Below are 131,051 nucleotides of genomic sequence, written 5' to 3'. Positions count from 1 at the left end.
TTTTCCCCCAAATCAAAAGCATAGGCTTTGTCTTTCTCAATCTACTGTTATGCCTAACTTTATATTCCTGTCAGTGCATTGAGTTTGCAAACATGCAGTAAAACGTATTTCCCTTTCCCAAGCAGTTTTCTGTACTGGTGTCTTTCCTTCACTATCAATATTGACCATACCTGTATTTATATTTTCATTTTTCATGAAAGGCTCTCCACCTTGAATTGACATTTTTAGTTTATTTTTATTCTCTTGTCAAGTTTTCTGCTTTCTTTTCTGTCTTGATGTAAATAGAGAGAAATTTTCTTGTCTACCTATTTTAATCTGCCATTTGATATATACCACAGATTGTTTATTCATATTCTGCCCTGTGACTTCACTTTGTTATGAAGAAGGCTACACACATATAAGATCCACAAGTACTATGGGTCAGTTTGGGGTTGAAACTTAAGGATAGCTCTAAAAAGGATTTGTTTCTTAGGCTGGTCAAGCCCTTCCCCATGATGCTGATCCACAGAGCAAGGTGAAGGTAAGTTATCTTTGAATTTCTTTACTGTAGTAGAAGCCCAGCCTTTTAGAAAGTGCCGCTTTCTTACCTCTGTACTTCTGGCCTGCTTTGTACTACAGTAGGACACAGTTTGGCCATTTTATGCAAAATGAGACTAAGGCATTCTTCAGTAAATAGCAAGACCTTATTTTGCTAATACATTCTATAAATTGTAATGCATGCAGAACATACACAAAGAAGGAGCTTTCTAGATGTAAGTGTGTGAATGTATGTTGAAAAGCCTATTTTAAGGTGTATTTTTTTTATCTTCAACTTTCAGCAGTAATACAGTATATTATAGCTGCAAGGTCCAGTTGCCCTGACATTTCAATTTCCTTTCATTCTAGTTTTGTATTTTTCATGGGCTTAAACTAAATTTCAGGCTTACAATTGCCATTTTTCTGGTGATACAAAAGTGTATGGCTGAGGAAAAAATAGGAATGCTAAGTAAATGGAAAGTAGCAAGCTATTCTGCAATGGTATCACTGATAGTGGTTTTAATTCTTTCCTGCTTTTATCAAGAATATGCTGTAGACCTGAACAATTACTGCAGATGAGGTTTGCCTTTCAGAAAGGGAAATGTTTTTCATGGATATGATTTCTGTTCCAATTTCTAAAATGAAATAAAAAGAATTATATTACAACATGCTGGTGCTACCGTACTTAGCAGCTAGATTCATGAAAATTGCTACTGTGTTTCAGATCTAGTTGGGGTGTGTTTCAAGCTAATGGGTTCCTCAGGTTCTGGTTTCTAAGAGATTCCTTTCCTCTCAACCCAGGTAGTGACTTCAGGAAACTTTTTACATTTAGCCAAACTGCTTTCAGTCTTAATCCTCTCATTCTGCTTATTACAAGTCTCTTATTTACTTATGGTTACCAGCTGCTAAGTAGGGTTTTTTTTTTCCTTTTTTTTCTGCTGAGAGCATATTTACTCAAGCCCCCATAAGCACAAAGATACCATGGGAAATGACACATTATCAAAAGGAATTGATTTTTTTGCTGGATACATTTCTTATGGTTTTGGCTTGCTCAGCAGTTCTGGTTTCCAACTGCAGTCCCTTGATCACTATACTTGCATTTGCAGCATAACCTTCCTTGGATGCCTTGGGGGAGCTGGCCAGGTCCTTCCTTTTTCATGTCCTTATGACAAGGTATTTAACAGAATTCACAGATTTGTTGGTATCTCACAGGGCCTTCAAACATTCAACTTCTGGGCTGTCAATCAAACGCCATAGCTCCCACACCACCCGAACCCCTACTAACCAGGTGGATGTGGATAAGCTGGCAATGATATGGTAGCGCTACACCAGTGATGAAGCTTTGCTTTCTTTAATTATGAATTTTTATGATTATTACCTGCCCTCCTAAACTTATTTTAATGGAGTTTCCAATAAAGTGGGATTTTCTCACTGTGGAGTCCCAACCAGAATTGTTAGCATTTAAACAAACTCTTGCTTGTCAGCCCCTGCTGGTGTGCTAGTGCACCCTCCATCAAGTCTTCCAAGCCTTATTTTAATGAGGTAACTTGCGTTTCCATGCTTACAGGATCTGTGAAGAATGCAGACAACAATACAGTAACAAATACACATTTATGCATATTTTCAGAATTAGAATTAAATATACACTAACAGCTGTTTCTACAGTGATATCCCAAGGTTCTCACAGGGGAAGTTGCCATTTATGTGACTTAGGACATAGTTGGATTCATTTTCCCTTCCTGCTGTTACAGGGTATACTAGTTTAATCTTTCATGACCAGACTAAGAATGTGACTTAGTAACATTGACATGTAAATGTCAGCAAAGCCCCAAACATGGTAGTCACCCAAATGATTAGTTCAGCTAGTGTGTCCATTGCCCACTGCTTGTTCTTTCTTTATCTAGTGAGTGCCCAGGCAGAGAGAGAGAGAGAGATGTTCAGTTTTACATTGTTTTCTGTGACTATTTTTATATTTACTCAGCAGTTGAATCACAAGTAATTTGAGTTTTCCTTCTCCATCATCCCTGTAAACAATGACAGATCAAAGCCTAAATGATGTACACCCAAGTAAATTGAAAAACAAAATACGTCCACTAAAAAATACTTAGGCAGGAGTTTAAGAATATGAAACAGCCCAGGGAAGTTAATAGATATGAAAGAAACCATTATAAAGCAGTTTGACATGCATGCTATGTTGAATGAAAAATCACTAATGTAAAAGTGCAACAATTTGTAAGGTAAAACACATAATCAGCTTCAGCATATGAAAACTATTTCTAAATCAACATAAATTATACTATTTTAAAATGCTTATTAACAGTTAATTTAACATTATGAACATTGGTTTCAGAAGTGTGTTCTTGTAGACAGGAAAGATGTTACTGAAGAATGTAGAATCAGTTAAGCTATAATTAACATTTCTCAGAAATTATATATATTCTGAATTTTGATTGCATCTGCTCAAACTCTAAACCAACCAAAAATCAACCATAATATCAAGAAATAAACATCATAAGGTACAGTCTTTTTCCCCCAAAATCTAGTTGCTTGCCCACTGCAAAGTATAGATAACTGTGTTGAGATTTATTTTGCCATAAAGGTGATAGAATACTCCTTTGTAAACTTTTCTTTACACATTTAGTACTGAGTCGTATAGCCAAATGTGTTTGTTAAAGTTGTTCTTCCTTTCTGGATCCTATTGATAAATCCATCCTAAGGGGAAAAACCTACAAAAAGGTCAATGAGAGATCCAAAGGTCAAATTTGTGCTTTTCATACACAGCTTAATCATCCCTGCTGAGATGCGGAAGGATTTGTAGAGGACTGGTGAGTGCTTTTTGGTATCCAGTCCTCACTCACTCAAATACAGAACTGTAATAGTTACTCCATGGGAATGGTGGAAAGCTGACTGCTTGTAACAAGGGTTATATTTTTTTTAATTCCTACCTTGAGTTCTGTGCAGAATGGTGTTTTTAAAGCAAATAAAAGAAGCCATGTTTTGAGACATACTAGTTCTTAAAAAAAAAAAAAAAAAAAAAAAGAAAATTAGAAGTTCTTGTTTATTTGATGGGCATTTTTGTATTGATCTCACCAGCTTTGTAACTGTAAATATTAAAGCAGAAAGAGAGAAAACCCTAGTACAGCTAAATTCTCTCCTAATTTATAATACAACTGCAAATCCACTGAAGTAAGTGTTTTCAGGTATAACTGAGTATAGAATGAAGCCTCTTATTTCTAAGATTTACTTGATGTAAATATATCCATTAAACTATATAATAACCTCTTAAGCATAATGAAACTGCAAGACCAGTAGCAAGTTTATGCCAACAGCACTTAGACACAACACTTCTACATTCCATTATTATTTTGCCTGGTACAGATGTACTACTTTTGCTCTAGGGGATGTGATTGCTTTTTTAAACGTTGGTAGCATTAAGAACAAAAATGCTTGCTATAAGGCTTAGTTTATTCCTGCTGCAGTATGTCAGCAATGGTGTTACAAAATGATTTACATTCCATTTTCTTTTTAAAATAAATAATCATGCTGCATATTGGTTATAGAAATCCTGGGACAAATCATGCTGTGTTCACTCAAGACACATTCAAACAAAATTCCTATTGACATCAGTGGGAACTCTGGCTAAAGATATTGTCCACTGGCTGAATGTTGATATTATTTAAATAAAGTGTTCCAAAAAAATGTTGCACAAGTTACAAGGGAGTATTATAAATTGCAGTCTATCTTAAAAAGTCTACCATGAATATAGATTGGTCAAGATTGATGCCAAAAATGTTCTTTCTTTTTTTTTTTTTTTTTTTTTCCTAATCAGCAGTAAAACCACAAAACATCCTTAACTTTCCTAGGTAGACAAGGTTCCTTGGGTGAATTTGATATCTTTTATTAGACCAACCCAAATAGTTGGAGAATAGTTATTAAGCAAGCTTTCGGGTTCAAAAACCCTTCATCGGGCTAAGGAAGTCTCAGCAGTTGGTGTGTGCTCTTCCTGGATGGAATGAAAAGTAAAGAAGCCAGGGGCTGGGCCGGGGAGTCAGTTGCCAGGCAGATTATAATGTATCAAAAATCCAATGTCTATATTTAGTCCCTGATCTCTAGTATCCAGGAGGTTGGTGAAGTGGAGCTCATACGCTTGTCTCTGGGAAGTGTTGTGTAAGTTTCCCTTGAGGATCAGGACTGAGAGATTGGAGAGAGAGTGGCCCTCCTGTGAGAAATGTGCCCCCACAGGTAATTGGGTATTTCTGTCTTTGACAGATTTCCGGTGTGCGTTCATTCTGGTGCGCCGTTGTTGTTTGGTCTCTGCTACGTATTTTCCATCAGGGCATTTGGTGCATTGGATGAGATATGTGACATTTCTGGAGGTGCAGCTGTAAGATCCGAGGATGCTGATGGCTCTGTTGTGGGGTGTAGTAATAGTGGGGGTGGTGGTGATGTGTTGGCAGGTTTTGCATTTCTTGTCATGGCACGGTCTGGATCCTTTTGGTGTGTTCTGGGCTTGAGGAAGTTTGCTTCTGGTGATGAGGTTGGCGAGGTTCAGTGCTTGTTTGAAGGCTAAGATGGGTGGCTCTGGGAAGATCTTTTTAAGAACAGGGACTCTTTCTATTATGGGTTGCAGTTGTTTGAGGATTTTCCGTACAGGTTCAAGGGAGGGGTGATATGTCATAACCAGCGGTTTGCGATTTGTGGGGGGTTTTCTTCTGTACTGCAGCAGCTCTTCAAGTGGTATCCGGGTGGCTCTTTCAAACATGCAATCTACCTCTCTGGAGGAGTGTCCTTGTTGGGTGAAAGCCTTTTTAAGATTGGTGAGGTGGCAATCCTGGGTGTTCTCTTGAGTACAGATGCGGTGGTATCTGAGGGCTTGGCTGTATATCACAGCTTTTTTGGTGTGTTCAGGGTGATTGCTGGTTCTGTGCAGATATGTATGTTGGTCTGTGGGTTTCTTGTATAATGTGGTCTGTATTTTACCATTCTGGATACTGATCATCGTGTCTAAAAAGGAGATGTTGGTGCTGGAGTATTCTAGAGAAAGACGGATGGAGGGATGGTGATTGTTGAATTTCTGATGGAACTCAATCAGAGATTGTAGGTTTTCAGTCCAAATGATGAAGATGTCATCGATATATCTTAAGTATAGCAAGGGTTTGATGGTGCAGTTCTTGAGGAAGTCTTCTTCCAGGTGGCTCATAAAAAGGTTGGCATACTGTGGGGCCATTTTAGTGCCCATAGCTGTTCCCATCAGCTGGAGGAAGTGTTGATTATTAAAAGTGAAATTGTTGTGTGTGAGGATGAAGTGTATAAGGTCAGTAATATCTTTGGGCCTGTATTCTGGGTTGTAATCTTGTTCCTGTAGATATGTAAGGCAGGCTTGGATGCCATCCTGGTGTGGGATGTTGGTATGTAGGCTGGTAACGTCCATGGTGGCTAGGAGTGTGTTGCTGGGAAGGTGGTCTATGTTTTTAAGTTTCCGTAGAAAGTCTGTAGTGTCTTGTACAAAACTTGCTCTGTGGGTGACGAGCAGTTTTAGGATTGATTCAACAAAACCTGATATTTCCTCAGTTAGGGTCCCATGGTTGGATATGATAGGTCTGCCAGGGTTCCCTTGTTTGTGGATTTTAGCGAGCATGTAGAAAGTCCCCGGGTTAGGTAGTGGGGGGATCAAGGTCTGTAGTTTTCTTGTAGTCTTGATGGAAATGATTTGATGGTATTGTTGAGTTTTTTGGTGAAAAGGGGAGTAGGATCTTCTTGTAGTCTTTGTAGTGGGTGGTGTCAGAGAGCTGTCTGTTGGCTTCCTTTATGTAATCCTGATGGTTTAGGATGACTATGGCTCCTCCTTTATCTGCTGGTTTTATTACTATTTGGTGGTTAGAGCTTAGAGATTCTATGGCCTTTTTCTCTGGTAGAGAGAGGTTGTTGTGGTGGCGTGTGTTGCTGATTATTTCATTGTTCATTCTTTCCATGAAACAGTCAATGTAGCGGTCAAGGTTAGGGTTTCGTCCACTGTGAGGTGTCCAATCTGATGTTTTTTTGGCCTTTTTGGCGTTGATCTTTTCCTGAATGTTGTCAGAGGATGAGTTGTTGTTGGGAGTGGGTTCAGTTTGGTCATGGAAATATTCTTTGAGGCGCAGGCATCAGAAGAATTCTTCTAGTTCTCCACATTGAAGTATTTATTAGGGTATTTTTCTGGACAGAAATTTAGGCCTTTATAATCGAACTGGGAGCTGGGGAATTAAACCAATTCAATTCCCCAGCCCCTGGCTTGATTTCCCCAGCTCCCAGAAAAATTCCCTAGCTCGATTCGCCTGGGAGCTGGGGTGGCTCCACATGTCAGCTGGAACCCAGCACCGCTCAGCCACACTGGCCCCAGCTCCCAGGCAGTGCACGGTGCCCTGTCGAGCCATGCTACACCTGCTCCATGGGGAAACTGCTGTGCAGGTACGAGATGGGGGGGGCAATCCCATGCTGCACGGGGGTGGGGGGCTCCTGCAGCTGCTGAGTGCGGGGCTTTTTTTCTTTTTTTTTTTTAAGTGATGGGAGGCTGGGGCCAGACAGGGAATGGGGCCAGGCAGGGCAGCCATGGGAGCTTCTCCTGTGACTCCCCCAGCTGTGCCTGCATCTTCCCCAGCAGGGGGAGCCGCAGAGGCTCTGCTCTGCTGCCGCTTGCCCAGCTGGTGTGGGGGAGGGGGTTGCGATGCAGGCACAACTCACTCTGGGCGGCAGCTGGGCATATCTCCAACTCCCAGAGTGCTGATGCACCCGTATCAGTGTTGTCAGCGGGGATTCTTCCCTGCCACCACTTGCCAGCTGGCATGGGAGGTATGGGATGCAGGTATGGCAGCGCTGCGAGCAGGGGCTATGCCGCACCCACATCCCACACTCCCCCACCCCCTCCCCGAGTAACACACTCTGCCATCCTGGGTGGGCAGCTTGTCCCAGCCCCAATCCTTTCCTCCCCCCCTCCCCCAACCCCAACAGACTTATCAGCTGGAAGCAGCTTTCAGCTGCCTGTTTTGTCTATAGTTGAATCTCCAAATCGGCTGAATCTTTTTCCAAAGCTTTTCCGAATCAATTCGGAGGGTTCAAATTGATTCAGAGCTTTTACTTGGTCTCCTGATTCAATTCAGATTCTGAGATATGGTCCCCAAATTGGGCCGAATCTCCTTCGAATCAAATCAGCTACTGAAGCTTTGCGCATACCTAGTTGCCAACCCAAGACATTTTTGTTTTACTAACATTCTGCAAACTATGCTGACAGCCAAAAATTTTTTACAGGTATGTTTTACATGATGTAAAATGTAACCCTCCTGCCAGGCAAGGTCTGTGTTCTGGACAAGACCCATCTTTAAATTTAGGGGTTTAACATGAACCATAATAAACAGTTTGAATGTCATTAAAAGGTTTGCAGATTATCAGTAAAAAAAAATAGGTTGGCAACACTGTTTGACCTCAGCAATGATTTTACTCTGTGCTACCCCCACCCCAGGCATCCCCTACTGACCTCCACACCCTGATGTCCCTGACTTTTATCCCTACACCATGAGCCCCCCGTCCTCTCCACCAGGCCGTCCTCAGCCTTTCCCTTGCTGGGTTTGCCCTTCCATCATGTCATGGATCCCCAAAGAAAGACTACTGTCGTGGGTCTACTCTACTGTTTCCGTCCTTCCAACATCCAGCCATGTTCATAGACAGAGCCTCAATCAACCTCTGTCTGTGAACTCCAAATATTTGTTTTTTTGCAGACATCCATTTTTTTTTTTTTTTTATGGACAGATATTTTAAGCCTGTTTTTTTGTTTTTAACTGACTGTCCATAAATTTACAGACAGCTGGCAAACTTGGAGCATTCATTTCTAGTGTCCCTCTAATCTCAGTTGCTACAGTAGCAAACATAACTGCTGTCAACTGGTTGCACAGCCTTACCAAACTGAATGCAATCAAAGTGGCTATAGGAAATTGATACAGTCCAAAACATTTTGGCTTTCAAAGGTCCTTTAGGACTGGTAACCTGATGCTTGCTGGTTTGAGGGAAAGGAATGGCATTGCAAAAAACAGTTGAGTCACTTTTCATATCTGAGTAAAACAAATAATATATTTATTAATAAATCATAGTGGTTTCTACTTCAAATTCTTTATGTAGAATTCTGCCTCTAGCTATTCTGGAGTCTTTCTTGAGTCCTGAAGGAAGGACGCTCTAAAGAGAATTTCTCTGTTCCTTTTTACACAGCTCTTCCAATTAGTTGCTGAGTCCCACACACAAAACTCCGTGAATTAGCTGCAACTGGTCTGGCTTGTGTCTAAGGCAATTCCCAGTACCAGAAAAAGAGAGAGAGAGAGAATATATGCTTCATAAATCTAGACTGTTCTGGGATCAAAACTGAAGAGAGGAATTTCTGCTATTTTAAGGTAAACTATCTTTTTTCCTAGGGGAAGGCTGGAGGTAAATGGACTGTCTCTTTGAGCAAATGGCCTTTGGGGTAGATGGGACTGAGGAGGGATTATTCTGGTGCATATCAGGGAAGCAAATAAGACAACATATCCATCTCAGTCGTACTCCCTCTGTTTCACATGCAGCTGTGTCACTGGAAACATATTACAGCAGGGGAGATTATGAAACTAGGCAACTGGACATCTTAGGACTTGCTGGCACCATAGACAATGCCCATCTTCCCTCTGTCCTCTCCACTCCACCCCTCTTCAGGAGGAGAAGCTCTAGGATGCTTAAGTAAAAGCATATAAACAGAGGGCATAGCAAGAAATGTCATTTTCCACACTAATTCCCTGAGGCTTTCTCCAAGCAAGCCCAAAAGTAAAAGGTCTGTGTTTTTTTGCATTAAGAAGTATTGTAGCACTGGATAATATCCCTTTAAAGACTTTGAGCCATAAAGGGGCCATAGTTCTCATTTATGTCAAGTGCCACCAGAACCGCATGAAAGCAGTAGTGTAGAAACAGCAAGCATACAACAACGTTGCATGTTATATATAGGTAATAAAGACAATTATTCGGCTTCCACTGTGCCCCTATGAGTTCCTTCATATTGTTCATACTGTGTAAAACAGGAGTGTCCAACCTTTTTGAATGTGGGCCGGATCACGAACTTTTTATCACTCAGTGGACCGGTGAGCCATATCCAAATACCTCACAGGAAGTGGTATCACATCAGGAAGTGATGTCACGTGACCTTTGACACCAATGAAGGTGCAGGAAGTGACAATGAAATGGGTCTGGAAATGTGGTTTAAAATCCAAAAAAAACTCAATATAAAAGCAAGAATTAAATAATGCCAAACACTTGACTAAAATAAACACTTTCACTTCTACTCACTTCTCAATGAATGAAAGAAGTATAATGCAAGTCAACAGATCAAATGTGGAAAAGATATCAGCCAGAGTGGAAGCTGATCAAAGCAACAAAATATACGCTGTCTCAGTGTCCCAGCCACTGGAGAAAATTTAAGCAAAAGTACCAGATTGGTGGGAATCTGGGAGCTGGGGGGTTGGAGCTGTGTGTGTGTGCGCGTGCGTGCATGCATGTGTGCTTCCAAGCACGTGTGTGTTGCAGCAGACAAGAGCCAAAGCAGCTATTGGGATGTGCTGGGAAGCATGGTACTTTTGTCACTGGAGCAAGGGCTGTAGGCTGGGGTGGGTGGGGACTGGGGTGCTGGCCAGGCTGGGTATGCTGCATGTGCTCTGTCTGCCCTGCTCTGACTCATGGCTCTGGCCCCATTCTGGCACCTCCTGATGCATCGTGGCTGTGTGCTGCTGGGCTAAGTCAAAGTCAGCCACATTGCAGCCCCATGTGGAGAGCCCAGTCTGGCCTGGGCACATCCTGCCCTAAGTGGAAAGGGGAGTGTGAGGCTGGGGCTGGCCGCCCCTGCCCAGCCAGGGACTCATGGCCAGGATGCAGCTGCAGGTGTCAGGATGGGGACAGGGACAGGGCCAGAGGTGTGAGTCAGACAGACCTCATGCAGAGCCCCCAGTCTGGCCAGTGCCCCAGTCTGCAGCCCTGGCTGTGGTGAGAAAGGCACTGTGCTCCTGACAGCTGTTCTGGCTCTGCTCACTGCCACACACTTCAGCATGCATACATGTGTGTATGTGCACATGTGTGCCTTCCCTTGTATCTCTCCATCCTGGATGTCCTGGTCTGAGGGACAAATGCAGCCTCTGGGCCGGGCTCCTCCTGCCTCCAACCCAGCCCAGCTCTGGCAACCACGTGCCCCGCAGCCCCGGCCCAGCCCCGAGGCGCCCCCAGCTCCGTGCTGGACCATACTCTGTGCCTCTGGGCACCCTGCACACGGGCAGGGCATGGGCCATGCTGCAGCTCCCTTGGCCACGCGCCAGGGGCAAGGGCCGGAGCCAGAGAAGATGTTGCACGCGCTGTCCCCAGGTCGTCCAATCGTGCGCAGCTGGGGCACCCGCACCATGCAACCCTCGGGGCAGCGACGGCAGGACCCGGCTCACCGATGAGCCCGGCCCTGCGAGGGTAAGCAGCTCCTCTCCCCTTGCTGCCGGCTGGAGCCCACGGGCTGGCCCTGCCTGCCTCACCTCACCACTGCCCTGCCACCGCCGTGGAGCACAGAGCAGGCGCCAGGACTCCTCGCCTGTCCTGAGTGAGGGACCTCGGGCCAAAGAAAATGGCTTGTCGGGCTGTATGGCGGCCCATGGGCCATATGTTGGACAAGCCTGGTGTAAAAAGTAAAAAGAAAACAACATTCCCCAAGAAGGATAACCTACCCAGACATCTGTGCAGGTACAGATCCACAACACCCCGTACACAAATGACAGCTCCTATAATAGAGCTACCAATCAACTTCCCAGTCTCTCACTGCTTTGAAGTGCCTCAGCCCTGCTTAGCCTCTTTTTTTTTTTTTTTTGTGGTGCAGAATATTAAGCTTGTAAGATGCTATATGGGAGCTAATATCCTATCAATTCCTATTTCTGCATCACTTTCTATCTGTGTATGCTGGATGGATTATGCTTAATCCAGCAGAATTTTGGCAGCCCCATGCTGTGGGAAAAGTGTGTTGTTATATTGTCCACAGCATAATTATGCTATGACCACAACCTCACACATGAGAAAACATAGCCTGGCATGGCCACCAGAATTTTTCTGGCTCTATTTTAGGAATAGGACATTTCTCACCCACTCGCAGGCTCAGTTTATGGTAGACTACATCAAATAACAAGAGTTACAGTATATGCAGCCACTGTTTTGTTGCAACTTTACTCCATATGCTGTTCTTCCCTCACAGCAGTTTGTGGTTTGGGACCTTACCAGAAGGACAAGTGGTATTAGGTAATTTTGTCAGAAAGACCAGTCCATTCCCTGGTGCAGGATTTCCCCCTACTGGTGATTAAAGTTTTGTGACAAAATAAAGATGGGCCCAAAGCAAAACCCAAGATTTAAATTACCCCAGGCAAAGGAAATTCAGGTGCAAATAAAGAATTCATAGCTGACATCTACATAAAAGACAAAATCAAATCCATTTTGAACTCTGGACAAATTGGGATCTGTATCTGAACTTTGAAGATCAGGCCTGCCCACTATTAGACAAAAAGGACTCCATGCCCAAGATCTACCACCTATAGATGGGCCTTGGAGGCAATCATCTAATTATTAATTTGATCATAATTTGATCACATGACTGCCATTTTTAATCCTATCACTCTAAAATAACTGCAGGTTTCTGGATTTTAAACTTGTTTCAAATGAGTTTCTTGCACTATGTCTTGAGTGAGAAGTACAAAAGATAATATTGCAAAGGTCAGAATGCTTTTGTGGTACAAAAATAGCACCATCTTTCTAACTAACCTACAACCTGATATGATATGTAAGCTCAGCTACATTTTGTTAAAATGATTCTTTATCTATTTCCATTGTCCTCAGAGTGTTTTGAAGGGAGCTACAGTACAAATATTGGCTCCATTTTAGTGCAGGGAAGGTATATCCCCAGAGTAGTGTAACCTCAAGCTGGCAGGTAATTGACAGTAGGGCACTGATCTTTAATGGAAATAAAGCAGCACTGCCATGCTTCCTCTGAGATTCTGGCAGGGTTATCTAACATATAATTATGTAACTTCAGCAGGAGTGTTTTCCTTTTCTTCAGGCCATTGTAGTATTGAAAAAACAGTTTCTCTGCTTAGAACTTATTTTTCTCCAATGTCCTTTGTTTCTGGCTGACAACAGACATTAGCTGATGATACAGTATAATTGGAAGTGACCAGTGAACACACAACTTTTGGTGGGAGGGGGAAGCCTTCTTTAAAAAATGTTTGAATGGAAGTTGTTCTTCTTACCTTTTTTCCCCCTGCCACAGAAGTCACGTATTGCTGACCACATAGTAACCAAAAAATTACAGTACAGTGTACCACGTCTCTTTTTAAGCATTTTAAAGCCATACTGAATCTCTATGCATTTAACACAGTGCCCTTCTGAATCAGTTATGGGAGCTTTGGAACATGTATTTGTGGGTGAATATTTTTCTCTTAAAAACAAAGGTGCCAAAGCTTTGGCTCTGGGAGAAAGAGGATGGTCTTTTAAGACCCTGTTTCAATTCCCAGCTCTGCCACATCAGGCAAGTCACTTAGACTTTTTGCACATAGGAACTTTGTTGCAGTGCTTAAGTTCTACACATTTGACTTCCCATGATTGGCCTTAGGTGCCTAAGCAACTTGATACAATTGTAGGCAATGGTGGGAGTCTTCGAATGGGAGCAATGGCCCATTGAAGACAGTGATTTATCTTATCTCCTGCCCATCTCAGGAATGTAGGCACCTAATTCTTGGCTGTAGGAAGAACCTATGAACTATATTCAACCTAAGGGTTAGGAGGTAATCTTAAAGATCACATTCTGGGACTTAAATGCCCAAATCCCATTTATGTCCATTCGTGGATCTCAGAGTTATTTAGTTGTGTTGCTATTTAAACAAAATGCAAATAAAAAATGACTCAGAAACTAACACCATCCTAGACTCCTTTTTCTGATTTACAGTGCAAGGGTGTGTCTCCAGGCTGAGTGAAGTATTTTGGTAAATATTTTGAAAATAAGCATTAAAGCAAGTGAGAAAGCAAGTTCTTAGTCTACTTAGTTTAATATATTTAAACAAAGCACTTAGTCCAAAATCATTAACTCCCTTCATTTAAAATAATTGTGATGTTTCAGACTCTCCTAAAGTGCTCTTTACTCAAGTTCTTTCCATTCATTTTTTTAAGTGTGTAGCTTTCCACCTCCTGCAGATTCTATCAGATGTTCATGAACTTCCACAGTGTTCAACAGAAGAGATGCTATGTGGCTATGCCAGAGAAGGAATCTTCAGAGAATAGAGACGAGGGTCTTAACTTCTTTCTAGCAATAAAGATCCTCGGGGGTATGGAGAGTTCCCAACTTCCCATTGCATGACAACCTACGTTCCCTCAGCTTCCAGTCTCTCTCTAGTTCAAACTGGGAGCTTTAGTTCAGGTGCCCCCACTGCCATTTTGAAGCGCTGTACATGAGCTCAGAAGCTGCTCTGATGCGCTGTAATTGCAGTGCGTCGGAGCAGACTCAATTAATCGAGTCTGCTGGAGTGTGGTAATTACCGCACTCCAGCAGCCTCCTGCATCTCGCGTATTAGCATTCCCACGTTTCAAAATAGTGGCAGGGGCGTTCAATGACTTTTAGCTCAAGTGCCCCCACTGCCAGTTTGAAGCGTAGGGACGTTGATACACGAGACACTGTGGCGCCTTAATTCAAGTGGCTCTGATTAAAGCACTGCCCTTGCCACCCCCAGAGCACATGTAAAAGTGCCCTTGCTCTCATCCCATCCAAACCTTCCTGAATCCTCCTTGACAATGTTAAATACAGATGTTTCTATTTCAGTTTTTAAAAAGAAATCTGAGCAGACTACTAAAGGCTTAGAACAGGGGTTTTCAACCTTTTTTGGTTAGTGTACCCCAGCAGCCGATTGACGAGCATTGGGAGGAGGGGGTCCCCTGCACATGAAGTGCTGGCAGCGAAACTGGAAATGCCTCCACTTCTTCGTGCTGCTGCTGTGTACCCCCTGGGGCCTTCCCAAGTACCCCCAAGCCCCTGGCTTAAAAAAACCCAGTGGAAATTCCTATCTCCTACCCTAGGTTTTCTTCTTTTTGGATTTTGTGTTTGTTTTGTTTTTAAAAAACAGTTGATTGGACTCTTACCTAGTATTTAGAGTCTATGTCCTCATAGCGTGGTAGCAGGAATTATGGAATCCATCTGTCCATTGGCTGCTTGGAGGTACCCGAGTCCAATTCAACAACTATGAATTTCACTCCCAGATGTGCCTGGAAATTAAAACTAACTTGGATATACACCAACAGTGGATTAGAAAGTGCCATAGAAGTTGATATGGAATTTCAGGTGCAGCTTAGGCATTGATTAGAAACTCAGGAGTGCAAACCTCACTGCTCTGAAACCCCCATCTCACAGCTTGCAGGAAGCTGAGAGTTATTTTGACCTCCCCAGGCTGTTAGTGAATATCATCAGCAAATCCTCTGGTAGCACAAACTGTGGATGGAGTTTTAAGTTGTACAAAGTGCTGCAGTGCAAGTAAGATATTAAATTTCTAATTAAAAGTGGACTGTGTTCTTTAATTTCTACAGTTAAACACAGAGACGTTAAGATTATATTTTTTTATTTATAAAAAAATATTGCCATTTTGAGCCCAGATATATGATGCTTCCAGATGATAAAGTTGGAATCTTTTGGTGATGCTGTGGCATAGGCAACAAACTTTTTTTCTGCCTTGGCCTAAGCTAAGTTTTTAGAGGGGACAGACCCATCATTAACCCCTTGAAAACTATTCCTTTGTTTCAAGATTATTGAGCTGGATGTTGCCTGGTCTTTTGATGTGAACTGTCTGCATAATAAACCCTATTAATAGATAAATAATTATTCTGTAATAGGCTGTAATTTAAAAATAAGAAGATACTGCTTCAGCAAACTTAACTCTTGTAAAACAAATACGTCAATACAACTGCTGTATTTTATTTCTACAAAAAGAAAAACTGGAGAGAAGAAAGCCAAGCATGCACCTATTACAAGATAATTTACCTGTAGTTGAACTATAAAAATAAATGTCTCTTGCATTTCTCTCTTCTATTGTAAAAGAAAATGATGGAGCAGAGGAAGGCACCTTCAGGCAAGAGTAGAACTAGCTGAGAACAAAATAGAACACATGCTTGCATTCTGGTTCCTAGGAAATTATGTGAGCAGTCTGCAACTCCCAGTAACATGTTATGACACCCGTGTATTTGAAATGGCAGTGGGGAGAAGGTGGGGGAGGTGGAAAATAGGTTGTTATCTATAAAAAATAATCTCTTTAAATTCCTTCTCTCTCTTTCAGTGATTGTAAAAAAACACCCCAGTTGAATTACTTAATCAGCATTCTTACCATACTAGATAGACATTTGGATGTATTATAATAATGACAGGTCAGAAATGTGTTACAAGCTGAATACTCTCTGTCTTGTACATTGTAAAGTATGCACGACTGCCATGTAAAGAGGGGCTTTGACAGTGGCAGATTTTCATGTACCACATAATAGTGAAATAGCTTCTCTTTTTCTGTTTTCTTGCTTGCTTTCTTACACATCTGTCAAAGGATGTACCATTCCCAGAAGACAGTTTCTTTCCAGAAGTGTAATTGCCTACCAAGAAATAAAAGGGAATTTTTTTTTTAATTCTTTGAAAGTGAAATCAATCCTGGGAAAGGAATCTGGCTTATGATAATATGCAAGATTCAAATGATTGCCATTTTGACTGTCACGGGTCTCATATGGGCGGAGGCACAGGAAGCTCATTTAATGCCCAAGGTGGAGGGAGGAGGCAAGAATATGCTGACCACTGCAGATTGGTGGGGGAGGTAGGGAAGAAAGGAAGTGAAGTCTTAGCTGCCAGAGCTACTGCTGTTGCTGTGGCAGCAACAACTCTGATGACAGCAGCCCAGTGGCTAGGCTCCCTAGGAGATGGACAATCCAGCTGCCCCATTTGCTCTCCCCTCCCCTCAGTACACATATATTGGGTATAAGACTGTGCCTGCTCCGGCAAATACTCCCAGGGATGGAGCATCATTGTGTTTTTTCTCACTCACTCCTCCACCCCCAGATACATTGGGTGTGGGGCACTACACTGACCTGCTTCTATGGCTGAGCAAGGGCAGCCCTGTGCTGTCCCTGAAGTAGCAAAGACTCCCAGCAGGGGGGTTTCTGGTGTCCAAGGCTAGTGCCCCATTCATAGAAGTTAGGGGCTGGAAGGGACTTCATGAGGTCATCAGGTCCAGGCCCCCTGCTCTTAAGCTGGAAAGACTGCTGGGGTTGGGTGACCCCAGCAAGGTGTGTGTCCAATTGTATCTCCAGGGTAGGTGACTGTACCACCTCTGGGGGGAGTTTGTTCCAGACTCTGGAGACACGAACCATAAAGAAGTTTTTCCTTATGTCCAATCTGAAGCTATCTTCTAGCAGTTTGTGTCCATTATTCCTTGTCTTCCTTTGGGGTGCCTTGGTGAACAGATATTCTCCCAGCCCGTGATGTTTGCCCCATATACACTTATACGAAGTCTTCTCTTCTCCAGACTGAACAGTCACATGTCCTTCAGCCTCTCCTCATATGGCCTGTCCTCCAGACCTCTAATCATTCATGTGGTCCTGCTTTGGACTCTTTCAAGTTTCTCCACATCCTTTTTGAAGAGCAGCACCCAGAACTGGATGCAGTACTCCAGCTGCAGCCTCACCAGTGCTGAGTTGAGTGGAAGGATAACATCCTTAGTCTTGCTTGAGATGCATCGGTTGATGCATGCCAGTGCACTGTTCGCTCTTCTGGCTATAGCATCGCTTTGGTAGCTCATGTTCATTCTGTGGTTGATCATGACCCGAGGTCTTTTTTAGTTGTGGTAATAGCTAGTGTAGCACTGCCGAGCCTGTAAGTATGTTACGGATTATTTCTCCCCAGATGGAGCACTTTACATTTCTCAGTGTTAAACATCATCAGGTTTTGATCCTCCCACCTTAGAAGCCTGTCCAGGTCAGCCTGTATCCTCAGCCTGTACTCCAGCATGACCACACTCTCCCATAACTCGGCATCATCCACAAACTTTGCCAGTATGCTTTTCACACCTGTATCCAAATCATTGATGAATATGTTGAAAAGCACTGGTCCGAGTACTGAACCCTGGGGGACACCAATAGTCACCTTTCACCATATTGACTCAGTTCCGCCATGTCAATGCATGCTACCCCAGTTATGCTATTGCATATGGAAAAAGGACTTATTACACATACTAGTTCCATATTGTCATCAGCATTAAAAACAAATCAACATTTACATCCAAGATATCAGAAGCAACGTATAAGGTACTAATGCTTATTTGTATAGTTATAACTAGAAATAGTGCAACTGTAGTATCTCAGAAAGGTAGATGTGGACTTAAGGACCACTACTAAATGTAAGAGAGGAAAAAATGGTCTAAAAAGTAATAGATGCTTTGGTTAGGAAATAGTTTCCTTTAATAGGATCAGTTTTTATTGCTAAACTGTTAGGAAAGTTCTCTAGGGATACACACCTGCAAGCTAATCATGTTTTCAGTAACATTTTTACTGCAATTTTGATGCCTACAGTTTTTAAGGATCTAAATATATGGTCTGATTTTTTTCTAAAGGCTCTGACAGCTTGGACTCCCAATGAATTCAATGGAAAAATCTTCTGGTTTCTCAGAACCGTTGAGAAAAGCATGTGGGCTATTTCATTTTCTGTGGGTGCATCTACACAAGATGCTTACTGCACAGAGCCTAATAACACTGTGCTGTAGTGTGCTGGGCAAAACTTGTGCTAATATGCTGTTGTGCAGTGTTATTAGGCTACTGTGCAGTAAGCGTCATTAAAAAACTGTGCGCTGGCATAACTGCACAGAAGTGCATGTTACTGCACGTTGAATTGGTACTTGGTTAACCAAATATTAAACTTAATGTGCAGTAAAGGCAGGGCATTAATGAATGTGTAGACATGTCCTGTTTGTGGAATCAAGAACCCAATGGGAGGTGTATGTTGTTGGGTTTTTTTGGGGGGGGAGGCGGGCTTCTCCTAAACCTTAGTTAAAGATGTAGAACCAGTTTCTCTTTTTCAAAAAAACCCCAAAACAAACAAAAACAAACAAACAAGACACCCCCTACAAGAGTCGTGTGTGAAAATGTAGAACCTTTCTTTAAGAGTTCAGGTACTTTTGCTTAATTTCAGTAGCCAATTTTATTTTAAAACAAAACAGAAATGAAGATCAAGAACTCAGGAATTTAGCACAGGGCTTCCCAGCTCCAGCTTCATGACAGGACCCAGAAGCTCAATCTAGGGTTTCCAGGCTTTCTGCTGTGAGTCAGAAGCTGACTCAGGCAATGTACACACTTCCAGGCTCCAGCTTCACGGGGGGGAGGCTGAAATCCTGGGATCTCCAACTCTAGGGTAGTCCATTTGGCTGGAATTGTGCACTGTAGAAACCTGGGGTCTTCAACATCATACTAGGGTAGGGATGAGAAAATTATGGTCACTGGGCTAGATATGGCTTGTGAAGGGAGTGTATCTGGCCTGAGGAGTCAGGATGGTGGTGGCATTCAGTAACTCGGCAATTTGGTGGCACTTGGTGTTGGGGAATCCCTGGCATAGGGTGCATGCAGCAGGATGTAGTGGTAGAGTGAATCAGTGGTGGCTAGGTTGCAGGTGGCAGCCTGGCTGAGACCAAGCTCCATTAATTAAGACAGTCCCTGCTCTAAGAATAGAAAATGTACCTCTCTGTTTTCTGAAGTTCTTTGAAAGCGAGAGACACTTGGTTTCAGCAAATCAGTGTTTTCAGCTAAAATCTGTTTCACTGGGAAAGGCTGGACCAACTATGATCTCAAATTAAACATTGAAAGCCACCTTTGTAAATTAAATACACACCTACATTATGCTCAATAAGACTTAATGTGAACAGAATAAGCATGACTTTCAGCTACCCTTTTAACCTGTGCAACCTGAACCAAAAAATAGGGGAGCAGAACAGGCAAATGCAATATCAGAACAAATAACAAATTGGTACTGCATAATCCATAACCAAACAGCAAAAATAAAATAAGTAAGCAATTAATATTGGGTGTTTGATGGGAAAGACCATGCATATTATTGTGAAAATATTTTTAAATGTTTCTGAAAACACTGTTGTCAACTGATGTTTTTATTTGCATGATGGAATAGTATTCTTGATGATCTAATAAAATTCCCAACTTAACATATTAGTAGCCTTTGGCTTTTACATTTAAAAAATCCTTCCATATGAAAATAAGATAAATAACTATAATTATAATACTGGTATTCTTCACATGACCATCAAGAAGCCACAAAAATACACATCTCAATATTTTTCCTAACAGAGAAAATAAAAAGGACACAATACTTCAGTCCTTGAAACAGGAATAGTAACATTATTTACTCCAATTTCCTTCTGTGAAACTAGTTATATGACCAAGGTTTACATGATCAAACCCAAATATTATTGCAACTGAAACAAGAGGAACAGATACAAATATTAATTTTTGTATTTCTCGAATGAGAATATGTCCTGATCTTAGTAACTAAAACTTTCATATCTGACATCATATAATCAGTTTCATATAGACAGCAAATTTACCCCTCAAACTCCACTTTCAACACTGCTGGGTATAGCAGAGCACAGCTGTCTAATGCAGAAAGCCAAAAAAGCCTGGCAATATCCACCAATTCAAACTCCTTTTTTGCACCTACTGTGTTCTTATCAGTGTTTTTTCTCAAGTTTATCTCGCCTATGATGGTTCCTGTTATATTTCATTAGAGGAAGAATTAATGGCACCGTCAGTAAGAGAGGCATTCTCATTTTCCATAGCGTGGGTATACCAGTCTGATCTTGACATGGTCTTTAGTTTCTGTACATTTTCACTGGCCTTTTCTGTGACTTTTCCAGGCTCTTTTGACCTGAATAAAAACTCATAATCTATCACCCCTCAGATTCTGCATATACGTCTCTCTTCTTCCTTTTTGAAATAGAGAATAGTTTACAATACAGTGGGAAGCACAGATAAGGAGAATGTATTTTAGATATAGAAAGGATTTCATTTAAGTGGCTTTGATTTTTATCATTCTAGATGACCTACCCTTTCCCAGTGCATCAAGCTCTTGTCAGGAGCTTTGTGGTTGCTAAGAAAAATGGAAATCAATGATTCTGGCAGAATTCTGGAAAAAACACAAGACTGTAGGCACCTTATTTCCTGCTCTAACCACTAGATCATACTTGCCCCCTATTTTAACTTCCAGTTTTAAAGAGAACCATCCATGTCGTATTATTCCAATCCAAGTACAATGCTAACTTAGTGTTAAAATTCAAAACCTAAAGTGGATCAATTTTACAATTTCTCTTTTAACTTCAGACTTGTCAGGCTCCATTATTCTCAATATAATCTGACAGTTCTAGGTTAAAAAGACATCAATTACCTTTTGAAATTACCCTGTCTGCTACAGGATTAGTGGAATTTCTGCTGACATTGAAAGTTCATTGTGCAGAGTAGACTGGAGGGAAAATCTTAAAGTACTGTATATAACTATTTAACTGGTACTTTACCTGCTCCCTTAGCTGCAGTTGTTGCTCTTCTACTGAAAGTATATTCTGCTCTTGCTTGAATGCATTAAGCAGGTATTCTATTCATTAAAAATTAGTCTATAGAGGCCGGCAATGCCATTTCAGTAACCATTTATTTAAATAATGTATTCAATAAGTACAATGAATGATTGTTGTCAGTGTACAATCCTATGCATTTTGACTTCCTAGGCAATGTGTGAGAAAAAAAATTTCCTTTTCCCCCCAAATTGTCGAAGTTTCAATATTCTCCTAGCCTATATCAGGAAAGAAAAATGAAAAATGTTGTATGCATTTGCGCACACACACACACTTATACTAAGAGCGTGTCCATATATTCAAGCATGTGCGCTTGCAGCAGCTCAAATAGAAGCAGTGCAAATTCGAGCTGGGGCTTTTTGCCTCAGTGCACGTGCTCGGACATGCACTTTGTTGTGAAGCATTTGTGCCACTTAAGGCAAAATAACCCTGCCTGGCTCTTCCTGGATCTGCAGCCAGGGAGAGCTAGAGCCTGGGGCCAGCACCTGTGCTGTCCCCAGCAGTATAAAAACCTGCCCTGGCCAGCAGCTCAGGGTTACTTGCTCTCAGGAGCTTCTGGGGCCTAGCCAATGGGTATTTGGGGACACTAGCCCCTTGTGTCAGCTAGACTGTTGAAGCAGCATCCCAAATTCACTTTTTAAAATACCCGAAAATCCACATTCTTACACAATTAGAACAAAAGAGAGAGAGAAAGGGGGATTGATCAGATGGGCAATGTTTTATTGCTATATTTCCAATGTTAAAGCAATTTGGAAGCCTATCAGTGTCTCTAGCATCATAATAAAATAAATCCTAAATATCTATGTTTTAATGTTTGCTTTGGGTTTCCTTATCACATGGTGGGTGTGTGATGGGGGGATGTGGTGTTTGCAGAAGGGGGTGGAGGGATGTGGGGGGATGTGAGTCACTGTGTGGGTAGGTGCGAGGGGACTGTGGGTGTGGGGCTGCTTAGGAGGGGTGGATCCCCTGCATGAATGCCACGTGCCCCCGGTGGCTGGCGGGGCACAGCGGTGCTGGCGGTGGTGGCAGTGTGGCGGCAGTGGTAAGCGGGAAGCTTCCACAGATGCTGCCAGTGCTGTCAGCAGCGGGGGGAGGGGTGGCAAGCAGTGACCACCCATAGACACCACCCACAGTGATGATGTTGGCCAGTAGTGATTGCTGACTGCCCACAAATGCCACTGGCAGTGGGGTGGGAGGGGTTGGTGGCAAATGGTGACCACCTACAGGCACCACTGATAGTGTTGGTAGTGCCTTTTTTGAGGGGGTGCACCGCCATGCTCAGGGGGTGCATGTTCACCCACGTGCACCCCCTACACATTGCCAATGGTCCCCTGCCCCCTCACAGGTCACAACCTCCCCCCACAGCATATGGACTGCCCTGCTTGCAGGGTCCCAGGCCCCCCCAGGGGCTATAGCTCCCCCTCCCCCAGCCCCTCCACTGGTCTCCAGCCCCCTGCTCATTGCCCTGCTCTTCTCCAGCCTCCAGAGGCTGGAGATGAGCAGGAAAACAAGCAGGAAGCTGGAGAGAATAGAAGAATGAGCAGAAGGCTTGTTCTCTCCATCGCATTGGTTCCCCGAGCTCACTGTTTGTTCCCTTGCTCCCCATTCATTCCCCCATGCCACGTTGATTCCTCCCATCTCCTGTTGATTCCCCCAGCCCCCCCCCCACCCCCCACACACTCATGGGGAGTAGCAGAGAATGAGCAGGAGGCTGGAGAGAGCAGGGGAAGTCTCCAGCTTATTTCTAGGGGCTTATCTCCAGCCTCCTGCTCCTTCCCCTGCTTGTCTCCAGCCTGGGGAACCTGGAGACAAGCAGGGGAAGGAGCAGGGGGCTGGAGACCAACAGGAAGCTGGAGACACGCTCCTGGAAATGAGCTGGAGACATTCCCCTGCTCTCTCCAGCCTCCTGCTCATTCTCTGCTTCTGCCAGTGAGTGTAGAGGAGCTGGGAGAACCAGCGGGGATCTAGGAGAACTAACAAAGGGTGGGGGGAACTAACAGGGAGTTGGAGAAGGTCCCCTCCCCCCTCCCCCAGCTCCCCAACCCCTTACTTACCTGGCGGAAGCTGGGTCCAGGTCCCTGCATGGGCAGGCAGTGTGCTTCAGGACCGGGGAAAGGGCCAATTGCAGAGATGCTCTGGCAGGCTGCCAGAGCATCTCTGTGAAGGACTGAACCTCTGGTTGCCTCAGGGCAAGGTCTAGGACCGTGCCCTAACCAGTTTTTTTCCCCCAGGGTATTGTTTGACCCCTGGATATATGAGGGTCTAATTTTGCTCCCCCACTGCAAATTTGCAGCACGGGGAACTGTTTTTTGTTCCTGCACGTGCCTCTTGCAGCATCTCAAAGGGGTTTGAGACACTGAAAAAGGCATGTGCTGGCTCGTCTGGACACAGCCTCGAATGCCAATAAGAGTTTTAGGTGGGGGAGAAAAATAGCCCAAACAGGATGTGGCGGGTGGGGGAGAACACAGCCCCAGGGCTGGGGTAAGCAGCTGGACTTTTCCAGCCCCAGGATTATGTTGCCAGTGTGTACAGACATTCATGAGATCAGGTTAACCCTGTCCCTATCTAAGTTAGTCCACCTACCCAGTTGATCTAACTAGAACTGGCATATCATTTTGGGGCAATTTTAGCCCTCTGCATATCTGTACAATTGGGCATTTAGATCAACACAATCCTGGTTAGGTTCATCTAAATGTAATGGCAAACTCTTTGTATTCTATTTCTAACAACATGCACTCCTACTATGTTCATCATTTGTTTCCAAAACCAGTCAAGAATTATGTATTCTATTAGGAATTTTAGACCATTTCAACTGTACTGGGTGATCAATGGACTATCCTAGATTCTCACATCTTATTTTAAAGTTTTGTGACAGCCGTTTTGCTCAGTGTGCAATTTAATAAGCTTGGAATTCACTGACATGTTTTCTTCTTAGCATGTAGTAATTGATGTTTTTAAGGCAAATTTCTCCTGTTCCAAAAAAGAAAAGGATTTTAATTTAATTAATTTTTTTTCACTTTTATAGGTCAGTATACATGAATACCATCACATAATAGTTCATTCAATTTTGCTACATCTAAAGATGATTCCAAAATATCTTTAATGTGATGCCTCCTAAAAAGCTGATTGTTGTAATGAATTCATGGCCATTGAAGTATATTGGCCTTAGAGGCTGTTTTGGAGTATTCTCCATGGAATAATTATTTTGAAGATTTTATTCAAACAGGTTAGCCAAAAGATGTTCTTAGTTTAGCTGTGAGAATTTTAAATGGTTCATAAATTTATTACAAATCCTGTCAATGATAAAAGTTTTCCCTTTCAGATAAAAGGAATAGGCAGAAAAGCTATCTGCTATCCATCTTTTTATCACTTAATTTTCTTGTAATGTGGCATTCAGCAATAGAATAGCTTTACAAATTTCTCTCTTTATCTACACAGAACAGAGATTATTTAAATTTAACAGTAAAAGAAATTTTAAATGAAAAAACCTGTTAATTATACTTACTTTTAAATAAAATTCCAAATGAGATGATCCTTCTCTATATAAGTGCTACTATACATAATTATATTTAGCATTTAAGAACGTTAATTTTCTATTTTAGGGGCTATTTAGTTCCACTGAATAGCCTGCCAATCAGATTGCATACACCTTGATAAAACTGGAGCCCAGGCCTTTCCATTGGCACATCTCTGCCAGTAGTAGAAACTGTAATCACAAGCATTCTGAGCATTCAAACATTCAACTGAGTCATAACAACTTGTTCTCTATTACAAGTTTCTTCATTGACACAACTACAGCAGTGGTGAACTGGTGATTAGATTTTCTAGCATAGACAAGGCATTAGAAATAGAACCCCAAGCAAATTGATAGTGTCACATTGGAGGTGAAGGGCTAGATTCATAGAATCACTGAAAATTAGGGTTGGAAGGGACCTCAGGAGCTCATCTAGTCCAACACCCTGCTTGAATCAGTAACAAGGTGCCATCCCCAGAGTCATTCAAGAGTGCCTGGAGGTACCCCAAAGTCCCTTTTTATTTAAAGTAGTTTCTGGAAACAGACTCCCCTTCACTCTCCTGCCAGTCTTGATGTTTCTTTGGGTTCTCAAAAGGGAGGCTGCCCCAGGGCTTCACAGATTCGGTGTTTGCTTTCAAACACCTGGAGGTGAGGATCTTCTGCCCCTAAGGGCTATTTTCATGGCTCCATACCACCCCTTTAACATACCCCATGCCTCATAGGTGTTATCTGCATCTTTTGTCCACTCTGGGGTCCCAACTAATGCAGCTTCTACCCCTTTTTATGTAGCTAAACCATCCAGCTCAGACCCACTGTGTTGGGCTTGGCTTTAAGGCACTAGCTTCACTCAATGTGCTGTGAGCCCCTGACCCTGTGTGGGCCCTGGTGCCCCTGTGGCACCGGGCTCTCTGGCCACCTTTAGCTGCACCCCCTGTGAGTGCTAATGAGGCCTCCACCTCCCCTACACCCTCAGCTGCAAGCCACCGGATTAAACTACAACATAAACACTAAGTCCCTGGGCTATAACAAAGCAAAAATAATAGGCAGTTAGCCTGCTAACCCATGGCTCCACATCTCTGGATCACCCGGTGCTCCCACTCTGCTTCAAAGTTTCTTGGAGACTTCAGGAGTCCAGTCCGCCACAGCCTGAGATACCCCCTCATCTGGCTCAGCCCAGGGCTTATATAGCTCTGGCCTGAGCTATCACACAGTCATGTGATTGCTGTAGCCCACAGGACTACCGTTTAACCCCTGCTCTACTGGTAGGCCCTGCTCTGAAGACTCTGGCCTTAAAGGGGATGCTCTGCTTCTAGTAACCAGGCTAGGGTTTCCTGTTACAGTTCCCAACTAGATCATTCCAGCCAGGGCTTTGTCTACCTGAGTCTTAAAAATCTCCAAGGGTAGAGATCCCACAACCCTTCTTGGTAATCTGTTCCAGGGCTTTACTATCCTCCTGCAACTAGCCACCTGCAACTCTGGGCCAGCTGCCAGTAGGCCATAGCTGCACAGTTGGGCTTCATGCAGCACTGCAAATTCTCTGATTTAAAAAATCCCAAATTCTCTGATTAAAATACCCCAAATCTGTGTTTTTTCTGTAATTAAAATGACCTGCCACTATAGATACAGATATCTGTATAGAGATATATAGATATATATATGAGAGTTGGCAATGCTTTATTGATATATTTGACATTTTAAAGCAATTTGGAAACCTACTACTGCCTTAATAAGTATAATAAAATTAATTCTAAATATAGATATACTTTGGTGTTTGCTTTTGGTTTTTTTATCATAGAAAATCAGATCTCCCCCTTCCCTCTTTGCTGACCGGGATGTAGGTCCAGCTGCAGCATTTCTGCACAGATGCTTTGTGGCACTGAACAGCATTGATATGCCAGTGCTGTGCCCCTGCCCATGCCCCTCACTTCCAACCCACTGCCCTTCACTCCTGGCCTGCATTCCCCTGCCTACCTGCCATTTGCTCCCTCCCTACACTAGGGCATGGGTCTAGCTGCAGCTGTCCCACACACTGCTCTGTGGCTCTGAGCAGTGCCAGCCCTTGCTGTTCTGCTCCCTGCACCTCTGCCCAGGCCCCAGTGATCTCCATGCCCTTCTTGGGAAGCCCTTGATTGGGCTCAGCGACTGGGCTGGGCAAGCTCCTTCCCTACCAGGCCCGCTTCCCTCTGCACAGGCTGCTCTAGTGGGGTAAGGAAGCTCCAAGCATGGCTCTGGTGGCTGCTCCTACCAACAGTGCCCCCATGACATCTCTTTCTCTCTGATGCTCACCCTTGCTGCCACCCCTGGCATATTACATACATCCATAGACCTCGCTGCCACCTCAATCTGCTCCCCGGCCCATCAATCCCCCCTGCCCCCACTGGCATTTCCACCCTTCCCTCCTGGCCCATTAAAACCCTCAAGAGGTTCCCAGGACCAGGAGCCCCCATCATCGTACTTATTATGAATAATAAATATACTTTTATTATATAAATAGTAAGAAAAATGGTGAATATGCAAAGGTATGTGGCCCTCCCAAGTGCCAAGCATGAAACACTTGTCAGTGGCAAATCCTCCATGTCACCAGAGATTGAAATCTAATCTTTCCCATACCCCCCATGGGGTTACACTTGCAGTTGAACTCTGCTTCATTCCCATTTAAGTGGCTGAAGAGCCAATTTGAATCTAAGTCTCAAAATATGTCAACAGGAGTTGAAGATGACAAAAAAAGTTAGGTCTGCATAACTTGGCAATTAATAAGCAATTCATTTTTTTTATAAATCTAATGGATGAATGTTACGGCTGTTACTAATCTGTTCAGGTTGGAAAATCAAAACCTGTGATCCTATTATATCTTTGATTAGATCTTAGTCATCTTGAGCATTATTTGTACAGAGGAGTTTCCATAATTGTGGTGGTACATCTAGGTAAATACTTCTCATCATGTCCATTGAGGCTGAACTGAGATCCCAGTTGCATAATCCATATGTTAGTAGCCATATACTTCCATGTTACAGGCATTGTATATGAGAGACAGATTTTCAGAAAAAGAACAAAGGAAAGAAAAGTGGGCGTTACAACTTACGAACATGCCTAAACATAGCTATATGCAAGTAAAATATTTATATTTTTGATTGCATGAGGACATGATTTAAAATGGCTCCATATGCGTGCCTGTTTTCTTCAAAATCAGTGCCACTAAAATGCAAGCTAGTGCAGACTACTGACTTTAAAAATAGTTTAAATAAATTCAGTGATTCTATTTTAATATAGCATTTTCAAATCATGCCACAGTGATTTAACAGAAGGGTAAAGTGATTGTTTCACAGACACTCAATTAATATGACTCTTGTCCAATCTGTTCTTGCCAAAAAACTCTTTGGATGCAGTTTTTGAAAACACTCAACATTTTGTTGACTCTTCTCCCATTGAAGTCAGTGTTTTTTGCCTTTGAATTTTGTGGGAGCAGAGTTCAGCCAGTTCTGCCCTCTTTTTAGAGCTCCCCCCACAGAACAGATGCTGAATAAAATATATATTTTTTTAAAACATCATGAACACTGCTAGAGGAATAAAGGAGGTAGGAAGCCTATTTCATTTTCTACATAGATTCTATATTTCATTTCTTTTTAGATAGGGGGGGAAAAAGTGGTATAGTGAAGACATCTCCCTCTTTTGTCTCAGCCTTTGCTTGTAGAGTTTCTATTACATTTTCCAACTCTTTTTGGATGATAGATTCCAAGTTTATCAATATAATGTTCTAAGTTTTTATACTGCTTCAAGCCATTGGGCTCTGCAATGCTCTGTGTTAGACAGATCATTATGAATGAGCAGTATGCCCTGAATCATTTGACCTTGTTATTACTGCATGGTTCCTGAGTCTATCATCCAAGAGAGACTATTATGTCCCTACACATTTTCTCTGTTACTTCAAATAAAAAAGCTCCTTCACATTCCCATGACTGAAATAGCATCCTCCATCACCACCTCTTATTAGGATTACTAAGTGCCTAAAGGGAACTTCTGTAAATGTTTTTTGGTATTTTTTAGAGTTCTCAAAAATCAATAAATAAAGATAAATTATATATCCATATACCCACAAATACAGATTTATTTGACTCCTAACAAATTAAGGGGTATGCAACAAAGGTTATAGTTTTATAGTGTCAAATGAACTTTTTTCATTATTCTAAATTGGAGTATCATGCCTGTTCTGCACATTTTTTTTCTTCCCATGTCATTTCTTATCTTTTAAAAGCTTCATTGATGATTTGCACTTTCTGTAATGTATTCTATTCTTAGTTTAATCTTAATACCTGATAATACCTTTCTCGAATATCATAAGTATATATAGCGGTTCCATTTTGCATGTTTGGGTTCTCTCTTAAATTACAGAGCAACAAGGGGAAATTACAGATGATTTTTGTGGAGTCTTTTTTTCCAGTAAAGCATTTTACTTTGGAAAGTTCAATCATTATCAAAGCAAGGGGGAAAAATTTAAAAGAAACTGGGTAAGCCTCCATTTATGAATTCTACCTTTTTACAGAACCACCCATTCAAAAAACATGAAAAAAATATCTATTTCATTTTTGTTTTGTTTTGATTTTTGGTTATACCACACTTCTTAAATGCTTCTTTTAGAAAGCTTCTCACTACGTCCCACCCTTAGGAGATAAAGATATAAGAAGTGCCATATACTAGGTCAGACTAATGGTCCACCTAGCCCCATATCTCATCTCTGACAGTAACAAATAGTCAATGCTCTGGATGGAAAGTATATCCATCCAGAGCCAATATGGAATAGGCCATATTGACAGAAGTTAAAATCTAGAGACACTCCCTAATTTAGAAGAGTTGGGAATTGAGAGACGGTCCCTCAGTTAGATATTTAGAGAGAAACCAAGGGTCTACAGAGGTTGCCTAGTGCTTCACAATGAAGTTCACAGTTTAGTTCTCCTCATTCATATATGTCCCTTATTTATTGGAACCAGTGATTGCTACATGATGTCAAAAGTAACAAATGAGAGAATCTGAATGAATTTGAGTTCCCAACTGAACAAGAATTGAAAACTGAAAGCATGTGGAGCAACGCAACCACCTGGGCAAGGGCAGAAAACTGGAGGGCATTCAGACAGGAGTTTGAGTGGTATCTAGCAGCCACAGGGGCAGAAGAGAAAAAAACAACGCCAAATCCTCTGTCTTCTTGCATCTTGTTGGGGAGAAAATCCTGGCTGTTTGTAACACATTTACCTTCAAACAAGGTCAAAATATGAAGTTAAGTAAAATACTGTACAAATTTGAGGAGTACTGCAGGCCAAAATGAATGAGACTCTTGAAAGATTATATTACTTATGTGTAGATGAATAGCAGGAGAAAGTATAGATCAGTATGTTACTGAACTTCTGAAAATGAGTAAGCACTAGGCTTTTGGGAACTTGACTAAATTTTTAATTTGAGATAGGATTATCTGTGTCATTGCAAGAAAGGATCTTGCATAAAGAATACTACCCAAATGTGCAAGGCAGCAGAAACTGTGAAGGTCTAGGCTGCAGAGCTGAATGAACCAAAAGGGGTCATTGAAGCAGTAGACTAGAAAAAAATGTGACCAGAAAATGCCACTTTACCAGGTTAAATTTTCCTCAGGTAAGCAGCCACCTCACAGAGTTTAATTTTTCATTGACAAGGAGAATGCTAAGGGAGAGAGAGCAAATAAGCAGAAGTGTACCAAGTGTGGAAGGCAACACGGCCCCAAATGTTGTGTTGCTTTTGGAAACCTCTGTTTTACTTGAAACGAGCGGAATGATTTTACTAGCTGCTACAGATCCCAAACACAAAAATCTCAAGTGCATGCAGTTAAGATTTTATATAGATACAGTAGTATCAAGCAAAATCAATGAGAGAGACTGGATTTTACCAGTGGAAGGGCAAGGAGCAAAGGTTTTATTTAAATTTGACAATGGAGCTTAGGTTAATATTTTACCAGAACATGACTACAGAAAATTGAAAAGTGAATCCAACAAACTTTAAAATAACTGGCTATGCAAAAACATTATCCCTGTGAAAGGTAGATGCATTGTTAGCATCCAGTATAAAAACAGAGTATACAGACTCCTATTCATTATGGTACATAGGGAGGTGACACCAAGTTTAGGTCTGGCAGCTTGTGAGAAACTGAATCTAGTTAATAATGTGTTTGCAGTATAATAAGACATAATATTTATAATTTCTGATGATCCTCTTAGCTGTCATGGCCCAAATCTGGACAAACTCCTTAGGAAGAAAACAACTGTTTCAGGACACAAAAAGCAATTATATCCTTATGGGAAGAAATGTACCTATGGACACAAATGAAAATGCTATGATGCAGAAAGAAGAAATCAGCCCCAACGATGCATAGCTGATGAATGCTTCACTGTGTGCAAAAGCACAGCTGCCAAAAGTGCAAGTAAACCAGCTCCTACTGTAAGGATTCAAGTCTATCAAGACTTAAAGGAAAAGCTTCTCACGAAAAAAAAATCAGAAATTCTATCTAATACTTTGATAAGATAGTGAAAACTCCAGAAACACTCAGAGACCTGTAAAAAGAACTGCAAAAAAAGAGGGAATAGGAAACTAAGTGATAAAGACTCATTCTAGAGTGACATGCTAGAAACCTCTCTCCCATAGATGGGTGTTAATGGAATTTTGTGTTAATTTATTTTTGTAGCTGTTATTAAGAGAGACGATATAGTGATAGAAGTTATAATTATGGGACATTCCCTAATTAAGAAGACTTAGGAATTGGGAGATGGTTCCTCAATTAGGTATTGCTGCTAGTTAAAGAGAGACCAAGGGTTTGCAGAGCTTGCCTACTGCTCCACAATACAATTCAGTGTTTAGTTCTTCACATATGCCTGTGTTTATTGAAGCAGGTTATCACTACACAGCGTGTCTAGTGTAGTCCATCCGCTATCATACCCTACCTGGCATCAACCATTAGAGGATAAAGAAGATCTCTGACTGTTCTTTTTTTAATAGCTGTGGATCTCTCCTCCATGAATTTGTCTAATCCCTTTTGAATCTGGTGATACTATCTACCTAGTTATAGAATGATAATATCAGGGGGATTGATTATTGTGTATTGTTAATATGGTTGTGAAAATTAGGCTAGGTCCAAAAGATAAGCACTACAAGTCTAAGTACAGGCAGTCAAAAAGCCCAAGGCCAAATTGATTCAATCTTTGCAGGTTAGTCTAAGCTGCAAAGATTGAACCATTAAGCAAACGAACAGTCATTTACTTTTGATTTAGGAAATACAGCCACATGCCTGCAGTATGTAGCCTACCATGCTTATCCTTTGGTGTCTGACGGAACTTCTCATCTGGAGAAGGTGTACTCGTTCCCTGGTGCGTAGACAGCTTGAAGTTTGTGCATCTGCATGGGCACTGTAAGTTCTCACCTTCCACGTCTTTGGTCTTATGAAAAATAGAGAGGCTGATCTTCAACACCCTTGTACAGCTCTCACACAGATGACACAGGTCCCACATCTCAGGACTCCGCCTCCCTTACATCATGCCTGGCACCTCCCAGGTGACAAACACAGGTAGAGTATGAGCAGAAAATATTCACAAAGTCCTTCTCTGTCATTAAGGATAAAAGAAACAAAATCCTCAGAACCGGCATGGCTCCTCCAATCAGGAGGTAAAACGTTTGTAGAAGAAGCACAGTCTATAGGCCCAAGACTAAGGGAAGTTGGCTTACCTTCCCCTGTTACTCGAATTACCAATTGCTCAAATCATGAGTGAGACTTTATAATGGGGGATAATTTAATGCCGTGTTTATTGAATACATGAGTTAGACATAGAGGTTCAGACACACCATTTATACAAATACATGCAAATCATCATACACTTCATTACACACAGGCATACACATACACAAAACAACCATTTCATCCACACATACATCAGATATAGTTACCAGCAATAGTTGCTCAATATCAGCCCAGGGTGGCCAACCCAGGCTTATTGAGTAGATGATGATAATTTGCAGATAGCAGATTTGAAGATAACAGCTGGAGTGGGGTGAACAGATGCATCTGTGCTTCGATGAAACAGCAGTAGAGAAAGAGACTCACCCAACTTGGCATTTTCAAAGTGTTCTTTTCTAGTGATTGGCATGCTTTGTTTCAGTGCTTTGGGGTTTTTCCATACCCAGCTTCTGTTTTTGCAGTTCTTTTGTCTTCAGCTTATCTTAGCCTTGGAGTGTTCTTGTTGCTTGTCTGGCAGAATTTCTTCTGTTATCTCCTTTGTGCCCTCGAGCTTCAAAGGAATTCTTCAATCATTTGTTAGTTAGTTACTGACTGGTAACTTACATTTGGCATCTTTTTGCTTACATAAGCAGTTAAATCTTCTTCTCCAATCTCTATGCCATTCTCTCACTATTCACCCTTTTACACACACTCATACGTAAAGGCTATGCAGAGTTTATTCACTATGCCAAGCAGAAGGATACAAAATGGAGTTTTCAAGTTGCTTACAGGACAAGACTAACATGGTTATATTTCACTATTATTACACTCTGTGTTAACATAAGCTACATTAGTTCAGTTCATGCTACACCCCTTTACTTGGTTCTTTTACTCATGACTGTCTGTCTTACAGGTTGTTCTGGCCTGCCTCCAGCCATCATAACTACTGAGAACCAGTCCCCACCTTCAAGTAAGTTGCTGGGCTCCTCTGAGCCAGCTTTGGTGTGAGCCGCTTGCTGCCGCTGTTCCCTCCATTTGCCCCTGCTGGGGCAATCCTTCCAGTACACAGGTGCCCCGGTGCTGCTGCAGCAACTTCTGGTTCCCCTGCCTGCCTGCTCCAGGTGAATTTACAACTCTGCCACCATGTTCCGCCCCTCCCATTGGGATCTGCGAGCACTTGCGAGATGGGTTCGGCCTTGGTCCGGCATCCCCTGGCGTGCCCACAGTACCTCCATGTCACGATCTGTGTTTCTCAGCCCAACCTTGTGTGCTGCTGATCGAGCTCTGCTGCCGCACAGTGGCTCAAGCCAGAGGGTTTGAGAGCATGGCTCTCTGGCACATAGCCAGCATGGGCTGTGTGTTTATTTCCTCTTCCTGCTGCCCCTAAGTTCTCTAGGATTTGCAGTCCAGACTTACAGCAGCAGGACTCTGCAGGGTTGCTCATCACTGCCTCTTCCTGCTTCCACATGCCTCTGGGATTTGTAGCCAGCACTAAGCAAAAAGGGCAGCTCTGTACTTGGGGGAAGGGAAGCTTAACTCCTCTCCCTGGCCACAGACACCAGCAGGGGTGTGCTTGGGGGAGCCAGTGAGGCCAGTAAGCTAGCTCTTACTGCTCCAGCTAGGGAGCAGAGAGTCAGGCCTAGCCCTGCTCTCTGGAGCAAACAGCCCAGCCCAGCCCAGGGCTGCAAAATGCTGGGATGCTGAGGGACTCTGATTTAACTTGAACCAGGAAGGGGTCTGGGACAGAAGTTTCATAAACCAGTTTGACCTAAATCAGTTAAGTTCGATAACTACATTCAATCAGGCTTATCTTAAACCAGTTTCAGCCATTTTGAAACTGGTTTATGTGCACTGAACTTCTGTTCTGTTACAGGTTGAAAGCAGTTTCTGATCACTTAAACTAGTTAATGTGCAACTTCTGCCCCTAGCCCAAGAGGCTTATGTGGCTTCACAAAAAGCCTTTTAGTTTTCTGGAAATGAAAAGACCTTCTGTTGGTACCCGTCTGATGCCTCTTTTCACATGTTCTTACTTTATTTTAGTATTGTGACAACATCTTGTAAGGAATGTCATATTTTAAAAGGTTTCATGTGAGTCCATCATTTTTTATACTAGTCTGCCATCATTTCTGAGCAACACTGCTCCAGTGTTCTTTGGGGTTTTCCATATAAAGGCTTCCATGTAAAAGCCTAGGCATTACTTTCAATATTTATTTTAGTATGGCTTTCTTGATTTTGTACTTCATTTAATTGGTTTTATACTCTGCCTTTACTGTTTACATTTATTAATGTCACATGGACCAGTTGTTCCACTTATTAACAAGCTGAGAAACCTGTTGAATATCACTTGATTCATACTCTATATTTGCTGTTTCTCTGATCTGCATCCATAACAAAATTTCTCTTAGATCTCTACATAGATAAATAACATCTGCTTTATGTAATGAAGCAGCTCTTATCAATTTTCATGTTCTAAGCTGTGTCCCCAAAGCTCATCTCTTAAGCAAGATCTTGTCATGAGGAACAGTTTATCAACATCTTTTTGAAAATCAAAATAAATGATTATGTATGCACTGCCATTATCAATGTCTTAAAAACTCCTAAAAATTCAAGGACATTAGTTAGGTTCTCCATGCTGATCATGCCCTGCTGGATTATTAGTATACATGAACTATTCTCATTTTGCTTTCAGTGTAGTTTGTGTTGTTTTTAATGTCAAAGTCCTGTAAGCTAATGGCCTTGTATGGTCCTAGAATAATTTACCATACAGTTTTGATCACAGTAAACATGCATGTATAATCTCTCATTTCTATACTGAATTAATAACACCTGCATACTTCCCTATAATAAGTCTATACCACTGAAATCAAAGGGAATTTTGACATGGACCTCAAAGGGAGAAGTATTTGATGCCAGGCACACTTCTCCCTCCCTACCTGGCAGTATACATGACAAGTGCTTATGAACTCCTCAGTATAACAATATTATAACAAATGCCTAAACACCACCTATGGATCCGTATTTTTTTTCCATAAACATGTGCTTGTAAATTTCTTGATTAGAAATTAGGAAAGCAGTATTTTTATGCCTGGAACTTATTTACCACAGTGACTGGCATTGTCCTCTCAAATTCTGCTCACTCTTTGGCACCTGGAAATTAATTTGATTTGATTCAAGAGGCTTGTTAGTTTTAAATTGCCTACCTGCCTCACTGATCTTTGAGTCATCCAAGGAGTTGATTATATTCATTATACTCAGGTGAAAAACACTATAGACATGTCTATATATATATATATATATATATATATATATATATAAACGCTCAGATTGGATTACATGCGTTTACTCTCTCTAAACACATTTGAAAATTTCTATTTGCCTGGGGTGCAGTAATAGTGCAATGTAGCATGAGGACCAGAGAAAATCCTGAAGGACACTTTTGAGACTGAGCCTGTTGTTGAGGGGTCACACATAAACCCTCCATGCTTTAAAATTGACATACAGCTCTTACCAGTGTGCTTCATGGATTATGTCTTGGTGACATTCTGAGATAAGGTAGTAAGATTTCGGCTATTAACATATTTTGAAGAAGAAAGCAGGGTAGAAACTCAAAAATGGTAGACATGGTGCTGAGAATACTAATGAAGAGCTCTTCAACAGTGCAAAGTCACTGTGGCAGTAATGGATGAGGTGTCCCAAATAGTAAAGGAAGCCAACAGTGTTAAAATGAGAGCAAAGGAGTAGACGTGGAGGGGGAGGAGGGCGGGGGGGGGGGGCAGGAAGGCATAGAATAATGACTCATATCCAGTAGTTATAGAAAATAAACACTCATTTTGGGATTTTTTTACCTAGGCCCTGGACCAACGTAACATTTGAAGCTCCTCAAAGGCCAAGCAGACAGACATATATGACCTATAGCCAAGGCACTACAAAAATAGCTCTGGAGTGCGACTATTTAAAAGCACTTCATTTTAAAGCACTTCCCATTACAACTGTGTATTCTGCAAAGCCTAACAGGGGGTTAGTCAGTTTGCCTAGCATCCCACAGTGCTCTGCCCTACCCGTTGGCAGGGGGACATAGGCAGGGGCAGGGGAAGAGGAAGGTAAACACCCACTGAGTGCTCTCCTGCTTACTTGGCCATACCCAGGGCCGGAGAGCAGGAATTCTTGGATGCCACACCACCTTCATTCTCCCAGTTCCCTTACAGGGGCTGAGGACCTCTACTCTCCAAGTTCTAGCAGGGGAACACTTGGCTGTCCTCAGCAATCTTACATACCTCTACACCTCTGGACCCAAGAGACCAGAGGCTTAGAGCACAGAACATTCACTGACTCTGCCTTGCTCCCTTTCCCATGTTGTGTCCAGCAAACAGATGTCAAGGGGGCAGAGGTGAAAGACTGAGATCATGCCATTGCATGCTGTTGCAGTGATCTGAGGTGTTCTGGTTGAGGAGGGATTCTCTGAATTTGAAGTACTCCAAATTACAGTAGAATTTGTAGCATTTTGACTAAATGTCTGTGCAAGGCCTGGTGCTTCACTCTTTTATGTCATCTGCAGAAACATCTCTATTTTCCTTTTCAGGGCAATGTATGTGTCTCCCTTCCCTTCCTCATATGTGATGTCCAGTGGCATTTCAGCCATTGTTACTTGGAAACCCTTACCCAGAAAGAAGAGTTTGACAATGTAGTCTAAAGCCCATTCATTCTGGGTTCATTTTGACTTCTAGTGATAAGGAGTTCCATAGCTGTGGCCATTATTCATTACTCACATGTTTTCTGTTACATAGTCTGTAATATTAAGAGTAAGATTTCAAATTATACTTCTGATCAATTCATGGGACATGCCTTTATAGAGGTACCTCATGGGCTAATAGAAATAGAGAGGGACCTTCCTCCTGAAACCAGCCTCTCTGACCAGTTGAGATCTCATCAGCTACAGCCAAGAGCAGAGGTACAAGAATCCAGCTGTGCTCTTATAAGCCCTCACAGAGCTTGGATGTCAGGGATATCAGCATGACCACTTTCCAGTTGTTTGAATTCTTACCAACTGTTTGGGTTTTTGCCCCAAATTCTTCCAGTTATTTCTCTCTCAATTATTCAGTTGTATTTCTCCCACTTTCATCCCATCTCACCTTTCTTTCTCTCTCTCTGTCTCTCTCTCTCTCTGTTTGTTTTTCTCCAGTCACTATTAAAAGACATTTTAACTGAAGATAAGTGGAGCTAACAGATAGAGTGCTATTGATTTTTCTGATCACTTTGTTTGTATGTTGGACCGCTGCCCTATTTTTTTAATAAGTTGTATAAGGCTTGGTTCAGTCTTGTTTTATTTGCCCAACATCTAACACAGTGGGGCTGTTTTTCTGTTCTAGGTCTCTAGCCATTATATTAATACAAATGTTACATAGTGGTTGTTGACTGATTTTCCTTAGATACTGCATCTGTAATGAACTGAATAGAGCCATCCTGGAATTAAGTATAAGTTTACAAGGAGACATCTCAGAATTTTTCTTTTCTTTAATTTCTTTAACACTGGATATGCAGGAAAGCAGAATGTAGTGTATAGAGTTTAATCAATCTTATTTTTCCTTCATTGTTGGGATAGCCCCATATATAATGGGGCCCTGCCCTGATTGGGATCACTAGACATGTTGCAATATCAAAATTTAATTATTATTATTATTAATACTACTACTACTAATAATAATACAGTCATGATAAACCTTCGTCACAAAACACAGAAAACATATCTATGTCCTATGGTGTTGTCCTTTAAGTATCTCCAGTTAGTGGGCTAATGCCTTACTTGTATTCTTATTGCCCTCCAGAGTTGTGCTTTTTAAGTTTTGGCACTAGCTTATGATTTCTTTGTTGCATCATTTTCAACACAATGCAGATCCATGGCTCCTCTGTTTCAGTTGTAATTTCCTAACACTGTTTTAGGCATTAAGATCTAGGCGTCACATGTTCCTGATATAACCTCTGACATCCAATCATTTCTACCTTGATTATATTATATGTATGAGAACTTCCTCTATTAATATTAGAAAGATTGAAATAGCACACTGTTCACTGTTCTGTCGTCTTTGCAGTTCTTTCATTTCTTACGTGAAATGACAGAGATGATCTCTACACACAGCAATAAAGTTCTTTGTCACTTTAGAGCTAAAGTCTGTTACTGCAGCAGTGAAAATGGCAATATTTTTCACTCCATGGAAAACTCCATGGCATGGTAGTCCTTCATAAGTCTCTTGAAATTCACAATTAGATTCAGAACTCTATGACATTCAACATTTTGCTTCCAGTTAGTACCATATTTTCTCACATGCAGCATGTTCTGGAATAAGATGTATGCCTTGTTTTAGAAAGGCAGAATGAAGAAAAAAGATATTTTCCTGTAGTAAGTAACTGAGTAGCAGCAGCTGTGAGCTTGCTCATTGTTCTGCTCCTTGTGGATCAAGTGCAGACTTTACTTTCACTTTTGTCCAGTAAGTGGCAGGAACTGCTCTTACTGTAGTCTTGTATATAATGCACACTCCAATTTCCAGCAGCTGGTTTTTGGAGAAAAGGTTCATGGTGTAGATGAGAAAATACTGTGTTCATGAAATGATTATCTGGCCCTGGAATGTGTTCAGTCTTTCAGGTGGCGGAAGGCTAAAGTGCACAATATGCTGTCCAGAATGCTTCACTACAAACAAATGACAAACTGTTCAGAAGAGAAGAATTGAAATTGCACATAGATTCAATTCTCCAGTAGTGATAAATTTTACCTGGCTTCCAGAAGATCTGGGAAGGTGCACATTCCAGTATCCTTATGGAAAACGCCATCCTGGCAACTTTCTTTCCTCTACCTTAAGAATGCTCCAGACCTAAAACGTCTGCTGATCACAACTGCAGCAGTGTGGAACAGAGAAAAAAGTGGCCTTTCACAGCCTAGATACCAGCCAATGGCAGACTTTGAAGCTGAAGTCAATGCATAGAATTCCATGCGGACTCTTGCAGTGGTTCAGAACCCATAATGCCAGCTGCAGTACTGAGATGATTAAAGTCCAGCTGTATGGTATGTGTTAGTATTTGCCCAACTATTATTTTACATGTTACTTGGCACGATAGTCTGCCTTTCTAAAAATGCACTTCCACGCTCTTATCCTACCAGGTAGCTGTTTCCAAAGAGTTGCTTGGATTAACTCTGAGATCCTGAGCTGTGGTGACAGCCTCAACCTTGGCTGCATAGACAGGCAGGAAGAAAATCAATTGCAGCTCAACATTTTCAGAAAATTCCCCAGATTTTCAGACTTTCCCTACCAAGTTCTAGGAGAAAAAAAAGCTTGTTCCTCCCCACTCCCCAAAAGTTTCTGTTATTTATTTATTTCCCATTTTATTTTATGTATTTGCATGTCTCTAACCCTGCCACAATGGTATGATGTTCTATTTTAAAATATTTTTGTTTTGCAGTTTTGTTTCCCTCTTATCCCATTCTAAATTTTCTGCCTGTGAACAACCATTGTATGGTGCTCTTTAGAAATTTTGAAAATGAAGTAATATAGCAAAATATCAAAATAAATTCCTGCTAAAGAACAGCACTGGCATGCTTATCTCATGATAATGTTTTGCAATTTTGCTTATTTAAAACAAGCCTAGCAGAGAAGGACTGGATGTCTTAGTGGATTGATAATTGGATGTTGATTCTTCCATTTCTAGGTAGCTAGTTTGAATCCCACCCACGTTGGTAATGGCTTTTTGATAGTCTATATGAAATAGTTTTGCTGACCTACAGAAAAGGCGCCCACATCACAGAAACACCACCTCACTAAGCACTAATTTGACAGGCTTATTGGCAGTCTCTGCTGAGGGGCCAAGGACTTGGCTGAGCACAGAGACTGAATTACCCTCCCAAACCCTAGAGGTCATCCCTTAAAATCAAGATTGAGGCATGATCATGCTGGCAGGGAGTTTTGGGGCAACTTCATTTGTCTCTGCAACTGGTCTGTCAGCTTGGCACAGTCCATGAGCACTAAACATACTCAAAAATTACTGTTAAAATCAGCCAAAATGTTGAAAATATAATTTAATATTTTTATCTTTCTAATTTTGTAGCCAGCCTGATTCTGATCAGGGTCACATGCAACTACCCACACAGTTTTTCATACTAACATCTATTTTTCATGCTAAAAATTAGAGCTGCCATACTAAAAGTTGGAATCCATGTACTGTACCAAACATTTTGAAAAATAAAGCCTACTGACCCTTTCAAGAGACTACTTTTAAAAGCAATGGAAAGGTGGCATCCTGGGAGACATGGGGCTAAATTTTAAATGGGCATCAGCAGACATAATTGCCATTGAGTTCAGCAGAAACTGAACCAGCTAATGCCACCTCTAAATTTGGCTACCTGTGGCATAGAAGAATTCATAGCTTCATTATAATAACTCCACGCATATGATTCTTCAACATGTATGGATGTTTTTCTTAAGAATTGGAGTGTATTTTTTAAAACTTTTTAATGAAGAACCAGCATTAGGAGTTAAGATCTTGTTTCCATTTTGTTACAGTGCTCTAAGACAGGGCTGTCCAACATCTGAGTTGCTGGGGGTTGAACACCCTATGGGCTGTACGATGGTGAGCCATGCCTCCCCTGTCCAGGGCTACATGCCATGTGGATAATCTTTCTCCACTGCACCATGCATTTGTTGCCCTCCCACCATTAATGTTCAATGTGTGTCCTCCTTCAGCCCCTGCTCACCCCAAGTTCATCTTCAGCTCTTCTAGTCACACCACACTGCCCTGCTCCACCCCCTAGGAGGGAGGGGCAGCCCAAAGACTGGCTATTTTGCAGCTGTGCAAGAGGGTCCAGGGGGTTGGAACTTAACCACTCATCAGCTGCATGTGGCCTATAGGCTGCTATAATATTGTACGTGAATGAAGTTTCCTAAATGTAAGGTGAAAGATACTTATGGTCTCCAATATATGGAATTTATAGCCTGGTGCAAAGTAATTATGTTGATGTGTAGTGTGAGCATAATAAACTATGGAAATTGACACTACAGTGGATGAGAAGAGTATGTATAATTTTAATGATATACTGTACCACATTTGAAGTAGTGAACATTACCTTGTAGTTTATGAGTAACAGAGACAGCAGTAGTTTTATTATAGGAACCCTGGAACATTTACCAAGCAGCCTCAGGAAAAGAAAAGAGGAAGGTGAGGGAAATAGGTTTGTGTGTGCAACAACATGATCCCAGTAATTCCTTTAATGCTGTTACTGAGACCTTTTGACCTTTTTACAACAGAAAAAAATTGGGCTAGTGGAGCACTCCTGAATGCTGTCATGCAACTCCAAGGTATGTATACTCTTTTTTTCCTGCAGCTAAGCTGCCTACAGAATCTGAAGTATTTTGAGCTAAGTAGATAATGGATTTCCTGTTGACCTGTGTTAGGAGAGCAGCCCTGCGCATTGCTGACAAAGCCTTCAACAAGCTAATATCTTGGGTTTTACTCCTACTAATGACTTCTCTTCCTCTTTAACTTATGGACTCTAGAAATAGGATCTTCTAGACAAGAAGACAGTTACTAGGTATTAATGCACTTGTAAATTATAAAATGGAATTTTGCTGTCTGTTGCTAAGCCCGGAGTTATCTATAACAAACTTATTGTTAGTTCCCGGCCTGGGATCTAAAAGTAGGGGTCAAACATGTTAAAAATGGATTTTAACATAAGTGTTCACTGCCACAGACAGGCTGTGTCTACACAAGATGCTTACTGTGTAGTAGCTTGTTACTACTGCACAGTAATATCACTGGCACAAACTGTGATGCAACACGACTGCTCAGTAATAATGAAGTACTGCACAGTAAGCATCACTAGGCAACTGTGCCAGGATGCTGCTGCATAGTAATGCTGGTCACTGCACAGTCATTTAGTATTTGGTTATGCAAGTACTAAATGACTGCGCAGTAACAACTGCACAATGGGCTGCTCATGTAGATGCACCCACAGAAAACTTAAAATCTTAGTGTTGTACTTTGACCAAAATAGACCAATCGAAGTAAACTAGATTCCTTATTAATTTAGCACAAATGATGTAAATATATTTCTACTCTGTTGTTCTTCTTCTTTCCTCTTTATTCTCTGTACCTCCATGCCCATCTCTACCTTCATATTCTCACTACATTTAGACACAGCACCAATGCACACTTGCATTCACAGAGTATTATGTGCAACCCACTGAAGTTGATGGAAAATGCAAGCACTTGCCTCAGGTTAGAATTTAATTCATTATATTTTAACATAACTCCATCTAACTTTATGTTCATATGTCTCATTGCTTATTATCAAATAATTTATTTTGCAACTGTAATGGGGTTTTTTGCCAGCTCATCCTGTAGTTGGACTGTTTCAGAGGTTCTTCATTTTAGGGATAGTGTTGTAATAGAAATGTGACTGGGATGCCACAAGTATTGGATTATGAGAACACAGAAAGACTCAGGTGCTGCAAGTATCACCTTCTAGTTTGGCAGAATACCCTGTGCTACTTCTTAGGGAAGACAGCACACAGGTGAAATTCATGAATACCTAATTGTGGTTGTTAATATATTTTTAAAGATCTTAATGGTTCTTATTAAGTTTGACTTATGGCATTCTTCTCTTGAGGGTTTTTTTTGTTTGGTTTCTTTTTAAGAGTCCATAAAATCCAATATTCCAATCTTCATCAACCACCAACCAGGCTAAACAAATTATCTCACTCCTCAAATAACCTGCCTCTCTGTGATTACAAATCATCTGTCTCACCTGATACAGAGTTCCCTGAAATGCTAATAATACAACTGCTGGTTTTAAGAGCTGTTTTCCTTTCTGGAATGCAAGAGGCTCTAACTGTAACCTACTTTTATCCTAGAAGATAAGATTCGTTAATATTAGACACTGAAACATTGTGTATTGCATTTAAGCATCAGGGAAATGCAGCTAACCACACAAAAGAGTTAATGGATTTTAGCAGGTTGCAATCTCAGTTTTAGGTAATGTCAGGATTTTCTCCTGATGCAGCATTTAGTCAAGGTAATAATCTTGTATCTAAAGAGAAACATATAAAATACATTTGAGTAGTTCCATGGATACAAAAGGAGTGGTTTCCCAGGCAACTGTAATTTCTTCATACATAATAGGGTCCAGGAGCTTGCCTTTTCCGATACTCGTTTCATGATTGTTTTGTAAACAGCAGGAATACCTTACCATTATTGTTGGGTCAGAGGAACTGGCTTGGAAAGTTTCCCCACAGAGTGTTTGGAGATTTCATGGGCAGGGTGCTGGTGAAGAATACAAACTTGCTCAGGTTCAGAAAAATCAGGCAAATATTGGGAGATGAAGTCTATGGTTCCTTATGCCCTACTGCCAAGACAGGTAGGAGGCAATTCAGAGCAGTCGACAAAATGGTACAGTCACATGCAGGTAATAGTGACTATATAGCATACATATCCATAGCTGGGCAGTTTACCTAGTTGTTTCCCAATTCTCAGTACACACATTAATGAAAGAACATTGGAAGAAATGTATGGACAGAATTAGATAGAGGAGGAAGAGGAGAATTGGGATTCTTGCCTGCTGAGAAATAAACACAATCAAAATGATTATTCTGGTTTCATGCATTGTATTCAGTTTTTATGGAAAAGTGGGCGAGGGTTAATTAAGCAGCTCCCACAAAAATTAAATCCTCACTTCATCTTAGGCACAAAATATTTTTACTAAGCTATTCTGCAAGACCATTACTTTTTCTCTTTCACAAACTGTCCTCAAAGTTCATACCTGCTGGATTGCCCCACAAGAAAACAGCAACAGTATCAATTGGACTCTGGGAAAAGTCATAGGTTAAAAGTGTTTCTGAAGAATTAAAGACCATGATATTTAGAAGCCTAGGTTTCATATTATTTGACCTTTACCCTGTAACAAACTGTGGTCGCAGTTATGGCTGCAGCTTGTGTAGAAATATTAAGCTAGTGTTAAATGAACTACCTTGGATACAGATAGCAATGTACCTAATATAACATGGAGTTCAAAACTGGCCACAAAATGTGCCCAAGACCCTGGATAAAATATTCAGGAAGCTATCCTGCGTTGAGCTGTGTACTGCAATGGCTACTCAAGGTGGCTAATTCAAAGCTAGCTCAGTGTTCTGCACAAAATGCACTTTGACTGATGGACCCTGGACACAGCTACATGTGCAAATAAGTGTGACTAAATTTAATGCTCATTAAGCTAATGTGCATTAAGCAAGTTTTGGCAGCTGTCTACACATGCAGAGTCTTGGGACTAAAGTTAGTGCACTTGGCACTAAAGTTGGTCCCAAATCTGCTGCCACGTACCCCTGTGGCCACTGGAAGGAGTTCAGTCTCCAGCCACATGGCTGCCAGAACTTGGTAGCCATGTTAAAGCCAGAGCAAACTGCCAGTACTTGGCAGCCATCTTAGAAGCTCTGGTTCCTAGGAAGCCCCTTCCTTGCCCAGGAGCTGTGTGCACAATGTAGGGTTAGCATGCATCAACTCTCTCCCTACCCCTCTGCTACCCCATGCCAGGGCTGGCCCTGCCTTTTCCCCAGCTAGCGGCACCCAGAACCCTGCTGCTGCAGCCTAGCCCCTGTCAGTGATGATCAGTGCCCTGTGCTGCTGCTGACCATAATGTTGGCCTTGCTGGCCCTAGCAGGGCCCCCCTCCCCTCTCTTCCCATGCCCCAGGACAGCCGTGCACCCGCCAGTGGGGTCCAGGACACTGGCTGTGGGAGGTTCTGCCTGACCCCCTCCTCCTGCACTCTCCACTTCAGCCCACCTGCCCCACCACCCACACACCCTCTACCCCCTGCCCACCCTCAGCACCACAGTCAGGACATGCACATGGGTGAAAGAAAAAATTATATTGCCCTCACAACCCCTACCCCCATCCCATCCCCCTCAATAAACAGTACTCCTCCCCACCCACCAACAATAAAAAAAACACTTATGAGGCAAACTATTATACATGGGGCAAACCATTATACAAGTTGAAAAGTATTTACAATAGTTTGGCTGTTTAAGCCCAGAGTGGGCAGTTATGTGGGGGTTTGGAGGCAGAGCCCTGGGTTAGATGCCCAGCACCCCGGCCCCTGGATGTTCCCTTGTGGGTCTATGGACTGTGGTTACCCTAACGCATGGTGGCCTCATGCAGAGATGGGTCTTTGGCTGTGTGGTTCAGGGAGAGTGGCGGGGGCAGGCCCAGGTGGGTGGCAGCAGGTCTGCGGCAGGGGCCAATCCAGGGGGTCTGGTGGGTAGGCGGTGCCCTAGAACCTCCTCCTAGGACCAGGTGGAGGCCTGCTGCAGGGTTGTGGGTGGGACCCAGGGGACCTGTGGGGCCATGGGTGGAGGCCAGGCAGCAGGGCACATGTACATGGCTGCCAGGGCCAGGAGGTTCTCCATGACCTGGTAGTTGGTGTCCCCCTGCTGCTGGAGCTGCTCCAGGTGCTCCTGATCCAGGATGTTCATGTGGACCCCGTGGTTCTACTGTGCCTTGTCCCATACCTCCACCTAGGCAATATCCTCTGCCCACCAGGCCTGCTCCTACACCTCCCACATCTGCTTCTGTGCCTGCTTTTGCACCTCCTGCTCCTCTGCCACCACTACCAGCTGCTGCAGCAGCAGGATCCAGTCCCTAGTGTGACACTGGCTCAGCCAACACATCTGGACCACTCCAGTGGTGAGTGGCAGTGACCCTGAGGTGGTATCCCCACTACAGCTGGTGGATCTCTTCCATGTACCAATGTTGGCCCTGCAGAGGCAAGAGACAGACAGAAGCCTAAATTTGCTATTTTTAATGCACATTAAGGGTGCACATGTACAGACTCACACCCTAAATGTGCATTAAATTAGGTTAATGAACATTAACGTGTCTCATGTCAATGCACCCCCGGAGAATGTAAGTTCTGACACTGTTTCCAAGGAGCTGGTCACATGCAAATTTGGCAGACTGACTTTATCTCAGTCTCCAGCAATGAGTTAAATCAGAATATTTCAAGCACTACTCCTGCTGTTTCAAATGCCTTTGATGTTATCAACTCTGGCAGGCCTTATAAATGTAGTTACTTGGCTTTCAAGAGACCTCCTGTATGTAATGTAATCTTGCCATTCTCTCTGCATTGTGGTCAGGATGTTTGGGAAGAGCTGGCAAGTCAGTGGGCTTAATTTTTCTAACCTCTTATTCACACTGGACACTACACAAGATGTTAAATGTGCAGTAGATTAATTCTACTGTGCATTAGTGCATCACAGCAAAAGTTGTGCTAATGTGCTAATGCACAGTAGAATTAGTCTACTGCGCATTAACATCACCAAATAGCACATGCCAGTGCTACTGTGCAGTAGTGCCAGTCACTGCACATTGAGTTAGTACCTGTTATTACAGGTCCTAAACTTAATGCACAATGGATGCATCTACATGAGATGCTAGGTCACTGTAGCAATGCGCTATGGTTACTTAGCATCCGTGGTTAGAAAAACATGATGCCACTGCTATGTCACCATAGCAATGCATTCCCTTAGTATAGTGCATTGCTATGGTGACATAGGAGCTAAAAACAACCACACGCTGTGTGAACGGCACAGTAACAACAGTGCCGTAGGGGCATGTGTAGACACGCCCAATAACAACTGTGCATTAATACACGTGTGGACATACTCACTGGTAATTGAATTGCCAAGTTTGGTGCATATCAGAACTCGTGAAATAATGATGTGTAGAGCTTTTTTTTTGGTATCTATGCACCCAAAAAATGAAGACATGTCATATGTATTTTAAATGATTAAAGGGGGTATTGGTTATAGCCATGTTGATCTAAGGACATAGGCAGAGAAGGCTCTTTAGGTAAATGTGATATCTTTTATAAGACCAATTACCATATTTCATGGTGTATAGGTCAACACGGTGTAGAGGTTGACCACTAGCTTTCTGTTCTGAAAGATAAGAATTTTCATAGGCACGGTGTATAAGTCGGGGCCGGGCTTGGCACTCGGTTGGCATGGTCTCATCCCATCCCTTGCAAGTGGTGCCAAGCCCATGCTACTCACAAGGGGATGGGGATAGGGACAGGGATGGGGCAGGGCTGGGCTTGGTGCTTGACTTATGTAATCTTATCCCCTGTGAGCACTGCTGCCAGTGCCCCTCACAGAAGATGAGGCTGCACCAGCTGAGTGCTGAGCCTGGCCAAGTCCAGCCCCATCCCCATCCCCATCCCCTGCAAGCAGCACTGGGCTCACAGGGGATGGGGCCACTACGAGCAGTGCTGGTCACAGGAAATGAGGCCGCACCAGCTGAGTTCTGAGCCTAGCCCTGTCCTCTGCAAGTGGCACCAAGCTCAGCATTTCACATCCCTTCTCACAGCAGATGGGGCCAGGCTTCATGCTCAGCTGGCACAGTCTCATCTGTGAGCCTAGCATCACAGGGATGGGAATGGGGCTGGGCTCAGTCAGGCTTGGCACTCGGCTGGTGCAGCTTCATTCCCTACAAGTGGTGCTGACAGTACCACTCACAGGGGATGGGATTATGCCAGCTGAATGCTGAACCTAGCTGAGCTCAGCCCTGTCTCTGATCTTTTGATGTGGCACAGTGTATATGTCAAGTTTGATTTTTAAGACACAAAACTCAACTTATACACTGTGAAATACAGTAAATAGTTGGTGAAATCATTATTTACAAGCTTTGGGTACAAATGCCCTTCTACAGGCATAGGGAGAGTCTGCTGTTATTTGTTAGTCTCCTGGATGGAATAGAAGGTTAGCCAATATGCAAAATACAGGTCTGTGAAAATGTAAATGCATAGCACGGAAGAACAGAAGGGATGGGAGTTAATAGGTATGAGACAGGTAGGTGGACAGGGGGGAAGGGGAAGAATGTTAACCTGGAGATAGAATGTAGATGGAAAAATGTAGAGAGGTTACCGTGGGTTATCTGCTGGCAGGCAGGTTTACTCAAAGAACCTTTTCTCCTTAAGTGATTAAACACTCCCATGTACCTGTCAAGCTGAGTGAATAAATTGCCACAGATACATTGTTTGACAATTAATAGCTCTTCCTAAAGGGCTTCAAAGCAGATGACAAAATTGTCAAATGTATTTGTCTTTTGGAATTATAAATTATTCAAAAGTGCCTAAATTCAGTTTTGAAAAATAGACTTTAGTCATTAATATTGAGAGCTAAAGAGACTTAGACTTCTCTGTATCTGTAAGAGGTTTTAGAGGCTAGATCCTTATTGAGATAGGGGGCATCCAGTATGGGATTTAGGTACCAAAGTTATAAAGAGCCATATGGAATCACCTCGTCTTACTGGGGGAAAAAACAACCCTTAGGCACCTAAATTCATTTATCACCTATGATCTGGCTTGAAATGTTTCTTAGGGCCTTGTCACACCTTATACTGTGAGCCACACAAATGTTGCTTAGCTTAGTACTAGCTTGGAGTTTGGAGCAGTCACACCTTCAACTTGGAGTGGCACATCTGTAGGGAGGGGCCACACCCTAGTGGAATGGGAGCTGGGTTATGTGGATCAAGAAATAATCCTGCCCTGGAGTGGTGTAACTTTGAGCAGCATAATGAGTGCTTTAAGCCACTTCAATGCGTTAATGTGCAGACAGTCCAGGGGTTAAGAGCTTCAGGAGCTGCCCAGAATTACCATGTAACAAGGTCCCTAAGCTACATAGTGAGAATCCTAGCAGAATATTCCTTCTAGCACTTGCATTCTTGTTCCATTGTATTTTATGCTCCTTGTGAAATTGATTGTACATGTACTTTTTGTTTCTTTTCTTAATAGTTTGTGAGCAGTTATTTTATAAATTATTTGTTACTAGCAGTTGGAAATGCATGCTATGTTGCTTAGGTGTCATATGGTACTGCTTCAGCTCTCTGATTGGGTAATTTGTGTCTGGAAACAATGTGAATTTTGGATACAACAATCAAATTTACAATTCAATATTCACTTTTGTCAATGCACACATTCAAGGTAAATTTTCATGACAATTGACACATGTAAAACTCAACTGAACAACCTGGAAAACAATCCTGAAAGGGTCTCAAATGCATTTTGAAGTTAAAACAGTTTGAAACACATTTAATGAATGCTCACAATAAACACTTTCAGGAAATATTTGCTCAGCTCTGATGAATACCGGTAATTAATCTCCAAGTAGGAAATACGGTTAATTGCCATAATGGAAGTTTACTTTAAAAAAACAGCTCAAAGACATTTCATTGGATTAAACTGATTAGGACAGTTTTCCATTAGTCCCTAGTGGAATTTTTACCATTCCACTGTTGTATAAGTGCTTCTATGTACGTGTGTGATGATCAGCTGCAATATGTTTGCAGTGGGGTTTGAAAATACTAATTTTTATTGCTTGGGTAAAGGGTGTGCTAGCTATAGCAGATAGCCTCTTCTGTGAATCAGAGAGGAATAAATAAATACTCACACTACTGTAATATGGGTTACTTTTGATTCTTTGCAATGTTCCCTTCTCAAGATCAGGGAATGTGCCATATTGCATTAAAACAGTCTTTTCAATATGGTGTTATATCAGGTTGGCCTCCCCAACTGAATTTTTTTTTCTTTGGCCTATGAAGGGCAACCTTGAAGTCCCTTAATGTTTCAATTCTATCTTATCCTGCCTTTACTCCCCTGCCACGTCTTGATGTAAATATTACTGAGACGTTCTTACAAGCGGGAGACTGCCTATTGTACTTCTATGTTGGGGTGCTCAGCCACCACAGGCCTAACCCCCCAACCCCACCGTCTTTCTCTAGCTAGGCCTACCAGTCTAAACCTACCAGGTAGGGTTTGACTCTGAGGCTCTAGCTCCTTACTCCTCTCTGGGCCAGTGGCCCTCATTTTCTTTCACTGTGAAGCCAGGCCTTCTGACCCCTTTTCATTCTGCGCCCCCTGGATGCCAAGTTATTGGGTCTTCTGCCTCCTCAAGCTTGACCCTTTCTTATATTAGCCAAGTTCCCTCCACTGGGACCCAGCTTCAAAGTCCTGCAGCCAGCTCTGGGCTACTGGCCCTATATGGCTTCACCCATTAGTGCATTAGGCCCTTTGGCCCTTTATGACTACACCCCTAGGTGCTAATGAGGTCTCCTCCTCCCCTACAGTCTCAACCACAAACCACCAGTCTATCAATCAATAAATAAATATATATAAACAGTAAGTCAATGGGTTATAACCACACAAAAAAAATAGAAATTAAAGAAGGCAGCATGCCAGCTTACATTTCTTCATGGCTTTGTGCTTCTGCTTCCCTGCTGCCTCTGACGTTCTTCCCTGTGGTGCTGCCGCCGCTTCTCTGAGAATCATCAGGAGTTCCTTTCTCACAGCAGCTGGACCAGCTCTCTGTGGAGCTTTCATGTACAACCTCCTTCCCCTTTGACCACTGCCCCCAACTGCTGCCAAGCCCAGGGTTTTTATAGTTCTGGCCTGCCCCCTTCCAGGCACCTGACTAGCCAGCCAGGCTCAGCTTTTAATCCCTACCCTGCCAGAAAATTCTGGTCTTAAAGGTACCGGTCTGCTTTCTGGTAACAGGGCTAGGATTCCCTGTTACAGGTGTATTCAGCAATGGTCAGTTCTAGCCGTCTTTGGGGAAGGTACAAGGAAACCTCACAGTAGGCATTTATGGTGAAACCTATCCATAGTGAAAAAATTCTTCCTGACCACTGTCACTTTAGAGGTTGTTATACGCCCTGAAGAATGAGGTCATATGTCCTTTCCACAGCTTTTAGTTTTTTGTCACTTTTCACTGTTAGTAATCCTTATCTAAATTAAGCAGTGGTTCTAACTGATTCTTAGATCTTCTCAGTCACATTAATGGGGGAACTGTTTTGAGACAAGCAGAGAGGAGACAACAATTTAGAGATCTTAACCTTAAAATGCAAGTTCAAAAGTCAAATACGATCACAGTGCAATAGGACTAGATTAAATACAAATACCAATGACAGAACCCAAATGAGTCCAGATGAAACTTCCCAAGGGCATCCTTGTGCCAGTGTGTTAAAACAGCATTATTACTGTGGAGGGCTGCATACATACAGCAAGATAGCATCCACTCATCTCAGACAGCTTTTAAGTGAGAAAACTGAAAACTTTATTGTATATGATATTGCTAGAAGAGCCCTTTTATTGTGGGGAGGGGGTGGAAATCAAGTTCAATAGCTTACACTCAGACAAAAGGCATGTCAAGGTGGGCACTGAATTGTATGACAGCAACATTAGCTTTATTCTACATGAGGACCTTTATGCCAGCAATGATAGTCATCAAATAATGATCTGGGGCTGACATTTGCAGTAGTAGTAAAGCTTCTTTCTGTCAGTCATCAAGTTAACAAAGGGTAGTGTCTGATAACTGATGACTAGGGATGTGTAGATATTGAGCTACCTGCTCTCACCCTTTCGTCTCCCCCCTTCTCATTATGGGCTTTCTGTCTTCTAACTGAATCCTGTAGAGCAGGGCAGAATAATGGTTTGATTTTATCATTTTGCCAGAAATAATTTAAAAGTACATGCATGCAGACACTGTAAAACCTTTCCTAGTACTAAGTTGCTACTTTAAAGGCTTTCCCTATTGTTTAGTAGGACATTTAAGTAGAGACAATTTATAGGAAAAAAGTTTTTGCTAATTTGGTAGGTCACTTAAGGCGAGTTGTAGTGTAGTGTATATGTATATCTGCTGTGGTAGTGGTAGAAAGAAAAGGCTCTAGAACAGTTTTAGTAAACCTAGTAGAAAGTTGGCCCTGACACTTTCTGGTGATTCATGCAGAGTGTGAGCTGTAGAAAGGGGGGCTATATTTTGGGGCCAAGGCTGGGCCGCTGTGGCAGATAGTGCTGTTGCTGTATCTCCCAGGCATTTGTATCAGACATCTAAGTTGCCTCCAAGAAGCAGCTACACCCACCAGCTGCACTCTGAGATTACATGCAAGTGTTACATTTACATTGCTCTAGCCAAGGCTAGGGTGATCTAAATGCCCAGGCATGCAAGTGTTTGCAGGGCTTAAGCTGCCCTAAAAATGGCATGCCCAATCTGAAGTTCGTTCTTATCCTACACTAACTTCAGATAGACATGGGGTTAACCCAATCTAGTGAGGGTTAACCCAGCCTAGTGAACACTTGCATGTGTTCATAGCACAGCCCCAGGGCTGGGAAAGCCCAGTCATGATTTCAATCCCCATGTGCTGTGCTCTTTTAACCACCCCCTACTCTGACTAGGTTATTTCCCCTTGCCCCCAGCCAGGCAAGCAGCCCTCCCCCCGCCCCCAACAACAAGCCTCGCAGAAGACTTGCCAGCCCTTCCACTCCCACTTACTTGCTTCCAGCTGCTTGTGATTCCTCTGAGGAAGCAGCAAATGCTTGCACACACAGATCCCGATACAGGTTTAGGTGGCTTAAACTAAGCCACCTAAAACTGAGCCAGGTTCTACAAATGCTTGTTTGCACCCTGAAAAACTGTGATTTGTCGTCTTTAATTCTGCATTTAGCAAAGGGCATACTGCAAACTCCCTCTACCTTTGTTTACTGGGAAACCTCCAGTCAATCTCACCACTTCCATGAAAAGTCTCAAAGGTTCTGGTTGCGTGACATTATGTCTCTCCAAAAAAATCTGCATCGGGGTCTAGAGTTGGCTGGGCTCCATCATCATCAGCGGTCTCTCAAAGATGAGGATGACGTCCATCAGGCCCAATGGATCCTCAAGTGACTGAGGACCCCAATTCTGGATGCACATGTTCTTCAGCAATGTGGGGCATGTTGTTACATGGGGGAGTAGGATTCGCAGCCACGAATTGGTCTCCTTCTCCTTCCTCCACTGCCGCCATTTTGCCTTGGTATCAAGTTGTTGGACCTCAAAGTTGCACGTGCCTTGGTAGATCAGGTGGCACCATACCGAATGGTCAGCAGCTTTCTCCTCCCAGCAATTGGCATGCTTGAGGGCAACCTTGAGCATGTCTTTGTACTGTTTCCTTTGGCTACCCTTTCAGCGTTGGTCAGCTGATAGCTGGGAGAAGAGAATCTGGTGAGGGAGGTGGTTCTTGGATATCCAGATGCAGTGGCCCATCTGTCGGAGTTGATTTCTCAAGAGCAAGGCTTTGATGCTGGTGGATGCAGCTTCATGGAGGATACTTGCGCTGGTCTGGTGGCAGAGCTGACCCGAGCAGGGTGTGAGGCCCAGGGCAAATCATCCTATGCAGGGCCCCACCCCTCCTCTGATCCCACAGACCCTGGACCTGAAGAAGCTGCTGCTGCCATTAATGGCAGCGGCATCAACAGTGGGGGGAGCAAGCAGATAGACGTGGAACTGCCGCTCTCCCCAGCTCCATGCCACCATAGCTCTGCTGAGCTTCGTGGGGCCCCCCAAAGTGTGGGGCCCAGGACGGTTGCCCCAGTTCACCTCCTCCCTAGGGATGGCCCTGTTTGGCTGTCCTCCCATTTGATCCCAGGATTCAATGCAAGCACCGCTGGTGAAAGTTCTCAAGGGTCTTAATGTGGTGTCAATACATGGTCCAGGCTTCACTGCAGTAGAGGAGGGTGGTCAGCACAACAGCCTTATAAACCAGGTTCTTCATCGACTTCCAAAGACCTCTCTTTTCAAAGGCATGTTTTCGCAGTCTGAGGAAGGTGGCACTGGCTTAGTCGTCCTGGTGCTGGACTTTTTCACTTATAGGAGCCTGTTGAGAGACGTGGCTGCCAAGATACAGAAAGTGCTCCACATACTCCACCAGGCTCTAGATTCTTGGCTGGGCTCCATGGTGGTGGTGGGCACACACACACACCCCTCCAAGTGGATGGTGGGGGAGGGGCCTGAGACAGCACTACCCTGGCCCCTCTGCTATCATCCACCTGGAGGCATGCAAGCAACCATGGAACTTGGCCAAGGGTTCTGGAGCCTGGTGTAGCTGTTTGTAGTCTCCCAGCTGCCTGTCATGGCTGGCCCATGGTCAGCAGGTAGCAGGCAAGCTGCAAACAGCTGCACCCGGCCCCAGAGCACTGGCACCAACTCCATGGTTGTGGCAGCTGCATGTGTGCCTCCAGGCAGATGCCAGGAGAGGGGGCAGGGTTTCCCTGCCCTAGGCCCCTCTCCCACCATCCACCCAGAGGTGCTCATGCAGCCACCACAGCCAGGGAGCCTGGCTGGGGCTCTGGAGCCCAGTGCACCTGTTTGTAGTCTCTCAGCTGCAGCCAACCAAGGCTCTGGTCAGCTGCTGCCAGCCACGGAGCCTGGGCAGCTTGTAGCAGGGCTTCTGACAGGGGCTGATGACAGCTGCGCAGAGCTCAGGCTGGCTGTGGTGTACTGAGCAAAATGGCCTTGCATGCCATGCTCTAGCACATGTGCCAGGGGTTGCTGACTCCTGGCCTTTACAGTATTCACTTTTCATGGTCTTGCAATGCTGCATGTCCTCTTCTTTGTATGGATTCACCCTTACTGCTACCTCAGCAACTAAATGTTTATCAGGCTTTCACAGAGGATACATACAGAAATGATAGTCTTCCCTTGATCTGGCCACAAAAAGCAGTTTATAGCTATGACCAAACACAAGTGCACCACTGCAAACAGCTTCAAAAAAGGCCAGTTGGGTGAAAATCTGATCTTTCATTGCACGAGGTATCAGATAAAGATGTTACAAAATGTTGTATCTTTTGTAACTTGTGTCTGCGAGCTCCCAGCCTGTTTCTGTTTTCAGAATGGGAGGGGGGAAAGGAAGCAGAGGGAGTTCAGTCTGGGGGTTTTTCAACCCCTCTCTGGAGGGTGTGGCAGGTGTCCCCTCGGGGGAGGGGGCTCCAATTCACCCACCCTACCCTTTAGCACAGGCTGGGGAGTCCCAAGAATGAGCTGCCTTTAGTGCCTCTCCCCCCTCCCATTCTGAAAACAGCGAGCACTGGCAGAGACCCCTGCAGGCTCCCAGCCACAGCTAGATTCCCTTCCCCCCTGGAACCAGCAGTGAACTTCTGTTTGGTCTGGGGTAACATTGCAACTCATAACCCTTTGTAAAAATTGTTCCGAGTTACAGCTGGGGACTGCACTTCTGTCTGCACCTAGGATGTTATTGAGGTAAGACTGGTCTGAACCAAAATTAGGAGGTTAATTTTTACAGGTGTCATTACTTTGATGCTGATGCTACTTTTGAGGTGAGAACTGCCTTTAGAAGCTATCTGAGAATTTTAGGAAAATAGAGTTTATTTTGGCATGCATAAATAGGTATAGTGAATAAGCATAATGAACCAGCCAGGCACCCAAGGCAGTGGGACGCAGGGACAGTGGCAACTTCCAGTTGTAGCCAGACTGCCAGCGAGATAGTGCAGCTGTGGTGGCAGCTGATATTTTTCCACCATCCCACTTTAGTACCCAAGGCAGCTGCCCTGGTCACCCTGCCCTAGTTATGCTACTGCAAATATGTTTTGCTGGGTTGCAAGCTCTACTTCCAAGTTTGTCATGCAGTTTTTGCCTGCTATGTTTTTTGTAAATAAGTCGTCATATGATTTCTCTGTGTAAATTGTTTAAATTCTTTTTTGGAAGACTTGCTCTAAAAATCAAGGTATTTTACAAATCTGATTTTCCCTTGTGGCATATATATATATTTGGACATTAAGTTATTCTTGTCATTTGCAGCAGAATATAAATATGAACTTGGTGGTTTCAGCAGAGGTCCCTGTGGAGATTTTTGCATTTCATGAAGGGTCTGATGCTGTGAGGGCCTAAGCGTGGAAGTCAATAGCAGATGATGACGTTCAGAAACTCGTAAGATAAGGCTCAAAAACCACTGCACAATTTGGCATAATTGGCAGCTTCTGCCCAGAGCTGTAGCAGGGTAGGAATGATGTGGATTGTCAGAGCTGTATAAGGGAACTCTCACTATATCTACCCACACTATTTCTATATCCTTAAATTATAATGGGGGAAAAGAATATAATTATAGATTATGACTGAGGCTTTAAAAATACAGAGAATTGTGACTGTGACACAGCTGACAATTCTTTTTGAATCAGACTGAGGCAGGATCCACAAAACGTGACTTTAAAGCTAATTTCTATTTCTGACATGATAGAATAGACTGCAGCTTTAAGCCATTTTACTGTGACAGTGTGACATGCACCTGCACAAGTTTGATCATGCAGGCGTGCTCAGGGAGAGCATGGAAGCCACAACCCGTAGGTTCTAATTCCAAATGACTTGCTGTGTGATCTGTGGCAGATCACTTAAGCTCCAGGGGTGATATTCTGCATGGCTCCTCTCTTGAAGTGGGGGTGAACAGGACTGTATGTATAACATATTCCAGACTTACATAATGGCATTATTTGTCTTCTGCATTCGCCATCCTGTTCCTTATGTATGCTAACATTGTTTGCTTTTTTGGCTGCAGCTGCACATTTCCTGCCTTCTGGAAATTAGTCGGCACAAAGTGAGGCAGGAGTTGCAAAGCCTGCTTCTTTTTAAAAAATCCTTTTTGGAGTTTTATTTCTTTTTCTGTTTTTATCACATATTTTATATATAAAACCTGCAAATACAAGCTGGTACAAAATCAACTTGTACTTGCCAACACTGCAGGGGTGGAGTGGGATCGTGTTATAGTGGAATTACTGAGAAACAGGAACCATGTCTCTCTAAAGTGATGGAATCATTGAAACAACTTAAACTCAGGATAATAACTATTTAGAAAGGAGATGGAGATGCAGGTATCTGAGATGAGAGTTGATCAGTGTGTGGCTATATCCTTCCAGGAAACTTCTTAAGTTGAAAAAAGGGGTTACAGAAGGAAAAATGGACATAGATCTGTTTATCTGCAGCAGTAAATGCAGCCATCGATGGATTTGGAAAATGTGCATCTGATATTTGGTTAGAGATGATTCCCATCACTAGGAATGCATCTGTGTACTTTGTGGTAAAGGATCAAACTAAAAACCATGGGGGATAGGTTCCAGGCTAACAGGGAATTACACCTATTCTGAGAACAAAGGCTGAGTTTCTGACATGCAGACCAGCCAGATTACCTCTGGTTAATTGGACAAGCTGGGAAAATTCAGTTCATTCTCCAGAATATTCTTTCATTAAAGCTCTGCAGCTTGTCTCTCTATATTACAGAATCAGACTTGTAATGCTACCTGTGTTATACATAGCATATCTTTGCTCTGTTTTTAATACATCTCATTTGTACACATTAGGATTGATCCTAGGATTTCTAGGCTGTAAACCATCTCCCTTGTTCCAATACAGGGACTGATCCAGGCCTCTTTTACCACCTTCCACTCTCAAGGCTTCTTCCATTTTGTAATGGTTCCTTCACTGGCCAAAGGTTGTGTCTGTGCAACTTCAACCCTGGGCCTGCTTCGTTTGTTAGGGGGGCTTATATGGAGATATGTTAGTATCCCTGAATTAGAGACCCCTCAACTGTCTACTTAGGGTAGCTTTCTTAGCCCTTCTGCACCACTCTGGACAAAATATGCTCTGTTGTCTGTTGACTCAGCTAACAGGTTCTTGCTAATAGTGAAAGCTCAGCAAGTCCTTGGTGATCTTAAGAATATACCCTCCACTGCTTTCTGAATTCTATTTCTCTACTGACTTTGTATCTTGCTGGCATTTCTATTATCACTGAGTCCGTATGAGAATTATAGCCTGTGACTCTGATTAGTTTCCATTTTGCACCTTGCTAAGATATTGGGGTAAACAATCCTGTCTCCTCAGTTTTCTGATTACCAAATTCCTAAAAGTAAGAAAGAAAAGCTTTGCGCTCATAGAAAAGTTTCAAAGCACATTTCACCAAAGCAAAGCACAATGACATCATTAGCAAGAAACGAAAGAGATCCATTTTGGAGGAGAAAAGCATTCTTTATCGTGTCTACCTTATACAGGATACTGAATCAGAAGTAGTGAAACTAGAGGTGGGCAATCAGGGCACTAGCCCTGGATGCACCAATTTTGAGTGGGGCACAAGGATGGTGGTCACCACTGCCTTGGTTGCTGCTGTTGCCCAAGGTGCAGGAAGCGTTTGTTTCGTCTCTGCACTGAATTGTCATAGTTAATTGATTTGTTAGCTGTTAATTTAATGGACCATGCAGCTACTATTATGTAGGTTCTTTTGAGCGTTTCTAGTTTAACTGCTCAAGGATAATGCAAGATTTTAAAAAGTTATATGATATGGGAAGGAAATACAAACTGAATTATAACATGGGTCATAGGCTTACATACCAGCTTTGCATTTTTATCAACCAGTTTCTCTATATGAGAGACTAGGATATACAGAGAATATTCCTTTTCTGAGTAGATGTATTGAGATGTTTTTGTTTGTTACTGCCAGGTTAGGTTCATAAAATGGATATCTTATACAGATGAGCATTGTTTTTTCTCCCAACCTGATGCCAGGTTGAATAGGGAGTTAAGACGCAAGAGTTAGTTTAGAGTCCCCCTCACCCTCACCCCCACCATTCCCAGTATGTTAGAGACCAGTAAAGGCAGCATTAAACAAACGGACCTATTCTTAGTTCTGGAGCATCTAAGAGAAGTTGTTAGACCTGTGAAAAGTGAGGCATGCAATTTCTCATTTGGCTGTTTGGCTAGCGCTATGAAAACAAACTCAAAGTAAGAAAACAAAGGAGGAAAAGAAAATGCAAGCACAAATTAAATTCCAGAATGAACGCTCTGTCTTGCACTAATCTTTCCCTTTCTAGCTCTTTTTGCATCCCACAGGAAAAACCTGTAAATCTTTACCAGATTTTCCATCAGTTTCAATTTATCCAAGATGAGTCTTAGCTTGTAGTCCAGCAAACCCGATGTAGCCTCATGACATACCATCAAACCCCACTTCTCAAGACCACATGGTCTTCAGAACAGGACATGGTTTTGCTTTGTAGAGTGAGGCCCTATTCTCATTTGGATGTGAATGCAATATAAACAATTAAAAATAAAAGCAGTAAAAAGTCATATTCCTGGCCTATATCAAATTAATACATTCTTCTTAGTGGATAATTGCCTAAGAAGATATTCATCTACACCAAAGATACCTAGCTTTCATTGAAACAGAATGGATAAGATTGGGCTGCTTCATCATTTAGGTGTTTTAAAAATTTTAGTCACAGTGCGCGCATTCAGACAAGTGGGCACGTGCTTCTTGCCCCATCTCAAACCCCTGTGAGGTGGGACAAGATGCACATGCAGGAACAAAAAAGTGTTCCCTATGATGCAAACTTGCATTGCAGAGAGAAAATTAGATCCCTGGATATCCAGGGGTTTAAAAAAAATGAAGTTAAAAAAAAAACGGGGCAGAGCATGGTCCTGGACCATGTCCTGAGGCAACCGGAGGCTGGATTCTCCAGGGAGATGCTCTGGCTGCCAGAGCGTCTCTGTGCTTGGCCCCTCGTCCTGGTGCTGAAACACACAGCCGGCCAGACCACATGTTCAGCACCAGGGCTTCAGTGCTGTAAGTAAGGGGTTGGGGAGGCTGGAGGAGGGGACCATGGGGGAACCCCTGCCAGCTCCGTCCACACCCCCAGCCCCCCCAATCCTTGCCCTGCCTGGTCCCTCCCCCTGCCAGACCCCCCAGACTCCTGATCCCTGCTATGCCAGGCCCCTCCTCCTGCCAGCCTCCCCCCCCCCCCCGAGGCCCCTGACCCCTGCCAAGGCAGGTCCTGCTGGGCCCATGGCAGCAGGATCTGGCGTGGTGCACAGGGACCACGCACCATGCCTGCCAGATCCTGCTGGCCCTGGGGCTGCTCTTGCCGCCTGGCCAGGTAGCAGGAGCAGCCCCAGCGCAAGCAGGACCCGTCTGGGTGTGGCATGTGGTCCCTGTGCACTGCACTGGGTCCTGCCATCATGGGCCCAGCCTGGCCAGGTGGCAGAGGGGCCCCGAGGGTGGCAGGACCCAGCTGGGACCGGCATGCGGTCCCCATGTGCTGCACCGGATCCTGCCTCCAAGGGCCCAGCCTGGCCCCAATGGTGGAAGGTCCTGCCACCAAGGGCCTGGCCCAGCCGGGCAGCAGAGACACTCCAGGACCCAGCTGGGCCAGACATGCGGTCCCCATGTGCTGCGCTGGGTTGTGCCACCAAGGGCCCAGCCCAGCCAGGTGGCAGATGGTCCCCAGGGTTGGTAGGACCTGGCTGTGCCCGGCACACAGTCCCTGTGTTTCACACTGGGTCTTGCCACCATGGCTTAGAGCACTCCACTCCTGCTGCTAAAGGTAAGTTATGGGCCCTGGGCAGGGGGGCTGGGGCCCTTCAGGGTGCCTGGGACCCTGGACAGGGAGGCTGGGGCCATCCAGGGGGGGACCTATGACCCTGGGTAGGGGGGCTGTAGCCCTCCAGGGTGTCTGGGACCCTGGCCAGGGAGGCTGTGGCCCTCCAGGGGGAGCTGGGACCCTGGGCAGGGGAGCTGTGGCCCTCCAGGGTGCCTGGAATCCTGGGCAGGTGGGCTGTGGTCCTCCAGGGGGAGCTGGGACCTTTGGCAGGGGGGCTGTGTAGGGGATAGGTGCTGTGGCCCTCCAGGAGGGAGTTGGGGTCCTGTGGGGGGCATTCCATGTGCTGTGGGGGGCACTGCACCCCTCCTGAGCAGCCCCCCCACACCCACAGTCCCCCCAGCAATTGCCCCACACCTACCCACACACCAACCCACATCCCTCTACACACACCCACCTACCTTCCCCCACACTCCTTCCCATCCCCTTCCTGCAAACACCACATCCTCCCCATCACACACCCATCATGTGTAAAGAAATCCAAAAGCACACATCAACACATATAGGTATTTAGAATTTGTTTTATCATGATAGAGGCTGGTAGGCTTCCACATTGCTTTAACATTGTAAATATACCAATAAAGCATTGCCTAACTGATTGCTGTGTGTGTGTGTGTGTGTGTGTGTGTGTGTGTGTGTGTGTGTGTGTGTGTGTGTGTGTGTGTGTGTATAGAGTGGTCTTTTGTGTTAATTGTGGAAAAACATGGATTTTGGGATATTTTTAAAAATGGATTCAGGATGCTGCTGCAGCAGTGCAGCTGATACAAGGGGTAGTGTCCCCAGGTACCAAGTGGCTGAGCCCCAGAAGCTCTGGAGAGTGAGTAGCCCTGAGCTGCTTGCCAGGGCAGCTTTTTATACTGCTGGAGACAGCACAGGTGCTGGCCCCAGGCTCTAGCTCCCCCTGGCTGCAGATCCGGATGGAGCCAGGCAGGGTTATTTTGCCCGAAGTGGCGCAATTTGCTCCACAACAAAGTGAATATCCGACCATATGCGCTGAAGCAAAAAGCCCTGTGTCAAATTTGCACCTCTTCTGTTTGAGCTGCTGGAATCGCATGTGCTTGCATGTGTGGATGTGCCCAGTGGGTGCATCTATATGAGATGCTATGTCATGATAGTGATGAGCAATGGTGACGTAGTTCATTGCTACCATCACATAGCGTCAGTTGGCACTAACCATTATGTTGTCGCTACTGTTGAGTAGCTTGTTGCTACTGTGTAGTAGGGTCAGAAATGACCTGTGCCCCCACAGGAACTGTGCAGTACCGGCAGGTACTGTGCAGTCATTTAGTACTTGCTGAAGCACCAATTGAGCAGTTGAGTGCATGTGTAGATACACCCAGCGTCCTTCTATTATTTGGACAGGTTCGTTAGTATATGGACAACATTAATGAAGAATCAATCAATTTTCCTCATCACTTAAGGACAGTATTACATTTACTGATAGGTCAGCAGACTTGAGCATTTGTGTATTTTAATCTTCAAACCCATTACTGGATTACAAGATGTGTAATTAGTGTGTAAGTGAAAACTTATTATGTTAGAGAGAGAATGGTTATTATAACAAAGCATTCTTTGGTTTGTGGGGAAATGAACATATGAGGGGCAATTATCATTTGTACAGCTAAAACCAATTGAATTAAAATTTAGCAGGAATATTTTGAGTGCATCTGCATCTGTTTATATGTTTTATGCACAAAATATAGCCATGTGTTTAACTGTATTTACACATTTAGAATGTAAGAATAATAAATGGAAATTTGTGAGCAAACATTCAAATGTTTGAGATAGGTTTCACTCAGATAAATCATCCAAACGTTTCTGTGCTTGTCAAGTGCTTTGCAGACTTGTTGGGCAGGAATTTGGTTTCAGTATTAGTGATGTAAATCAGCAATAATTTATTTTGCTTCCTGAAAGTGCTAAACATCACAGTTGGTTCAGTGGTTGTTCAGCTGGTCAAAACTTTGCCAAATATTAACAAAAAAGTAGTAACCTTTTTAATGAATTTTTTAATGAAAAGTATTTGCTGGTTTTTGTTATTGTTTGGCTGTACTCAGCCGTTCTCAGGATCAGGCCCTTATTTTTTCATAGCAACTAAAGCAGTCTGTCTTATGTACTGTCTTAAAGAGTAGCTGGCAAAGGTTCATTGTCAAGCTGTGGGGGAGTGGGTGTATTTTAAGTAGAATTCTGTTTGGGTTTACCCTGGGCCCAGTCCTATTTTATATTTGCATTGAGAATGTACATAAAAAGATTTTGGATTACCCTAAGCTGGGAGGGCCACCAGGCATTTTGAAGAACAGGATCAGTATTCAAAATGTTCTTAATAAACTGCAGATATGATCTGAAATAAACGGGATGAAATTCAGTAGAGACAAGCAAAAAGTGCAATATGTAGAAAGGAGAAATCAAATACAAAATGGGAAATAATGTATTGGGCACTTGCATGGCAGAAAAAGATTTGAGACATATAGTGGGTCACCAACTAAAAATGCATCAACAGCATCATAGTATTGCAAAAAAGGACAAACTTATTTCATGTTTTAACAAGATTGTTGTATCTAAGATAAAGGAGGTAACTATTCTATTACACTTGGCTGTGGTGCAGCTTCCCTGATTATTGTATTTGGTTCTGGACACCAGATTTTAAGAAAGACATAGACTAGGGAGTCCAGAGGACAATGACAAGAATGATAACAACTTTAGAAAAGAAGACCTGTGAGGAAAGGTCAAAGGAATTGATTTGTTTAGTCTAGAAAAGATGAGACTGAATGGAGACAAAAATCTTCCAATATGTAAACAGCACTTTTAAGAAGGATGTTGATTAATTATTCTCCATGTCCACTGGTTTAAGGACACAAACCAACCAGCTTAGTTTGAAACAAAGATTTAGCTTGGCTATTAGGAAGAGGGTTTTTTACTTTTAGGATGGTAAAACACTGGAACAGGCTATCTAAGGGTGTTGAATGCCCCCTTCGATGGAAGATTTTTGAAAACAGGGTATACAAACATTTGACAAGGATAGTTTTGTTGTGTTTTGATTGCCTTATGTGACAAAAGGCACCTTCCAGGCCCGGTGTTAGTATGGCCCCACCCTTGTCTCTGGACAAACCGCTCGCCTTGTTCGCTTGCTATGCCTTGTTGATGAATGATTGTGCTGATAAATAGGTGGGAAGCTGCCTTTCATGCACCCAAATGACGGGGGGTGATAAGTACATGCTCCTACCATCCCTACACGTGTCCCATGCCTCGCTGATGTCTCACAGTGTGTTCCATCTCTGGTTCAAAGCCAGGACCAACTGGACACATAGTTGTATCTCTCTCACACTTCCTTCAAGCCACACACACACCACCCCCCATCTCACACGGGTCTCTTACACTCCGCCGCTCTCTCACAAGTACCTCTTGCATACTGCCTATCCAGGTCACATTCACTCCGCCCTAATCTGGAGAGCTCCTCAGGCTTTTCTCTCCACCCCTTGGTCAGCCCTGGTGCAGTCTTTTGGCCCCTCCCATGATCCTCACCCAAACGGGACTGAGCAATTGCTCAACTCTGGACCTACTTCATCCCTGGGACCTTCACCAGACCACTTCACCCTTCTTGAGCCACAACTCTACCCCCTACTCTCTGGGGCATGGGGTCTTCCACCCCAACAGGTTCAGGTGCTTCTCTCACTTAAGCATGCCTGACCTTCACTGTGACCTCTCCCAGGGCCGGGGTCTTAGATGTGTAGGGCTCAGGTGCTGTGCACTTAGTGTGCCTGGCTCTAACTCCAGGGCCCAACACTCCATAGGGCTCAGGTGCAGCTACTCCACATACTTGGCCTCCTTTAACCCTCCTAGTAACCCACCCAAAGGTGGGGGCAGGGGTTATTAAGATGCCCCAACCCACCTTTCACCAGGGAGGTGAGCAGTCCTGGTATTTGTGTGGGGCTGCTGTGCCACTGGCAGTACCACCAGGCCCCCCTATCCCAGCAGGGTGCAGTTTTAAGTCCTGCTTAGGACCAATGAGACCTCCTCTTTCCCCATAGCCTCATCCTTACCTCCAAGACATTTCTCGAGCAGGAGCTCCACTTGGCAATGTTACTCTCCAGGCAGCTGAATACAAACTGCTCTGCTTTTATAACAGAGCTCTCCCAAAATGGCCACTCTCACCACTCCCTGATCCAGCCCTTAAAGTGATAGACACCCCAAAGGCATGTTCTGTCACACCTTAGTTAAAATGGTGGAACCAGATGATTTCTTGAAGTCTCTTCCATGACCACATTTTTATGATTCTGTGAAAATTTTCTCAGTGCATTTTGGAATGTTAGTACTGGGTTGACCAGAAAATGGAAATCTATAGGTACTGAGGCAGAAATCTGCATTTATAGAAACAAATGAGAATTTGAGAAAGGGTAGTGAGGGAGGAGGCACAGGTTACTTATCTGCAGTCCCTGAGAGAGTTAAATGATTAAAAGTGTGAAGTTCTGACCTTTTGATTTATAGTAAATCTAAAAAGTAACACTTGAATGAATTACATTTCCATTATGTTTGGAATTATGGTGTTATACTACATTTTTATTTTGGTGACCAACAATAAAAGGCATGCCTTTTAAAAACTATTAATTTGCAGTGGGAGTGACACACATTTTTTAGTTTTTATTGGCAGAAACTTCCAGTAGATAAAGTTTCAAATGCTGTGTATTTATTTTTCTATGAATAAAAACCTAATAAAAGCTATAAGGCTTAAATAGACAAACAGTAGGGGGAAAAACTATGAAGTCTATTAAAAAATAACACTAGTTAACTGAATCAAAAACATTTCAGAAGCCCAGAAGAAAAGCTAAGAATAAGTAACAGGCGGAGAAAATTGGTGCATGAGTATGAACATTTATAACATGAACGTGAGATGTATGGAAACCCTCAGAATTAACTTGAGAGTTCTCTCTAGTTTTAAGACACAAGATGGTTCTGGTTTTCAAAATGGTTGGTGTGGCTTTATTGGCCTTGTGTACCTGACTTCTCCCCTTTTCCCATCCATTGTGTGGAAGTCATTTAAGGCTTACATGGTTTATAAGGAAAAGTGCAGTCAGTGAGAGAGCACCCCAAACAAATTAAATGTATTTGCATGCAGAAATAGATGCAAAAAGTAATGTAGCAGGGGCTCAGGCACAGGACACCTACCAGGCAATACAGGATTCAGAAAGCCCCTCTCAACCTGCTTACTAGGTTGTGAACTGGGAAGATAGTCAGGCTAGGCAGGGAATGGGGACAGCTAGGGAATGTGGCACGCAATAGCTTTGAGGCAGTTATAGGGGACAGATGGAGTTCCCAGATTGACTAGTGGGGCTGCACATATCACATTTAAGCTGCTGGAGGTGGTGTGTTGTGTGGGAGAAGCACTGGATAATCTCCAGAGGAATAGAGCCACTCCAGAAACTCCCTCCCTCACTACACAGGAGGTGAAATGGACAGCAGGTAGCTTGGCCCAAGGTATGTAAGAGGCCAGGATGAGCCAAGCAGTACTCAGGGAACCAGGATGGGAATAGCCACAGTCAAAGAGTGAGACTCAAGAAGAAGTAGCAGGAAGAGAAAGTCTGAAGCAGTAGGACCCCTCAGGCTTTCAAAAAGGACTACCACACTGGTTGAACAGGAATGACCAGGCCAAGTCTTTTTTATTGTTTGGATCAGTGACCCTTCAAGGGGCAATGCTTGGGAATGTGGCCTGGAGTTCTTTAAAGGGACAATACTGGTAGGAAGGAGGAACAAGAGAGACTAATTTTAAATGAAAAGTGGTCAACTTTTGCTGCAGAATACCACTTTGGGAGAGGTCTGGGCAGGGCATAGAGGAGGAGGAGCCCTGTGAAGACATCCCATGGGACTCTTCTTAACCCATGCAATGAACTACCTCCAAGACCAGGTACATTCCTGATTACCAGATTCTATCACTTAAGACCAAGATGTGGCAGAATAACCTAGGGTGATGGGATTGGAGCGTAGGGCCATTGGCTAACAGTTTCATAGTTGGTAGGGTCGGAAGGCACCTGAGCAGATCATCAAGTCCGACCCCCGGCTAGGTGATTATCTAGCCTCCTTTTAAGGACCCCCAGGGTAGGAGCAAGCACCACTTCCCTTGGAAGTGGGTTCCAAATCCTAGCCACCCTGACTGTGAAGTAGTGCCTCCTGATGTCTAGCCTGAATCAACTCTCTGTCAACTTATGGCTGTTATTCCTTGCTACTCCCAGTAGTGCTCGGGGCAACACTGACTCTCCCACTGCCTGCTGGTCTCCCTTGGCCAGTTTATAGACAGCCACCAGATCCCCTCTCAGCCTTCTCTGGTGGAGGCTGAACAAGTTCAGGTCTCATAGCCTCTCCTCGTAGGGCCTGTCCTGCTGCCCACTGATCATGTGAGTGGCCCTCCTCTGGACCCTCTCGATGTTGTCCACATCCCTCCTGAAGTGCAGCACCCAGAACTGGATGCAGTACTCCAACTGTGGCCTGACCACTGTCATATAGAGGGGGAGGATCACCTCCTTGGACCTGCTCGTGATGCATCTGTGGATGCATGACAAGGTGCGGTTGGCCTTCCTGACTGCATCCCCACATTGGCGGCCCATGTTCATCTTTGAGTCAATAATGTCTCCAAGATGCTTTTCTGCCTCTGTGCTGATGAGCAGGGAGTTCCCCAGCCTGTAGGTATGCTGCTGGTTCTTCCTCCCTAGGTGCGGTACTCCGCACTTGTCGGTATTGAATCCCATCTTATTCTCATTCGCCCACCCCTGTAACCTGTCCAGATCCAATTGCAGCCTGTCCCTCCCTTCTAGCATGCCCACTTCTCCCCACATCTTAGTGTCATCTGTGAATTTGAACAAGGTGCTTTTCACCCCCTCGTCCAAGTCGCTGATGAAGATGTTGAACAGTGCGGGCCCGAGGACCGAGCCCTGGGGGCCACATCACTCCAGGTTGAAAATGATCTACCCAGTGTAATTTTGCAATACTGAATCTGTAACTGAGTTTCCAGGTTGAGCTTTAATTACAAGACTATCCTTTCTTCTCATCTCTCAGAGCCAATAGGTTGGGAATGTTAATGTACGTGAAAATTAGGCTAGCGAATGTGCATAAAAAGAAAACTGATGTTAAACTTCACTCATGTAGAATCAAACCTAATCTGCTTTTCCTTGTAACCAGTACATTTGCTGGATTTGGCTGCACTGTACGGGCATGTCCAGACAAGCACGCACTGCCTCTTGCCTTGTCTTAAACCCCTTTGAGACAGGGCAAGAGTTACATGTGGGAATGAAAAAATGTTCCCTGTGCTGCAAACTTGCAGAGTGAGGAGAAAATTAGAACCTGGGATATCCAGGGGTCTAAAAAAAATGAAGTTAAGAAAAGCGGGACAAGACTGTCTAGGACTGTGCCCTGAGGCAACTGGAAACTGGGTCCTCCACAGATACACTCTGGCTGCCAGAGCATCTCTATGGTTGGCCCCTCACCCTGGCGCTGCAACATGCAGCCTGCCCATGCAAGGCAGGAAGCTGCTTCAGCACCAGGGCTCCAGTGCCGGTAAGTAAGGGACTGGGGGCTGGAGGAGGGGAGAGGGGACTATGGGGGGATGCCTACTGGCCCCGCCCGCTCCCCCAGACTTCCGATCCCTGCCCCACCCGGCCCCATCCCCCGCCTGCCCTCCAGACCCCCCCGATCACTTCTCTGCCCGGCCCCATCCCCCGCCAGCCCCTCCAACCCCCCCCATCACTTCCCTGCCCAGCCCCTCCCCCTGCTAGCCCCCCAGACCCCTCAATCACTTCCCTGCCTGGCCTCTCCCCCCCTGCCCCAACCCCCCCGAACACTGTCCTGCCCGGCCCCACCCCCCAGACCCCCCCAATCCCTGCCCTGCCCAACCCCTCCCCCTGCCAGCCCCCTGAGACCCTTCATCCCTGCCCCCCCACCCCAGCATCCCAACAACTTAAGACAAAACAAAAAAAACCCCAGCACTTACTGGCAGTTCCAGCTGCCGTCTGTGTCACTGGGGCCCGGCCACACAGTCCGGGGCAGAGGGACAGCCCCAGTGGCCCCAGCCTGGGCCCTTGTGCCCCCTACTGCCCTGTGCTGCCTGGGGGTGGGGCTCTGCCAGGAGGCCCCAGAGCCCCCCCAGCTTGTGCTCCTGGGGTAAGAAGAGGCTTTTTTTTCAGGTTTTTTCTCTTTTTTTCATTTTTTTCATTTTTTTTTCTTTTTAAAGTGTTGGTGCCTGGGGTTTGGAGGGCAGCCATGGGGGCCTGGGGGTGCAAGTGGGGGGTGGAGTTGGGCAGGGAAGCCATTGGAGTGTCTGGGGGTGTGGGGGATGGGGCTTGGTGGGGCAGCCTTCAGGGGAGCTGCAGCAGCTGGCAGAGGATGGGGCCAGGTGGGGCAGCAATCGGGGGACTGGGGTGGGGCATGTAGGCCTTGCAGGGGGGGTGGTAGCCCTTGTGGGGGGCCATAGCCCCTGTGGAGGGCAGCAAAATATATATTCATGTATTCATGAATTCAAGAAACATGTATTTAGAGTTCACTTCATTATTATAAGAGACTTGCTTTAACACTGTAGATATATCAATAAAACATTGTCCAACTAATCTCTCTCTCTCTCTCTCTCTTTATAGTGGTCTTTTGTTTTACTTGTGGAGGAACATGGATTTGGGGGTATTTTACAGAGTGACTTTGGGATTTTTTTTATCAGGGATTTTTCAATTTTCCAACAGGGAACACCAGAATTCCTGCTAGGGAGGCCAGTGGCAGGACCCTGCTTGCTCAGAGCTGGCACCTTGGACCCAGCTGGCTGTGGCTGACCCTGCCAAATGGGGCCTGGAGGACATGTTTTGACAGTTCAAAGCAGGACACCACACCTGGAATATCTTCCAGACGATAGCTGCCCTGATGGCTAGCCAGGGGGCACACGTGGCAGTAGTGCTGCACAGAGGCCAACCCTGCAGCCACAGTGCACTGGCAGCTGGCCTAGAGGGGCAGATGCCTCTACTGGCTGTACAGTCCCTATCTGGGTCTGGGAGGTGTGCAGCAGGTCACAGCCAGGCAGCAGCCCCCACTGCCAGACTGCTGCAGTGGGTAGAGGGTGCAGGGAACTCTCAGGGCTGCTTCAGCAGTCCAGCTGGCACAAGGAGCCAATTGACTGAGCCCCAGAAGCTCCTGAGAGTGAGTAACCCTGATCTACTTGCAAAGGCAGCTTTTTGTACTGGGGCCAGGACAGGGCAGCTTTTTATACTGCTGGGGACAGCACAGGTGCTGGACCCGGGCTCTAGCTCCCCCTGGCTGCAGATCCAGAAGGAGCCAGGCAGGGTTATTTTGCCCCAAGTGGCACAATTTGCTCCACAACAAAGTGAATGTCCAAGCACATGTCCTGAGGGAAAAAGTCCCGGCTCAAATTTGCACTGCTTCTATTTGAACCTCTGCAACTGCACATGCTTGCATGTGTAGACATGCACTACATGTTGAGATATGATGCTAAACTCAGAAAGAAAACATTTCCCTATGCATGACTGCAGTTTCTGAATATGTAAGTAATTAAGGGATCTCATGACAGTTTTTATAACTGATGTACATACTACTTTCTTTAAAATGGGATTATTTCCTTTGATCTTTCTATAGTCCATTCCATCATAAGGTGCTGAACAAATAGTTAAAGTGCAAGGTGTTATGATAGTGTAACCATACTATACTGTACCATGCCATAATGTATGGTTGCATTATTACCTGCAATTGCAAATACATATTTGAGTGGACATGTCAACCCTAATCCTAGAGTATAGCAAACAGGTGAATATTTAGTGACTACCACAGTACATAGCACTAAGAGGAGGACATATTTTTAGCCAAGGTCGCAGGTCACACTCCTACTTATTTGTAGAGTGCCATGGGATTTTTACTGCTGCTGCAGATTTTCAGTCCTTACACGAAAGCTCTGTACTTCCTGGAACGTCATGTGTTTACTTCAAAAGGATGAATGGTTAGATCGATCTTGCCATTGTTCCTAACTGCTCATCTTACCCAGAGTCTCTTCACAGAACCTCATTCTGTCACCTACTTCTATCACTTTTGATGTGCAAGGCATTGTCAAGGAAAGAGATTGAATATGTGACTGCAGTGCCATTGATCCACAGAATTAAAGCCAGGCAGAAACTCTAAACAAATGCCCTTAATTATGAATGATCAAATGAAAATTTTTATTTCATTTTGTAATTTTCACCAGCTTCTTTCATTTCATCTCTCTGGATAGACCAGTGAAAACCTGCATATTTAAAATGATAACATGAGGCCAAATTTATAAAGGTAGTTAGATGCCCAGTAAGTTTCTCAAAGGGGTATTAAGTGTTATAATTCCACAGGCTTGCTGGATAACTTTAGGCAAGTCATTTTCCTTTTCCATGCCACACATTTCCTTCGTTTGTAAAATGAAAATAGTGATTCTTGCCTTCTTTGTAAATCACTTTGAGATCTCTTATTGCATTCGTTGCTCTAATCTGTCGCTGCATGTTATTCATTCTCATCTATTCTGTGTGCATGAGCGAGAGGAATGGGCTTAAATTCAGTTTTGACAATGCAGAGATGTTCCTGATAGGTAGAGGTAAAGCTCTGGAAGGCTTAGCATAGAACGTATCTGCTGTATCCTTTGAAAATCTGTGCTTAATTTGTCAGAAGAGGTTTTCAAACTTTTGGATTGTCTACTTCTGAATTCTCACTTATCAGTGGTGGCCAAAGTCCTTTTTCACATCCATGTCTAGTTGCAAAGCTGAGATCTTTTCTTTCAGATGACACATTTTCCTTGGTTTTTCATGACCTGCTCTGTATTTTCTGCACCCCTGTTGCTTTTGTTGCTGTTGTACCCTATAGAAATCAAATATGTGGTAACCCACTTATGTAAGTTTGGCCAGAGAGGTTGTTCTCCCTTTCCAAACAGGCAGTATTTCATCAAAATACATTGTTTGCCGTGGAATCACTCAAGGAAGAAAGTATGGCTTTTTTCTCGCAAGAAACAAAAGCTCTCAACCTAGAAGCAAAAGGATTCAAATACATTTGCAAACCTTGTATTTTATAAGGTTCACTTCTCCCTATTAAATACAGTGCCAGCTAAAATATTTAGAGCAAAATAGTGCTGCATTCACCTTTAGAAACCACATTCTATAAGGGACAGATAAAGCTTTGACTGACCGAGTAGGTTAATGGGAATTTTCTATCAATAAAACAAACAGCAACACTAGTAGGTACTGCAAGTATAGTTCTATAGTTTGATTTAATTAATGAAGATAGTGTTGTCTAAGAAACGTGTGCAATAGAAGAAATTAATGTCCAAAAGAATTAAATTCCAAGAAGTACAAAAAATAAAATAAATGTGCTTCTAATATAAGCCTAAGATCCCACATCTCTGCACATCTGTTAGTTGTACCCTAGGCACAGACAGGCCACCTCTCCTCACAAAACTAAAGGCATGATAGGATCTAATGCATGATTCACACAATTGCAGCTCCTGCTATGCTACATGTGCATGGCAGGAGGTGCAATTGTGGGGTTGCACCTTAGATCCTGTTGCACCTTATTGCTTCTGCAGGGGGGACCCAATCCTGGGCTCTCCCTGCACTGACAAGTATCCATGGCTGGGAGCCCTGTGCACCCCACCTGAGGGGCTCCCAGCCATGGGGACACCCCATGCACTCCCAGGGCTAGAGGATCAATGCTGTGGCAGTCTTCCTGCCCTGTGGGGTGCAGGAAACCCCTGGGACCAGAGAATTGCTGCGGGTACAATCTCCCTGTCCCAAGGGGGTGGGGAAACCCCTGGGGCCAGAGGAACTCCCCAGGGCATCCCCTCCCCCCACTCTAGAGGAGTGGGAGACCCCTGAGGCCAGAGTATCACCATGATCCTGGAGACCCTGCTACACGTATGAATTAAAGCTCAATGGCAACCAGCTATAAAGTTAGTACACATTTTCAAGGTTTTACTTTATAGCTGGTTGGAGCTTTTTATTGTGTGATAGCTACTTTGCACATGTAGCTGGTCTCCACATAATTGCACAATTAACCAGTTAATCACACAATACCTGTAAAATGTAGAGAGGGCTATAATGTCTTAATATGTATCTGTCGTCTGTCCATTTTCAAAGTTGACTGTCAAGTAGCTTAACTGGAATTGCATTTAATGCAAGTTTAAGCATGCTTAAAAACTTGATACAGAGGAAGACTAAGCTACAATAAAATCCCTGTTTTCCGGCATTCTACTAGCCAGCATACTCTATTAACCAGCATTGTGCCACTGCCACTGTGCTGCTGCCATCCACCACTGTGTCACCGCCACCTGCAACCATGCCGCACTGCTGCCGTACCACCACCAACCACCATTCCACGCTGCTGCCACCGCCACTTGCAAGCCCCCTGCTCCAGCTCTGGTATTTTTAGATAATCAGCATTTTTACATTACCAGCACCCAGCGTTCCTCACTCATGCAGGATAACAGAGATTTTACTGTATATTCATAGTAACGATTATATGAGATTTCCCTGGCACACTTTGAGGTTCTAAAACAATGTAATATGCACATGTATAAGAGGTGCAACATTGGTCCCAATAGCTTGGCCTAGTTATAGCAAAGGAAGTTCATTTTAGTGTCTAATAATTACTGTATTTTCTTTTGGGCTTGTAAAAAAAAGAAAAGTATTAGGGCTACATATCTCAGAAAAAAATACAACCCACCAACAGATCCTGGATACTTGCCTAGCTAAAAAAAGTTGTAGGAGATATTTATTCTCCCTTGTCTCCATGTATAATTGGCTTTGAGATAATTTTAACTGGAAATACATTTTCCATGATTCCCAGGTAGTGCCTGATGCATTCAGAGGGTTAATATAACTTACAGTGAGTGGCAAAACTCTTGTTAAAATACATGTTTTATGGAGTTTTGAGACCTTTGATCCTTTGTGCCATGATAATACAGACTAACAGTAAACTCACTTGAAAGACTTTTTAATGGCAATACTAAATTAAATCAATTGATAATGGCAGTTGAGCAAATCTTCTTGCCATTTTCCCTTTTAACAAGAATAAAAGGCCAAACAAGGACCAGTTAGTCAGAATGAAATCAGATTTGATGACATTTTCACTCCTGAACTCTTGGTATAAAACGGTCACCTAGGAATTAACTGATCGGGAATGTGAAGAATTTGGCAATAAAACTGCATATATGCACATAATTGCTGGGTAAAAAATGATCAGGTAAAGAGATTGTATTTTATATTGTGTATTGGGAAAATTTTATTGAGTGCATATGCATGCATCTATTTCATTTTCATTTTAATTAATTAAACTAATTTGAGCTTTTCTTTACAGTCTGTTCAGGTTACACTTTATTTTAATTCTCTGGATCTCAACAATGCACGTGTGTTGGTGTTACCCCATTGTTCCTTCTTCGGTAAGCCATAATACTTGTTTATTTGAGCATCATGTATTTAGCTTTTTTTTTTTTTATTTTACTTACTTTGGAAATAGTTATAAATATTAGGCATTGTTGTTAATGTAACAGAAGGATTAGTCTATACCAATACTCTAGTACCCTGAAAAGGAAACTTATGAAAAAAATCCAATCAAATCGGTCATAGAATTTTGTCCGTATTATTTGTCTAAGTATTGTAATGAAGCGCTATGAAATAGAATTAAATAGGATATTTTGAGGGTATGTATACCAATATTCCTTCAATGCTTAGTATGACAGAAAATTACCCTGCTAGAACACTATTCAAGGATATTAGACTTTATTTGAGGTTCCTACCAAAATTATAAAAATATGTTCTCGATTTAGATGTCTTGCTCTGAATCTAAAACCAATTTCTCTCTTAAGATGTATTTTATTTAGAGTACTTTGTTTCTTGTTTCTCTATTTCTTTAAGGCTGTAAAATTTATCATGGTTTAGATTTCAGGGTTTTTTTTCTTTCAGACATGATTTATATCACTACATTTCATTAAGGAAATTTATCACCAGTACAAATGGTAGCTACTTCTGTGGTTATTTATTTTATTGATGTAATGTTCCTATTAGTTTTATTTATCAATCTTTTGTTTCTTCTGCATATGATCTATTTGCATAAATGTTTTATTCTGTTTCATCTTTCATCATATATAGCATAGACTATAATGATCCATTTGTGTATCCTTCTTTCATTACAGCTCATTACAGCAGTTGCATACCATATATGATATAGTATTTAAATTATATTTTTAATTATTTCCTATTTAACATATGTCAATGCCTTGTACTTTAACATAAGAAAAATAGTGACATAGACTTATTTTAATTCTTGTATGGGTCATGTTGAAATCTTTAGAACCTCTGGAGAACTCTTGCAGCTTTGCTTCTTGCAGATCACATTTCTTTATAATAAAGTAGTACACTTCCATTTGGGGAAAAATAAGTGGATAGGGTGTATGAATGGGAATCTGTCACAGATTCACTAAAGGATATTAGGCAAATCATTTAGACTTCTTGAACTTCTCTTTTCCCTTTATATAAGAAGGTATAGTGCTAATAAGAGCCACCTCTGTAAATTTTTAGCTCTATGAATGAAAATGCTATTAAGCACTAAATGACATAATTATAAATAATAAGGAATTCAATCAATAGTGATAAATGGATTAAATCCAGCGTATTGAAGTCAGAGGAAGTTTTGCAATTAACTTAATGGGGGGACCCAAGTGTTCATCCTATGGCTTTATATTTAGTGAGTTCCTAAAACATGGGAAAAAAAGTATGCAGGGAGATTTCTACATAGACATGTCCAGTAGATTTATTTTAAAATATATCATTCTCTTGAGTCCTAGTGTAACTGAATAAATATTTGACTTACTATTTGTATGAAAGGATATCAAATACTGCAGTTTATTTTGATTCCCTTGGCATGTTGGTATTTTAGACATTTTTAAAGATTTATAATGTGAGATAATATAAAAGGAATATAAATATATGTACGTGTGTAATTCCAGACTTATTACATTCCCCTCTTAAAAACCCTAAATCAAAACCTTAGTTGTAATTGTTTTTGTAGTAAGGTAGGAAAATCCCTCAAAATTCTGTGCGGTGCAGGTGTTTCAATTTCTGGTGTTATCTATCATTTAAACTAAATGGATTTCACATAAATGATAATGAAATTGCTGTTACATCATTAATTGAGAAATCTTTTTTACAGTAAAAATGTGTATTTTTTTTTTACAATAATAAATGTGTAGTGTTTCCTAGAGGCATGTCTTACATACCATAACAGGACAACATCATTGAAAAGAACACATTTCTGGCAGTAGACATAACTGCACCAATATCAGTGTTTCTTACAGGCGTAAAAGCAGTCCTTGCATTTTCAATGAGGCTATAAAAATCTGCCTGTGGGTGCTTATCATCTATAGCAAATAATAGCTCATCTTTGTCATTTTTAATCATAAATATGTTTTTGTTTCCACTTTGCATTTACAGTGGGCAAGTCCCAACAAATGTACAAATCCATAATTTTGTCTTTTCTTATCTTTGTGTCTGTGTTTTTATCTTCAGAGCAATAATCCTTTTTATTTGAATTGCCAGCTGTATGGGAAATCTGATTACTGCCTCATCCTGCTGAATAGCTGCTTAGCTAAGGTGGACAGGAGTGAAGAATTGGCTTTTCTAAAGCCTTACCTGGAGATGTCTTTCAATAAAAGGTCCTTTCGCAATGGAGTTGGATCAGGAATTAAAAAAACTTCCTTTCGACGAGCAAAGTCATAAATAAGTGCTCAAGAAAATACTCCCAATTTTAGCATCTAATGTTTAACCTTGCGCTTAAATATAATTTGCTGTGCATTTCTATGATAAAACCAACAGAGACAAATGTATCGGTGTGTTCATAATGTAAACAGATGTTTATTTCAAATAGTGCAGGCCAAGTGAAGTGGATGTAACTGTTCAGAACAGGCACTGTTTCCAAACTTATGGTATCATAAAGTTTTGTATTGATATAAATGTGTTTTCAGTTAGTTAATTCCCTCTGCTTGTAAAACTACAGATTTAATCAGATTGCTCTTGATTAAAACAGAAATAGTCTTGTGCTTTGAATATGTGTCTACTTGAAACTGATCTTTAGAATGGCAGCATTATGTCCTACATATGCTCTTTTCTGGTATAAAAGGTACGCTTTTGGCAATGTAGGATATAGCTGTACTTTACTGGCCTGATTCATTCACATGAAGGCTGCTTAACATCTTTCTGGCAGTACAAAGAGGGACATAAAAAGGATGTAAATGCAATGTATCTCTTTATATTGCCAGAAAGGAGTAAAAGGGCCTTTCATGAAATCAAGAATCTGGCCTTGCATGTGAACTCAAATTTGTTTTTAATATAGTTATTTAAAATGACTTAACCAGGAAGTCTTCTCTTGAGATATGTCATCTCATTTTCAGGAGTGTCCAGGGAAATCATTCAGAGCCAGTGTAGCGATACAGTTCCCTTTGCCTCAATTAATCAATTTATGTAAGCAACACACATCTGATGAAATATGCCAAATGCAGCTCTTTCCTGTCTACTACAGTTATGGTTGTGTTGTAATGAACAATGGTCCTTCTCCCCTCTTAATTCTTCTGTAAAAAAAAAACAAAAAAACCCAACAACTTAATTCTTTGATTTAAAAATATTGTGTCTTTTGTCAACAGGAAAGGTCATTTGCTGAGTTATGTTACTTGTGTGAATCTTACTTTGTGGCCATTTTCTCAGAAAAAGCAATGTAACAACTGCATGTTGGCTTTAAAATGTAGCCAGGTGTTTGATCACATGTATTTTGAATGCAAAACAAAAATTTTAATAAACCAATGTATAGATCATTTAAAATATTTTCCCTTTAAGTATTATGAAGAAGAAAACTATGTTATTAAATGAGGAACGAACTTGATTTGTTCCAAGTCCAACAAAAGAAACATCCTTGTTAGTTGTTGCTTTCATGCTAAAAATGTTCGGACTGGTTGTGCTCTTTTAGTGAGTGTAGTTGGATGGGTAGTCTCCAAGGGAGTTGACTGCATCTCTCTGGTTCTATGGGGAATTCAGCATGGGTCCTAGCATGCTTGAGGAAATCTATGGCATGTCTATATTACCTGGTTATACTTCTAAAAGGCCATTATATCATCACAGAGTAGCCAGAGCCCAGTGCACACTCTCCCATCCCTGACAAAAGCATTGCATTAAGGTTCACAATTTAAAAGCATTTAGGTGTTACAGCACTCATCATTCATTATAGGCTCTATGGGCCAGAATCTAATTTTACCTCTAAGGCATATTCACTTGTTTCACTCTACTTAAAATGTGTGTTTGTGAAATCCTGCTTCTCTGTCTCTGAGTTTGGTGCCAACATGAGGCTGAGATTCACAGTCTGAAATTGCACCCTAGACATAGGCACCTTTTAGTTTGTGCCTTTGGGTAAGCCAACAAACTCACTCTTTTTTGGGTGGGAGGGAGATTGGGGAAGGGAAGATTTCAGATTGCTCATTTGGATTAAATTCCTACATTCTGCCTTATTTTGTACTTCAGGCGCTTGAGTCCTTTTCTGGATTTGGCCCTTTTGCATTACATGAGTATAGAGGTACCAAAATACCTTTAAAACTGAGCCTGAGGGCTACTGGAAATGTGCTGGAAAGTTAGCCTATTGTCTCCAAACAGAATATGGAATTTACTCACCAGGCAGGGGGTGGGGGACCCCCAGTAGAAAGGATGAAGCATTTTTCTGGTAACATACAGAAATTGGATTACAGGAGAGAATATGTTCCGCCCATAGGAAAACATGATCAGGAATATTTCAAACAGAGTAAACATCCTGCAAAGGTTACATTTCCAAAAAAGGGGTCTAAACGTGAGTAGATTCTAGGAAGCAGTTATCATTATATTTGAGAAAAGTGAAGATAAAGAAATGACATACTAGTCCTGATCTATGATCTATGACCACATTTATAAATGCTGTCGTGGATATGTAGCACATCTACACAGAGGTAATCTCCCTTTATACAAGTGTAAATGTGGAAAAGACAGACGACGTTCAGTTCCACACCAATGTAAGTCACTTCATTCTGGCTTAATATACCTCTTAGAAAGTCAAGAATTATGAGTTATATACCAGGATAATTTACCCAAATGCACAGACTGGGGCCACGCGTGGGCGTTATGTTTCTACTGAGAGAATCGCTACTCTCCCGAGAGAAACTGCCAGTGCCAGAGCTGGTTCCCTGTTTGTTTTTGGACACCATTGTAACAGGCATTGATGTAAATTTATTGTGTGTCTGTGCCCAGTGTAGATGGAGGAGAAATGGTGGTTTGGGATTTGATGGTGAGTCTTTTTCCATTAATGAGAACAAAGTTGTCCTGAATTCTATTCTCTTTTGCAGAAAAGATCTACCTTTGTGTAGGTATATATTCACTTTGTTCCAGTGAAACTACATACAGCTGTTCTGGACAACACTTTACTGCATTTACACCACAACACTTATTTTTCTCTTGAACTCATATATTCTCCAGTTGCTTATTTAACCCAACCATATTTCTGCATTGGCAACCTGTGACAATTGATCTGCCAGCCAATAAATCTGTTTATGCAGCTTGAAAATTAAGTAGCGATATGACAAGCCAACTAAGTGTCTCATCTGCCTTTGATGTGGAGCTCAAACACCATAGGGTGTAAGGAGGATGGTCAGTTTTTGTCATGTTTAGCACAGTCTTAATTGGATCCCACCCAAATATTTTTAAAATGTGGGGATAAACATGCTGGTTACACATGAAATATTCAATCCTAGCTTTATTTCAGCCATTCCTCAATTTCCAACTCTGTCTTGAGAAATTTGCATATATAAAGTAGGAAGTATTAAGAGGCAACCAGTGGCATTCTGTCCCATATTCACCTAAATCACAGTAAAAAATCTAAAGTGTGTAAAAGACAGAGAATCCAGCTGAATTATGCAATTGGTTCTGTCATCTGTGGTCTGATCTTGCAGTCACCACACACTCAGATCTCTCATTGCTGCTGCCGTCTTTTATATGAAATGCTAAATTTTTTTTTTCTGAACTTTAAAGGTGGCTTCTTTTGGAAAGAACAAGAATAACCTTGGTGATCTCTGTCAGAAAATAAAGATCTAAGGCTATAGAAGGCTATGGTTGAGCACATTAATTTTTGCTCTACTTGATAGTAGAAATATGACACATTGGGCTACATTTTCAATGTAAAAAAGTGCCAGTAAGGAAGGTGATAGAAGTTTTGGCCTATAATAGTATTAATCTGTAATAATACATTACATTCCTATAAGTATTTTAATTACTTTGTAAAAAAATATTTTATTCACTTGCACTGTTTGTCAGTTGTTCTCGCAAAATTGGGAGATGAAAAGAGGAACTACCATATTTATAAAAATGGACAAGTTTGGTCTAGTAATTGAAATACAATGTTGGGAGCCAGGCCTGTCTGACATCAGACTCAGTTCTTTCTGTGGCCTCTGCCATGCTACTTAATTTCGACCTGGATTTCCCATCTGTAAAATATGCAATTGTGTTTGCAGACTATCTCATATATGCGATGTTATGATTATAGTACATGAATTTGAAAGTACTTTAAAGATGGAAAATGGTTTGTAGGTGCTAAGCAAAAGCAGGTATAGAAGCTGAAGCAAAAGATGTAAATTTTATTCCCAGCTGTATGCATGGTTATCTTTATCATATCTCACTGAATTTCCTTGTGTACCTGTTCACACCTGACAGTTTTCACCATCTTTATCGTTCTGTCATGGGAATAAAAATATTGTTTGTGAGACATTTAGACGATGTGCTAGTGGATAAAAACAGTCTTTAAACATTGTTACCCCTTTTGGCTCTACTTTTAGGGTCCTGTGGGTTATTTCTATGAGGAAATTTTTTTAATAGATTCATAGATGTTAGGGGCTAGAAGGGACGTTACAAGATCATTGGGTCCAGCCCCTTTACACTTGAGCAGGGAACACTGCTGGGCTCAGATGACCCCAGCAAGATGGGCATCAAGACACTTTTTGAAGATTGTCAGGGTGGGTGACTGTGCCACCTCTGTGGGGAGCCTGTTCTAGATCCTTGGCACTTGACTTGTAAAGAAGTTTTTCCTTATGTCCAGTCTGAAGCAATCTTCAATCAGCTTGTACCCATTGTTTTTTGTCTTCCCCTGGGGGGGCCTTGGTGAACAAATGCTCCCCCAGGCTCTGATGTATGCCCCAAATATACTTATTGGCTGCCACTAAGTCACCTCTGAGTCTTCTCTTCTCTAGGCTGAACAGTCCCAAGTCTTTCAGCCTCTCCTTGTATGACCTGCTCTTTAGACCTCTAATCATGCATGTAGCCTTCCTTTGGACTCTCTTGAGCTTCTCCACAGAAAAGGTTTCCTTTCCCATAGCTTCTAGCCTCCTCCCAGTCACCATTCCACTCAAAATCTTTTTGTTTTTTTCTCAGGGATAGCTTCAAGCTGTCTCTTGGGAGTTTTTGTTTCCTCCTATGCCTGCTTATCCTGCTTTTCTTTCTTTCATACACAGCTGTGATCAAATCAATCTCCAAACCCTAAGTTTGTTTTCAGCTACTACAAGAAACTCCTGGACTCTATAGTCAAGCTTTTGCTCTAAGGTTTTTGTGTGGCTGTGTCTTCTACTCTTTCAGCTATTACTGAAACAAGGAAACTGTGTTCTTTTAAAGAAACACTGTCGTGTCAAATTTATTTTCTTTAATAAGGTATACAGAATCTGTATCCAGTAAGGAATAGTGGATCTGTTCTGCCACAGTATAATATTTGGTCAAGTAAACTTCCATGTTTTGAAATCTGTGTAAACACCAATCAGCAGAAGTACCTGTGGGTCTGCCTAGTCTTAGAATATTATTACTTTATGGTAGTGTATTAAGACCACAACCAAGTTTGGTCCCATTACAAACATATAATAAATGACAGTGTCTTCTTCAAGGAGCTATTACACCTTATAGGTTAGTTTTGAAAACAAATCTGTTTAAATTTATAATAATGCATACAGCTTATAAATAGAGTACATAAATAAAATAATTCAATTATTCTGGACTCAGATATGGGTTCTCAGGTAACTATAATTGATGACAGTGTCAGTCTGCATACTGGCAGAGGAGTTGTCAACTGATTGTTGGAATTGGGCCCAGAAAAACCGTAGGTCCTAGTTCAAGACCCAGGCCTGCCACCAGCCTGATACCGAGGATCAGGCATGGAGCATCTTTGCCCCAGACCATGGGGCTGTCCTAGAACTGATCACTACCCTGATTATCAATTGATCCCAGGGATCAAACAGAAGGGTACCTGTGTCCTGAATCCTGGGGCTGCCTTCTGACCTGAACTCCATACTGTTAATGGGAGTAAGATGTGCTGTAAGCACACCTAACTGATTGGGTCCTTCATTTTCAATAGCCCTTCCCTTTGCAAAGATATTTCTGAGAGCCTATACTGACATAAAGCAAATCAGCTGATTCTCTGGATCTGGCACAGGGCAGCTCCAGGTCTGGGACACACACCACATGTTCAATTTAAGACTCAATACAAACTAGACACAAAGATGTTCCATATTGAATGTGGAATGTTTTGGGGCCTGGTTTACTATTTTATCATATCATAAATTGGCTGAATAGGTGGTACATAGTGATTTATCATGTGATTAACATGCTAATTTCATAATAAATGCAATATCTGCAATCCTTTGACTGTTAGGCACCTCAGTTCACTTGGGATCCAGAATATCTAATCCTGCATGGGGGTATGTTGTAGTTGGTGACCACCTTTTATCCAGTAGTCTAGTGTCAATCATTCACCCAGATGAAGAATACAGGAGTTCCCTCCTCAGTCTGAAGTTTTTAAACAGATGTCCCGCTTTCCATGAGAGTGCCCAGATCACCAGTAGAGATATTGTCCATGGCTCCTATAGAGTCTGGGGGAATGAACAGCCAAGAGTAGGAGAGTCAGAAAAATAACAATCCAGAGATAGTGTGACTCTGCAGCCTAGTTATGAAGACAGTGTCTTGGGAGAGTCGTAGATTCTGGTCCTTCTTCCCAGGTGTGCTTATACATTTACATTAACCCACCCTGCCTAGACTGATGGATAGGGCACTGTCTTGGGACATGGGGGATATTAGCTTGAATCCTTTCCATTTTCTCACTTGGGCCAGTGCTATGATCATTAGATTGCTGGGTAAAGGGCAATCTAAATCACCACTATAGTTACCACTGCCTTCCGACCTGAACTCCATGCTGTTAATGGGAGTAAGGTGTGCTCTAAGCACACCTGATTGGGTCCTTCATTTTCAATAGCCCTTCCCTTTGCAAAGATGTTTCTGAGAGCCTATACTGGCATAAAGCAATGTAATAGATCACTAGGTTTGAAAGGACAAGGCATCTGCACTCCACTTTTACAGAAGCGGTTTGGTAAAAAGTATGGCGCAAAGAGCCCTCCATTCCCCACCTCTCCCTGAAGATCCCCTCCCCCCCCCCCCGAGTTAATTGGAGCAAATGAAGGAAAGATTAAATTTCCACCCTGCTTTCTGTTCTAGGGAAGGCACAGGAAAAGAGGTGACATACAACTACTGCAGCATTAAATGGGACCCTTGCTATTGCCACAAGTCTCTGCCAGCTGAGGCCTTCCTGCTGAGTGACAATTGCACCCAGGTGAGAACCTTTCCCTGCCTGACCCCATCTTCCGGCACCTACAAAGGGAGGCCACTAGAAAAGATCCATCCCCAGGAATCAAAGGTGGTGCCCATTTCCCAACTTAGATGAAAGATTCATGCCTTAAACCACCATAGTTAAGAACAGATGCACAGGATACCCACCACCATTGCTGCTGTGAGGAAAACATTCTGTGTAGGAGATACAACTAGGGAAGCTTCAAGAGGGTGATAGGGATGGATGAAAATATAAAGGTTGGAATGGAAATCTAAAGATTAATCAATTAGATAGGAAACACATATGAAATTATGCTGGGCAGGGACAATAAATTGATTTTATGGGGATGAAGTAGACAAAAGCTGGATTTAGGATTCACTGGTGTTTCTGGCAGCTAAAGCAAAAACACATGGTGGAACTTATATATTTGCTTAGGTTATGTGGAACTGATGACTAGGGAAATGATTATGTGGTTAGAGAATGTCATATATAGTACAGATTGAGGAATAGGGTTTATCAATAATTTTCTGTCAGTACTGATTTTTGACACAAAATTGAGGTTTTTGATACTTGTAATGATCACTGTCGTGGGGCACCTCGCTGCCCCGCTCCTAGAGAGGGGAAAACTGCTGGGGAAAAGCCCTAGCAGGGATAATGAGCTCAGCTGTGAGTTGCCAGGGCAACTCCAGATAGATTGACTCACAACTAATGAGAGTCAGCTGCCTGTAGGAGGCAGGGCCTGCCAGCAGCCAGAGGGGCAGGAGCTCACATAGCTAGGATGGGAGTACTGTTCAAGCAGACTGAAGGATGGTGGCTCCGGGACGCAGGAGCTATGTTGTTACAGCCAGGCGGCCTTAAGTTGAGTTATAGCTAGGAAGCTTGTGTTTTGTTTTGTTAGTGCTTGTATTACACCGGTGGCTAGGGTGAGGCTATAAGGGGTTGGAGGAGGCCTCATAGGGACCCCAGAGGGGTGGGGCCCCAGCGCCTGAGGAGGGCGCAGCGTACTTATAAGGGCCCACAGGGTGTGGAGCCCTAGCGCCCGGGAAGGCGCAGTAGCCTCATCGGGGACTCACAAGGGAGTGTGAGGACCCCGGCACCAGTAAGGGCACAACTTACGGGGTGCGTAGACCCCAGCCCCGGAGAGGGGCGTTTTGAGAAGCCCCAGCGCGGGCACGACGAGCCCCAGGAGGGGGCACTACCAGGAAGCCTGAGCGTGGGCGCGGCAAGCCCCAGGAAGGGGGAGTGCACTTTAGAGGAGCCCAGCGTGGGCACAGCGAGCCCCAGAGAGGGGGCGGCACTATTAGGGAGCCCAGCAGGGGCACAGCGAGCCCCAAAGAGGGGGTGGCATTATTATTGGGGAGCCTGGTGCGGGCAGATAGAGTCCCAGAGAAAGGGGGGACTATTGAGAAGCCCCAGCACGGGCACGGCGAGCCCCGAAGAGGGGGAGCACCTTATTGAGAAGCCCAAGACGGGCATAGCGAGCCCGGTTGAAGGCTAGCACAGCAGTAGACCTCAGACAGGGGTAAGGTGCTGTGGTGGGGCCCGATGAAAGGGGTTAGCAGTATGGCACCCCAGGAGCAGGGCAGGGTGCTGCGGTGGTCCCCGGCTGAAAGGGATAGCAGTGCGGTGAGCCCGCATAAGAGAGGGTAGCAGTGTGGTGGGCCTAGAGGACCGGAGACTCGGGATCAAGTCCCGGAGCGGGCTAGGTTATTTTAGAGAGGACCCCAGAGAAGGGGGGCACCATTGTAGGGAAGGCCCCAAAGGTGGGGCGACATCACAGGAAAGGCCCCAAGTGCGCTCGGAGAGCTCAGGAGGGGGCAGTGCAACAGAGAAGGCCCGGGAGAGTGGGCGAGTTGATTTTGACAGACCAACGTCCAGTACATCTGCGAGGCTTGGCACGTGGTATTAGGGGTTGGTAGGAGCCACACGTAGCGCATAAGGCTAGGGTGCCTGAGTAGCACCCATCGTACAGGAAGACTACAAGACTCCGGGAAAACTGCGGGGACGGAGGTCCCGATACGCCGTGCCCAAGGCGGTATAAGGCAGCCTTCCAACTTTACCTTAAGATCAAAGACGTGGCGGGCGAGAATAGAGGGTGCCCTTGGGCCGACTTGGCACAGAGGAAGGGGTCTCGAGGAGATCACGGCCCTCCTGCAGGATCCTGCCATGACAATCACCTATTTTGAATGGGAAAAAAACAACTTCTCAACAAAAGTTAAACTGGAAATATGCTTGCAGTGCTTTGTAGGAGTTACAGGTTGCACATCTTATCTACCCATTCTTCTGTATTGGCCTGGTTCTCCAGGGAGAACACATCTTGCAAGAAGAAATGTGGCCATGGGCTCTATGATACACTACAGTGATTCTTCAAGAGGGAAGACAAGGAAACATCAAGAGAGATTTAAGCTGGCAAAGGAGTTCAACCCATAGAGGCAGATAGGGACATAGGCAAAAATTTCCCCTTGGAAAATAAAACAGTTTCTGACCAGCGTCAAAGAAAAAAAATCTTTTTGAAGAGAACCTCTTGTCAACATTTTGGCAGTACATCAGGGTAATAATCTTTTTGCAAAGAACCATACAAATTATTACACTAATAAAGATCTGTGAGTGAACCGGTGGCTTAACACAAAGTGGCTGGTAGTCAGTACTAGGTGTAAATGAAAAAAATAAATCTAATAAAGCATGAATTAGTGAAATCTGCCTGAAAAAAGTGGAATTCTTTCTCCTTCACATTTGTTAGAAAGATAGGTAATTGAATAACCTGATTATTAATATATTTATGTCATTACAGGAACTTAGTTTTATGATAAGCATATATTAAAACTATTTTTTCTGTTTAGATTTCTTAATTTGCTATTATTTGCATACAGATGGGTAGCTTATTAGCAAATACACTGTAAGCACAGTAGGAAAAGTTTCTTGCCACTTTTAGCAATAAATATCATTTTGACCTTAGGAAACAACAAGACAGATGTGAGAAAGTATATTAGCTTAATAAAATACAGATAAAATCACAGTGCAGAAAAAAACCTAACACAAACATTAAGAGTCTGTGTTATAAAGATAATCAAAATGTAACTTACTGCATATGCTGTCACTTTATTCACCATAAAAATCTTTTTAATAGTTAGACAAGGTTCTTTGGGTGAATCTGATATCTTTTATTAGACCAACTTAAATAGTTGGAAAAAAATATTTTTAAGCAAGCTTTTGGGTTTAAAAACCCTTCATCAGGCTGAGGAAGTTTCTGCAGTTGTTGTGTGCTCTTCCTGGATGGAATGAAAAGTAAAGAAGCCAGGGGCTAGGCTGGTATGTATGCAAGATAGACAGTCAGTGAAGATGTAAATTGAGGAGTCAGTGAGTGAGAGAGAGGCTGGGTGGGGGGGAAATGCCCTGATAGAAAATATGTAGGAGAGACCAGACAATAACTGTGCACCAGAATGAATGCACACTGGCAATCTATCAAAGACAAGCATACCCAATTACCTGTGAGAGCATATTTCTCACAAAAAAAACACTCTCCCTCCAATCTGTCATTTCTAATCCTCAAAGGAAACTGTGGTGATGAGGCACTACCACAGGCTCTCGAGGGGGAGAGAGTGAACCCCGCCAGCCCCATACCCCAAGAGCAGGCCCCCAGCGGAGCTAACTTACCTCCCGCAGAGCAGCCAGAGCAGGAGCCACGCGAACTGGCATTACACCGGCTGTTTAATCAGCTGTTTCTGGCACGGGAAACAGCTGAGCCAATCCCAGCAGCCGTACCAGAAAGTTTAAAAGCCCCACCAGATCTGGGGTGGGGGGAAAGCTGGAGAGAGAGAGAGCGGGCCGGCAGCTTATTAGGCGGGCTCCGGCACGGGGAGGAAGCAACCCATCCTGCTTGGCTCTCGCAGGCAGCACTGGGGAAAGCTTTAAGCCTCCTGTGAGAGTCAAAGCAGGGGCACCCCCACAGCCCCCGGAAGAAGCTGAGACGGAGGAGGCAGGGGAGCTCCCTGCTTACAGTAGGAGAGAAGAAGCATCTGAGATCCCTAGAGGGGGCTGGGATAAGGGAGGCAGCCCTGCAGCCCCCTCCTACTCAGAGAAATATTTTCTTTGAAGTAAACCGACCCCTGAGAGGGAAGAAAGAGCAACTAGAACCCGGTAGACAGGCCTTTGGCCATCCTACAGGGCCAGAGATCATCAACAACACATCACCAACCAGTTGGCGAGTGGACAGGGTGTAGGGGAGACGGAGCCCTGTGGAACATCGCGTCTGACGATTGTAAGTACTGCTGTCCATCGGGAGGGCCCACCCGGGAAAGATCTCCACTAAAGACCCCTCTTATAGTAAGTTTAACATCAAAGTCGTGGCAGGCGAGTTGAGGGGAGGGGCCACACCCCAACAGGCCGGGAGGCCAGAAAGGTGCAAGATGTCACAGAAACGTACAAAACACTTTTCAGAGATGAGCCTATGGACTTCATTTCATGAACCTCGTGGATACTAAAAATCATGGATTAAATATAGACATTGGATTTATGACACATTATAACCTGCCTGACATCTGACTCCCCAGGTACCTCTCCACTATTCATTCCCCTTCTCCCCTCCACCCCACCTGTCTCTTGCCCACTGACTTCTCAATTTATATCTTCACTGGCTGCCTATCTTGCAAAGAACCTTGTCTTCCTATGTCCTTAGACCAACACAACTACAACCTACACCCCTCTTTTTAATAGTTATTTATATGATATCTCATTGATGGGTTGTGTACTTCAACATTTAAGGAGTTTTGGGAAAGAAGAGAAATATTTCAAGTATACACATTTTATTGATCTGATAAAATGCCTCACTATTTAAAATGTATGTCTAATTGATTACAGTTTAGGCATTGCATTTTTTTTCCCCAAACAAGGAGAGATGATTAACCTATTATAAGGTCTTGTGGTTTGTCGCAGAGCACTGAGGTGCCCTGCTCCTAAAGAGGGGAAACTGCTAGAGAAAGAGCCCTGGCAGTGAATAAGGAGCCCAGCTGTTGGTTGCCAGGGCAACTGGAGCCAGCAAGCAATCACATCTGCCAGCGGTCTGCTGACTGAAAGTGGCAGGGCCTGGCTCCCTTATAAACTCTAGGAGCTGAAGCCAGAGGGAGTTCCCTGCTAGCAGCCCAGGAGGAAGGAGCTCTCTGCTGTGGAAAAGGAGAAGCCTGATGAAGGAGCAGCATCTGACACTGCTGTGGGATGAAGAACCCCGGTAGGCTTGAGTGTGATTATAGCCGGGCAGCTTCTATTTATGTTATAGCCTAGGGGCTTGTGTTTCTGTTACTGTTTGTCACTGGTGGTTTGGGTGAGGCTATTAGGGGTTGGAGGAGGCCTCATAGGGGACCCACGCTAGTGTGGGGACCCGAGCGCCAGAGAGGGCTCAGCATTCGGGGTACATAGACCCCAGCCCCAGAGAGGGGCAGTTGAGAAGCCCCAGAGAAGGGGGCATTGCTGAGAAGCCCCAGTGCGGGTGTGGTGAGCCGCGGAGAAGGGGGTAGCAGTACAGTCAGCCCCGGAGAAGGGGGTAGCATTGCGGTGAACCCTGGAGAAGGGGGCAGCATTGCTGAGGAGGCCCCGAGAGAGGGCGGCATTGTAGAAGGGCCCCGAGAGAGGGCGGCATTACTGAGAAGGCACCAGAGGGGGGCAGCATTACTGAGAAGGCCCTGAGAGAGGGCGGCATTACTGAGAAGGCCCCAGAAGAGAGGGGCAGTGAAGAGCCCCAGGAGAAGGGGGCTGCGCTTGAGAAACCCCAGAAAGGGGGCAGCATTGTGGAGAAGTGCCAGAGAGAAGGTGCAGAGAGAGATAGGGCTGCAGAGAGCCCGCGTGCCAGAGTGAAGGCGCAGAGAGAGACAAGGCCGCGGAGAGCCCAAGCGCCAGAGAGAGGGTGTAGACCCAGACTGAACAACGTCTATTCCAGCTGCGAGGCTTGGGGCGTGGTAAAAGGGGTGATTGGAGCCATGCATAGCCCCTAAGGCTAGGGTGCCCCTGAACCACCCATTGTAGAGCGGGACCCAGGAGGGGTCTGGAAAACTACGGGGTCTTAGTGTCCATCGAGAAGTGACCAAGAGGGCGTAAAAGGCAGCCTCCCTAACATATGTGAACATCAAAGATGTGGCAGGCGAGAATCTGAGGGTGCCCTTGGGCCAACTTGGCACGGGAAGGGGCCTTGAGGAGATCATGGCCCTCCTGTAGGAGCCCGCCATGATATGGTTAAATAAGAATAACTAAAACAAGAACTTATTTTGTTGATAGAATAATGTAAATTGAACAAAGGAAAAATATGCTATTCTCATTACCATTTGGCTTCATATGGCATCTGAGTCTTCAAGAATCTTCATTGCATCTAAAATGATAGGGACATCTTATCAACAATTTTTCCTTCTTATTTCCTTCTTGGCTGAAGTAATCTGGACTACTCAAATCTTTCACATTAAAAGCATGTGTTTAAATACTTTTCTGGATTGTGGCCTAAATTCTCAAGGTCATCAGTATGGATGGTTTAGGAGACATGAGAAAATGATCTACCAAGTTCTGTTCCTGAGGTCTCCTTCAAAACTCATTGAAGTAGTCATAGAATGGAAAGGCATATCAACTTAAATGGGTTTTGGATCCAAAACACAGAATGTTAACCTTTAAGATTATTTGGAGTCCATTTTTATGGTTCTGCCAAACAAACCCATTAAATCGCTATGGCAACTCTTCAAAATAGAGCTGTAACCTTTAACAACATGCAGTACCAATGTCACTGCTCCCTTGGAACTGAGCAACAGGTGCGCACCTTTCACACCACCAACAGAGACATCAGCAGAAACATCGGCTCTGGATGAGGGAAGGCAGTGAGCTGCCACCCCTAAAAAGAGGCACAGGGTGATTGTGGTGGGCAACTCGCTCCTGAAACAAACAGAGGAAGCAATCTGCTGCCCTGACCCCCTAGCCCATGAAGTCTGCTGCCTTCCACAGGCCTGTATCTGGGATGTGGCAGAGAGAATTTCTAAAGGAGTCCAAGGATTCCTCGTCTAGCCTTCTGACCACTACCCCATGCTTCTTATCCATGTGGGCATGAATGACATGACTTGGAGCAGTCCTGACTGCATCATGAGTGACTACAGGGCTCTTGGGGCTGGGCTTAAGGGGTTGGGGGCACAGGTAGTTTCTCCTCCATCCTCCTGGTTGTGGTCTGTGGGCCTAGGAGAGATGGATGTATTGAAGAGGTGAGCCAAAGGCCCCAGTGATGGTGCTACTGAGAGCGTTTTGACTTCCTTGACTACAGCACACACTTCAGAGACAGAGGTCTTCTGGGAAGGGATGGTATCCACCACACACTGAAGGGGAAGGCTCTTTTCTTGGCCAGGATGGCAGATGTCCTGAACAGGGCTTTAAACTGAGATTGCTGGGGTACAGGGGGACAATAAGTAGAGCAAGCCCAGGGACCAACAAACAACCATTACAACAGGAGACAACAGGAAGGTGTCACAGAGCTAATTATGTAGCCCCGAGAGCCTTTGCTCTTACAGCCCTGCCCTCAGTCTTTGGGTAGAGTCTGTTACCTCTTTCTCTCCTTTTTTTTTTCCACCATAGGACCTCAGCCTACAGGCTGACGTCAGTGATAAGTCCCAACCAGAGGGCCACACACCCACGTCCTCGCCTGCCGCAACTTGGTGTTTATCGGAGTAGTATTCTGTACCTGGGCGTGTAGTTCCAGTCAGTCGTTGTTCACCGTCCTATGTTTGTGAGGGCTCCACCATCCCCTACACCCTTGCCCATTCCACTGGGTAGTGAATCATCTTCTTGTCCCTGGTCAGGCTGATGGATTCTCACTCGGGACCTCCGTCTTTATATTACACAAAAAAAAACAACCAGCGCTCCTGGCCTGGATTATTGTTCACCCAGCTTTTAACAAATGAAAGAAAAAATACTTGGTGAGGTCACTTTCTCCTTCACCTTGTTCCAGTCTTTACGGTACCTCTTGATGAGCCTCCTATTGGGGTCATTACGGTCCCCTCACCCCACCGGGTCTACCATTAATAATTTGTCGTTGCCGCCCTTTTAGGGTCTTTATGGCACTTTCTCTCTGGAGTGCCATTCTATTACAGTCTTTACGGTAGTTTACCCCGCCCTGCTCTTCAGGTTGCCAGCCAGATCGCAGTCAGTTTCTGGTGCTGCTACTTCACCAATCCTCTCTCTAGGCTTTCTCTGGGGTAGCTTCCCCTCTGCAGGAGCCTCCTGCCGGTTTTCCAGGCTGCTCTCGGGCTTTCCTGCAGCTTTGCTCGGCCCGGCTCTCCTCCTTCCGGTCCTGCGCTCCCTGCCCCTGCCTGCTTCAGGCTTCTCTTTATATTTCAGTTTGAATTCCCAGCTCCTACCCTCCAGAAACACCTGGGTAGGGAGGATTTCTGCCAGGGTTTTGGGGGCTTTGGGGCTGGGGCCGCTGATTTTATCTTTGGCCAGTGCTCCTTTGCCCCCTGTGGCTCTCTCTCTCTCTCTCACAGAAGGACACTACAGCATAAGCTGGGGGAATGGAGCTCCCTCAACAGGACAGGGAACTGAGGACCTCCAGTGGAGGGCTCAAATCCCTGTACACAAATGCCAGGAGCATGGGGAACAAACAGGAGGAACTGGCCCTCCTGCTTTCCAAGAGGGACTACAATATCATAGGGATAACAGAGACCTGATGGGACTCTACCCATGATTGGACCATAGCTATAGAGGGCTACATCCTGTATAGGAGAAATCATAGAGATAAAGGGTGGAGGTGTCATTTTATATGTAAAGGAGCAGTATATCTCCTTGGAAGCTGAAATTGGTATTAAGGAAGGGCAACTTGAGACCCTCTGGGTCAAGATATGGTGAGGATGTGGAGAAAGGGGCCTAACTGTAAAAATATATTACAGACCTCTGAATCAAGATGAGGAGCTAGATCTGGAATTCTCCAGAGAACTGGAAGAGGCTGCAAGAGCATGGGATACGGTCATCATGGCAACTTTAACTACCCAGACATCTCCTGAGAAGAACACTCAGCCAGATCTGACTGGTCACATAGATTCCTGACTTGTATTGATGAGCTCTAACTGTCTCAGGAAGTATATAGGCCGACCAGAGCAAATGAACTCCTAGATTTAGTTTTGGCCAGGGGGGATGACCTGGTGAGTGATCTGATGATAAAGGGTAATCTAGGCAACAGTGACCATGACACTCACTTCCGCTGTCCATCATAGGGCTGGAAAATTTGTCAGTAAGGTACAAATTCTTGACTTTAAAAAAACTGACTTTGATAAGCTAAGGACTTTAGTGAGTAATGCCCTATGGGATCAGAGACCGCAGGGAAATTGTGTGGACGAAGAGTGGTTGTTCCTCAAGGGCACGATCCTCAGTGCACAGAAGTTGTCCATACCTATATGCAGAAAAGGTGGCACGGGGGCCAGGAGCCCATCTTGGCTCAATAGGAAAGTTGCAGATCTTCTGAAAAAGAAAAGGGAGGCTTACCAACAATGGAAGCTATAAACAAGCCCCAAGGAGAATTACATAAAATTGGCCCACACCTGTAGGGGGCAGATTAGAAAAGTAAAGGTGGTGACTGAATTCATGTTAGGAACTGAAATCAAGGACAATAAGTCCTTCTATAGGTCCATAGGTAACAAGAAGAAAACCAGTGGAAATGTGGGACCACTGCTCAATGCATCTGGACATCTGATCACTGACACCAAGGAGAAAACAAACTCCTGAATGAGTACTTTGTATCTGTATTTCACCAGTCTAAGAGTGATAGATCAGAACCAGATGCAGTTCAACACTGAGAAGATTGTGGACAGAATCCACAACAAACTTACAGGGTTGGTGGTGCTACGCTAGCTAGCACCATGTCCGAAAAGGACCTGGGGGTCAAAATTGAACATAAAATTACTATGAGCCATGAGTGTGATGCTATGCTTAGCAGAGCAAACAATATGCTGCCATGCATCAACCCAATGCACCTCAAGCAAAACTAAGGAAGTTATTCTCCCGCTCTACTCAGCATTGGTGAGGCTGCAACTGGAGTACTGTGTCCATTTCTGGGTGCCACATTTCAAGAAGGATGTGGAGAAGCTTGAGAGAGTCCAGAGAAGAGCCACTTGTATGATTCGGGGCCTGAAGAGCAAGCCCTATGAGGAAAGGCTGACAGACTTGGGACTGTTCAGCCTAGAAAAGAAAAGACTTTGGGGGGATTTGGTGGCAGCTTACAAATATATCAGGGTGAACAACTATTCACCAAAGCACTCCAGGAGAAAACCAGGTGCAACAGTCATAAACTATTAGAAGAAGGTTTCAGACTGGATAGAAGGAAAAACTTCTTTATGTTTCGTGTGACCAGACTCTGGAATAGACTCCCAGCCAGGGTGGTGCAAGCATCTACCCTGGAAATCTTCAAAGGAGACTGGACACGCACCTTGCTGGGGTTATTTGACCCCAGCAGTCTTTCCTGCCCAGAGCTGGGGAGCTGGACCTGATGATCTCACAAGGTCCTTTCCAGCCCTAAACTTCTGTGAATCTGTAAACACGTTTCACTTTCCAAGATGTGCTCCACACTCCGGTCACTGATTTCTTTGGTACTTTGTGTACGTTACTGTCAGTCACCTTATTGTTATATGGAAAACCCTAACAGTGCTGGGATTTAGCTAGTAAAGTAGACTTCTGGAGCTCTGCTTGCATGTGAAGCTTAATCCTGTGCCTCTATACGTGCCTGGATTTACTTCCAGAAAGCACAACATTAGCCTTTCATTGATACAATCAATTTACTCTAAAAAATCTGACATCAGAATACATTTAAGAACTGTGGAAATATTAAATTCATCATATAATATGGGAAGCTAAATAAAAGATGGAGAAATGGTAATTATAAAGAGACATTAGTGGCCCTTTGTTAAGTAGAGGTAGATGAAGTATTTCATGTATTCAAGTATTTCATGAGTAGCATAAAACAGAACAGCTAGTTACCAAAGTAGAAGAAATTCTCCAAGAGAAATCACCAGCTGTTCATTCACAATTTAGTTAGCCCCCCCGGAAGAAAAAAGTCAGTAAATAATATACCCTAGTCATAGAAATAATCCTGTTATTTAAGAAAGTCTTGTTTCTTCAAAAGGAACCCCAGTGAGACTTATCACATGAGTATGGGATTGCCAGACCAGGCCCCTTATCATTACCTACTTCTTATTTTCTCTAAACATCTATTTGTAAGTCAGGTAGAATGTGAAGAAAACAGTACTTAGGCCAGTAAATGATGGTTTGACGTGATACAGAATTTCCTCTGCTTAGACTCAGGCCGCGTACAGATGAGCATAGACTTTTGGTTCCCTGGGGACAACTAGCAGCAGCACACCTTGTCCCCAGGGGAATTGTCCCTGGGGAATGCCTATGCCATGCACCCTCTGGCCCCATTAGTCTGTGCTGGCTCCAGCAGCCTTACCTGGGGTCCTGGGGGTTGGGGAAGCTGCAACCATGTCACTCCTGCAGCTGGGAGCCTAGCTGGCAGCTGTAGTATGGCTCTGGCCAGCCAGGCTCCAGTTTTGAACAGTGCACTCAGCTTTCATGTGCATTGCCCCGCTTTGTTTCTGCATCGGTTTCTTTTGACCCTGGGATCTCCCAGAGTCAAACCCCGCTCCAACCCCATCCCCGCGCTGCAAGGTAACAGTGCAGGAAACACCTGAATGTGCGGTGTGTGGCACCCCAGATGGGACTGCAGTGCCATATACTGCCCAGCCACACTCTTCTGGATGTGGCCACAGTGCGCAAAGCCATAATGTAAGTGAGAAGAGTGATAGAGCTGAACTCCATCAGAATGCTGGGAAAAAAACACTCACTTGCAAAATGAAAACGGACAAAAATATTAGGGGAAAAATTAATTTTAGCCTTTTGTTAGGATTCGATTCCCTGGAGGCTGCAGGTCTCATAATGTAAACTCCCACAAGCCTTATTTTAAACTTTTTTTAAAAGTAAAAGAAATGAACTATACATTAAAAGCAATATATTACTCAACTGTCCATTTAAGCTCTGAAGCAAGGCAGCATCTGAATAAAATTTTAACATATGTGATTGCAAATAGACGTGCTATACTGAATCTCCTGGTTCGTTCCTAGAGTGCCTAAAGGCAATAGCAACCAGGGGAATGTGCTTCTACCACCATGGCTGCGCCACACATGTGAAGAGAGCAGTAAGTGCTGAGCTCAACAGCGGATTGGGGTAGTGTGCGACCAGAGTCACTGTTTTCCTGGTCCCAAAGCCAGTGAATTCTGCTTCTGTTCACCCTACTCTTTCCTTTCCCTCCCCAGTGAGTTCAACATCAAGGGGAAGGAGGGCATACATAACAGCATCAGCATTCACCCTCTGGGCTTAGGCAGCCCAGCACTGAGAGCTCATGTGCCACCCAATGAAAGAGAAGTGTGACCATGCTGCCATGCACCCTCTGGATCTGACCATGCCTGAAAGGTTTACTCTGAATGCACTTAAGTCAAGTGATAGCAGCCTATAATACACACCCTGGAGTGGGTTTTTTTTTTCTGTATTTGAGTTATATAATCCATTCATAGTAAAAAGATCTGTTTGTTAATAACATTCTTAAATATATAAATACAATTTTAAGATATAGAGTAGAGGTATGAGTGACACTATTACAGAGCCCAGTCCCAATTGCTCCAGTATCTCCAATTGAAGGCATGTGAACCTTAGTAAGGATCCTTGCTGCATTTCTAAATCTGAACAATTATCTTTTGCCTAAGAATTTTTCCATAGCCTGGAGCCCATTATGAAATAGCTGTTCTCTAGAACTGGCTGCACTGTAAGGGCCTCTCTAGTTAAGTCAGTCTTCCGGCTCCCCAGGGTTATGACAAGTGATGCATTTTACTATTCTGCTCTTTTTGCTTTTTAGTTTTACCCAGATCTACAAATTATTCCTTTCTGCTGGCAACGTGAATCTTGTTAACTTCCTGGATGATAGGAGAAGTACAGTCACAAGCATATTTTCTATTGCTCAGTGTTGCCTAGCAAAGTGTATCCTGTGAAATGCCACTTGCATTTCATGTTTCACAGTTTTAAATTCATTTTCACATTCAAAACGTGGCAAAATTATGGTTGAGAGAGACAACGTGGCATGTCAGTAAGGATGTTAAGTCATTCACACATAATTAAGCAGCAATTGGCACTAGGTGGAATTCACTACAACACAAAGAACCAGCACATCAGTCAATAAGACAAGTTATCTGACCCCTCATTATTGTCTCGATTTCATGTTTTGGCATCAAAAGATGTGCTGATCGCGGACTAGACCAGAGTGTTCTAGCAGTAGGGTGCTGGATTCTGTCAACAGTGTTGGCTATCACCATGCTGTCCTCTCTCAAGATGTACAGCAGTACAGTGCTATACATAAATACAGAGGTGCTTCATGCATGAAGCAGGTGCCTTGGCCTGGCCCTGGCCCTGTCGCCATCCCCATCCCCATCTGCCTGCAGCACATGCCAGATTAGCCCCATTCACAGTGTGCAGCATGCGCCAGACCAGCCCTGCGTACTGTTTGCAGCATGCCCCAGCCCCAGCTCCATGTGTTGTGTGCATCATGTGGAAGTGGTCTGGTGCTCACAGCATGTGGTGTGCTGGGCCAACCCAATGCCCACAGATAGCATCATGAGCTGGGTAATAGGGCTCTGTGGACTGACTCTGGCCCATGAGCTGTATCTTTGACACCCTTGCCTTAATAAATATGGAGTCCATTAATAAAATAGAGTGCCAATTGTGGAACAGAATTTGTACAGCATGTACAATGCATATGCTCTCGCATGCTTTGGTTACCTGTGGTTATGTGATTGAGTTATACTCATTCATTTTATTTAAGTATTTGGCACACAATGGGGCAACCTAATATTCACTTAAAACAACATGGAAAAATGATTTAGAGTGATCATGTAAATAAGGGCCCCCTACTGCTTGTTGAATATAATAATGTACACTAGCCATTATTCTAACTGATGCAAAGAGAAGCCTGTTGATTACTGTAAACAGCCTTAATTGTGGCCAGAACTGATGTAATCAGTCTCTGAGAAAATACTTAAAGTACATCTAAGGAGGTCAGACAAAGTAAAATTTTTCCTTTTCAATGTATGGGTAGATTCTTTGTCTTGCTCTATTCTATTTGTATAGCTTAAGCCTAATTGTTTAATCAGAATTTTCCAATACCTAGAGATAATAAGTTTGTGCATTATCCAGGAATGTAACTACATGTGCAAGAGATTTTTTTTCATGTAAGTATGTTGTTATTGTCTGCAAGTGGACTGTTCATATGTGCTTCAGAGCACAATTCCCATTTAAAGATAATGGAACTGTGTTCCCAAGTCATGGAACTACTTTGGAAAAAAAGGAGTGTTTTTCTTTTTGTATAAAGCTATCTTTTTTTGACCTCTGCTGCAAAATTACTGCTTTGACATAAGGATGCAGTGCAATGCACTCTTGTCAGGTCATTGTGCAGTGTTTTCTTCAGTCCCAAGAAAAGAAGTGCATTGAAGACTGAGATATAGTATAAACTGATTGTTGCCCAGTTACAGTTAAGAATTTGCTGTTTTATTCCTTTGCACACAATGTACTGTGTCAGTGTAGATGTGTGGGTAGTCAAACCCTGCAAATCACTCCTAATGATCAATAATTAAGGTGTTGTTTATATACTTTATTTATTAAATGAATTGCATTTATCTTCACTAGGTTGTCAAAATTAGATCAAGTGTATAAAACAACACAACTTTTCTTTCCCCTCAAAGCACATTCTTCAACAAATGTATCTCTTTTTAGCACTTAATACAGATCAATGAACAGCAGCCATCTGGGATTACACCCCATAAAATAGAAAACAGAGTTTTTATAACTGATTTACCTACCTGGGTATTCTGCTAAAATACAAACTCATTTTGACTTTTTTTTCAGGGTGTGACTATGTAGTGCTTATACCGCAATCTCTGAGTCTGTGATTCATAGATAGGACTATATGACTGAAGGCCATTACTTTACATGATTTATTACTACTGGAAAAAAAATATTTTTCGGAGATACAGACCAGGTATCTGAATAAATATTACTAGCTATATGGATATATATTACAAGTATATCGCTTGTATCACTGTAATACAATTCTTTCTGTGAGCACAAGCAATATATTATGGGTGAAATTCTGGCTTCCTCAATGGGAATTGTGCCATTAACTTAAACAAACCAGGATTTTACTCTATATCCCCAATCTTATATAGAATCATAGAATCAAAGGACTGGTAGGGACCTGCAAAATCATCAAGTCTGGTCCTCTACAATGGGCAGGGGGTTATTTGGCTCAGATGAGCTCAACGAGGTGCTTGTCCAGTCTCCTCTGGAATACCTCCAAGGATGGCGACTGCACCACCTCTGCTGGGAGCATGTTCCTGATTCTAGTTACCCTTATGGAAAAGATGTTTTTCCTTATGTCTAGTCTAAATTTTCCCTTAGTTAGCTTGTGCCCATTGGTCCTTGTCCTCTCAAGGTGTGCCTTCCTGAAGAGTTGCTCCACTACATCTTTGTGCTCACCCCTGATGCATTTGTAGGTGGCTTATCAAGTCACCTCTCAGTTTTCTCTGACTCAGACTGAACAGGCCCAGTTCCTGGAATCTCTCCTCATAGGGCCTGTCCTCCAGGCCCCTAATCATATGGGTGGCCCTTCTTTGTACCCTCGAGCTGATCCACATCCTTCCTGAAGTGCAGTGCCCAGAACTGGACACAGTACTCCAGCTGTGGCCTCACTAACACCGAATAGAGAGGGAGAAGCACCTCCTTAGATCTACTGGCAAGACATTAACTGATGCATGCCAGAGTTCTGTTTGCCTTGCTGGTGACTTCATTGCACTGTTGGCTCATGTTCATCTTCTTGTTGATTGTGACCCCCAGGTCCCATTTAGATGCTATGCCAGCCATGGACCACCACCCAATGTGTAGTTATGATGAAGGTTCTTCCTACCCAGATGAAGAACCCGGCACTTTTCCCTGGTGAACCTCATCTGATTCTGTTCAGCCCATAGAACTAGTCTGCTAAGGTCATCCTGGATTCTTACCTTATCCTCTGATGTGCACACATTTTCCCACAGTTTGTTATCATCCACAAATTTAATCATTGAGCTTTCCACCCTCTTGTCCAAGTCATTGATAAATATGTTATAGAGCACGGGTCCAATCACCGATCCCTGGGGGACACCACTGGAGACGGCCCTCCAGGATGAGGCCATCCCATTGATTACAGTTCTCTGGGATCAGCTTCTAAGCCAGTTGTCCACCCACCTCACTGTAGACTGGTCTAGGCCAGTACCCTCCAGTATAACTGAGAGACTCTCATGAGAAACAGAATCAAAGGCTTTACTAAAATCTAAGTAAATGATATCAACCTCATGTCCCTTGTTCAGCTGGTTAGTTACCTGGTCATAAAAGGACACCAGGTTTGTCAGGCATGATCTACCCTCAACAAAGCTATTCTGATTGCTTCTTAATACCCCACCAGGTGTGAGCTTGTAATTGATGGCCTCCTTAACATTTTTTTCAAAAAATTTTCCCAGGACCAAAGTCAGACTGACCAGTCTATAGTTTGCAGGGTCATTCCTCTTCCCTTTCTTAAAGTTAGGTACCATGTTGGCCCTCTTCCAGTCATTCAGAACCACTCCCAAGTTCCACAACTCTTCGAACAGTCCTGCTATGAGCTCAGCTACTTCCTTCAGGTCATCTGGCCCAGCAAATTTGAAAATGTCCAAATGTTCTAGAGTACCCTCACCTGTTAAGGACTGATTTCATATGGTCTGTTGTCTTCTCCATATTCCCTGGGCCCCTGGGCAGGTGAGCAGCTCTGGGCAAGTGATTTCAGGAATATCAATGTGAAGTATGTATTTAGGAGCTTGGCCCTTTCATGGGGATCAACTGTGGGCTGCCCCTCTGTATTCAGTAGGGGTCCCACAGTGGAGTTTGATTTTTTTCTTGCTCCTCATGTACCTATAGAAGGACTTTTTGTTGTGCATTATTACAGTTGCCAGCTTGATCTCTATGCCTGCCTTGGCTTTCCATGTCTCATACCTGCATATCCTGGCTATATAAGTGTATACTCCTCTCTGGTTGCTGAACCATTTTTCTATTGCTTATATGCTTCTTTTTTCTTTTTCAATAGTTCCCTAATAACCCCGTTGAGCCAAGTTGGTCTCTTGGCTCTTTTCCCATTTTTTGACTATGTGGGAATGGCCTCTTTTTGAGCAGGGAGAATAGCCCTCTTGAGGAAGAACCACCGTTCCTGAACTCCTAAATCGTACTTATGTACGATATGTACTTATTCTCCTCAGACCATATTGTGGCAGTCTGACTCTTGATAAATTATAACAGAACATCTAAGCACCTTCAGTAGGTCTAGCTGATCTTTGAGAGCAGTAGCCCTTTAATGTATGTGGAGGAGCCATTCAATAGTCTTTTTATTTCCTTTGAGAAATTTGCATTATTCAAAGCATGATGGGGAAAATGTAATCTTCATCATTAGGGCTAAACAAGACTCCTGTATTAGTTATGGTTAAAAAGCCATCATCAACCAACAATGCTGTCAGACCAATAGTGTTTCTGTAATTTGAAATATATTAACTTTTTAATGGTGGCCCTGTATAATTCTGTACATTCATCGCAGTCCCTCATTATGAGGATGACAGTCTTCCAGTATATACAGAAATTATTAATGAGTCCATAGGTGACTGAGGAGGCCAATCCAAAATCTAGGATACTTCATTAAAGATAGTAGTGGGCACTTGCAATCATTCCTACATATCAGTGCTTTACTCATGAAACCAGCATAAAATAAGCAAAACTATTAACATGGCTAAATATAATCAACTGCTGTTATTAGGGACTTCTATGTTGAAATGTTTAAAAAACTCATTCTGAGAGCTGCATTTTAAAACCTTGATTTTCACCCAACTTATGCAACAAATCAAGTCCTATGCTCAAGAGGGGGTGAACAGATTCTGGTTTCTTTGACAGGATTTTCATGCCAGAGAGTTGCACTAGCATAAAACGGGTGCTACAGAGCATAAAAGCAAGCTCAGCATACTCTGTACAAAAAGAATTGGGTAATTACCAATGGTAAGCTGCTGCATGACAGATGTAACAGGTGGTAAAGGCAATGTGTGTCTGAAACAGTGAAGTAAAGTTACTGTCCTTGGGACATATTCTGAAAAGACAGTTAGGCAAATGCAGCACTGGTATAAGGAGAGTCACTTTCTTTGACTCCAGTGAATCTGAGGTATCCCTGTTATTCATACAGAATACATAACAGAGTGACATCTGAAAGTTGCACCTGAGCGAGTGAGAGTCCTCTCTTGGCCTGCAGGCAGTGTTCAATGGTTGGGGGGGAGGGGGGTGTCTTGTGACACACACTGGAAAAGTCCAAAGGCTGAGGTCCATTCTGAGCTCTTTGTGAGCTTGGGCAAGTCATTTAGGCTAGGGACAGACATTACACATAAACCAGTATGAGTGGCTGGAAACCTGTTTAAACCTGTAACAAAACAGAACTTCAGTGCACATAGACTGGTTTAAAATGGCAGAAACTGGTTTAAGATAAACCTGGATGGATGTAGTATCAGACTTAACTGATTTAGGTTAAACTGGTGTACTGAACTTCTTTCCCAGACCCCCTTCCTGACACAAGTTAAGTCTCAGTCCCTCTGCATCCCAGGATGTATTGTAGCTCCTGCTAACTTCCCCTCACAGGTGGGGGGGTGGGGAGCCTCTGCCCCTGCATGTCTGCCCTACCCCCAGTTGTCACAGACCTGAAGCAGCCCCCCCCAGGCTGATGGAGGTAAAAAGTGGGTAGGTGAGGGTAGGGGAATGGACCCCCGCCCCAGCTTTGGGTTCTTCCAACTAGGGTCTGCACAGCAGAGGGACTGGAGGGGAGCATCCAGAGGTGGGGGTTCCCCCCACAGCACAGCTTTGCTAGCCCAGCTGCAACCCCTCACCCACCCCCCACCTCTCAGTCATGGGAGGTGGGCAGGGAAGAAGAATGGACCCCCACCCTGGCTCTGCCCTGGTCTGCACAGTGTGTGTGTGTGGGGGGGGGGGGGACAGGACAGGAAGCCCCTGAGGAAAGGGCTTGCTCCCCTGTAACATGGCTCTGCCAGGCTGTGAACACTTCAGCCCTACCCCCTTGCCAGCCTCCTATCTCTCAGCTGTGAGAGGGTGTGTGTGCGTGGGGGGGGGAATGGAGCCCCACTCTGGCCTCCCAGCCAGCGTCTGCACAGTGGATGGGGGGAGAGGCTCCAGGGCCAGGGTTTGTCCCTCTCCCCACAGCACAGCTTTGCCAGGCTGCAAACATCTCATCCCTGCCCCCTCAGCAACCCCCCACCTGTCAGCACCAGCCCTCCAGCCAGGGTCTGCATAGGGTAGAGGCTTTCTCCCGTGAAGTACAGCTTTACCAAGCTGCAAATGCCCCAACCCTGTCCTCTCACCAGCCCCCACATGTCAGCTGTGGTGGGGGTAGGTGAGGGGTATATGGACCTCCACCCTGGCCCCCAGCCAGGGTCTGCAGAGGGGGTGGAGGGGAAACCCCATGAGGTAGGGGCTTTCTGCCCTACAGCATGGCTCTGCTATGCTGTGAATGCCCCAGCTATGCCCCCTTGCCAGCCCTTCATTTGTCAGCCTTGGGGGCTTTCCCCCACGCTGTGCAGACCCTGGATGTTCATTCCCCCCACCCCTATGCAGCTGACAGGCATGGGGCTGGCAGGGGAGCAGGGCTGGGGCATTTGCAGCCTGGGAAAGCCATGCTGTGGGGATGGGAAAGGACCCAAGGGTTTTACCCCCCTTCTACTGTGCAGGCCCCATTTGGGGGGCCAGGGTGGGCATCCATTTCCCTCTGCCTCCCTGTAGCTGACAGGTAGAGGTGCTGGTGAGGGGGTGGCCTGAGGTGTTTGCAGCCTGGTGGAGATGTGCTATAGGGAGAAAGCCCCCATCTCAGGGGTTTTCCGCCCCTACCTGCTTTGCTGACCCCAGCTGGAGGGCTGGGGTGGGGTCTATTCCCCCCCTCACATGCCCCCTCCCCTGGTGACAGGCAGGGGGCTGGCAAGGGCCTTTGCATCCCAGGGCGTTTGCATCCCAGGGCATTTGCATCTCAGCAGAGCTAGGAGGTATGTGTGAGAACTCCCCTTTCCCATATGTTTTGTTACCCTTTTTTGCTTGCCGTTACCCTTACACTACAGGCTTGCACGCCTAAAACTATTACCACAGAAGAAAACCGATTGCATGTATATTTTAGTCTTTCTTTATTTTCATGACCATTTTCTTAACTCTTTAACTTTTGGGGGCCACTTTTTCTGTGTAAGGTTGAAGTCCTTGCAGGTTAGTATTCCATAATTATTTTTGTCATGAAGATGAATACCATCCTAAAAAAGTTGGAAGCTAACTGCACCTCAGCCTTGATATATGAATATTACTGCTTTGAATGCTGGAATGGCATTATGGATGGTTTATGGTTTTATGACTATGAGACATTTCTTAGTCTCTGACTCAGAAATGCATTTTCTACACATTTTGAAGCAACTTTTTTCACTTTGGTCTTTGACACCTTTTTTTTTTTTTTTGGCCAGTCTTTATTTGAAAACATTTCCTAAAGTGGATTTGAGAAAAAAACCTCACAAAACTTAGGTGCAGAATATTCACCTTTAGCCACCTCTAGTTTAATACCCTGCAATGTCAGGGAAGAACTGCATTACATTAACTCATTCTGTTTCCTGCTGGGAAATTGAATAGACTTTACAGTCAGCCAGTCAAATGTGCAATAGTTAACATGTTTTATATTTTTAAAATAGTATACCCTTCTAGCTCCATACAGATCATGCAGCCGTGATATTTGAAAGAATATGTTTTAGAGAATGTTGTTTTTTCTTCCTTAAATGGCATACTTTTATTTAGAATGCATTTCCCCCTCTTCCCCAACCTGCCAAAATGTTCAAGGTTCTGCACATTATAATGAACACAATTTAAAATACATTTGAAAAAGCAATAAAATAAAAGACTGCCCCCATGACCAACAAATAAAGCTAGTCAAAGAGGTCAGAAAAAGGGGGAGGCAGGTAAGGAAGGGGCATGAAAGGTGATAAATATCAGCCAATTATTATCATGGTATAATTCAAGAGAACTGGAACAAATTCTGCAATTTAGGAGTTAAAGGTAGAATTTTGAAAGCACTGAAGGCAGGTCCTAGCATAAAGTCCAGGAGATTTTTTTACCTTTAAGTCTCTCAAATGATTAAAAAAAATCTCCCCTAAATGAAGATTAGTTTTTGTTTCCATATTTTTGTTCACAATTTGACAGTGGGAGCCTTAAGCAGTGGGTTGGTCTGAGTAGATCTATAGAGGAAGATATGCATATGGGTAGATCCTATACTATTAAGGAGTTTAAACTTTACCAAAAAGATGTCAGCAAAAAGTTAACTCAACACTTTATGGACAGAATCTTGGGCAAATGCAATGTGATTATGATAACTCCAGCTTGAGACAGAGTGGCAGTGCTGCATTCTGAGCAAGTTGCGAGAGATGGAAACACAGTTCTAATGAGAAATTACACTACTTAGGGCTTCAATGTGTTTTAAAGATCAACATGGCATGAAACACTTGCATCCAGCATTCAGATTTCCATTGAAAGAGTGAGGTCAGAACGATGCCAAAAATCATTAAACTGACTCAGTGCCTCTAAATGAATGCCCACTAAGAACTGTGATGTAAAAGAAAGGAGAAAATCTTTTCATAATGGTGGTGTCTACACATCTAAAAAGGGTGGATTGCAAGGTTAAGTACCTTTTATTCCCCTCTTTCCCTGGGCTGAGTACAAGATATCCTTGGTGCTTCAAGGTGGCAATGCCACTCAGGTATTTCTCTAAAGCGGAGAATGAACTTGCAGGGGCCATGGAGCAAGAGTTAAACAATTATATATCATTTTCATGTTGAGAGTGTTTAGATAACATGTTGCAAAATGTTCTCAGATATGAGATGAACACCACTGGAGAGACTATTGACCCCTAAGGAATGCTTCACTTCATATCCCTCAACAACATCAAGAATGTTAAACATAGTAAGAAGGGACCATCAGTCAAACATGATGGAGACCAGCAACTGCATTTTAGAGGTCTCCAGAAAAAATTAAAGTGACTATGCTAATGACCGCTTCAGTTCACCATTACATGGATATCAGCTCATATATCTGTGACCTTTTTAAGGCAGATGCTTCAGAAGAGAAAAAAGTGTGGACATTTACTTAGGTTGTTGTCATCTTTTTCTCATGTCTTTATCATAAACTAGAGGTTTTTCCAGAATCATGCACAAGTGGTGGCTGTTTCCATTGCTGCAGTTTGTATGGACTCAAACAATTCAGGCATCGCCATAGATCAGCCCCTCTGGGAAAGTCCTCCTGTGGTTCCAGGTCCATTTCAGAGTATTTGATTGCATGTAATCTTACCTTCCATAATCTCAGTCATACCCTGTTAGCCATCGTATCCAACAACGCAACACTGGTCACAAAACTCTTTCATGCTTTAGGTCATTTAGTTACTTCTGTGTGACCAGAGAGTGGATGCCAGGGGTCTTCCATCTGCCTTGATCTTTCTTTTTGCCTTGCTACCTATCTTCTGATACCAGGTGATGCCATGCCAGCCAGTAAGTACAGGCTATCCTTTAGTGTTGGCTTTAGCCATCCTGCTGTTTCACAACAGCTGTTGTTTAGTGCTGGGTCTAGTTTCTTGGCCTGAACTAATCATTCCCATACTGGACATGCATACTCTACAGTGGAGTAACACAAGGAAATAGTAGTGGTTTGTCATGTAGCTGGGTTCTCTCCCCACTTTGAGGTAACCAACTTTTGAAGTATGTTGTGGGCACTGACTTTCCGTTTTGTCTTCTCTACATCTGCTTTGAAGGTAAGTGTTTGTTCCAATGTAACCCCCAAGTACACAGAGGTTGGGTGATTAGTCAGTGGATTCCATCCCAGGTGATGTTTAATTTATACTTGGCTTCTCTCTAGCATAGAGAATTTGGCATCATCAGCATTAATCACAAATAGCTTTAATTTCTACTATGGCTTCTCATGCAGCTGTGATCTGTGTCTTGATTGGGTTGGTGTTAAGCTAGATTCTTATTGTAGTAACCCGAGAGGTTCTTCAGTGCACATGTTAGTCTGCTCTTGACAGTACCAAAATCCTTCTCTTGCAACATGATGCATCAATCATCAGCATATATGAAGCTCCTTTTATTACTTTGTATGGGTTGGTCATTGGTATATATGTTAAAAAGGATCAGTGTGAGCAGGCTACCCTGTGGAAGGCTGTTTTCTTGCTGTCTTCAGCAGCTCCATTTCTTGCACAGTTCTATGTAAAAACAGGGTTTGGATTACAGTGGGGGGATCGAGGGGGCTGAGCCCCTCCTATAAGAGACTAAGCAGTTCAGGTGGTGGTGGCAGCAGCAGCAACAGCTCATTCTGACTTCCGGCTGCCACTGCTGCAGACCCGCTGCCAGGAGTTGGAGTATAATTCGAACCCTGTGTAAAAATGTCTATTCTACAAAAGCAATTGGATGAGCTGTACTGCATGGTAGTTGTGCATCGTATCATAGCCTTTGGCAAGCAGGTTTCAGTGGTTGACTATATCATGCTGCAGATAGGTCCACAGACACACCAGTTATAGTCCCTTTCTCAAATCCATCTTCTATATGCTGGGTGATGTTTAGTATTTGGCCAGTGCAGGACTTGCCTGGTTTAAATCTGACTTGTTCTGATACTAGATGTTGATATGAGGTGAGAGGCAGTTGACAATAAGGCATTTGTTAAGCTTATAAAGACGGCACAGAAGTGAAACTGGCCTAAAGTTCTCTGGGCCAATGGCATTCTTCCCTGGCTTTAACAGACCTATTACTTAGGCTTATCACCATAGTTTAGGTATTTTAAGGGTTGATGAGCAATTGTAAAAAAGGTGTAATAACCATAACTTGTTTGCAGAACCAAAGTGCTTGATCTGCTCCATGCATATATCATCAAGTCCAGCTGCTTTGCCAATCTTCAAGTGACTTATTCTGGCATCAAGTTCATCCATTGATTTTCCTCCAGATCAATTTGTTATCTAATTTGTATTTTAGGGTGTTTATTTGAAGCTTTACTGTTGAGTAGAAGATGGTGAGCCACCTGACTGGCTGTGATGTTGTGATACAGCTGCACTTTCTTTGGGTTATTACTTAACTTGCGAATGGTTAACCATACTTTCCTGCTAGTGTGGGTCATATCTATTCCTTTGATCAATTCTTTTCATTTCCATCATCTTTTTTCTTGAAGCGTGTTAGTTAGGGATGCCACAATAGTGTCTTCTGAGACAGGATCTCTCTCTGAATCATTTGCTAGTATTTTTTGTATTTGGCTGCTAGCATGGGGGTAAACCCTGGTATATACTCAGTTCTGCATCCTCAAGGTATATACCTCTTGGAGGTTTTGTGCAGTGTATTCATGAACAGGTCATAGTTATCCAAGACTGGTTTGATATGTGTCACTTTTTTGTCATGGTCTTCAGAGAAGCCTCTCCAGTCTGCTTTCTTAAAATTGAAGCATCTATGCATTGGTACCATATTTGGAGTTACGGTGCTCTGTTATTGATAGCGATTGGTCTGTGCTGTGTGTAGGGAATGCTTTCCAACATGTATTTTTTGCAAATAACTTTTATATTGATGCCAACCAAGGCAATGTCTAGTTTATAGTTTTATTTCCACTGGGAGCTAGTAAAAAACCCAGGTAGCTTTGAGTTGTGGATCAGGGCTAGGTGGTATGCCTCAGCTCACGTCTTGACCAAGTTGCCATTTTCATTATTTACTTAGGTGAAAAAATAGACAATAAATGGAAGCCTTCATATATTTTGTTGCAGCTACTTAAGTGAATGGATTAAGCAAATTATGTATACTCTAAAAGCTAAAAGACAACCATTTTTTCTCCATCTTTATTCTGTAGCAAAACTGTGGTAAAAATATTTGTCACAAGAGAAAAAAAAAACCTGTCAATGCTGAAATTAGTGCAGGTTAGTGAATACTTTGCAGTGAATGATTAATTAAACAAATTTAATCTTGTTTTGTGCCCACTGGGCAATACAGGGGGCACCATTTCATCAACTGTTTTTGTTTATTCAAAAGTATTCTACTTTTTGAATATGTTTAGCCTCACTGATTGACTGATGTACACATTTCTGAAAATGTCACAGTAGTTGTTAGGTTCAAATGGTTAGATTCTGCACATGGTGTGGTTTGTATCCCTTGCTGGAATTGTGGCCAGATAAACTGTGTAGAAATAATTGGATGGGGAAATTTAAAGCTTGTACAAATGTATTTGTATGTGGCTTTGAACATTTATGCTTGTCCATCTGGATTACAGGTATATTTTTAGGAAGACAACACAAAAGGGATACAAATATAGCTGACAGTTATCCAAAACACTAAGCACACAGTTAGTGAAAAATTATTTATAATACTTTCCTAGCTCTCAAAAGAAATAATTTAAGGAAGTTCACAACATGACTGACTTTATAGGCCAACTGTTATTATTAGCACCTCTGCTTTACTCAGAAGCAATCCATTTATTCAGCACTGGAAATGGGGGAATACAAAACATGCTTGTAGGCAAGTTGGTGTTCCTGCGAAGGCAGATTCTGTCCCCTTAGAAATCTGTCAGGCAGTCCAAACAATGATCCATAGCACAAACAATAACCCTGACCCACACAAACAAATGAGCAAAGCAAAACCTTTTGCCTTTCCTGCAGGCAGCAGGAGAGAACCCTTTAGCTCTAGCCCTTCCTAGAAGCAAGTTCCTTTAGATTCAGTCTACATCTTGGCCACAAACATCTTTCCCAGATCGAGCTTCTTGCTTTCTCTCTCCTTCCCTTTGGGCCAGCTAATCACCCACAGTTGGGCTCCCATCCCAGGGCTGGCTGCCCCACCTAAAGGGCTGGACCACCCTGTTACAATTCCCTCCAAAGACATTTGAACACAGCTCATCAAAGACATTTTCCTATTGGAAAAATGTGAATTCATCAAATATGATATTCAATAGGAATATGTTGATTTCATTGAAATCCTGGCAGATACCTGGCTGGCCACTAGCTTGGCTTCTAGGCTCATAGAAGCAGCCCAGACAAATGAGAAGTCCTACTGAAATTTATAAGGATGACTTGTGCTTATTTGTATTACTGTACCACTTGAAGGATCCCAGTGAAGTTGTGATCTTTTAGAGCTATAGCTACATATAGTAAGAGACACTCTCAACTCTGAAGACTGTCCACCTAAATAAAGGCAAGGACAGGGCAAGAAGGAAAGAAGCACGGAGAGGTGAGGTGACTTGTCCAAGGCTGTGAAACAGGTCACTGGCAGCCCTGGAAGTAGAATTTGGGGACATGCCTACACAGCCAACTTACCATGCCAGCAGCATCCTCAAATATGATAGATGTCCCCTTCATAGAAAGCAGAGTAGCCCTGGCTACATGATGTACTAGAAGACTGAGTGACAGTGATGATTAGCCTGTCCTCTGCTGACTAACTTACCCGTGGCACCACATGGAGACGGCTACAGTGCTTCCAGTTTAGGAAGCAACCAACATGAAGCAGTGAAGCATGTCTGAGGGCACCACTGCACTGTATATTTGCCTTGTGTTTGCTGCACTAATTTAGCCATGAGACTATGCCTCCCCTATGTGGTTAAGTGCTCTGTTGGCTTGCAGCCTAACTCCTTGGATACTGTTAAGAGTGACCAAGTATATGACTCAACATTCCTTTTTATGTCTTATTTTGTAGTTTGCTGTTTTTCTCAGACACAGAGGTAGGTTTTTCTGACGTTCATAGACATCAGCATTTGGTACATATGTGTAGGCATATAGATGCTGTTACCAGATGGAGGTAGTACAGATGGCACGGCTATCACATATGGGTAGGAGTGTTTGATTCTTCAGAGTAGGAGTATGATGCTATTCTCAAATAGAGAGGTCAGAATTTCTTTCACCTAACAGTCAGTATTTTTCTGTTACCTGTCAGCAGGAACGCAATATTGTTCTGGGGTGGAAACAGCAATATATATTGCATTCCTGAGCTCACACCATTGGAAGCTTTAAAACAGGATTGATATTTGGATGCTATTTTCAAACAGAGCTGTGTATATTTCATGCGTGATTTGTGATGAATGCTGCTTTTTGTTGTATCTTTTTAATAAATACTGAAAACATAGTGGAAGCTTCCCTCCCCCCATAGGTATTAGTTCTTGTGTTTAAATTAAGATGCAGAGGAATGATGATGACACGCCATTGTTAAATGTGTGGGAATGATGGGAAAAAATGTTGCAGTGCTCTTATTTTCAAGGAGCTGTTTCTCTTTCTCTCAAAACACAATGCACAGTAGTGGATAGAAAACAATATTAAATCTGTCATCCTTTTATCTCGCTTTTAACATCTCTGTTCAAAATCTAAACTAACTGGCACAGGAAAAGCATGGATCTTTCTAAGAAAGCAGCATTCTGTCAGCATAAACAACATCCAAGCTTGGAAAAAAAAACTAGATAAAAAGCCCTCAGCAACCTATGCCTGTTCTTTCCTGGCATTATATACTTATATGCCAGGACCTTATTAAAAGCAGAGGGTTCCTCAGCAATGAGCGACTGCTTTTATTTCTCACAAGGATTTTCTTAGAATTTCAGCGGGAGAAACCAAGCAACTAAGATTCTTCCACTTTAATAGCTGATAAAGTGGATTGTGAGGAAAATGAATGTAATATCTTTTATCTTTTCCTAATGAAAACACTGCCACCAGCTGGTTAACAAATGGCTTTGACAAGAATGTTGCACAGAAGGAAGTACCATCCGGTTAATTTTTTAAAACTGTAGTTGAGCTGAAAATTAGATTTTTTCCTTGAAACACATCTCTCTAGATTGGATAACATCTATATGGGCTTCCATTCATTATTTTTTAAAATAAAGGTACATGAAAAATATGTGATTTATTCCTTTTATGTGACACAACTTACTATTCAAGGGGCTTGTAGGGTAAGAGCAGGACAAAAATACTAAAATAATTAGCTTTTACAACTTCTTTCAACCAACAAATGCTGGAACCAGAGCTACCTCTGGTACAACTCAAAGCAGCCTTTGGGATAATAAATTATTAAATGTGTTACTGAATTTTAAATTTAATACAGCAGTACTATTTTTAATGTCTTAGATTTGATTTGTCTTGCTTTCAGCTCTTAATGCTACTGTGGCCGTCTCTAAGTTACAGGTATTGCACAATTAACTGATCTTTTTCTTTCATATGGCTGACTTGAAGCAACAATTATATAAGTCTAGTTTAAGGTTAGTTAACCAGTCTAATGCTCTTGAAGAAAGGGAATGTATCTCTGCAACGTCAATTAACTGGTTAATTGTGCAATTACCTTGAGACCAGCTGCATGTGCAAAGTTGCTATCATGCCATGAAAAGATCCAACCAGCTTTAAAGGTAGACCTAAAATATATACGCTAGTTTTATAGCGGGTTGCTATCAAACTTTAATTTGCACATGTAGTAGGGTCTCCCCTGTGGTGCAGCATGGCCAGCAGGGGCGGGGAGTTCCACAACTGAAAGGACCCTCAGCAGCTGACTCTGGGTCCTGGCAGCACCCCAGAGCTGCTGGGACCCACAGTCCCATAGCTATGGATGCTGGGTCTCCACAATGTGCCTCCCAGTGCCTGGACCCAGCTGGGACCCAGCAGCCATGTGGCATGGCTGTGATCTCCCAGCCCTGGGGGTGCGTGAAGCCCCTGGGAATGGGAGACGCAGCTGCCAGAATCTGCCAGCCTGGGAGGTGCATGATACAAAGACCACAAGTTGTACATTTATTGCTTTGCTAAACTGCTTGGTACTGACAAGATTAACAAAAGTGACATTGAGATTACCACGTTTGGTATTCAGAATTAACAGTCCATTAAGATGAATGGGGCATTTCACACTTCTCAAACCTATCATTACAGGCTGCCTGAAAATCCAGGAAGTGAACACTTAAGATTTTTAAGATTATCTTCATAATCACAAGGAATGGAAATGGCATTTTTTTTTTTTTTTTAAATGAAAGTTGTGGTACCTAAGCCAGTTCCACAATGCAAGCAGTGTTTCATAGCGAAACCTGTGGCTGAGGAAAAGTGGAACCCCAGGGTCCTGCTTACTTTCTGTTCTCAAAAATGAAAATCTCTTGTTTTAAGCATCGGATAGCATATGCCCATAACATTGTTTGTGGCTGGCAGTCTTCTTCTGGTGAAGGCTTTGATACCATTGACCTGAGGTTTTATTGAGTCACTCTTATGGGAGGGCGTGATGTGTTCCTCAGTAGGAGAATTGTTTCTTATCTGCTTTTATAATACATTCCTTCTGCCCAGGCTTTGCACATGTTTTTGGGGGCATTTTTTTGTTTTACTTATTTATGTATTTATTTATTTATGGTGTGTTTTGAAATTATCTAGAAAGTAGTTTATTTTGGCAGTGGCAGGAAGCTTTAACCAGATGCAGTTTCTGCTGTGTGAGGTGCTATACCAATATCTAGTAAGAGTCCTTTTTTTGAGCAGTTTATAATCTAAATAGACCAAATGGAAGAAGGGCAACATAGATGTTAAGAGATGAAGTGCCTTGTTTAAAGTCATAAGGAAGTTTGGTGACAGAGCTAGGGATAGAAGCCAGATCTCCTTCTGCCTAGGCTAGTGTCTTACCCACTATACCAAGTTGCTGCTCAGACAATGTATCTTTACTTTGGGAGAAAATTATTTTACTGCAGATTCCAGTACTTCAGATATCCTCTGTGTAATTCAGTGGGGCTACGATTATATGTCTCCCTTTACAATGCTATGGGATTACCAGTTTATAAATTTTTAATGTCCAAATCTTATTTTTTCTTCCTCAGTTTGGCTGTTATCTCTTCTTCATTTTCAAGTTTACTGCACATGATTCTATTTTGTTTGCTTACATTTCTATACTTTTTTGCTTCTGGTTATTAAGAGACAGCAGAGCTGTACTGATACCTAGCATGTCCACAAATGGCAGATAGTGAACTGCATAGGTGCCAACTTTGGTTTTTATTGGTGAGTGTTTTGTTTTGTTTTTGCGTTCCCTTGCCAAATGCCACGCATGCCCAGGAGAAGCAGCACATTACTTCAGCCCAGCTAACCCAATGTGGCTCATGGGTGCTGAGCACTTGCTAATGTTTTTTGGTGGGTGCTTGAGCCCCAGAGCACCCACAGAGTCAGTGCCTATGGTGGAATGACCTTCAGGGAAAATTAGCTGCAAAATAAGAGGGGTAACTGTGATGAACAAGCAGTTGCAGATCAAGCAGTGACAGCAGCACCAAGATGTGGTGGGGACAGCCGATGGCAATGCTTCCTTTCCTGAAAAGCCACACATTTCCTTTAACGGTACTGTGACATGGAAAATACAGGTTGCCATTATAATAAGCCTGTCCAGCCCTTAGCCATGGGTCTACAAGTCCTCAAAAGTGGAGCAGGTGGAATATGATGTTAGAATCTCATTGGCTGAGAAGGCAAACGAAGGCTGCAGTGTAATGAGACCTCCAATTGTCTTGGCCTCCTTGCCATTCTGGTCAAATTCTGTTAAGAACCACGATAAAGAAATCATGCACAGGGGTCTTCCATGAAAACAGCTTTTTCAGCAATTTTTCAAGCCCTTTGGTGACTGACTAGTGACAATAGGAGAAAGATTGTGATCACCTGGAAGCTACTAGTCATGAATTGGCATGAAGGCAGCAATTACAAGAAGGTCATCTAGCACTTAGATGAGGCAGAAGTGTGGTTCAGCAATGATAGCTGTGACTGAGCAGCCCTCTTCAGGATCCACTCTGCTCACCCCACATGGGAAGGGTGCTAGAAAAGGTACCCTAAACATAGTCTGCTTATCTTTATTCCTGACTGGATAACTGCATCCAGCAGGATCACCTTTACTGTGGTTGAAATCAACAAAGACACACAATAAATGAACACCCGAAGCATCACATCACAATCATGGCTCAAGAACTCAGGCGACAAATATTGATGTTGCTGCATTAAGCAAGACCCAGTGAGTGGAAGATGGGCAGCTCAAAGAACAAGGAGGCACCTACACCTTCTTCTGGAAGGGTAAACAGGAAAGTGAATGCCAACTTCACAGAGTTGGTTTTGCTATTAAGAATGAACTCATAAACCAACTCACTGAATTCCCTATTGGAATTAATGAGCATCTCATGACTCTTTGAGCCAATACACCACTGTCATCAGTGCATATGCCCTGACTCTTGATGCCACTGATGAAACCAAGGAGGAATTCTATGCCAACCTTGACCAAGTCCTTTTTGATTTTCTGGAGGGAGACAGACTAATTCTGCTTGGTGATTTCAACACCAGAGTCAGAAGGGACTTGAACCTCTGGAACGGAACCATTGGCAAGACAGGAGTGGGAAAGGTCAACTCGAATGGCATTTTTCTCTTAACTCCACGTGCAGAACATGAACTCACCATCACCAACACCCTGTTCTGACAGAAAACCAAGCACAAGACATCATGGCAACATAATCTAAGCATTGGCACTTGATTGACAATGTCTTTTTTGTGCCTGCCTGGAACCGCAAAGTTGTCTGAATCACCCAACCTATGCTAGAAGCTGATGATTGTTGGACCAATCACTGACTCATCTGTTCAGTTGTCATTCAAACTGGCTCCCAAATGATGGTTGCAGCAGAAGCAATGCCAACAAAAGATCAAAGTTGAAGCACTCAAGGACCCAACCAAGAGAGACCTCTTCCACCAGTGCTTCAATGAAAAACTGATAAATTCCAGTCAACAACAATGGGAGAATGTCTGTGGCACTTGGGGTGCCTTCAAGTCTGCCATCATCAGTGCCTGTGAAGAGACACTTGGATTCTCTACCAGGAAACATCAAGACTTATTTGATGAGAATCACCAGGAAATCCAAGAGTTGATTGACCACAAGGCCTTTTGTGCTTGGCAGAATGACAGCAACATCGTCTGGATGTCCAAATCCAGACTGCTGAAGCAAGTTTTATTCTCCCAGCTCAGTCAAGGCTCAGTTAAAGGTCAGGAGGAGGGTAGAAAAAGCACTTCAAGGGCATCCTCAAGGTCACCTTGAAATAATGGAACATTGACATCAATTTGTGGAAGACTATCACCCCAAATGGAGGAAATGTCTGCTGCAAGGATCTAAGTACTCTGAAACCTTATGATGACAATAGGAGGTGGAAAAGTGGAAGCAGCAGAAACAGCATGATTGTGGACTGGATCAAGAATTCAGAGCCACCCACCCTGCATGGAAACCCATGACCAAGTTGCAACAGAGTCTGTTGATCCCAAATTGGCCTCATCAGCCTTCTTTGGACCCACAGACAAAGCAATCATGGAAGAAAATCATCCTCGACTGGGAGGGATCGCCAATGATACTTTTTGCTAAATTCACAGTAAATTCTGTAGAGGATTTTAGTTTATAAAAGGAATCATATAAATGTTTTACTTTTAAATTCTAAAGATAAATTGCACTTTCCATATGGCACTGTATGAAATTATCTAAAAATATATATCTATATTTATAATAGCCAACCCATGTAATCCTTTACTTGTTACATGAGATCTTTGCTGGTTCCAAAACATTATTGCTATCAATCCCACTGTGCCCAGATGCTATTGCTGAGAAGTGGGAAATCACACTTTATAGGGCATCCCTGAGGAAAGATTATATCAGGCAGGTGTTAGGGCCTACCACTGTAGGTTCAAAGGTTCTTTCCCTTTATGCTTTCCCCTTTATTCTACCATACCTCAGGGCCTTCAAAAATATGAGATAATGTGCAGAGACATAACAGATGCAGTGGGGGGTTTTTTGGATGATTTGCTATAGGATTCAAATGAATATTTGTTCAGTCCATGCTTTCTTTCTCTACTATTCATTACAGAGATATTGACAACAAGTCCAGAAAGTCTGTGCTAAGTTTCCCACTTGCAATCCATTTCAGACTTTTAATAGTGAATTTAGCTTCCAGATTCGGCACAAGTTTTCAGAGGGAAATTGATTTTCTACATATGTTTTCAGAAAAATCTTTACTGTCTTTTCTGATAGAAATATTTGAAAATATTTATGGTAGGAACATTTCCTTTTTGAAATGGTGCCCTGTTTCCCTCTCATTCCTTTCAGTTCCTCTTGCTAAATAATCACAGGTCCTACAAACTACTCCCTGCAGGGGGTTTTACTGTGAGGTAAGCCAGCATCCTAGCTCCAAGGGATTAGTGCCCCAAGAGATCTCTAAAGCATAGCTAGCTACAACATCAAGGGGCACCTTAAAATTCCAGTGTGGTGACATGCCTGGTTTCTGTGGTGCTGCAGTCCTGGCTTCCCATGGTCCCTGGGGACAGTACTGGACGAAATGTTTGCACAGAGTCATCAGTTCATAAAGCAGGAAAGGTCTTTCACTAGATGTGATATCTTTTTTTAGACTAAATGGGTAGTTGGAAAAAAGTTCTCAGCAAGCGTTCAGGCACTTTTGGGTGCTAAGAGACTTCCTATGCCTAAAGAAGGGCGATTGTACCTGAAAGCTTGCTAATAACTTTTTTCCAACTACTCAGTTGGTCTAATAAAAGATATCACATCTAGTCAAAGAACCTAGCCTGTTTTATGAACTGATGACTCTGGGTTGGGGCCAGAGTTAGACCCACAGCAGCTTCTTACTCCACCCCCATTCACTTTTCCTCTCCAGCTTCTGGACCTCTGTCCCACTCTCCTCCCCCCTCCCTCCATCCTTCCCATCTCCTTATTCTGGCTGGGGTCTCTCTTGGGCACAGAGGCATAGAAATGCTCATTGCCCTCCTGACCAATCAGCAGCGCTGATACTGCTGCATGGCTAGGCAAGAGCTGAGCTTCCATGTGTTGTGCTTGATTGCTTGTGCATGGAGCAGCCTAAGCAGCATCTGACAATAAGAGTGGGGGGAAAGAGGGTAGGAAAGAGGCAGAGATTGGGGGAGTGGGTGGAGGGACAGAGGCTGTGGGGACCTGGGTGGTGGGGTTCGGGTAGCAGAGGGGGCAGGAAGGCTGCAGTGGGAAGAAGTAGGTGGAGCAGAGAGCAAGGGGAGCACCTGACCCCTCCCCCCAGCCACTGTTTTCCCTGATGTAGCAGTGGTGGAGAGGGAGGATTCAACACAACCCTCCAATACTTAGATTCTATACCTGGAAAATTAGAACAAATTTATAAATTTTCCATATACAGAATCTAATTATGGGGGGGTCATCTTATATTCAGGGTCATCTTGTATTTGAGTAAATATGGTATTTCAGAGACTGTGCCAAACTGATTTGATTATAAGAGGTACTGAATGACTTCCAGCACCCATTGTCTTTCAAGGTATTCAAGGCATTTAGATGCTTAGATAGGCGCTTAACTTTAAGCATTCTGTCAAGTCTGAACAAGTTTGTCAGAAAAATCCTTACAGCACACAGCTGGATTGTGCTGTTTTGCATTAGTCATGCCATCACTTGGGGACTGTTGGGAAGTTTTGGCTGATTCTATTACGGGTTCTTGGTTATACAGATGTGCCTTCTCGCTGGCATTAAGAGGGCACAAGTGGCACACCACTCCTACTCTGTGGGCTTGTGTGGAGGGATGGGCCTTTTACTCTCCTTCCCCTTTTCTACATGATTTGCTGACCAGAGGGGTAAAGTATCTGACTTGTATTGTAGTCTGATCCTTGTGCAAGACACACAAAAAGGGGAACTTCTTGCCTACCCTGTGTATGTGCACAGGCAAAACACACAATATTCCTAAACTGCATGCAAGTGAAGCATGCCAGTATGTCCTTAAATGTACTAATGAAAACAGAACATCACGTTCTTTTACATGACAGACAGTGGAAAAACCATGCATTGATTCACCTGAACTGGACACACAGCAGGTACCACAAGGGACCAGCAACAGAAAGGTTAAAATGGCTGTGATCTCTCAAGTGGTGGACCCTCATTTCTTTAAAACCTGAAAGAAAAGGTAAAGGATTTCCTGAATAAGACATTCTACAGAAGACATTTCTTATCTCACTCCTCCATACACATACCCACTAACGCGTTGCTGGCTGCACTGCTTTGTACAAGTAACTGAAAACTCTCTGTGCCTCGGACTCATTTTACCAGTCACTAACATGAATAAGATGATATTTATTGACATCATTTCCCCAGACTACGGGAAGCTTAATTAGACCTAGTTTCTACCTTTTGAAAAACCTGGAAAAATTGTTGGGAGTTTTATATAGCTCTGCTTGAGCGACTTTTGCATTCTTGATGTCTGAATGCTGATGTAGTGTTCAACTTGATTGTGATATCGCTTTTTGTGTGAAAGTATTTATTGTTAATATGTGGAAACTGAGATCAGTAGGACTTTACATCTACACTAAAGTAAAAGGTTTGTAGAATATCACACTGATTTCCTAACGGAGAAGATATTTAAAAAAAAATTAATAATAAAAAAACATCAAAAACCTATCCAATACTGTAATGCATAAGATAAGTGAATTATTACTGGGGAGAAATGGACATATCCTTTTTTTCTATGTAAGCTACCCTGTTTCTGCCAACTATTCCTCTTACCACCAAATCAATTTGACACTTTAATATTATCAAGGTTTAAAATAATTCATGTTATTGGTTTTAGCAAGAGATAGTAGTAAATTATTAAATGATCCCAAGTACTCTGCAAGCATTCTAGTTTCAAATCAGCTGCCCACAAATGCTGCTTTGGGCTTATCTTGATTTATTATTGCATACATATAAGCATGTGCTGTGACCTTCTCTTCCTCTGTGATGTGAGATTAAATTAATAGTTCCTGTTGCTCCTTGGAACCTAACATTTCACTAATGATGCTATAGTTTATTAGGAAATACTAAAATATTGCTTTCCCTAAGGAGTATTTTGCCCAGATGGGACCCCTTTATACCTGATTTGTCAGAAGGTGATATCAGGCCTTTGTACCTGATTTGTCAGAAAGCAGTATTTGATAGAAGGTGATATCATGGCTTACAACATGAGAAAATGTAAATGATTTTTTTCATGGTCCTTACAAACTCTTAGCGTGTCCTATTCTTTATATCTATTAAAATAACTAACCAGAATGCTGTTGCTCATCATTACCTCCCAAAAGCATGAGTAAAACTAAAAATTTTGCTTTGGGCTGAAACTTAGGATATGCAAGATCTCACATTAATGAGATTTAAAATTATTTAGATCCACATTCTGCTGGTTTCTTTAATTAGTCCCAATAATTTCAACAGAGATATTCAAGAAGGAAAGTATTTCTCAGATAGAAGAGGCAAATCTGTCCTTCAGCAACTTAGGTCTTGTCTGTACGGTAAAAGTCAGGAAAGTTAAGACAAGTCGACTGCAGATGAGAAGTCTATGCAGGTAAGTGAAAACATGTTAAAACCCTGTATGGATTCAAGAGTTAAGTAGATTAGTCTATTGTAGTTTAATCCTCCCTCTAAAAAGAAGGTTAGAGGAGGATTAAGTGATAGTGAAGTAAGGCCAATGTTACTCCTGAATGGGACCATGCACGTCAATTTAAAGTGCATTCACTTATGTGCATTGACTTTCCATCTTTAGTTTATTTGCTTTAGCTTTCCCAAGTGGCTCCTATAGATAGGACCTGAAATATGCAACAAGATAAGCATTTGAGTAAATATTGTTCAGAGGTTCTGAGCATTTGCAAGGCCAGTGGGAAAAAAAGCAATGGCTGCAGAGGTGTTGGCATTTATGCTGGGCTACTGAGGGAAACCACTGCTGGCAAATCATTAGTAGCAAAATGAAGGAAACACAGCGGTAGCTCTTGCCAGAACAATGAGAATATCATCCTGCTGTTTTAAAGATCTAGCTCTTAGATATAAGATGTAGTAAATAAAGCTTTAGCTTTAGCTTGGTATAATTTTAAAGATCTAGTTTTGATTCTGAGCAGTAGATTGTACCATGGTATGGCTAAAGCATCAATTGTTTGTGAAGCAAACATTTAAAAAAGACATTTAGAGGTATGCATGTCCCCTGTATACTAGTGGTCATTCTAGGTGGGGAATTTATTTTCAGTTAGAGAAGTTTTTTAAATCAACAAAAATGTAATTGAACATTTGAATTCACTTAATCAGTTTAACTCCAATGGAGGATATTAAATAACTCAAAACTAAATTGAAAATCTGTCTGACCAGCACTTTTATTTATATACATATACATACACACACACACATATCTATGTTGTTGTATTAAAATCACTTAATTTTGGTAGATGTTAGAGGCCAGATTGTTTTGAGTTATATAGTACACAGTGAAGCATCACAAAGTAATTATACTTTTATATATGTGTGTGTGTTTTCAAAACTACAGCTTAACTAGTCAATTTAAAAATTCTGCATTCTGCAGTAGTTTATTATGAGCTATATAATAATGCTAATTTCAGTTATAATTATCATGCCATCAAAAAAAAAGCAGTAGTGTATTTATGGGGTTCATTGCGATGCCAACAAAGCAGTTGACTGGGCAAATTGTCTAGATCCACTACAGGTGCAGCTCTGAGGTACTTGACAGCTTCATGCTTGCCCTGTGTATGAGGGGTCTTTGGCTGGAGAAGCAGCACTTCTGATATTCAAGTCATGGACTAGGTTTAACTTGCGATTCGCAAGTTCAGTGAACACAAATATTTGGTACTGTTCTAGGAGGGCTGTCTCCTAAACAGGGAGTGTGGTCAGCTATACATGGTGCTTTGGATTAATTAGCAGTGTTGCTTGTCAGTGCCCATTAATTTTCTCCCATGCTAATTAGCCCACCCATGCAGTTATTGCTACACTACTTCCAGTTTAGGTGATAGTTACCTAAACTGTTTGCTGTCTAGATATAGCTGGAAGCTCTTATTTTTGGAGCAAACATAGTGAATATGCTAAGAGGAGGCATTTGCACATCCTTGTACTCTAGTGTCTCCAAGTGGTAGTAAGGGCCTTACCATATGAGGCACTTAGTACGTATTTTATCTGAGATCATAGTAAGCATCACTGTGCTGTATTCAAGTTTAGATCATATTCTGAGTATCTGGAAATAATCCTTGCCAAAAAAGGCATAACTTTGCTATGATATGATATGAGAGCACTTAACATGTGTTATCTTGCTTGGCCAAAGTGACGCTGGCATTTTAAATGCATTGAAGATGTGCTAAGTGTCCCATGTGACATGGCTCTAACACAGCCCCTTAAGGTGATCGAGAGTCAGCATAAAGGACCTACAGGTATTCTGTTTTGTGCTGATAAATTAGCTATCTCTCTGCTTTCTACAATCATCTCCAGATGCATGGGAGACTGGTGCCTTCTGATACTGGGGGTCATCAGCGGCCGATCGCTGACTGGGAGAGGGGCGTCCTCCAGTGGCTGATTGCTGACCAGGGAAGGGGAAATAGTGGCTGCTCACTTCTCTTGGTGCCCCCACAGTCTCGAAGGGGGGAAAAAGCCATGGCTCCCCACTCCCAGACAGTAAGGGCCAATCTCAGTGCGGGTACATGCTCCCCCTACTCATCACCTTTGTCCAGATGCACAGACCAGTCACTGCTTGCACACGTCGATCCAGCTCTGTAAGTGAGCCTGAGCCGAAGCCCAGTGAACTGAGTAGGAGTTTTTCTGTTGATTTCAATGGGGAATAGAGAAGACTAACACAAAGCTTACATGACATTTAATGTGAATATTATGGACTTTCATCTACAGATTGCGTTATGTGTACTTCCATTGGGTCCAAAGTGTAGCTTGGTTGCGTATGTTTAATTTTACACAGACAATGTTTCCCTTGAGTGAAGTGCAAACAGGCAAAATATAGAATCATCATCATGTAAAGAAGAAAATTGTACTGAGTCAGACATTGCAATATTTCCCCTTATTTCTTTGGCCTCACTTCTTATTCAGAGCATTAACACCTTGGTGAAAAGTTGGTACTTTAATGTATTTGGCAAAATTTTGCTCTGGATTACCTTAGAGGGATTTTTTTTTTTTGATGGATGATTCATTTTAAATAAACCCATAGGCCAGGTACAGACATTACACTTTTTATTAGTACTAGTGATAGGAAACCAGTTTATACCTGTAACAGAACAGAAGTTCATCATGCAAAACCAGTCTATATCCATAAGAAAACCAGTATATATCCATAACAGAACAGAAATTTGGCACACACAGGCTAGTTTAAAAATGGTGAAACCCAGTCTAAGATTTGCCTGCCCCGCACCCTCACCAAAGGGCGAAGGTGTGTTCTGTTTGCTACCAACCTACACTATGCTGCTTACAGAAAACTGTGTAACTTAGATCCATTCCACCTCGGGGTTTTTTAATATCTGTACCTAGGTATAAGATCCTGTTCCTCTTTGATTGATGAATTAATAGAATAAAAGATGAACCAGTTTCTTTTAAGAATATTTGCATGTTTCACACAATTATGAAGTCTTCAAGAAGGTTTTCCATGCAAAAATAAAACTAAGTTGATATGTTTACAGACAGTTGGAGTTGCATTAGAGCAGGATAGCCAATAGTTATTGACCACATCATAAGTCATGCAATCATAGAAAGAAGGACCAGAAGGGTCCTTGTAAAATCACCAAGTCCAGTCCCTTGCCATGGGCAAGAGATAATGGGCTCAAATGAGCTCAACAAGGTGCTTGTCCAGCCTCCTCTTGAACACTGCTGGGGATGGTGACTACACCACCTCTGTTGGAAGCGTGTTCAGGTGGTTGTTTTATTCCCCCAAAGTCTTACCAGTTGCTGAAATACTAGTTACATTTTTTAAAAGGAGGCCAGGAATTGCTCAACAGTTAGCAAACATTAATAACAACAAATTTCAGTTAATTCAGGCAGTAAAAGTGGCAATAGTGTTTAGTAAGTCCCGTAGCACAAAGGCTTCAACATACCAAGACTGCTGTTACTTTTACAATAGATCGCTGACAATTCCAAAATTGTCACGCAATCTGACAGCCAATTGACTTTTCACTGAATCATGCAAGCCAAATACTTTGAAAATGCTGTATATTGACTCAGTCATCAACTTGTTATGTTAACAAACCCACTTCTTCCAGTATTCTTCAAAGTAACTAGAATCTGCCTCTCTTTCTCAGTAAAGTCTTCGTATTTTTATTTTAGGGATTTGTAAATGAAAAAGAAAAGACTCAGCAATAATTTATAGTTGCATAATTTGCTATGCTATCTTCCTTGATAGTCTTTGGCATAGAGGGCAAGAGAAATAAGAAAAGACTACAGTTAAAATTTAACAAATTCAAATAACACTTTTTTGGCATAGATCACTACACTTGCAGTTCACTGTATACATATTAAGATAACTTTAATTGACTTAGCTCAGTAACTTAAAGGAGTCTTACAAAATGTAGAAACTTGGCCAGATTGCTAAGAACAAGTATAATAGTGTAGTAAAAAGGACAAATAAGAAAGGTCACAACAAAAATTGAAATATAATTCACAAGGGACATAAAAGGCCAACAAAAAGGCATTTACTGAGTATGTTAAAAGGAAAAAGAAGCCCAAGGCATGTGTTATGGGGGAGAGCACAAGAAACTAAAAATGAATGATGTGGAGCAGGCTGAAGTGCTAATGCCTTCATTAGTTCAGTAAGATTGGAGTGTTGTAGTTGCCCTGCTCTCCAGAAAATGTAGAAGAGGGAAGGATTGTCTGTGATATCTTTTATTGGACTAAGTGCCCAAAAAGCAGAGAAAGATCTGAGGAAGGGCACTTGTTGCCCAAAAGTTTTTCCAACAGCTCTTCCAACTCTACAGTTGGTCCAATGAAACATGTCAAAAGCCTTATTACTTCAATTGACACTTTGTGAAGACTGTCAGATGATTAGCATAATTAGCATCAAGGATGCATCAAGCATCAGCCTACATTAGGGAAAGAACAAATTATAGGTAAGTTACATAAACTAGGTATTTTAAAATGAGCAGGGCCTGATGAGATTCAGCCTAGAATACATAACAAATTAGTAGAAGTAATTGCAGGACCATTGGCCTGCATTGGCATCTTTGAGAGCTCATGTTGCTTAGGTAAAGTCCCGAAAGACTGGGGAGACTAGATAGTTTTCTACTGCTCTCACTCCTTCCTTTCTTTGGGATCACTTTCACCCCAATTACATTCTACTAATTAGATTCAAACCAAAATAATGGCTCTACTAGTAACTTCCTCCACTTTCTGAAAAAAAAGTTATCCTTAATATTGCAAGATTTTGTTGAAATGTCTATACCTCACTAATCACTGAGGTATCTACTGCTTTTCCAACAGATACTGTGTTTACTCAAATACAAAATTAAGTTTTTCTCTCCAATTAGCACAGGGGAAAAAAAGCCTGTTGTCTTATAATGGTACACAAGAAAAATCTCACTAAATAATAATCTCACTGTCCTTAAAGTGCTACCACAAGCAGCATGTTCTTAGCAATGGAAACTAACTATGAAGTTAATTAAATGTAGCCAACCCTGAGAGTGACTATAAAACACATGACTTACATTGCGCAAATATGTTGATAGGAATATATATATTTGGCCTTTAAAAGTGTTCCTTCAATAGGGAAATAGCACTAGCCCTGGAGATACTACAAGACCAGGCCAGCACAGAGAAGACCAGAGCCAGCCCTGACATATTCCCCTTGGTACCAAAAACATTTGATCTTAGCCAAAAGACCAAGATACCAATGGGAACCTACCACAAGCCTAAGCTAGTGCAATGTATCTGAATAAGACATATGGTTGTGCCCATTAAATGCAGGCCCCCTTCACCAGCAACTCCTTTTCAAGTCATGGTGATCCACAACATTGCATACAGTTAACCCAGAATCCCTCTGTTGCCCTCTCTTTCAGCCTGGCGCATATGATTAGTGTGGCCCCACCGTCCATGAAGTGAAGCCAGACCAGGTCACCCTGTGCCTCATCTGCTTGTAATTTTTTGGAGCATCTCAGGACTTGTGACAAAAACACCTGGTTCCAGTCATGACTGGGGCTAATTAGCACCTGGCTCCTTTGCTGGGGGTTGTCTGAATACACACACATACTGAGCAGTGCTGAGCTGTGGGGTCACCATTGCTTGAAATTCTGTTGTCTCTGCTGGGATCCAGCCCAATGAACTATGTGGTAAATCACGAGTCTTTGGCTTTGGACTAAAATCATGCATAGTTTGTACTACACTTAAGTAGGCGCCAAAGTGCTGCTTAAAAGTACATTTATAACATACCTGTGCTACAACTTGTAGCAGTTTGAAAAAGCAAAAAAAAATAAAAATAAAAAAGCCATGCATTAATTCTTGATAAACTGTGTGAGTACTATATATGCAAATTACTTACAGGCATGTTTAATTTCAAGGTTGTTGTTTTCAAATTTGTTTCTCATTTCCATGTGCTTAGGGATGGCAGATTCTGTGAGTAAGGAAAGGAAGAAGGGGCTGCAGGGGGAAGAAGCTGGGGAGAGCCAGGGGGCTAGGAGGTAACAAACCCCCTCAGATTTATTTTCTCTGCTGTACCAGTGGGAGAAGGACAAACTCAAGGCAGCTCTCTAATAATTAGATTTAACACCTGGAATATGATAAATTTATAAATTTATAAAAGGTAATTATTGGTCTTCAAATAAATATGGTATTTGAATAAAAATCAAATTCAAATAAACATTTGAATAAAAATTTACCACCATATCCTGTCCTTACATCAGGACAAACAGTCTATGAGGGGAAAATGAAGCTGGAAATGACCCACCTTCTTATTTACAGCCATATACTTCCCCTGGCCTGTGAGTGAAAGAAGAAAAAAACTGTGAGCCCCCGAAGAGGCACAAACACTTTCTCTTGTGCTAAAGAAGTGCAAAGACTCAGGAATCTGGTTCCTGCTGTGGAGATTGTACTGATTTATTGGATCTCTACATGATTGCCTACTGAGGGTTTTGACTAAACGTCAGCATTTATGTTATGCTAATTTTAAAAAGTAGATGTGTTCTTATATCTATTTCTAGCAAAGTGAAATGTATGCTGGAGTTATTCATTGTTCTTTGTTTTTTTTAGCATGGAAATGTAGAAGTGAGCAATGCTGATCTGTTTGCAAACTTGCATTCTTACCACTTTTATGAAAATTTGATGAGATGGGAAAATATGTTGTTGATAGTACTTTACTAAGTATCAGTACTGTATAGAACCATACACATGTCATGTTTATAGTGGCTTATATTCAGTATAATTTTTTAACTGAAAGTTTGTATTTTAAATGTACACCAGGAAAAGGTCATTTCATACTGGCTTTTTTTCCCAATCCTGTTATTACTTAAGTAGCAAACTGTTATTACTCAAATAGCAAAATAAAGCTTATATACCTCCAGTAGTAGGTGATATAGGTTAGCCAGCTGAATAGAACTGGCATTCCATCCAGGGCAGGATAGTGTTAAGCATCTGAAGTTAGGAACTCCTACTCAATCATTGTAATGTGTAGAATAGGCAGGCCCCTTGCCAGAGTGTTAAATACTGCACAGTACTTGCTCATTTGTGGACAGAACATGTTTTGCCTCCATTTCATTAATCCTAGAAAGAGCTTATCATAAACTTTGGTAAATGACAGATAAACAACCTTCCCTTCCAAATTTCTGTGCTGCTTCAAACCAGCAATATGTGAACTGTGTCATTAACACTTTCCCCCCCGCACCCCACCCTTTTATTTCTATGATTTTTAAAGCTTTGCACATAAGGCAACTAGAATTGCTACCATATTTTGAAGCAGGTGACATTTCTTTTTCAGATGTGCTAGACAGTTGATGTCTGCAGTAATGCTCTAATTATGTGTGGTGAGTTGTCTCTAAGTGCTGTATGAAAATGCTTACTGCATCATTAGCTACCTTGTTGTTTACTAAATGTCTTTTATATTACTATAGGGGCTCAATAGAAGGTTGTGTCAATGATTGCATTTTGAATTCCTATTTTTTAGGGATTTATAACTCAGCCATTTAGTTTCATTTGAGACTGAAACCTGGCATACCAATGCTCAACTGAGATTTAACTTAATTACTAAATATGAAAAAAAATAATTCTGACTGGTTTAGGACATTGGAATATTTAAAAAAAATGAAGGCATTCATTTTTCAGACATGTTGCTCTTGATAAATGTAAATGTAAAAAGTTACTTTTGTAAAAGGATGCTTTTCAAAATTCAGGGTACAGACAGTGATCCAAGTTTGTGACTATGGTTGAGGAACACAGCAGTGATGGTCTTTTCCAGTAGTATAATGACCACTGGATGACCAGGGCATCAGCTGTTTAGCATGGGAGCTCAAGGACAGCAGATGCTGCTGTTCCTGACCAGCCACCACAGCTGGCCCAGCCCTTGCCACTGCCCTTGCACCACTGCTGCCTGGCACTCAGAACATGGCTGTAATGTCTCTGGTCTTTGCTTTAGAAAATACTTTTGCTGATATAGCTTCAGTTCAGATATTTGTACCTGGGTTCACTTGCCTGGAGAGGGGAAGATGGCAAATACTTCCTGCTTCTGACCTAATCTTGAGGGGCTTGTCACGGTGTATAAGGGTGCATCCAGGAGCTCCCTTGGCCCCAGGACAGCAAGGACAGTGATGGCAACAGCTGAGAGAGATAGGAGGGGATGTGCCTCTGAACAGGGAGGGGAAGAGGGGAAATTCTTACCTGCTTTGGGGACATAAAAAAGTCCCAGCTGCTGTTCCCACAGTGCGGTTTGCCTGACTCAGTGGAGGAGGGAGGAGAAGGCTGGAGCAGTGGGGTTCAGCCACCCCTGCAGCATTGGTCACTGCTCCCATATTCCCCTTTGTAAAATACTAGATTTGCTTCTGCCCATTGCTGCACATTTACTCACACATACATTCTCACACAAACCAATGAGGTTATTCAACAATATGACAGCTACCCAATAGCAGTAGGGCATTGGCTCCCAACCTTAGGGCATGACTCAAATCAGGGTTGCAGGGGGGTCCTCCGTAGGCTCACGAAGGGTCTGCACACACACTCACACTCATGTGCATGGCCCGGGAGCTGGGGGTGGGCGGGGTGGGGCTGCCATCCACAAAAGAGGCAATGGTGGCTAGCCTGCCCCTGGGCTGCCACCACCTCTGCATCACTCCTCTCCCAGCAGCCCCTGCGGTACTGGGTCAGGAGGTCCTGTTGGTGGCCAATTTAGGGTCACGGCAAAAAAAGGTTGGGATCCACTGCAGTAGAGCAGTAAAGGGTTCCTGATCTGGCTTTAAAAAAAAAAATCAGAGTGCACAGAGTAGTATTGTGAGAGCTGACTGGAAAAATTGATCATTTCTCCTACTAGACATTTTGAGATTTTCATTTTTTTAGTCCAAATTGGTACAAAAACCAAAAATGTTTACATTTAAAAAAATAAAATTCCAGGAATATTTTTGGAACATTTCATTTCAAACATTTTATTTCAGTTTTAAGATTTTAAAATACATTGTGTAAAACAAATACACTCAAGAATGATAGAAACTAGGTTTCAAAGGGACCTTAGGAGGTAATCTAGTTTAATCCCCTGCTCAAGGCAGGATCATCCATGTCTAAATGGAGAGATGGACCAGGCAGGCTGGACAGCCATGAGGAGACTGAGAGAAGCAGAATCTTTCAAGAAGCAAGTAAAATACTTATTATGCCAAGTACAATGAAGCATATAATGACCACACAAAAGCCATAGATACATGTCCTAACAATGCCAGTTATTATGGTAATAGAGGTGTCACACTGATGATGTTGGGATGGTTCTGGGAAGCACTTGGATGCCCAACAGTCAGATTGGACGACTACTTCATAAGGGGGCACCTGTGGGAAGAGAAGTATTTCCTATGTCTAGGGAATGCCCTAACCAGCTGCTGTTTTCAGTGGTTTCTAGAATGGGATCATAAAAATACCTGAGCACATCAAGAGTTGAAAAATTTCATCAAAATCATAGAATCATAGAAAATTAGTGTTGGAAGGGACCTCAGGAGGTCATCTAGTCTGACCCCCTGGTGAAAGCAAAACCATTCCCAACTGGATCATTCTAGCCAGGGCTTTATTGAGCCAGGCCTTAAAAACCTCCAGGGATGGAGAGTCCACCATCTCACTACGTAACCTGTTCCAGTGCTTTACTGCCCTCCTAGTGAGAGAGTTTTTCCTAATTGTGGCAGGTCACAAAATGGTGCTTGCCAATTTAAGAGAAGCCGACAGGTGGACTCGGGGCTAATAAAGTGGTCACCTGATGGCTAGGAGGCTGCCTGGTTGGAGGAGGGTTGGGCAGCCAGAGTACTAGCCCAGACCCAGAGACCAGGGCTGCCAGTTGCACTCGGGAACCAGCAGCGCACTCGGGAACCAGCAGCAGGAAGGAGAGGAGTCAGGCACACGTGTGTCCCGCACGCACGTGTGCCCCCTTAACCAACTGACTGACCAGAGGCAGCGGCGGCAGCAGCAGCAGAGGAATCGGCAGCAGGGGCAGCAGCAGCTGATCCCCCGAAGGTAAGTGGGGCGGAGGGACCCAGCACAGCTGAGCCGGATCCGGAGGGGAAGCCCCCCGGGTCCCATATAGCTGAGCCGGTAGGGAGCCGCGCTCCCGAGCCGCGCAGCACAAACAGAGCGTGCAAACAGGCGCGCTCTGTGAGAGCACGCCAGCGTTTGCGCAGGCGTTCGCCCTGGCGGGCGGGCAGGAAGGGCCAGGAGTGAGACTCCTGTAGGGGTAGGGCATAGACACCACACAGGTCTACAAACAGCAGCTCGGAATGGTGTCTACGAGGAGTGCTGCTAGGGCCTCTGCCCAGGGGGACAAGGCTAACCGGGGCTGGTCTGAGGCCTCCACCCAGACTGAGCCCATGGGGGAGCTGATGTCTCCCTACCTCCTGGCCTGTGGGGGATCCCCAGCAGGGCCGGGGGGGCAGAGATTGGGGGCCCCCACACCTGTCCGGCAGAAGCCCGTCTTAGGGCTCTGGAGGCACAGGTGAGGGAGCTCCGGGAGGAGGTTAGCAGGCTGAGGGGTATCAGGGAGGCAGAGGATGAAATTGACAGTTATTTCCTTTCCCTGCAGGACCAGGCACCAAAGGAAGAAGCAGCCCGGGGAATGCCCTCCACAGCAGAGTGGCAGACGGTCACAGCCAGGACCGGAGCAGCTCACAGCGAACCGGTACCAGCTTCTCCAGTCCGATTGGTGAACAGGTACGAGGCCCTGGCGACCCTGCAGGAGATGGAAGGGGAGGAGGAAACCCTTGGGCAGGAAGCAACACCACATAATTCACACTCCGAACAGGTCAAGAGATCCAAGAGGACCCAAAGGAGGATGCGACGAGTGCTCGTCATAGGCGACTCCATCCTGAGAGGTACGGAAGGGCCCATCTGTTGCCAGGACCCCTCAGCACGAGAGGTATACTGTCTCCCTGAAGCAAAGATTCGGGATGTGACGGAGGTAATCCAGGCCAGGATCAAGCCCACCGATTACTACCCCATGGTCCTAGTCCATGTGGGTACTAATGATGCGGCCAGAAGAACCCCCGATCACCTGATGGCAGACTACAGTGCTCTGGGCGGCATGCTGAAG

General features: G+C 43.1%; 1 protein-coding gene, 1 long non-coding RNA gene and 1 pseudogene across 2 annotated transcripts; 2 read left to right on the top strand and 1 right to left on the bottom strand.

Moving 5' to 3' along the window:
- The first annotated feature begins 33,122 nt into the window (after nucleotides 1–33,122).
- LOC132251270 (uncharacterized) lies at nucleotides 33,123–33,413 on the top strand. The gene is made up of 2 exons (XR_009463225.1): nucleotides 33,123–33,249; nucleotides 33,357–33,413. It is a non-coding gene; the product is annotated as an uncharacterized LOC132251270 (long non-coding RNA).
- Nucleotides 33,414–37,274: 3,861 nt separating this feature from the next.
- NPS (neuropeptide S) lies at nucleotides 37,275–77,651 on the top strand. The gene is made up of 4 exons (XM_059730336.1): nucleotides 37,275–37,391; nucleotides 41,747–41,781; nucleotides 74,043–74,124; nucleotides 76,280–77,651. The coding sequence occupies exons 1-4, from the start codon at nucleotides 37,275–37,277 to the stop codon at nucleotides 76,457–76,459; spliced, it is 414 nt and encodes a 137-aa protein (XP_059586319.1). The 3' UTR covers nucleotides 76,460–77,651.
- Nucleotides 77,652–125,065: 47,414 nt separating this feature from the next.
- Nucleotides 125,066–125,191, bottom strand: LOC132251277 (U2 spliceosomal RNA; annotated as a pseudogene).
- Nucleotides 125,192–131,051: the final 5,860 nt, after the last annotated feature.

The sequence above is a fragment of the Alligator mississippiensis genome, chromosome 6 (genome assembly GCF_030867095.1).
Source record: "Alligator mississippiensis isolate rAllMis1 chromosome 6, rAllMis1, whole genome shotgun sequence".
Taxonomy (NCBI): domain Eukaryota; kingdom Metazoa; phylum Chordata; order Crocodylia; family Alligatoridae; genus Alligator; species Alligator mississippiensis.
Note: the sequence above shows the minus strand (reverse complement) of the source record. Positions and strands in the feature narration are given on the sequence as shown.

Excerpts from the sequence above, each read along its gene's own strand:
- NPS (XM_059730336.1), top strand. The coding sequence starts at position 37,275 with ATGGGACATGCCTTTATAGAGGTACCTCATGGGCTAATAGAAATAGAG. Across the intron at positions 37,392-41,746 it reads AGCTACAGCCAAGAGCAGAG|TGGAGCACTCCTGAATGCTG; the intron begins GTACAAGAATCC and ends AAATTGGGCTAG. Across the intron at positions 74,125-76,279 it reads ACCCCATTGTTCCTTCTTCG|CTGTATGGGAAATCTGATTA; the intron begins GTAAGCCATAAT and ends TTGAATTGCCAG.